This window comes from Carcharhinus amblyrhynchos, chromosome 8 (assembly GCF_965287045.1).
Source record: "Carcharhinus amblyrhynchos chromosome 8, sCarAmb.v2.hapA, whole genome shotgun sequence".
Taxonomy (NCBI): Eukaryota; Metazoa; Chordata; class Chondrichthyes; order Carcharhiniformes; family Carcharhinidae; genus Carcharhinus; species Carcharhinus amblyrhynchos.
Genome location: NC_137331.1, coordinates 26,813,918 through 26,958,096, shown reverse-complemented (window position 1 = coordinate 26,958,096; position 144,179 = coordinate 26,813,918).

Here is a 144,179-nt window from a genome sequence, read left to right as displayed (position 1 = left end):
GTTGGTTGGAAATTTTATCAATGAAAAATATCAGACCAATAAAATCTCAGGAAATTGGCAATCACCATATTTGCTGGACAGTTTCAAGTTCTGTTGCTCAGTAGTTAGAAAGCACATAATCATTCAATTGATTATTAATCATCATCTTTCATATTAAAAGATTAATATTATACTTTCTTTCCTGGATCACATAAATTAGTACAGGCATTTGGTCAATATTAATTGAGGTGTACAATTCCGATGTAACTATACTCAGTGGACTTCATCTCAATTATGAGGGTCTCAAAATTACATTGTGTTTCTTAGCAGGCTATTGTTTTCAAAGATATGTACAATAATATGTGGAGAGTATGTCAAACACTTGATCAATGTAACATCATATATTCCAGCAAACATCTATATGGCCAGGGATTATTAATAGTTATACAAGGGACCAGATCAATAACTCCACAGAATTTTATGAAGTTAGCCTAGATTCCAACTTTTTCTGATTTTGGCCTTCAGGAGAGCAAAAGATATTTCGCTCCAGATATGATTCAATTGACCCACTAGGAGGCTTTTATTAAAACAAACTTTATTTTGTTAAAATATACCAAAAATAATTAACATAATTTTTACCAATTGGAAATACTTAAACATAATAACTATCTAAACATAATAACTTTCTATCTCTATAGTTCCAAGGTAAGCAATATTCTCATAGATATAAATCTCTTTTTTAAATCAGTACAAAAATGGATATGCTCATGTGAATGCTAGATTTCCAACCTTTTAACCCCTCTGGGCAGATCCAAAAAGACACTTGCCTTCTGACCCCTATAGAGCAGTTTCCAGGATATATGCTCAAACAATAGAAATTCAGAAAAAAAACCTAGTTTGTGGCAGATCCCAGAGAAATCAGTGCTATTTCTTCTTTTTACAGCTCCCAAAAAACAACTGAGCTGGGTTTCTCTGTTTGAGCCTAGTTATCTGATATTCCTGTCAGTCAACCCAATCCAGCTCTACTCTGCAAAACCCCTGGAGAAAACACTAAGAACAGCAGAACAGCATTTGTCCAGATTAAATCAAACATTCTAGAAATTGGGAGCAATTACACGGCTGCAGTAGCAATGCTGGGCTGTGGATATAGACCCAGTGGCACCAGTATTAGAACAGGCTTAAAAAAAAGGTCTTGCACAGAAACATAGCTCAAAAACATTTCTTAAAGGCACAGTATTGTCACACTTAGAAAGATGAGGAAATGAAATTTTAATATTCCTACACTCAGCTGGAGGGAATAGCATGGACTTCATGCCTGATGAACATGGCGGTATGCTACTTTCAGTAACTCAAAGCAAAGTGAAAATGACGAATGGTAAAATATCATCGTTAAACATTTGTAAACATTCCAAGGAGTGTCTATTGTCACAATAAACCCCATGGTGATAAAACATTTTATAGTAGATTCTTTAGTATCCCAGTTAGCAAATGAGTAAGATGAATGTCTTCTCTCCCGCTTTTAAGCCCAATCTTCTGAGCAACGAGAACAATTTCTTGAAATGTGACTGATAGTTATCCCATTGAGTGACAGTTGGGATGATGGAGCCAATGGCGAGATAGCTCACCCAGCTGGAGTATTTCTTGCCAGACACAATAAAATCAAGTTACGAGATGATCATCGTTAACCAACTGAGCCTTGATTTGCTGAAAGTGCAACTTTTGGAGATCGTTTTCAGCTGACGGGTAATCATATCAAAGTAAATCAAGATACAGTCAATAGATTTCATTAATTAGAAACAAATCAAAATACAAATAGAGGAAAGCAGGACTAGTGGAATTAGAGGCCAGAATCTTGTGTTCTGGAGTCTAGGTTCAGTGGCAAGAGCAGAAGTGAATATTGATGGGGAGGAGGGGTTGGGGGGATTGGGGTGGGGTGTGCAAGTTGGTTGGTCATGCCCAATCTTGTGCTGTTCAGCTCATTAAATATGAAACCTTGTGAAACTTGATGAATCTCACAGTGGGGATGGGTAGGAATTCACCATCTCTGCCATTATTTCATGGCGTTTGAAATCGGGGTTCAAGTCAGGCCCGCCTACCACTGGGATCATCCAGTCCCACCGAAGGTGAATGGATTTTTGTCTGGGCTGCCAAAGGTCCCGTGGCAGGACCTGCAGTGACGGGGCTGGAAAATACCAACTATTTTTTGTCCTGGGAAATGAACTGCAGAGGTTCACTCTGTCATCGACAAACTGATTTTTGGCTTAATGCCAAATCAATCTCCCTTGTCCACCAAGGTTCCCATTATCGGCAGACCCCAGAAAGTTCCGTCCAACATGTGGATAATTCTTTTTTATATTTGTTTGCTTAACATGTTGGTTTTTGACATTATTATTGCACCAACGTGCGTTAGTTTAACATAAATCCCGCTGCTGGTCAGATGCAGCACTGAGTCAGTGCTGCAATATCAGATGGGCTGTCTTTTTGATAAGGTGTTAAACCAAGGCCCCATCCACCCTCTCAGGTCTGCAGATGATGCCATGGTAGAATTCCCGCAGCGCGGATCCGGCTCTCCCCCAACACTCAGCCTCAGATCACAGCCTCCGAGGCCCCTGTGCTGAGATTTGCATTTCTCTAATCTTTTAATAAATGTGCGGAAAAGGCTCAAGACAAGATATGAGGCATTAATTAATCTGCTTTACAATAACAGAATTACAGTTACCTAACCTTGTGTTAGTTTGTATGCCAAGAGCAATGCCAAAGGAGAAATACGGCAGTGCCATGGAGCAATGCCAGGAGGCAGAGATGGGACAGTGCCATGGGGCGCGGCCAGGAGGCAGAAATGGGGCCAGTATCATGGAACAGTGCCAGAGGGCAGTGATGGGACAGTGCCATGGAGCAGTGCCAGGCGGCAGTGCCTGGAAGTGTCATGGAAAAGTGGCAGGAGGCAGTGATGGAACAGTGTCATGAAGCAGTGCCAGAAGGCAGTACCTGGAAGTGCCATGAAGCAGTGCCAAGAGGCTTGCCAGTCATTCCAGGAAGAGCACCGTGGTGGCAGGAAGAGATTCTGCAGTCAGTGTCAGCGAACAAAGTGCCAGGAAGTGGACAAAAAGTAAGTGGTAAGGGGAGTGTGTGTGTGTGTGTGTGTGTGTGTGTGTGTGTGTGTGTGTGTGTGTGTGTGTGTGTGTGTGTGTGTGTGTGTGTGTGTGTGTGTGTGTGTGTGTGTGGAATCAGCAGTGCTTTGGAGATGCCGGAGTGGGAAGGCGTTGGGGTTGGGGTCAGGAGTCAGGGTTTGGGGGAGCATGTTTAGGGTGCCTGTGGAAAGGTCGGGGATGGGAGGGGCAGGGAGGTGGTGTATGTGTGCAGAGACCTACAGGTCCCTGGGTCCAAAAGAGAGGGAGCCCCCAGTCAGAATGGGGCTGCTGGTGGAGACCCCTAACCTCTGCCCTCCCTTTCCAGCCTGAGATTGAACTTCCCTGAGCCCGCTCCGCACGCTGAACAATCAGCCAACCTGAAAATAAAGGCTGGGTGGTAAAAGGTGCATATTGGACCACTTAAGGGCCTTAAATGGGTCAAGGGCAGGCATTACATTCAAAGTATCAAAATGCAACCAGGTGGGGGCAGGCAGGATCACTGAACCATAGAAACCCTACGGTGCAGAAGGAGACCATTCAGCCCATTGAGCCTGCACTGACCACAATCCCACCCAGGCCCTATCCCCATAACCCCACATATTTATCCTGTTAATCACCAGACACTAAGGGGCAATTTAGCATGGCCAATCCACCTAACCCGCACATTTTTGAACTGTGGGAGGAAACTGGAACACCCAGAGAAAACCCACGCATACACGGGGAGAACATGCAAACTACACACAGACAGAGGCCAGATTTGAATCCAGGTTCCTGGCACTGCGAGACAGCAGTGCTAACCACTGTGCCACCGTGCTGATCCCGAAGGAAGTGATCCTTATACAAATACCATGTTCCGGTGGCCCCACTAAGATCTGATCAATGTTAACATAGCAATATGTACTGCTTGGGCTTGTATTGAAGTACTGAATGTGCAAATAACACATGGGATATATTAGAGATTAATGGAAAATTTGCTAGGGAGGGTTTGATTATTATTAAAGTGATAGGATTAAGCACAATTATGGAGCATAAACACCCAGAGTGGCCTGTTCCAACAATGCTAATACTTCGTAAGCTCATTTTGTTATTTCCAAGTTTGACGTTCAGAGTTTTAGTCAGGGTGACAGTGCTATTAATAATGCCTTTACAACTTTAACAATATGAAGTTGTTTTAAATATTTAATGCACTTGCTAAGCGTTCAAATCATTCTCATTTTCTGAACTACAGGGGAGATGCTGTTTAAACTGTTCAATTTTGATGTTTTCTGTTGATCTGCATTTTTTATTTGCAGCTAATTGTCTTGAAAGTTCTGCATTTAATTAGGTCGGTGTATGCAGAACAGAGTGAATATAGCAAGCAGCCTAATCAGATGTATACATTGAAGTCAAGAGGAAATAATGGCTGGAATTCTCCAACCTTGCACGCATTTAGGATTCTCTGGTCCCGCTGCTGGGAATAGAATTTTGACTGAACGGCAAATTCTCCATTCTCGCTGGAACGGAAGACAGGGTGTACGAGACCAGAACATTTCAGTCAAAATCTTGAATGCCATACAGACCAGGCATCCAAATGGTTAAGTATGTTGGGCACATGCCACTTTCAGAGAATAGGTCAGGAGACCTGGGCTACAAGTTCCACCCTGAGTGGAGCTTGCCAAGTCAGTCTTAAGACCATAACATATAGGAGCAGAACTAGGCCATTCGTCCCATTGAGTCAGCTCTGTCATTCAATTATGGCTGATAAGTTTCATAACTCCATTCCCCCAACTTTTCCCCATAACCTTCGATCCCCTTACCAATCAAGAACTTACCTATCTCTGTCTTAAATGCATTCAATGACCTGGCCTCCACTGCCTTCCGTGGCAATGAATTCCATAGATTCACCGCACTCTAGCTGAAGAAATTCCCCCTCATCTCTGTTCTAAAGGGTGATCCCTTTACTTTGAGATTGTGTTGACTGTGCTACAAACACGATAGATGGAATTTTATGAGATCTTTTTCTAAGTTACCTGTCTGAAAATGGGAGCATTCCAGATCCCATTTCTTGGGCGAGTTTTCACGCCCAATCTTATGCACTCTGTCTCTGAAAAGATGGGCTGTGGGCAGGGCTTAACTCAACTGATAGCCTGTAGAAGGAGGTATTACGTATGTGCAGACCTCTGATGCTGCACATGTGCATTAATAGTAGCAGGGTCTGACAGATAGAGAGAGAGCTGTCAGGCCCCTGCTACTGCAGGCAGCCTCAACTAGCTCCCTCCCTACAATCAAGGGAGCCTGTGGCCAAAGATGCAGCCCCCACCACTCAGACCAATTGAGGCCCCCGTTCCCCCCCTCACTGATCTCATGCAGAGTGATAGTGGGCCGCCCCTCTCTCCCAATGATCATAGGCAGAGTGGCAGTGAGTCTCCCTCACCCATTAGCCTGCCCCCCATTGGCTGCAGCCCCAGCCTGTCCCCATTAATCCCACCCCTTGACACTGCCCCCAAAGGCCTTGCCCCTGGCACTACCTGGTGGCCATTACCCAGGTGCTCAGTGGACATTGCCCAGGTGCCAGGCTGGCACTACCAAGGTATCAGGGTGGCACTACCAGTCTGGAACTGTCCAAGACTGGCCCTGCTCCTGGCACTGCCTTCAGCCTCCTGGGGGGGGCCTCAATGGCCTCCGGTTCCACTGGCGAGGCCAACACGACTGTTCCCTATTCATGGGGAGCAGACGTTTTCATCATCAGGGAGGAAGCCATAAAGGCCAGAGAACCTAGACAACTGAGTACCGGATCACTAAGCAGATGTAAAACTGCATTTAAATACATTTAAATCTCTGTCATACATTTCTGGTAAGAGACTGTGCTGTATATCCCAGTCTCATAAAATCGCAAGAGCCCCAAATTCGAGTGCGATCCTGATTTCTCGGCTGTTGTGCGATTTTACCAGCTTGTTCCGCCTATCGATGGGTTGGGCAAGTCGGTTAAATTCCGCCTGATGTTCAAATAAACAGTTCCAGTTAGTTTACACCTACTTACCTCGTGGCCTTTTTATCTTCCATCATTAGGCCTCAAACACAATGTAAGTCAGTACAACTGCCTCAATCCCATTGCTTAAGAAAGAATAGCAAGGGACAATATTTGATTGAGTCATTCCATGCAAACTGAAGACATTCTTCCTCAGAGTGTAAATTGGAATGTTGGTTCAATTACATTAGCCAATTATTGTCAATGAGCTTGAGTGACAGAAAGGCTCTGTGGTTTCCATGGTTACTATCAGAACAAAGAGTTGCTCGTCTTTCATCGTTACCTCTGCATGATTCAATCTGGATAGTTTGTACCACAACCTGCTTAAATATATATTGATTCACGACTGAGGTACAATACAACTGTCTTTTGATTGCATTCAATGATTATCAAATAAATGACAAGGAAGGAATCGACCTGCTTCCAAGGGTCAAGGTATAATACCCACCCCTGTAGGCTGCCTGCCCGACTATGGACTTCTGAACATCCTGAGAACTGTAAAAACCACTGACCGCTAATCCTGTAATTATTGACAAGAAGCCTTGCCCCTAATTGTACCCTATTGCTAACCATCTGTTATCTGTAAATGCCTGTTCTATCTACTACAAGTGCTGACAGGTCCCAAACAACATAAGCTCAGTTAACATGCCTCGAGGCAGCATGATGCAAGGATATTCTAACTTGCAATCCACAGAGGAAGGGTCTGAGGGGAGAACGGTTGACATTATAATCCATCAACATTTGAAATTCAAGGGAACACAAGACAAGTTTGTGCAACCTGCCCTCACAACTTAACACTTCAGGTCCTTGAATTGATTTATTATTGTCACATGTATTGGAGTGTGGGAGGAAACCGGAGCACACCCATGCAGACACAGGGAGAACATGCAGACAACGCACAGACAGTGGCCCGAGGCCAGAATTGAACCAGGGTCCCTGGCGCTATGAGGCAACAGTGCTAACCACTGTGCCACCCTTCGATGTTGCAAAGGGAAACTGCTTTAAGTTTCAGGCAAGTCACAGGAGTTATTTTTCTCAGTTGTTCCCTTCAACAACACTTGCTAAGAAGGAATCCTTGCCTCTCCCAGCCTGACAGACACTGAAGGAAATTTCCAGCCATTCACTGTAACAGCTGGCTGTCAGCAATCAGTCATCTCCCCGGCGCAGGACAAAGTTAAGATTTGAGTTAAGTTGCAGGATCGCAAGTCAGGCTTCATCAATTTTTAGAGCAATCAGTGAGAGACACTAAAAAGTGATGGTGGTAATGTTAGAAAGCAGAGTTCAGGAACGATGAAGGTGAATATTTGGGATTTTTCATGCAATACTGCATTGGAGCAAGCCACCTGTTTTCATTTCTCTACACCCTAGCTATGACTATAACACTACGTTCTGAACTCTCTCCTTTTCTTCCCTATTAACGGTATGCTTTATCCATACAGTGCCCAAGAAACAATACTCTTCACTAAATACTAATATGTGTGACAATAATAAATCAGATCAAATCAAATCTGATGCCGATGGGAGAAAATAGCAAGAGATCAAGGTAGACAAATAATTAACTTTTTAAAGAGCCTTGCAAACGGGATGAGTGTGCCACCAACAAAGATAACCCACACCTCCAGAGTAAGGTAAACATGGATGTCCATAGTAACCAAAAATCTCTCAGCCTATATGATACCTGAAGAGTGACAGAGAAATTAGAGAGGATTAGTCACTGTAAAATTGTGCAGAGCCTCTGAAAAACTCCAAAGCACAAGGGAGCTCCATCAATTACGCAGGACAATAAATTATTCTCATCTTTGTTTCTTCTTAAACTTCTCCAAACAATATTTTGCCAACTTCTACTCTCCTTAATGCTGATACATAATGGATCCTGGAAGCACTGCAGGACCATGCACTCTTTGGGCTGAAGTTTGTCAGTGGAGCACTGTCTGTGCTGAGTGTTCAGTGTTCTATTCACCACACTGGGACGTGGCTGAAATTGTCGGCTCAGTTAGTACTTTCCATTGCAAAGGACATGGTCCAAGATCACTCTCAGCAGGGATGATTGAAGTGTCGTAGGTGAACTCAAAGCTCCGCAAGGATTCTACCAGCCAATACCCTGACATGGATCCACATGTGAACAGTCCTGGCACCACACTTTAGATCTCTCATTTACTTACCTTGCCTGATTTCCCCAGCAACATCCCCTCACACCATCCCCCAACTTCCTTGTACCACACACAAGACCAGGCCCTTCCCATTTCCACGCTCTTGACCCCATCCTCTGTCCTCCCTTGGATCCACTTCCTCTCTTCCACTTCCCCAACTCCATTCCACACCTGCCCTACCCCCATCACTGATCCGCCGTTGTCATTCCCGAGCCTCCATTCAATTTGCCATTCTCCTGCTCTCCTGCCATTACCCATGGCGCAGAATGTTGTGACCAAAATTGTTGCCTCAACCATGTACAACAACAACTGGCTTCATCGTGTTACTGTAATGAGATGGTGATGGTTTTTCTATGGCATGTAACTTCACGAGGATGCTTCCAATTCAAAGGAGTAAACGTGTTGAGAAGCTGTGAGATATTTTATTTTGATAAGGCATTATAAACATATATAAGAGTGTGGATGCTTTGGAGAGGGTACAGAAGAGGTTTAACAGGATATTGTCTGGTCTGGAGGATATTAGCTATGAGGAGAAGTTGGATAAACTCCGTTTGTTCTCACTGGAACGATGGAGGTTGAGAGGTGACCTGGTAGAGGTTTACAAGATTAAGAGTGGCATGAACAAAGTGGGTAGTCAGATGCTCTTTCCAAGGGTAGGAAAGTAAAGTACTAGGGGACAGAGGTTTAAGGTGCATGGGGAAAAGTTTAGAAGAGATGTGCGAGGCAAGTTTTTTTTTACAGAGGGTGGTGAATGTCTGGAATGCGCTACCCAGGGAGGTGGTGGGAACAGGTATGATAGCAGCACTTAAGCAGCATCTAGACAAATACATGAATAGGATGGGAAAGGAAGGATATGGACTTCGTAAGTGCATATAGTTTTAGTTTAGACAGGCACCATGATCGGCGTAGGCTTGGAGGGCCGAAGGGCCTGATCTTGTGCTGCACTGTTCTTTGTTCTATGTTGTATCGAACGCAATACATAATCAGAGAGAGGTGACTATGCAGGGATCAGTTAGAGTCATATTCATTCGAGAAAGGAAGTTTTACTTTCCACTGCGATATCTGGCTGATTGCCACCCTCACACAACATGGTGGAATACGCACCCTGGCTACAAAGAATTGATAAAGGAAACACAGAAGGAAATGAAAATTGCTGCTTTTTTCGGGAGATGGGTGGGTTCTCAGAAATTACTAATCACTTGGGCAGGAAGAAATTTACCTTCACGATCATTCACAAATCGGACTTTGCCTTGGGAAGAGGAAATATTTCAGCACAGCATTTGTATGCTGTGTTATCATTCGATTCAATCAATGCTGTGAGGCTTATTTAAACAGAGAGAATCAATAGCCCAGGGCGAAATATTCCATTCTGTGCAGTATCCTTTTTGTCCTGTGTTTGAAATCCAAGGTAAATGGGGCTCACAGAGTCACAGACGTTTACAGTATGTAAACAGGCCCTCCGGCCCAGCTTGTCCATGCCGCCCTTTTTTTTTAAACCCCTAAACTAATCCCAATTTCCTGCTTTTGGCCCATATCCCTCTATCCCCATCGTACCCATGTAACTGTCTAAATGCTTTTAAAAGACAAAATTGTACCCACCTCTATGACTATCTCTGTCAGCTTGTTCCAGATACCCTTTGTGTAAAAAAATTGCCCCTCTGGACACTTTTGTATCTCTCCCCTCTCACCTTAAACCTATGCCCTCTAGTTTTAGGCTCCCCTATCTTTGGGAAAAGATATTGACTATCTACTTTGTCTATGCCCCTCATTATTTTGTAGACCTCTCTAAGATTACCCCTCAGCCTCCTACGCTCCAGTGAAAAAAGTCCCAGTTTATTCAGCCTCTCCTTATATCTCAATCATCAAGTTCCGGTAGCATCCTAGTAAATCTTATCTGCACTCTTTCTAGTTTAATAATATCCTTTCTATAATAGAATTGCACACAGTATTCCAAGTATGGCTTTACCAGTGCCTTGTACAACGTCAACAAGACGTCCCAACACCTGTATTCAATGATCTGACTGATGAAACCAAGCATGCCGAATGCCTTCTTCACCACTCTGTCCACCTGTGACTTCACTTTCAAGGAGCTATGAACATGTATCCCTAGATCTCTTTGTTCTGTAGCTCTCCCTCATGCCCTATCATTAATTAAGTCCTGCCCTAGTTCAATCTACCAAAATGCTTCACCTCGCATTTATCTAAATTAAACTCCATCTGCCATTTGTCAGCCCACTGGCCCAATTGATCAAGATCCCATTGCAATTGGAGATAACTTTCTTCACTGTCCACTATGCCACCAATCTTGGTGTTATCTGCAAACTTACTAACCATGCCCTCTATATTCTCATCCAAATCATTAATATAAATGACAAATAACAGTGGGCCCAGCACTGATCCCTGAGGCACACCGCTGGTCACAGGCCTCCAGTTTGAAAAACAACTCTCTACAACCACCCTCTGGCTTCTGTCAAGAAGCCAATTTTGTATCCATTTAGATACCTCACCCTAGATCCTGCAAGATTTAACTTTATGCAACAATCTACCATGTGGTACCTTGTCAAAGGCCTTGCTAAAGTCCTGAAACATGCTATATCTGACTGGATTTTTAGTAGCTTTACTTTCAGAATTCAGGTAATCTTAAAAATTGATCGCTTTCCAATGAATTCTCTAACTTCCAAAATATAGGATGAGCTAATACAGAAAAGATGGGTTTATTTTCTAAGCTTTGGTGATTGGGGTTCTGTTTTTGATAATTGCGAGAAATCTTGCTCTGTGGTATTATAACCAAAGACGCCAATGCATTTCTTTCAAACATCCTTGTCTGTTATTTTAAAAGAAGGGTTTTTAACTTTTTTCTTTGTATACCTCCCTTCCTGTGTCTCAGAGAGTCGTGATGTGGCGATGCCGGCGTTGGACTCTCCACTCACCTGACAAAGGGGCAAACCCCAAAAGCTTATGGGTTTACTATCAAATAAACTGGCTGGACTTTAACCTGGTGTTGTGAGACTTTTTACTCAGAGAGTCGTACAGAGCAGAAAAGATCCCTTCGGCCCACTGGATCTGCTCCAACAATAACCACAGCTAAAGTCACTCTAATCCCATTTTCCAGCACTTATCCCATATCCTTGCATGTTAGAATGTTTCAAGTGCTGATCCAAAGATTTTTTAAAGGTTGTGAGATGTTTGGCCTCCATTACCTTCCCCGGCAGTGCATTCCTGATTCCCATTACCCTCTGAGTTAAACCTGCTTTTCTCAAATCCCCTCTGAATGTCCTGCCCGTCACCCAAAACTATACCTTCTCATGATTAACCCCCTCAACCAGAGGGAACTATTGTTTCCTATTCACCTGCCCATATCCCACATAATCTATCAAACCTCAGCAGAGTTATGCGATGAGGAAACAGCTCTTTGGATGAAACTTGTGGCGTTTGGGATATAATTCAGAATAGTATGTGTTAAGTGGCAGCTTAATGCTACAAAGTTTATTTATTAGTGTCACAAGTAGGCTTACATTAACACTGCAATGAAGTTACTGTGAAAATCCCCCTGTCACCACACTCCGGTGCCTGTTGGGGTACACTGAGGGAGAATTTAGCATGGTCAATCCACGCTAAATGTGGACCATGGGAGAAAACTGGAGCACCCGGAGAAAACCCACGCAGGCATGGGTGGACATGCAGAGTCCACACAGAGAGTGATCCGAGCCGGGAATCAAACCCAGGTCACTGGCACTGTGAGGCAGCAGTGCTAACCACTGTGCCACTAATGGTTCTGTTATTAGTTCAGAGGATCACAGGGGAATGGAACAGAGAAATATCCAACTAGCGGGCGGTATGGTGGCACAGTGATTAGCAGAGCTGCCTCACAATGCCAGCAGCTGGGTTTGATTCCCGACTTGGGTGACTGTGAAGAGTCTGCAGGTTCTCCGGAGTATGATGACAGGGGATTTACACAGTAACTTCACTGTAGTGTTAATATGAGCCTGCTTGTTACAATAATAATAATAAATAAAAAGAACAGTGCAATGATTATGAATATTAAGGGTGGATTTTCTGGCTGCGCTCACCCCAAAACTGGAAAATCTCATCCAAAGTCAACGGACCTTTTGATGATCTGCCCCTCACCATTCTGATTTCTGTGGCGGGCGTAGTGGTAAAATTCACCCCTCAGACTTATTACTAATTAAGGCGTCCTACCATAACTGGTGGTTATAGGTACTTCCTGTTACAAATGTTACGTGGAAATTAGTAATTTTAATATTCAATTTCCATGAAAAACTGGGAATTCCAATCATGCCCAGCTTCCCATTAATTTAATGCATTTCTTTCAAACATCATTGTCTGTTATTTTAAGAGAAAGGTTTTTAATTCTTTTCTTTGTATACCTCCATTCCTGGTATCTCAGAGAGTCGTACAGAGCAGAAAAGGTCCCTTTCGCCCATTGAATCTGCTCTGACAATAACACAGCTAAAGTCGCACTAATCTCATTTTCCAGCGCTTGTCCCATATCCTCGCATGTTAGGATGTTTCAAGTGCTGATCCAAATATTTTTTAAAGGTTGCAAGATTTTCGGCCTCTATTACCTTCCCAGGCAGTGCATTCATTCGTCCTAACAGGAGGAGCAGCTATTCAGGCATGTGTACACTCACCATGCCTCCAGTAATAGCCCAATGGTAGGATCTGTATCTGGATCTGGCATCCTGCTGGCAATCGGCAGTGCCATGCCGGTTTGGATAGGGTCAAGCCTGAATCTGTTTGGTCAGGTTATTTGTTTGGCCCATGTGCAACCCTGGCACAAGTCACCCTGTGGCACAAGGCCTTGCTCTAAAAATGTATATGGAATGATGGTCTGGCTGCTGAGCTTGTCACGATTTCATATTGATATACAGACACCAGTAACTCAGAAGGGATGGTGTAAACACGTTGTGGATTCATTTAATTAAACCAGGCGCTTGAGAACATACATACGCGTGGGTAGAAAACTTGAGGATATTGGCAGCAGAGCTGTGTGCGCTATGTTCTGCTCACAAATCAAAGTAAGACTAAGGTTAGATCACATGGCACACTTCTAGCGATAGCATGCTGCTATCCCTTAAAGTCTGGCACAACAGAGATGGCCAGCAGTCCAAGAGCATTTTAGTTGCTATGGGAAATGAGAAGGCCTCTAAACCTGAGGCTGAGTGCTCAGGGTAGCCAATGAGGTTAAACTGAGACTTCACTTGATGCAATTTTTCAAAACCATCTCAGCCTTTTGGCTAAGATGAAGCTTTGGGATCAAGCCCAGGAGGGGGCGTAATGCCTCATCCTGTCAGGTCGGGTCTTGTTTGATCAAGCCCAAAATGGGATGTATATCCTTGCCTTGTCATCTTGGATCTGGTCTCCCCCTCCTGTGGGGAACTGATTGGATTTAATTGGCTTTTTTGATTAGGAATAAAGTACCAAAAAGTACAAAACAAAAGTGCAGGCGGATTTGGAAGGGAAAGGTAACACCTTCCTATATAGACCTCATTTACCTGCCACCAATCCAGGGAAAAACTAGGTACTATTCAAAAATATCCTCTTTTTCAGTCGTTCCTGTACCTCAGAGATTTCCCACTTCACCATAAGGCAAATCAAAAGCACTGTGTAAAATCATAACAGCATAAGAAAGAATAGCCAAAGTATGCTATATAACCCTTAATATGGTAAATACTCAAAAATAAGACAATTTCTCCTTACCATAAATAAGATTATGATAAGGCCACATTTGGAGTGCTGCGTACAATTCTGGTTGCCCTACTGTAGGAAGGGTATTATTAAACTGGAAAGAGTGCATAAAAGATTTACTAGGATGTTGCCAGGACTGCAAGGTTTGAAATATAAGGAGAGGCTGCAACTTGTTTCCCTAGATTGGAGGAGGATGAAGTTTGACCTTATATAGGTTTATAAAATCATGAGGGACATTGGTAAGGTGAATAGCAAAGGTCTTTTCCCCAGGGTAGGGCAGTCCAAAACTAGATGGCATAAGTTTAAGGTGAGCGAGGAAAGATACAAGAAAGTCAAGGTTGGGAAGGCCAGTGGGCAACTTTCTCATCCGCCACCAATTAAAGCCCTTAAGTGGTCAAATATTGCCCGCTTAAAGGTGCCATCCCACTGTTGCATTTATTAATTGAGCAATGGTGAATTGCCATGCATGAAGCATGCCAAGCAATCACAGCATGTTTGCATGCTGTTTCCATGGGACACCTCTTATTCAATAGCAGGGTCTCATCATTGGGAAGTGAGGAGAGGGAGGGCCTACTGAAAGGCACTCTCTTGCCCTTTCTGGCAACCTCCTTTATCTCCCCTTCCACCATCTCATCCACCACTCGCCTGTCCCTGGGCCCCTCCTCAAGCCAGGGGTGTAGTACTTGGAACAGCCACCACCTCCCCTACAGGTACTGCTCAGCACAGAAGAGGCACCAGTTTCTGATTGGGTTGTAACTCTCAATAGGCTGGCCTGCCTTTGACCTTGCAGGAAAGACCCACCAATTGCCTGAAAAGCGCCTGAGTGGTACTTAATTTGGTATGTGTTCCTATTGGGTGACATGGAGCTCTTCCTTCCTTTCCAGCCAGGGGTCAAGACCCCCATCACCTCCATTAATTTAATCAATTAACTCTATTTCCCTGTCCACAGATGTGGCTAAACTTGTTAGATATTGAAGGTTGTTTCTGCTAATTTTCTCTTCTATTGTCTGTTGAGTTACTGATCAGTATAGCAGGCCTGAGGAAATCCATCCTGCACAGCTAAGTAGTTTGAATATCAGTCAAGACATGGACTCAATGGGCAGGATTTTCTGGCTCACCCCAAGACAGGAGAATCTTGGACAGAGGTAAACACAGTAAGAAGTCTCACAACACCAGGTTAAAGTCCAACAAGTTTATTTGATAGTAAACCTACAAGCTTTTGGAAATGCTGTTCCTTCGTCAGGTGTGTGGAAAGTTCTGATGTACTCAGAAAGTACTCAGAACTATCAAATAAACTTGTTGGACTTTAACCTGGTGTTGTGAGACTTCTTACTGCACTCACAATGTCTCAGGCTTGATGTTGTTGTGTACATCGTTGGTACAATTAATCCTGTGCTATCATGCTGCTGAAGGTAATTACTTCTGATCTGAAATATATATTGCGCTGTGAATTCTTGATACAGGGGATCTCTTTTAACAAATAGACATCTTATCTGGCTTCCTCTGCAGTGGCAGAACTATCAGGATTTCTTGAACAGGAGTTCTCACCTCACGGTCCAGCATAAGAAGAGGCCATTTTGCCCTGTGTCACAACGTGAGTCTTTAGTCTGCACGTAAGTGATGGTATAATGGTTAGTACTGCTGCCTTACAGTGCCAGTGACCCAGGTTCGATTCTACCTTTGGGTCACTGTCTATGTGGAGTTTGCACATTTTCCCAGTGTCGCGTGGGTTTCCTCCAAGTGCTCTGGTTTCCTCCCACCGTCCAAAGATGTGCGGGTTAAGCTGATTGGCCATGTTAAGTTGCCTCTAAGATGTGTAGGTAAGGTGGATTAGGGGTTACGGGGATCAGGCAGGTAGGGGAGGGGACCTGGACAAATTATTAGTCAGTGCGGACTTAATGGACCGAATGGCTCTTTCTGCACTGTAGAGATTCTATGATTCTCTAAGGTGAATAACAGATAGTGACTAGCACTGTTATATAGTTTTGAAATTTTGGTTTTAACCTTGCCCTGAATTCCTGCTCCAATTGTGTATCCAACAAGGAGATGGAGAGCAGTTCAGAGGAAGGCAATTGTGTTTGCATTTGTAATAAAGCAGCTGTTCGATCTTTTAGTGTTCTTTGGCACTTAAAAGACATGTAGCACCATTTGACTTTGTCACTGCTTGTTGAGTATAAAAATGTTCTGTCAGGCCAACAGATGCACCCGCACTAGTTGCCAATCATTCTAGAACATAAAGCTGTATCTATTGAGAGCTTTGTCTTAGCCCCTGATTCCCATGAAGAGTATGAGAATCGTTAAATGATAGAAGATAAAGTCATTACTATACTCTGAAGACATTAGGAGAATGTTACTGCAAGATAATCTTCATCCAGCCAGATGTTCATCGTGTGACTCAGTCAGGTCACTCATCAGTAACTCAAATAGTTTGATCTTCAATTCTGTGGTGTGATGATGATTGGTCAGTAATAATGTTTGCAAGATAGTTTTTCTTAACTCCATTAGTAGCATTCTTTCTTTTGTGCCTGGAGGTGGTGGGTTCAAACACCACTACAGGAGTTACATCTGAGAAGAGGAGAGAATACCCCTACAGTGCAGGAGAGCATTCGGCCCATCGAGCCTGCGCAGACGACAGTGCCACCCAGGCTCCACCCCCAATACCTCACATATTTACCCTGCTAATCCCCCTGACATTAAGGGGCAATATAGCATGGCCAATCCACCTAACCTGCACATCTTTGGACTGTGGGAGGAAAACGGAGCACCCGGAGGAAATCTGCACAGACACGGGGAGAATGGACAAACTCCACACTGACAATTACCTGAGGCCGGAATTGAACCCGAGTCCCTGGCACTGTGAGGCAGTAGTGCTAACCACCGTGCCACCATGCTGCAGTCTCAGCTTTGATTTCAGTGCAGCATTGGCAGGACTCTGCAGCCAAGGGTGTCTTTTGGGTAACAATTTTAAAAAGTCTCCATCTGCTTATTAAAGTGAACATGAAAGTTCCCGTGGCATTAGTTGAAGCAGAGCTGGGGAGTTTGCCCAACAATGTTAATCTGCTCATTTGCATATTTTTGGATTGGCTGAGAACTAATTGGCCATCACATTTGCTGACTTAAGGGTGTGTAATAGGACATCCTAAGGATGCAAAAGACACAACATAGACACAAAGTTATTGCTCTGAAGTTTATGAAGCATCTTGACAGAGCAATAATGTGGATTGAAAAGGAATGGAAGATAATGGTTGCCATCGTCCAATCCAACAACATATTTGTGTTTTCTGTGGCAAAGTGAAACTTAAAGTAATGAAAATTGATATGGAGAGTGGATGTGGGGCAGTGCTTGGGTGGGGATAGGAGGGAAATTCAGCCATTGGCTGAAGAGCCGGAATGACCCCATCCCCCCTCTTTTTGCGAAGGCCTACCAGGTGTTGTGTCACTCAGGCACTAATCAGAACAGCAACAGGCCTCCCCCGGATTCAAGGACCCCAGCACCATAGGTCTTTGTGCTACCAGACAGACAGTGGTTGCAGTGGGTAATACACCCTCGCAAGCCTCGGATTGAGGAGGGGGCCAGGCACAGTTGTGTGCTGACTCAAAGGGGGTCGTGCGATGGGTGTGATGGGGGGGGTGGGGTCAGCAGCAACAGACTTAATTGGGATGGCAGCAGTAAGGTGAAGGGGTCCATACTTTTCACCCTCCTGCCCACCTCAGTGCCAAACCCTTCCATGGTGATGGCAGTCCCTAGGAGATGGTCCGGGATTCTCTGATCTCGTTCGAGCTGCCAGCAAGAGTGGGTAATTTGGTGCTCAGCCAAAACTCCATTCACTGCAGTGGGCCTGGAGAATCCCAGCCGGGGTGAGGTCGGAGAATTCCGGCTGGGAGTGAGGTTGGACAATCCCAACTGGGGGTGTGGTCGGAGAATTCCAGCTGGGAGTGAGGTTGGAGAATCCCAGTCGGGGGCGAGGTCGGAGAATCCCAGTCGGGGGCGAGGTCGGAGAATCCCAGTCGGGGGCGAGATCGGAGAATCCCAGTCGGGGGCGAGGTCGGAGAATCCCAGTCGGGGGCGAGGTCGGAGAATCCCAGTCGGGGGCGAGGTCGGAGAATCCCAGTCGGGGGCGAGGTCGGAGAATCCCAGTCGGGGGCGAGGTCGGAGAATCCCAGTCGGGGGCGAGGTCGGAGAATCCCAGTCGGGGGCGAGGTCGGAGAATCCCAGTCGGGGGCGAGGTCGGAGAATCCCAGTCGGGGGCGAGGTCGGAGAATCCCAGTCGGGGGCGAGGTCGGAGAATCCCAGTCGGGGGCGAGGTCGGAGAATCCCAGTCGGGGGCGAGGTCGGAGAATCCCAGTCGGGGGCGAGGTCGGAGAATCCCAGTCGGGGGCGAGGTCGGAGAATCCCAGTCGGGGGCGAGGTCGGAGAATCCCAGTCGGGGGCGAGGTCGGAGAATCCCAGTCGGGGGCGAGGTCGGAGAATCCCAGCCAGAGGTGAAGTTGGAAAATTTTGCCACTATCTGTAGTGTAGTGAAGGTGTGAATAATTATAATTGTTTTCAGTTTCATCAGTTTGGGTTTCTGTCGTTTGGCCTTCTACTAGTTATTGACATTGTTATTTATCCCTTTTGTGTTACAATGACAAGCAGTTATTTGATTGATTTGAGTTAACTGTATTAAAATACCCAAAAAAGTACTTTCTTACCACTAACCTGCTTTTGTAGCAGTTCACATTTGTTCACATATATTCTCATCTTGGCTCACCAAGTCTGACACTTACTCCCAGATCTCCTTTCTGACATTCCTTGATTTGTGACTATCAATGGAATTTTCCTGTCCCCTCACCACGCAAATCATAGTGGGCGGGACACAGACCATGCAAACGTCCATTGATCTTGGGTGGGGTTTTCCGGCCTTGGGGCGAGCACAGCTGGAAAATCCTGCCCTATGAGCTGATATTTTGTGTGAGGTCGCCTAGTTGCTATTTCAACACGAGTTTCTTGCACCTACTTCTGCGGAGACCATTCCTTCCTGCCTTCAAATATTCGATTGTCATCTGTAAATTGTAATCTGTAAAAATCTCGCGTAATGCCTTCAGTGCAATTTCTCACAGAAATGAAACACTGGATTCACCCAAATATACTTAGTCATGGGAATGTTTACAGGCCCTTTGACCCAACTTGTCCATACTGCCCTTTTTTTAACCACTAATCTAATCCCAGTTTAGCCTATTTCCTTCCATACCCGTCTTAATCATATAACACAAAAGGCAAAATTATACCCACCTCTACTACTACCTCTGGCAGCTTGTTCCAGACATTCACCACCCTTTGTGTGAAAAAATTGTCCCTCTAGACCCTTTTGTATCTCTCCCGTCTCACCTTAAACCTATCTCCTCTAGTTTTTGACTTCCCTACCTTTGGAAAAAGATGCTCTCTAGCTGATCTATGCCCTTCATTATTTTATAGACCTCTATAAGGTCATCCCTAAGCCTCCTATGCTCCAGAGAAAAAAGCCCCAATCTATTCAGCCTCTCCTTATAATTCAAACTATCAAGTCCCGCTCATTCTGCAGTATGTGTGATTGCTGAGCTAGTTCAACAATATCCTTACAGATTGCGAAGCAACAATTTAATGATATTTATTTTTGCACCGTAAAGATCTAAGTTTCTAGAATGTACAGAGAATAAGCGCGAGGCTGCTGAAAAATAAAATGGCAAATAAAATGCATAAAATTGAATATGCTCACTGCACATTGAGACTAAATTGATGCCCAAAAGGTTAAAAACTATGCTTGCTAGGAATTAAGGCAGGCATGAAACATTTTCATTTTAAAAGTTGAATGGAGCTTCACTAATAGATTTCACTGTTAATAATGACCTCACAGTAGGGGCTCACAGCAATTTCATTTTAGAAGCTTTGCAGTCTTTGTTTTTTCTCTCATAATTCAGATTGTTTCAAGAAAAGTCCAGGCTTTTACGCTATTTAATTATGTGGTGACTTTTAAGAATTGTTGGAAGGTCTGAATTAATTAACAACACACTTAAACCCTTCTGAGAACCAGCGCCCTTTTCTTAATGCTTCTTACATTTTGTGCCTTTTGTTTCAAACCCCCAGGCTTGGCAACAACAGCTCTCAGTACTTGCTGTGTTGAAAAGGTAGTGTGTCAGCGAGGTACAGCCTTGTGCACACACCAGCTGATAACCTAGTCCTCTCTTGGCAATGACTTATGGGGAGGAGAGAATGTGCAGTGATTGTTGGTTAGCGCTGCTACCTCACAGCGCCAGGGACTTGGGTTCGATTCCAGCCTCGGGGTGGGGTTTCTCTCTTTGTCTGCGTGTGTTTCCTCCAGGTGAGCCAGTTTCCTTCCACACACCAAAGACATGCGGCTTAGGTGGATTGGCCATGCCAAGTTACCCCGTAGTTATAGGTAAGGTGGATTAGGCATTATGGGGATTGGGCAGGCATGTTGAGGTGCTTAGTTGGTGCAGACTCAATGGGTTGAATGGCCTCTTTCTGCAGTGTAATGATTCTATGATTGTATGAGGTAAACAACCAGGGTGATCCCATTTCCTCCCACACTCCAAAGATGTGCCGGTTAGGTGGATTGGCTACGACAAATTGTTCCTTAGTATCGGCGGAACTAGCAGGGTAAATATGTGGGATTAAGAGAATTGGGCCTGGGTAGGATTGTTGCTGGTACACACACGATGGGCCGAGTGGCCTCATTCTGCACTGTAGGATTAACTTTCATGAATAAGGTTTATTTAGGGCAGCCTCAAGTACATTTCTTACATTCTTCAGTTAGAGGCAACAAAATCACTTCTGAACCTGATATTGCTGCGACTATCTGATATTTTCAAAAGCAATCAGCTGTGGCAGGAGTCTCTATTGAGCGAGTCCAAAACTAATTTGGATGTCTTGTTGTTGGATATCATGGTCTCATTGTGTCACTGCGGAGGATGTACAAGATAAGTAAGTCATTCCAGGAAGCCCAATTCTCTTTGCTATCTGAGATTGAATCCAGAGAATTTGCAGTCATAATAGTGATTTGAATCAAACTCCAGGTCAGTGATGAGGAAGATGGCAACAGGAAAGCATGAATTAATGTGAAAAAAAATTCAAAATAATTTCTTGCAGAAGTTTTAAACCTTATCAGTGCAAAGATGCGGTGAAATAAAAAAAAGGCACCAGTCTGTCACATGAATATGTTTGACTAGTTCATACAGAGTCTCAACTGCCAAATATCTGTCTGCATCTTGCTCCAGTTTCTGTAACAAATTCAGCTGTAGGTTTGAACCAAAAGCAAATGTTATTCTTGGAATTTAATTCAGCTACTTTATTGTACCTAGCAACAGAGGAACAGGAGCAAGCCATTCAGCTCCTAAAGCCTGTTCTGCCATTTAATTAGATCATGGATCATCTGGGCCATTAATTCCAGTTACTCACATTTGAGACACGGAACTCAATACACTTACCGAGCGTATATCTATCAAATTCAACATAGGAATTTTCAACATTCATGATTTTATGGGCACAGTAAGAAGTCTCACAACACCAGGTTAAAGTCCAGCCGGTTTATTTGGAATCATGAGCTTTCGGAGCGCTGTTCCTTTATCGGGTGAGTGGGTTAAGGTTAGGGTGCCCCACCCACCTGATGAAGGAGCAGCACTCCGAAAACTCATGATTTCAAATAAATCTGTTGGACTTTAACTTGGTGTTGTAAGGCTTCTAACTTTGCCCATCACAGCCTGACGCTGGCATCTCCACTTCATGGTTTTGTGGGAGACAATATCAGATCTTCACTCTCCTTTGTATGAAGCTGTTCTCCGATTTCCTGAAAAGTCCTAGCCGTCATTTTAGTTATCACCATTTTTATTCCCTAGGTCTAACATGAGAAAAAAAACCTTTGCTGTTCCGGTCTATCAAATATTTTTTTGAAATTATTTTGAATGCCTCAGTTAGATCACCTCCTCATCTTTCTCAACTCAAACAGCAGAATTTTACATGACGGATTTCTCTGACCTTGCCCCCACCGCGGCTGGAATTCTCTGGTTCCGCGGTTATCGGCAGTATTTTGGCCGAGCGCTGTATTTTCTGTTCTCATTGGCAGTGATGGCGGGGTGAACAAGATGGGAGAACCCAGCCGTGAAGTTCCGGTGCACTTCAGAACCAGGAGCGTGTAAAATTGAGCAGGAAGATTTTGGACATGCGTGCCAACGATATCGTGCCCTCACACCACATTTCAGTCGGCTGGAGAGAGTGGGAAGCGTGCCCACCAGCAATAAAGAAGCCAGCTTAAATTAATTAATTAAACAGCAATTAACTGTGATTTAAGTGGCCAATCTGCCTTTATGTTTGGTGGGCAGGCTGATGGTCAGCTGCCCTTTACGTTTAAGCTATAACCTTGACCCAGGGTGGGTTCAAAGGTCACGGCTCAAATAAAATTAACAAATGTGTTTGGCGATCAACGTCTTTGTATGATTGTGCTGCATAGTCCCTCATGGCACAGTTTTTCTGTTGATTTTTTATTTTTTATAGTCCACAGCTCCCTCAAACAGCTGTCCCCCTGAGGGCGCAGGTTGGAACCGCCAGCCCACACATTCCCTTTTCTTGGTGCTGCCCTCCCTGGCAATGTTCAGCCTTTCGCAGAGCGCACTCCACGCTGGAACTTCATGCACTTTGTTGGCCTTCAGGACCAGGAACCCAACCGCCATCTCGGATTAGATGGTAGACCCACTCCTGGTCATTAATTGGTCCTTTAAAAATCTGAGTTGGTATGTCTGATCTTTTGGGGTCAGGACCCAGAAGAAAACCGACTGCTGGGCCCCCTCCCCAGAACTGGAAATCCTAACTAAATGCCATCTACAAACTTTTATACACAACTCTCTATTGCTTCATTCAAGTTATTAATAAAACTGGTGGAAAGCTCAGATCCCATTAGAAATCCCTGGCAATGCTACCTGTTACATTCTGACAATCCGCTTCTCCCTTTATCCCTGCTATCTGTCACCTCCCTCCCAACCAAATTTCGATCCACATCCCCAAGTTACCTTTGCTTAAATGCGCCCTTATTTTTTTGAATAATCCCTTTGTATTTATTATTCCCACTGACAGACCATATGGACAACATCGCCACCTTTTCAGCAACCTCATCCAGAAATTCAACTATGTTAGTCAGACATGACTGTATAAAAAATAAAGCATAGAAAGACTGTATAGCATGTTTGCCAGTCAACTCGGCAATATCTATGCTATGGGATCTTAAATAATGAATAATATCACTATATAATAACAAGCTGACCTTCTATGCTATCTTTGTATATTGTATCCAAGCCTGTGCTAACAACAAGTCTTGCGTATGGTTGTTTGTGCCACAGTGTAAAAGGGGGGAACTTCGACCTGAGTAAATTGGACTTCGCCTCAGACCAGGATTGCAAACGAGACCAGGACCTTTCAAACTCCAGACCAGCCACCGTTACCACAGTCCCCGATGGGCAGAAAGGCGTGAGACTCGTTGCTTGCATTTCTCTTGTATTGTTTACTCTTTTGCAAGAGAATCCTAGAATTAAAGAACCCCACAGTGCAGAAGGAGGCCATTCAGCCCATTGAGTCTGCACCAGCCTAAATCCCACCCAGGGCCTATTCCTGTAATCCACATATTTACCCTGCTAATCCCCCCTGACTAAGGTCAATTTAATATGGCCAATCAACTTAACGCGCACATCTTTGGAACATATACTATTTGGAGATTGTAATTCTAGCTGTCTCTTGTTTGAATTCTCCCAGATCATTAAAAGAACAAAACAGAACAATGACCTTGCCTTCATGAATCCATGTTAAGTCTCTTTGATCAGTCCAGGCTTTGTTCAAATACTTAGCCACTCTATCACTGATAATCGACTCCAGTAACATCCCTGTAACCAATGCTAAATTGTAAAGTTACAGGTGTAAAGTGAAGTTCCTGATCACAGTCACATGACTCTGAACAGGAAGGTGTAACCTCATCGACTTGAAGCAGATTGTTTACTTTGGGAAATAGATCAGAAATCACAAGTGAAAAACTCAGCCCAAAATTGGAAAATACAACATTCTGGCATTGAGCAGTACGCTTACAAATCCTTCAAAAGTTTCTGAATTGAAAGAACTTTATTTTCACCGAACCACATTCGTCGCAATAGGCAAATTTACGGAGAATTGATAACTGCGCAGTATTAAATGGGACTATTTAACGTGGATAGTTTCAGCCTTGCTGATGTTGGCTGGAATTCTCTGGCCGTTCACACCGGCAGGGTTAGGCATGGGGTGACGCCAATGGGAATTCCCATTGGGAATGCTGGGATGCTAGAGAATCCCCTCCGTTGTCCTAGTGCCACTTCCACTTACTTTCCATCAGGGCTTCCCTGGTGAGGTCTGTAGTACGAGCTTTACGAAGCTACAGTGAAAATATGCAGAGAACACAGTTCATGATATCAGTCAGTGTCTAACACTGATTTAATGTTAGCGCTGCTATTTTGCACATCTCTGCTTATTTAACGCAGGGCAGGATTTTCCACCCTACCTGCGGCGTGTTTTCCAGCAACAGAGATGGTTTGCTATTGGCCACCGGTGGGGAAATTCCAGTCCCGCCGACATCTATGGTGTTCTGCCTGGCTCACCCATCCCACCACTGGGAAACCCACACGGGGAGGAGGAGGTGGTGGGGAGAGTGCTTGGTGGTGAATCTTCGGTAGGACCGAAAGATCCCATCGGCGGGAAGGGCTGGAATTTCCCTCCCACAAACTTGTAAACCAGCACAACTGGTTAAATGTACATTCAGCACCACAAATGACTCCCCTACCCATCTCCAGCTATATTCAAAGGAACCATCAGCAAACTGCGGGTTAATTGCTGATACAGATCAGTGGAAGTTCTGGGTGGTGTGAGAAATTGGTACATGAAGTCTTCAGGGACTGGTGTTGCATAGTGGGGAATTGTGGCTGTAAGGTCTTTAAGAGATGTGGGAGATGCAGATCCCCTTTAGACTGCAGCATGAGAAGGAGATGGTGCAGTTGGGGGCAACTGCTCGTGGAGAGTCGGGGAGAAGCACTTTCAGCGGAGGCCTTATTAATCTAGGGCTTAAGATGGCAACTTTTGTTCCCTTCAAAAACAGGAATTATTGGGAGCTGCAATTTGTTATTTCTGAATCAAATATTTGGCAAATTGTCAAATGTCTCAGATAGAACGCAACAATTGCATATCTAATACATAAAATCAGCTCTAATCCTCTTAATCTATACATCTTGAGACACTAAAGACACAATTTTCTTGTCCTGCCCGACACAGGAATCGTATCATGTGGGGGCAGACCATGTAAAGGTCCGTTAACCCCAGGCAGGAATTTCTGACCTTGGGATGAGGGCCACTGGAAAATCCCACTCTACTGGGAAATTTCCCATGGCCAATCCACCTAACTAGCATGTCTTTCGGACTGTGGGAGAAAACTGGAGCAACTGGAGAAAACCCACGCAGACACGGGGAGAATGTGCAGACTCCGCACGGACAGAGACCCAAAGTGGGAATCGAACCCGGGTCCCTGGCACTGAGAGGCAGCAGTGCTAACCACTGCTGAATTTATGTAAAAATAGAAAATAAATCAAAAGTAAAATGCATCTAAATCATCATGTTTTTTGACCATTTTTACATTTAAAAAATTCAGGTCTTAATAGTCGATTTTCATAAATTATGTATAAGATAGTCAAATGGGAAATGTAAAAATGATGAACCATATCCATTTAACGGAAAAACAGCACCTCTCCACTTTGAATAAATAGTTCATAAGAAATTTGCATATAAAACTGAAAGAATGCTGTTTGGCTTTGCGTTTCTAGAACAAATCTTGTAATAAATTGATTTTTTTAACTATAATTCCATCAGTAAAGTCATCTTTAAAACAAATTTTATCCAAAGATGCCTAGAATTAAGACAATATTTTGGGGGTGGGGGGGCAATTGATGCCCGTGGTTAAACAGCTTTTAATAATATCTTCAGAATAATTCATTAAAAATAATGGCCTTCGCCATTATACCTGTTCCGTGAGCCAAGGATATAATAATCTGTAAGCGTGATGCAGCTATACCACTCAATAGGCTTACTGAGATCACAATGATATTTCTTGTTAAAATGATTATTTGAAAGTGTGAAATGGAGCCTTTTAACCTACAATGAAAACACGTTCTTACGTTTCATGACTTAATGGGTGGAATTTTCCCATCCCGCCTGCTAGGGGAATCGTAGCAGGCGGGACACGGACCGTGCAAAGTTTCATTGATCTCAGATGGGAATTTCCGGCATTGGGGTGAGTGCAGCCAGAAAGTCCCATCCTTTATGTTTTTTGTAGAAGATTGGGAGCCACAAATGGAGCTACATGTGGTATTGGAGTTGTAGCTTTTTCATCGCTGGGATCCTCCGGGACCATTTTTCTTGTCACCACAGAAGCCAGTAACATTCTAGATGTATCTGTGATTCATGAAGGAAAGAACTCTCCCACTTGTTGCAACCAGACCTCAGAACAGGGCAACGATGGCACTGCCAATGGTTGTGAAAATGACTGTGGCCCCCAGGCCAGAATAATTTTATAGCATTTAATCTTGTTAAAGCTATGTAAGGCACTAGTTAGACTACAGCTGGAACACTCTGAAGAGTTTTGGTCTTTTTATCTAAAGAGAGATTTATTAGCATTGGGGGAGTCCAGAGGAGGTTCACTGGGTAGATCCTGGATATGGAGGGATTTTCTTATGAGGAGAGGTGGAGTAGGTTGGGCCTGTACTTCCCCCCATATGGACTCTGGCTGTAAAATTCGGAGCGAGCCTGTTGTTCACCGTGGGCATGGCTTAACATCCCTGAGGGAGGTAGTGCGCATGTGCAGACCTCTCTTGCTGCACAAGTGCACTAACAGTACCAGGGATCTGACAGGCAAAGAGCAAGCTGCCAGGCCCTTGTTAGTGCAGGCAGCCTCAATTAGCTTCCCCCTCCACAATCGTGGAGGGCCCTCAGCCGTAGATGCAGCCCCTGCTGATCCCCCCACCGCTACACAGACTGACCACAGCCCCTCTCCAGACCCATTGCTACAGAGTGGCAGCAGGCCCCCTCTCCTTCCCTCCCCCTATCGACCACAGCCCCGCTGCCCTCCCCCCTCTGATCACTGCAGAGTGCCCATGGGACCCCTCCCCCTGTTAGCCTCACCCCACTGACCCTTCCTTCATTAGCCCTGCCCCACTGGTCCCTCCCCCCGTTGACCACTGCCCAGTGGAATTGCCCAGGTGCCAGGATGGCACTGCCAGTCTGACACTGCCCAAGGGGCACCCCACTCCTTGCCCTCAGCCTCCCGGGGAGCCTCAATGGCCTCCAGTTCCACCGGTGAGGCCAAGTTGACTGCTCCCCATTCATGAAGGCAGGCAAGCCCGGATGATTGAATGCTGAGCTCACTAATGACATTGAAATGTTTATTTAAATAAATTTCAATAAATTAACCTGCGCCTCATCCATTTCTAGTGAGAGGCTTACCGTGCCAGAAATTCTAACGTTGTAAAATGATGCAGGTCACGAAAACCGGCGTCAGTTGCACTAATCGCTTTACACCCCACTTTGTGACTGCATCGCCCCTGAAAATGGGCCAACACAATGGTAAAGTCCCTGTCTCTGAGTTAGAACATCGGAAGTTCAATCCTCATTGAAGTGCAGAATGATGGCTGACACTATTTAGTGCAGGATTAAAGGGGTGCTACATTATTGGAGGGATAGGCCCACATCTGAGCCGTTCACTGCTATTGACGATTGAAATATCACCATGAGTTCAGAGGTGCTGGCTTCCGTTCGAAACCTGAAGTTGCAGAGGCCAGCATGGGATTCAGTGTGTACATTTGGGCTGTTTGCCCTCTGCCAACATGGGGTCTTTGCACTGATTTGTTTAGAGCCTCTCCTGACTGGTGTGGCGCCTGCTCAGGAATGTAGCCCTTTGAGGGGTCAAAACACTCCAGCACCCCATGCACCCTAGCATTCATGGCACCCTCAGCTCCCTAAATTCCAACACCTCCCTACGCCTCATGCCCCAGCGCCCCCTGGTTCCACCCCCCTGGTTCTCTGTCACCCAGTGACCACCCTGACACCACCTGTTCCTCAGTCCTACTGATGGTTGGAATTTAACTGGCGGAGGTGGGGTGGAAGGGTGGGGTGGGTGGGATGGGGGTGGGAGAGGGGAGGTAGTGTGGGGAACGGGGGAGCTGGGTGATGATGGTTGGTGGGAGCTGGGGTGGGAGCTGGGGTGGGGTGGGGGAGGGTGCGGTTGGTGTAGGATGTTGATGGTGATGGGAGAGGATGGGCAAGGGTGATGGGTTTGGCAGTAAATGCAAGTTTGTCCATGGGTGTGCTGAGCCGGGAGCAAGAGTTAAAATTAAAGAAACAGTTCAAACTGTTTGGGAACTCTTACCAGGCTGTGAGCTGAAGTCAGATCTTATGGGGCACGTCTTCAACTCGTGACACCAAAGGCTTTGTTGGAATTGCCCCCAGGACCTTACACTCACCTCACACTGTGGTTAGGGAGAGCCAGTTCCCGCTGCAGGGAAGATCAGAAGGTAGTTTTAAATGTGGTCATTGATACATACCTCCACTTTATCCCATAATGGCTACAGCGTATCATTCTTCACCATGGATGTCAGAACACAAATTCCAGTTAGCTCATTACACAATTAAAATGGAGATTCAGAAATTACAGAACAATTAGCTCTGCTCCTCTACGAGTTGTGTGTTATCAGTATCTTGCCAAACGACTCATTATTGAAATGTATAGAAAGACATGAAGGTGCTGCACTTACTGCAAATATATGGATTCAACTCACCAAAAACATTAGGACATGCCAATTCCTGTCTGGATACTCTGTTAACAGTGTGATAAGTCTAAATTATTAGCAAACAACATGTCTGACTCTGAAAATGACCTTCCACATGTGTGGACTATCATTCTTTCAGATTTGAATCATTGCTGGAGATTTAAATAAATAAAACAAAATTCTTTACTCTTTCTTTCTGACTCTGTAAATCTCTCTTTCCCTTTGTTCAATCTTTTTCCCTCTCTTTATTTTACTTTCTGTACCTGATTTAACATTGAATTCAAAGTCCACGCACGGTGGCACGTTGGTTAGCACTGCTGCTTTACACCTCCAGGGATCTGGGCTCAATTCTTGGTTTAGGTCACTGTCTGTGAGCAGTCTGCTTGTTCTCCCCTAAACTATGTGGGTTCCCTCGGGGTTCTCCAGCTTCCCCCCACAGTCCAAAAGACATGCTGGTCGGGGGTATTGGCCGTGCTAAGTTCTCCCTCAGTCTATCTGATCAGGTGCTGGAGTGTGGCAACTCGGGGATTTTCACTGCAACTTCATTATCATGTTAATGTAAGCCTACTTGTAACAAATAAATAAATAAACCTTTCCAGCTCAGAAGTTACACAGCTTAAGCATTGTTCTCCAACCTGATCCACTTACCCTGCTTGCCCAGGTATCAGTAGGGGAGGATCCCATTTTTGGATAGTTGGCTGACTCAAGCCTCCAGTGTGAAAACCCGCAGAAGATCAATGAGCAAGTGAGGAATGGCTGACGCTGTTCTTTAGCAGCTTGTTGCATAGCTTGACCCATTGAGATTGTGCATGCTGTTGTTTGCAGCAAGATCTTTGACTAAATATTTTTAGTTCCCAGCCTATTCTGAACTCCTCCCTGTTCCATTGACCTAGAGAGTCAGAGGGTCATAACTGGTCGGTGTACTGACCCAACTGGTCCATGCCGATCATGATGCCCTCTCAGCTAGTCCCAATTGCCCGCGTTTAACTACATCCATGACACAATATGGACTGGAATAAACTAAAGCTGATATCATCAGTGTTAGTCACAAGAATATAGAATGAAAATGTCCACCGGATTCAACTCAATGAAGCGGAAATTGTGAGACCTAATGCCGCGCTCACTTTGATTGTTATTTTATTCACTGCAAAGGTACGTCTAACAGATAAATCAGAAGCTCACAGAAAATGTGAATTTGCCTTTGTCAGTTGCACACCTGCTGCTGAGTCAGATTCATAGAATCACCGAATCCTGCAGTGCAGAAGGAGGCCAGTAGGTCCATCGAGTCTACACAGGCCACAATCCTACCAAGGCCCCATCCCCATAACCCTATGCATTTACCCTACCTAGTCTCCCTGACACCAAGAAGCAATTTTAGCCAATCCACCTGACCCGCACGACTTTTGACTGTGGGAGGAAACCAGAGCACCCGGACATTCAGGGAATGTGCAAATTCCACACAGGCAATGCAGACATTTGGGGAATGTGCAAATTCCACACAGACAATGACCCAAGCCGGGAATGTTAAGTGTACAAGCTGTACTCCCGGGTACAAGCAGCGTGCTGCAGGCCTATAGGAGTGCTGCAGTGCCAAAGGTGCTAAGACTTTGCCTGCCTGTTCAGTGAATGTGGAGGGTCCCATGACACTTGTCAAAGAGCAGCAGGAAGTTCTCCTCATACCCTGCCAGCCATTCTTGCCTCAACCAAAAGCAGATAAGCTAACCATTTGCTGTTAGTGGGATCGGATTGTGTGCGAATTGGCTACAGTGAAATATAATGTGTCACTGTGCCTCAACATATAATTCATTGGTTGGAAATGACTTTGAGGTATCCTGAAGACATGAGAAAGTGCTATAAGAATACAAATTATCTCATGAACTCCCTCCTTCGCTTAATGGCTTAGTGTTGCCATGGGGCGGCATGGTGACACAGTGTTTAGCAACGCTTTCCCAGAGTGCCAGGGACCTGGATTCAATCCTGGCCTTGGGTCACTGTCTGTGTGGAGTTTGCACACTCTCCCCATGTCTGTGTGGGTTTCCTCCGGGTGCTCTGGTTTCCTCCCACAATCCAAAGATGTGCTGGTTAAGTTGATTAGCCATGCTAAGTTGCTTCTCAGTGTTAGGGGGAGTAGCAAGGTAAATACATGGGGTTACAGGTATAGGGCCTGGGTGGGATTGTTTTCAATGCAGGCTTGATGGCCCGAGTGGCCTCATTCTGCACTGTAGGGATTCTATGTTAAGTCAAGTGACCTTTTTACCTAATTTCCATTAGATGTGTGTGACATTGCCTGTTGCATCCTGACTTTAAAAACTTCTCAAACTGCATATTTAATTTTATTGATTAGTGTCACAAGTAGGTTTACATTAACACTGCAATAAAGTTACTGTGGAAATCCTCTAGTTACCACATTCTGGCACCTGTCCAGGTGCACTGAGGGAGAATTTAGCATGTCTAATGCACCTAACCAGCACATCTTTCGGACTTTGGGAGGAAACCAAAGCAACCCAAAGGAAACCCATGCAGACACAGGGAGAATGTGCATACTCCACACAGACACTGACCCAAGCCAGGAGTCAAACCTAGGTCTCTGGCGCTGTGAGGCAACAGTGCTAACCACTGTGCCACCATGCCTCATGAAGTCACTATGCAACTGGTCCACAGGCATATCAAGGAATGAAACACATCATTTGGAAACATTTGTTTTTTCATACAGTTGGATCCATTAATATTGATCTGAATAGCAAGGATGACTGAGTTTATCATTTAAGTTCCCCGTGATCACTCTTAACCATACATTTCACTACAAGCCATACAGAAATCTGAAATCTTCAGTAGAGTTTGAACCATCGTTTGTTTATTTATAGGCAGTCTCAAAATCAATACTAATTTTGCTGAAATATATAGATAAATATGTAACAGTTCAAATAAATCACCAATAGGAAATTACAGAAAATATCATTATATTCTTTGGATAGACTATTTCCCCCACTAAAGTGCCCATTACTTTCAGATGCCGGTAATACAATAATGGCTCATCTTAAATCCTTCATTTCCTTGGCAGAAGGAAATTATATTCTAACCGTAGTCAACTCAGAATAGGCATCTTCCATTATATGCCGATATTGGTGACCTTGTCTGAACTTGCGGCTGCAAGTCAGAATCAAACATCTTATGCAAATCAAACAAAGCCACAATGTGTATGATGCAAACCTTACAGATACCAGGCTTACAGGAAAAGGGTTTTCAGGGTTTTGGTCCGCACTCTAGGGTTGTCTTAAGAGTTTATCTATATTCATCAGTGTGCATACTGCATAGCACCACAAGCTTTCGTTGCTTAGCCTTGGGAGCTTCTTAAATCTCAAGGGGAATATAGCAGTGTATCCACTGTAACACAGTATTTCTGTGACTGCTGAAGTGCAGGAGTTTTGTTCCAGACCGTGAAACGCGAACATCTGGTGAAGTCCGTCTTGCTGCGTGGGAAATCTGCCTCAGTGATTTTCAATTGATGGAAGCCACGCGCCAAGCTATTAAAGGAATTCACCATCTGCGTGAAATAAATTGATGGACAAACATACATGGGTTTGTTTACAGAGGCATCCTGAAGAAACACAAATCACACAGAAGTACAAAATCCCCACATTGAATATCTTGTGGCAAAAAAAAGATTCAGAAGTATTTTGGTTGTAATGTTAGGAAACCTCGGGTCAGCCTGGTAGGTAGAGAGGCCTTTAAAATTGGGCGCCATGCCATGGGTGCACTTCTGGTACGTACATGTACCTCCCCCACCCCCAAAACAATTTTAGAGGCAGTAGGGAAGGCACTGGGAAGCCCACCTGCCCTTGGGCCAATTGAGACCTGTCAATAACAAAGGACCCTTACACCTTTGGTGAGGAGGGAGTGGGGGCATGGGGTGGGGAAGGTGTGGGGGGGTGGGGTGTGGGGTGATTCTTCAGTCTAGGACTGAAGTAAGCATATCACAATTGTTGCTGTGGAAGGTTGTATCATCAGGGCAAATGCAGGGAACATCTATCAGGTGCATTTTGCACTTTCAGTCTCATGGAAGTGCCCATCTTCCAGCCTGAGAGTGTCCTGGAGATCCACCTTCTTCCTTCAGTAAGTCTGTCTCCTTTCTTCAAAGGTAGACTAGGAATGTTGAATATGGCACCCAGATATGGCAGGGCGACATTAGTCATCAAGCCAGCCCTGTCACAAAAGATGGCACAAAACCCCTGGATATATAATTAGTTATGCCAGGGCAGAAAATATGGTGTGGTTTCCCATCAGCGTCCACTGTGGGAAACACTCTCCTTCCCTGCCTCCACCATTGGACTTCATCCCAGATGGGACAATTCCACCCAATGGATCAAATAAACTGAGCAATACAAAATGGGAATCTCAAGACTCTAGGGTTAAAGTCTAGTATCAAAAAATGCTCCTGTGGAAAATCTTTCAAATAAATAATTTGCTGAGCTTTGTCACTAATGTCTTGGGTCGGGTTCACTAATGTCTTTCAGGGAGAGAAATCTTCCGCCCTTACCTGGCCTGGCCTACATGTGACTCTTGACACACAGCAGTATGGTTGGCTTTTAAGTGCTCCCTGAAATGGCCTAGAAAGCCATCTCGTTAAGTAGTGGTGGAAAAGGAAAAGTAAGGATCAATGTTGCCATCAATGGAACTCCCATTCTTTGGAAATTGTGGTCAGGTGGTGAAGCTGGAATGAAGAATATTCAGCTGTACTGTCACTGGTAGTGCTATGTCTATGTTGCTGCAGACATCTCTGTAACAGATGGCACCTCTCTTCAACTGGCTCTGCACTGATCCAAAGCTTGTGAAGGCAGTTGTACTGCAAATATGGTTGATGGTTTAATGCCAAGAGTTGGCAGTCTAGTTCTGATGCCCACTGATCTCCCTGCCATGCTTCCTTCATCTTGTGTCAGCACATCAGCCATTTTAGAATAACTTCCAGCATTAAATTTAAATTGACTTAAGCTACAGATATAGCTCTCTGGAATTTGTATTCAGGTGCCTTGGTGCTTCCAGAGTCGCAGTCACATTTGTAGTGTAAGACCTGTAGTGTAAGACTTGTGGCACGTAATTAGCAGCGCTGCCTCACAGTGCCAGGGACTCGGGTTCAGTTCTGGCCTCAGGTGACTGTCTATGTGGAGTTTGCACATTCTCCTTGTTTCTATGTGGGTTTCCTTCGGGTGCTCCAGTTTCTTCCCACAGTCCAAAGATGTGCAAATTAGGCTGGCTGGCCATTCTAAATTGCCCTTTAGTTTCAGGTGGATTAGCAGGATAAATATGTGGGGTTATGGGAATGGGGCCCAGGTGTGATTGTTGTCAGTGCAGGCTCGATGGGCCAAATGCCCTCCTTCTGCACTGTGATTCTATGATTCCTCTTTACTGAAAGTTATTCTTTTATGGGATGTGAGCACCACTGCCAAGGCCAGCATTTGTACCCATCCCTAATTGTCCTTGAATGGATTGGCTTGCTAGGCCATTTCAGAGGGTATTTAAGAGTCAATTACATTGCTGTGGATCTTCAGTCACATGTAGGCCAGACCTGATGAGGATGGCAGATTTCCTTCCCCTTTCCTGTCCTGCTGAGCTTCTGCGGTGTTACAGCCTGTCTTCTGGTGACTTTCCAGAGAACATTTGACTATTTTGCAAAAAAAGTTCCTTCCTTCTCTGACAGTTACTGCATCCATGGAGCTTCTCTTTCTGGACATTTCCCAATGAATAAGCAGTGCGATCCTGCCCAAAACAGACAGGTACTCACATCCTGGCACCTTTGTCGTATTTTGCAAGCTGTCATCATGAAGGGCGTTCTCTCACATTTTGTGCAACAGAAACCATCAATACTTAGCCAGAATATCTCTTGCTGGATTGGGTATGCTCCATATCATTCGCATTTTGTGTTTGCATTTCAGAATTACAATATTTCTAGGTCTAAAACGATAGCTGCAGTTGGCCAATTCCACAAACTCAGTGTCCAACATGGACGATTTACTCCTTTCCCTTGTTGTGATCCTATTACAGCAGATGGATAAACCTCCTCTTTATATTTTCCTGACTAAGTTGGTTGCCAGATGTATGAGAGAGGCCTATTGCTGACTCACCCTGACATGTCTCCTTGTCCCATTCTGCAGGGATGTACCGCGTCTATCCAATGATTCCAAGTGCAAAATTAACGAATGCATATTCAGTTATAAACCTGTGCCCTTCTTCTCATGTTGCTGCTCACTAATAGTCTAACACAATGGGCAGAATTTTCCCTTTTCTCTTTGAAGTCTCAGGCGAGAAAAGTCATGTGTATCTCTTTGGCTGCTCTGCCGGCTTTTCTTACCATTCTTTTGAACACTTTGAGGTAAAAAAGTGCTGGGGGTGTGGTCCACACAGTCACTGGCCAGTTTATCTCTGTAGGAACCTGCTCTGCTCCATATACAGGCGGAACCCACTCCCCTCTGCTCCCCTTGACACAGCCACAACCCCCAACCCCAATGGATGCATGGAACCCTCCCCTCTATGAACCTCTCCAGAGGAGCCCCCTGGCACTGCTCTTGGAAGTACCCAGACAGTGGGGGGAGTGCCAACATGTAGTGTCAAGGGAAAGCATCCAGTCACTGCCAGGTTACTGCTCGAGCCTATCCCTCTTCTGCCTGGGGGTTGTTCTTACCCGTATACCTTTGGCCGGTTCTTTGTCCAGGTTCATGTTGCATGGTGGGAACTTCATTACCTCACTGACAGGGGGCTGGAACTATCACATTGCAAGATCTCACCGGCAGGAATCTCACTAGTGGCCTCTTGTGAGATTTTGTGCCCCTGTCAACATTTACACTCATGGCAACAAATGACACAAAACCTGACCAATGTCACTGTATTGTGGATTCACACTAAGTTAAATTACTCATTAAATTGAATATCCTATTGCTCTTTGCTCATAGGGGTTGAGCTAGCAGCGTACTTTCACTGTCACGGGATAAGCCTCCTGGAACTCTCTTCCCAACAGCACTGTGGGTGGACCAACCCCACATGGAGTGAAGCAGTTCAAGAAGGCATCTCATCACGACCTTCTCAAAGTCAATTAAGGAAGGGCAATCAAAATTCTGCCCTGGCCAGAGATGCCCATGTCTGATGCAAGAATAAAAGGAAGTGTTGCCCCTGGAAGCTGATTTGTTTCTTTTTGTTACTTCATGAGAATTCACCTCAGGGATACGTTCAGGCTCTCTTTACATTGCTTTTCTTTATTTTATTTTCCACATTATTTATATTTTTTCTTTGCTTGTTTTAGTATTAGAAGTAAAACAAAATGTATTTCCACCATTGCAATGAAGTTGCTGAAATGCTGGTCAAGGATTGGGTAACAACTATTGACATGTTGGGGTGGCATGGTGGCACAGTGGTTAGCACAGCTGCCTCACAGCGCCAGGGGCCCAGGTTCGATTCCTAGCTTGGGTCACTATCTGTGTGGAGTTTGCATGTTCTCCCCGTGTCTGTGTGGGTTTCCTCCAGATGTTCCGGTTTCCTCCAACAGTCCAAAGATGTGCTTGTTAGATGGATTGGCCATACTAGGTTGCCCCTCAGTGTCAGGGGGACTAGCTAGGGTAAATGCATGTGGTTCTGAGGATAGGGCATGGATGGGATTGTGGTTGGTGCAGACTTGATGGGCTGAATGGGATCCTTCTGCACTGTAGGGATTCTATGATTCTATGACATTGAAACCATGTTTTAATTTAAGTTTAAACTTTAAGTATTAGTATCACAATTTGGCTTACAGTGGAATGAAGTTACTGTGAAAATCCCTATGTCGCCTACTTGGGTACACTGAGGGATAATTCAGCACGGCCAATCAACCTAACCAGCACATCTTTTGGACTGTGGAAGGAAACCAGAGCACACGGGGAGAACATGCAGGCTGTCCCAAGCCAGGAATGAATTCGGGTCCCTGGTCCTGTGAGGCAGCAGTGCAACCACGGTGCCACCATCTCATGTAGTGGAAGGTTTAATGATTGTATTATAATTGGATTAATGATTAAAAGTAATAAAAAGTTTGGAGCAAAATTTTCTCATAGGCAATTACCATAAATATTTAAATGGTAAATAAATGTTACCAATGCATGGAACTAATAATCCTGTTTAATATCAAACTCATTTAAATTTCTGAATGCGAAACGAGATCAATAATCCTGTTTTATATTTCTATATAATGAGGATGCCCAATGTTTGATGATGCTATTTACATGGGATCTGCCCATCTTGGTGCCTGTCTCTCTTTACAAGTTTCTCCCAATATATACAAGATCTTGGCAATGGGAATGGAATTGAAATGCACACATTCTTTTGCAATAAAAGGCTGTAGAGACTGTGATGAAAAAGATAAGCTAGCTCCCAGTGACATATCTACTCGCAATGACTTGAGATTTTGTCTGCATTGTCTGAGGCTGGTCCTTCTGTCAGTCTCTTCAGTAAATAGATTTCCGTATGGTCCTCGTGTCCATAAATTTATCCACCAACACCGCTGGCTTTGGTGAATTTGTTCTGATCTAAGTTCATAGTTACAGACAGCCACAGGAAAGTGTTTACTGGATCACTGTTACAGTTTTAAATGGGAGAAAGTGGCTGTGGGCAATGGATACATTGGCAGGTTAGGGATATCTGATCAGGCTTCAGAACTCCGAGAAACAATTAGTTTGTGCATTGAGACAAAGGACACATTTTTCAGAATAAGAATATATTCTAATAATATATCGAAATGGATTTGTTTTTCTTTATTCCAATTAGCTCATGGTTCAAGCCGTAATTTGAAGATTATCATTCTCAAGGCCCTACATTTTAATGTCCTCCCACCTCCTCATACTACTTAATCAGACTCCTTCCCCATTCTGTCCCATATCACTCATCCTGACATGGATAACACCAATTGATTCTTCTTCCTTTCTAGCTGCTTTGAGACACCCCTTGCGGATTTAACAACACACCCTCTTGAACTTTCAGCTGTGACTTTATAAGACACCCATTATCCTCTGACTCAAATCCCTTATTACAACAATCTTTCCATTCTCTCCCTCATATTGATTTCAGCCGCAGAGTGACTATATAATTAGCATTCTGGTAATGTTTTCCACAGGAATTGTCTTTATCTCCACAGATAGCTAGTATATTATATCTGCTGGACAGAACCAGATTGTGATGGCTATTCTTTCCTGTTTCTACTGGATTCCTTTTACCCTGCAGTCATGCACTCAGCTTCCTCTTGCTCTCTATGTTGTATGACTGTGCGTAGGACTAAACAATCCAAATATTCCTCCCACTCTTGCAATGAGAAAGCCAATGTGATTGAATAGGAAATCTGGTGTTTATTCTATGGTCATACAGGTCAGTAAGCATTATGAAGTGGTGCTGTCCTGCACTAAAGTACCCAGTTAGCAGGCATATTAATAATGCAAAGGAGAAGGACATCTTGAAGGATAAGGGGCAGACACATGGAAAGATCACTATCTGCAAGTTTCCGTCCAAGCCCCAAAACACCCTGACTTGGAACTATATCGCCTTTCCTTCACTGTCGCTGGATCCTGGATCTTCCTCCCTAACAATAGTCTGGGTGTACCTATACCATAAGGACTGTGGCGATTCAAGATGGTGGCTTCCCTCCTCAGGGACAACATGGGTCAGCATTGCCTTCATCCCTTAAACAAATTAGAAAAGAAAGGATAGTGTTTCTGAAGGCATTGAGCCGACAGTAACGAGAACAACACAGACCTGGGCGCTGATGTGGAAATCCAGCACGATTAGATATTGATCCCAGTGAAAGGTCTCCTGTATTCCAGCAGCTCAATGTTATCCTCACCCGACGTCCATCAAAACTACTTCAATCAGGGCCAGACTTAGCAGTGAGGCTATGTTTTATATACATAGATTAAATACTGCCAACATGAAGTGTTCCATAGAAATTGGAAGGTAATGGTCTAGTGGTATTATTGCTAGACTATTAATCCAGAAACTCAGCTAATATTCTGGGGACCTGGGTTCGAATCCCACCACAGCAGATGGTGGAATTTGAATTCTAGAATTTAAATTCAATCAAAAATATCTGGAATTAAGAACTTACTGTTGATCATGAAACCATTGGCAATTGTCAGAAAAATCCATCTGGTTCACTGATGTCCTTTAGGAAGGAAATCTGCTGTCCTTACCTGGTCCGGCCTACATGTGACTCCAGACCCACAGCAATGCGGTTGACTTTCAACTGCCCTCTGAAATGGCCCAGTCAGCCACTCAGTTCAAGGGTGACTAGCGATGGGCAATAAATGCTGGCCAGCCAATGACATCCATGTCCCACAAATGAATTTTTAATAAAATTCCACAACACTTAATGGGGTCAAATATCATTGCTTTTAAAATAATATGTAATGCCCACCAAAAACTCGGCAAGTATGCTTACTAATTTGGCCTATCATTGTACATGTGCAAATGAAAATAATTGTGTCTAAATGGAGAATTCACCATGATATCTGGATAACAAAGCCCACCAGATTTGTCCACAATTCCCTAAGTTTAAGTTTATGTTTAAGTTTAAGTTTACATTTATTTATTAGTGTCACAAATAGGCTTACATTGACACTGCAATGAAGTTACTGTGAAAATCCCCTAGTCACCACACTCTGGCACCTGTTTGGGTGGGAGGGAGAATTTAGCATTGGTCAATGCATCTAACCAGCACGTCTTTTCAGTCTGTGGGAGGAAACCGGAGCGCTTGGAGGAAACCCACACAGGCAGAACATGTAGATTCCACACCGACAGTGACCCAAGCTGGGAATTGAACCCGGGACCATGGCGCTGTGAGGCAGCAGTGCCAACCACTGTGCAGAATGATGTTTGTTCATTTCTAACCTCTAGATTCTGCTGAATTATGCATGGCCAATGCACCTAATCAGGGCATCTTTCGGACTGTGGGAGGAAACAAAAGCATCCGGAGGAAAACTACACAAGCAGCAGTGCTGACTGCTGTGTCACCGTGCCAAGATTTTATACTTTCCAATCCTATTCATCAAAACTTACTATGTACAACTCAAGCCAGTATAAAGTTCATGCTACAATATTCTGGCCATTTCCAGAGAACAGTAATGACAACCCTCCCTTTAGGCAATTCCACAGCCAAACTGCACTGGCCACGTTGCACAGTAAACAAGTTACTCTGCACTTTGTAACCTTTATTTCTATTGTTGGAGTTGTGTATTAATCTCCTCATGCCATCTGGAAAAAGGATATTAATGGTAGCAATGAACTTCACGGCTATCGGTAAAGTGATTAAGATGATGAAAGATTATTGTAAATCTATTTGTAACGTTTGTCAGGGGTCGATGAAATCTTGTCTACCGAATCAAAATCTCCTGAGCCATTGCCGATCTGATAGACACAGATAATCAATCTAATTCTGGGATATATGTTGGAATGAAGCAGTGCTTCATTCTTCCTTTCCACCTCCTCTTTCTTGTTCTTTTCATCAGTCTCTGTTCTACTACTCGAATGCAGTGCAAATAGACTGATTATGAATGTGTTTGTCCAAGTGCTATTTAGCACTGGTTAAATTCAGCCTTAATAACACTCATGCATAATGCTGGTGCAAGATTTTAATTTGCTCTATTTTATTCAGTGCCATCCATTAATTAATGCTTTAATTATTGATTACTTTGGTGGTAATAATTACTGCTCATGACTTAGTCGTGCTGTTAAATGTTAATTATTGGAAATAAGGTTCAAAGTTGATTTATTAACCACTCAAATGTCTGCCATGTGTTTAACAGCTCAAGTGCTGCACAGGTATGATAAATCTACCGTGTGTCCTTTCAAATCCATAAAAGACCATGAACAGCTATAGTTCCCATTTTGTCTATTATCTTTTCACTTGAACATCTTGGCATGTTATCATCATACAAATTAGATTTCTTTCAGAGAATAATACTTTGTGATACAGTATATGAATAATTTGGAAGATGACATGTGCTGGGGGTAGCATGCTCTGAATGCACTGGATTCCCCAGTTTCCCAGCATTGGGAGGCACCCTACAAGGGGACAGTGTGTTACTCACTATTACGGCCCTAGTTAATGTACAGGCAGCACATGTCATCCTAGGGCATGACAGATAAGTTACATGTCCAGTGTTTGAGGGGGATTTTCCCACTCTGCCCACCACGGGAATCATAACAGGCGAGGGGGCGGACTATGGAAAGGTCCATTAACCTCGGGTGGGATTTTGCAGATTTGGGGTGAATACAGCTGCACCCCTTTTTTGTATCTGGCCATAGGATGGCATTTTCTACCTTTGTGATATCCAATGAGGTAGTCTGAAACCATTGTCCACTTCCCACAAGGATTGGCCAAACCTCTCCACTTCTGGATTTTTCCATTCAGCCATGGGGAATCTATATAACATCAGCAGGAGAGTTTTAGGGTTGGTATTGGCTAGGTGCCAAATATCATGAGACAAGTTACATGAGAACTGTCAGGGTTGTACAGTTCTACAGGCTCACTGGCTTCCACGTGGTGTTAGGGGCAATGAATAGGACCTAAGTGCCAATCCAGACCCCTGTAATCTACACCAAGCTTCAGCTTACTTCATGTCCTGAATTGCATGTGCTATCTGGCCATGGAAACTGCAGGCCAACACACAAAATGTAGGCCGCTGCCAGAACATCTTCATCCTTCACCCCCCTGCTCTTGCCCATCTCTACAGCAATTTGCTAGTTGAATCTTGGGGTCAAGGCCTAAATCCTGATGCCAAGATTGTTGATGCTGTTCTGAGTGATGCAGGACATGGAAGAGGAGAACTACAATTGTGCACATGCAACAATCATGTACATGGCGCAGGGATCTTTGGGTGTTCCTCAGGTGCCTGAGCAGGTTGTTTGGCCATCCTGCAGCATGCAGTGGGGAGGGTGCCAAAATTAATTGTGGCCTTGCAGGAAGGATCAAATTGCTTACCCTGGAACTTTTGACACCGGGGATTCCTGAGCAATAGATCCAGAGTCACAAATTTAAGTTGAGTTATGAATTTGAGCCCATTCATTTGAGTTACTGTTTTCAACTGCCAGGGCATTCTTGGAAGAGGTATTGAGCAACTGACAGCTTCCACGTGAGAGTACACTCTGACAGTAAAGAATTCTGACAGACAAGGTCAATTCAAGGACTTGGCAATGCAATCCCATCACTTGAAGCTATTCTAACCTTTGTTGGCCAAGTAAGTATCAACCATTCAATGTGGAGGGTTCCCATGGGGCTGGGAATTCAAAGAGCAACAGTCCAGAGAATTAAAGTGAAAATACAATAGAATAGAAATGAGCTGCAATGAACAAAGCTAACCAGAAAAGATCGCCCTTAACCAGGATAGATAGATATTGATTTACAGATACTTGAACATTACTGTGTTAGTGACCAACAACAGAACAATCAAGTTACTTACACAGAACTTTTCAATTATTCAGCATTGCAAAGTGGCCATTCAATCCACTGTGCCTATTCTAGCTATTTGAAAGAGCTATTCAATTAGCACTGCTTCCCCGCTTTTCCCCATGCACCTGTATTTTCTTTTTCTTTTCACATATATATCTTTTTGAAAGTTGCTACTGGATCTGCTGCCACCAACTTTCTGGGCAGTGCATTCCAGGTCATAATGGCTAGGATTCTCCGAACCCTGCCAATGGGATTCTCTGGTCCCGCTGCTGTGAATGGAGATTTGGCTGAGCACCAAACTCTCCATTCCCGCTGGCAGCCGGAAGAACTCTGGCAATATCTCTCTTGGTAAAAGAGTGTCCTCCTCAATTCCCATAAGGTTCTCTTGATCTTCGGATTCCAGGGAATTTTAAATTCCAACATTATTATCTAGTGATAATTGTAGATCCATAAAAAAATTAAGGTACATGTTCACTAATGACAAATTAAACAAGTACAAATAGCTAATTTGAAAAATAAAACAGGCACTATTAGAAATTGTTCCATTTACTGCATTGTGCACAATTTGCAATAAGGACAAAAAAACAAAGTACAAAGAGAAGTACAGCACAGGAACAGGCCCTTCAGACCTTCAAGCCTGTGCCAATCATAATACCTCATTAAACTGGAAAAAAAGCACCTTCTGCCCTTACTCGGTCCGAATCTCTCTATACCCTCCCTATTCACGTACCCATCCAGATGCCTCTGAAATGTTGCTGACGTGCCTGCTTCCACCACCTTCTCTGGCAATGTATTCCTGGCACCCACCACTCTCTGTGTGAGAAAACTTGCCCTGCACATCTCCCTTAAAATTTTCCTATCTCACCTTGAACCTGTGCCCCTTGTAATTGATACTTCCACCCTGGGAAAAGCCTCTGATTATCCACCCTGTCTACGCCTCTTGTAATTTTGTAGATGTGTAGCTTCCTCAGCCTCTGTCTTTCCAGTGAAAAGAATCATAGTTTATTCAGCCTCTCCTCAAAGTCAACACGCTTGAGACCAGGTAACACTCCGGTGAACCTTCTTTGCAACTGTCCAAAGCTTCCATGTCCTTCTGGCAGTGTGGTGATCAGGATTGCACGCAATACTCCAAATGCAGCTTAACCAAGGTTTCATATAGCTGCAATTTGATTTCCCAACTCTTGCACTCAATGCCCCGGCTGATGAAGGCAAGCATGCCATATGCCTTCGTAATCACCTTGGCCACATGAGTTGCCACTTTTAAGGAATATATTAAACATCTGCCATAAACTCAATTAGTGGACTTTGAACCTTAATAGGAAATTTACCAACTATAAGTGCCTTGCTTCAATGACATAGGAAAAGAAAAATACATTGTCAAACTGTTTGCAATTTTGGCTGGCTTCAGAGCATTGACTGCTGAGCAATACAAATGAGTGTTTAAATGCTCAAAGGCAGACAGACCTGCATTACAGAATCAGAATAAGTACAACATTAAACAGTACAGTTATTACAAGAAAAGACATCATTTGAATATTGGTCAATGGAAATGGAAATGCATTGTATCAATCTTGACTTGATGGTAGCACTCTTGCCCCAGGGCTATAAAGCTGTGTGTTTAACTTCTACGACAGCAACTTAAACACATGTGCCCGGATTTTTATGGTTGAGACAGCTACTGAGAGCTGGGAATTTTCCTACCTTCCCTATTTTTGCTAATCTTCCCTATTTTTGTGTTGCGGGCATGGACTGGAGACTTTGTATTATTCTGATAACGTGATACCTTGGACTTATTTATTGCTCATCTGTGATTTGGTAAACACATTATGGTTCATTTATTAAGACTATGTACATGAAAATAGTTATACATAGAGTCATCGAGGTTTTCAGCATGGAAACAGGCCTTTTTGCCCAACTTGCCCATGCCGCCCAGTTTTTACAACTAAGCTAGTCCCAATTGCCCACATTTGGCCCATATCCCTCTACACCCATCCCATATCCCTCTATACCCATCAATACTTTAGGTATAAAACTTGAAGACACCAGAGCTGTGTATGTATGCTCTGCTCAGACCAAAAGTGATACTGGTTGACACGACATAGTTCACTTTAGTGATGTCATACTGATGTCCCTTAAAGGCATATTACACCATTTCCTTTCTTTCCGAAATACTCTCCCCATTCCACCAAAGCGTAACAATTTACAATGCTTGTTCATACTGAGTTATCATTGAACAAGTGCTTAGAAATGATCCAATTATGAGTGACAATGCCACAAAGGTAATCTGCTGGTATGCCTAAGTCTTGTGAGGGAACCCTGTCCAGAGGTTTCTTTAATTGCTCACAGTAATCTGTAAGGCTTTCATTCTTGGATTTTATTTCTGTTTGCATTTGGGATCTTGCCCTTGTTGCAATAGGACTGCATGGTGGTTGAGGAGCCGTAATGATTGTGATTTGTCCTTGGCTACACATTGCATCTTTGTGTATAATGAATTTTTTGACCTTATTTCTGCATAAATCCTTGTCACCTTGACTGGCTGTTGTGTACCTTCTGAGGCATCCTGAATGCAAACATGTTGTCGCAACTGTAAACTTGACAATTCCGTATCTGCATTTTTATCATCCACATTGGTAATCTTCTCTTGCCGTGTTAAAGATTGCTCTTTTGTTTCTGAGGCAGCAAAATGAGTAAGAGTTGGTAAATTGTTCGGCCAAACATAAGCTCTGCTGGTGATGGAATAGTTGCAATTAAAGATGCTGTCTATTGCTGTAGCATTGCAATGTGTAAATCTTGCTTGGTCTGCCTACATTTGAGAATTAGAGATTTTACTGTGCAAATTATTCATTCAGCAAGACTATTAGATCTATTGTAATGAGGAGAGGAAGTAGTGTAATCAATACTCCACTTATCACATCTATTGTGAAAAAGCTTATCAATAAATTGTGGACTATTATCTATACTAATCACTTGAGATACACAAATAAACTGAAAATAGTACTTAGAGCATGCACAACAGTTGTGCTTAATGTATTATGCAATTGTCGAATAAAGGGGTACTTGGCAAAGTAGTCAACAATGACGATGAAATCAATAGTAAGAAGTCTCACAACACGAGGTTAAAGTCCAACAGGTTTATTTGATAGCAAAAGTGCTGCCCCTTTGTCAGGTGAGTGGGAGTTCTGTTCACAATTAGGGCATATAAAGACACAAACTCAATTTACAAAATAATGGTTGGAATGCGAGTTTTTACAGGTAATCAAGACTTAAAGGTACAGACAATGTGGATGGAGAGAGGGTTAAGCACAGGTTAAAGAGGTGTGTATTGTCTCCAGACAGGACAGTTAGTGAGATTTTGCAAGCCCAGGCAAATCATGGGGGTTACAGATAGTGTGACATGAACCTAAGATCCCAGTTGAGGCCATCCTGATGTGTGCAGAACTTGGCTATCAGTCTCTGCTCAGCGACTCTGCATTATCATGTGTCATGAAAGCCGCCTTGGAGAAAGCTTACCCGAAGATCAGAGGCTAAATGCCCATGCCCACTGAAGTGTTCCCCGACAGGAAGAGAACACCCTCGCCTGCTGATTGTCGAGCGGTGTTCATTCATCTGTTGCCGTAGCGTCTGCACAATGTACCATGCCTTGGGACATCCTTTCCTGCAGTGTATCAGATAGACAATGTTGGTTGAGTTGCAAGAGTATGTACCGTGCACCTGGTGGATGGTGTTCTCATGTGAGACTATGGCATCCATGTCAATGATCTGGCACATTTTGCAAAGTTTGCAGGCTTGTGTGGTGTCGTGGTTATTGTTCCCCTGAAGGCTGGGCAGTTTGCTGCAGTCACTGGTCCGTTTGAGGTTGTGTGGTCGTTTGAAGGCAAGAAGTGGGGGTGTGGGGATGGCTGAGATGTTCATCTTCATCAATGACACATTGAAGGCTCTAGAGAAGATTTCATAGTTTCTCCTCTCCGGGGAAGTACTGGACGACGAAGGGTACTCTCTCCACCATGGCCTGTGTTTGTTTTCTGAGCAGGTCAGTGCGGTTTTTCACTGTGGCGCGTCAGAACTGTCAATCGATGAGTCAAACACCATATCCTGTTCTTGTGAGGCATCTTTCAGCACCTGGAGGTGTCTGCTGCGATCCTCCTCATCTGAGCAGATCCTGTGTATGCGGAGGGCTTGCCTATAGGAGATGGCATCTTTAACGTGTTTACGGTAGAAGCTGGAGAAGTGGAGCATCATGAGGTTATCCATGGGCTTGTGGTACAGTGAAGTGCTGAGGTGACTGTCCTTGATTGAGATGCATGTGTCTAAGAATGCAACCGATTCCAGAGAGTAGTCCATGGTGAGTCTGATGGTGGGATGGAACTTGTTGATGTCATCATATAGTTGCAGTGATTGTTCACCATCAGTCCAAAGGAAGAAAATGTCATTGATGTATCTAGTGTTTACCATCGGTTGAAGGTCCTGTGCGGTGAAGAGGTCTTGTTCGAAAATATGCATGAAGATGTTGGCATACTGAGGTGTGAATTTAGTCCCCATGGCTGTTCCGTCTATCTGGTTGAAGAATTGGTTGCTGAAGGTGAAAACACTGTACTCCAGAATGAAGCAGATAAGTTGTAAAATTGCATCTGGAGATTGACAGTTATTGGCGTTGAGTACTGAGGCAGTTGCAGCAATGCTGTTGTCGTGGGAGATGTTAGTGTAGAGTGCCGAGACATCCATTGTGATGAGGAGTGCCCCTGGTTCAACTGCTGCATGTATGCTGAGTTTCTGTAGGAAATCCGTAGTCTTGTGACAAAAGCTGGGGGTTCTTTGTACAATGGGTTTCAGGATGCTCCCACTTACCTTACAAAGGAGCAGCACTCTGAAACCTAGTGGCTTTTGCTCCCAAATAAACTTGTTGGATTTTAACCTGGTGTTGTGAGACTTCTTATTATGTTTACCCAAGTCCAACACCGGCATCTCCACATGATGAAATCAATGCCATGGCCATGAAAGAAATCAGATGCGATTTTAGATGAAGGTTGGATTGAAACTTCATAGGGAATCAATAATGTCTTGTGCTCTGTGCTGACTTGGTATATGTTCTTGATGTGTCTCCCAGTTCTTGGTAGCAACTTTAGTGTCTTGTTTATGCCCAGCCAATAGGCTGTCTCTCTTGCTAGTCTTCTCGTCTGATTTATGTCCAAGTGTGAATGATGAAATTGTTGAGGGCTATTAGGTTAGAAGTGTTCTGGTGTGATGACCTGCCTGCCTTTAAAAATGACTCTTGGGCAAAGCCTAGCTCACTCCGGTAAGGCAAAAATGATCTCACCTGTTTGTGAACTGTTGAATGGAGCCATCCTTCAGAAGTGGCTCTCACTTTTTCTGTAAAGTGCAATGTTTCGCTGTTTTTTCTTACAGCTGCCAGCATTTGTGTTGTGCAATATGTAACAAATCAATTTTGAGAACATCTTAAAGTTCAATGTGAATTAAGTGACCTTGAAGGTCTAAAGATATATTTTCTGTTTTTGCTCAGCTAGGTAATCTGCCAAGTGTTTCTTGATTTGATTTGATTTGATTTATTATTGTCACATGTATTGGTATACAGTGAAAAGCATTTTTTCTTGCGCGCTATACAGACAAAGCATACTGTATATAGAGAGGGAAGGAGAGGGTGCAGAATATGGTCTTATAGTCATGGCTAAGGTGTAGAGAAAGATCAACTTAATGCAAAGTAGGTCCATTCAAATGTCTGATAGTAGCAGGAAAGAAGCTGTTTTTGAGTCGGGTGGTACGTGACCTTAGACTTCTGTACCTTTTGTACCAAAAAGGTGGAAGAGAGGATGCGTGGGGTCTTTAATTATGTTGGCTGCTTTGCTGCGGCAGCGGGAAGTGTAGACAGAATCAACGGGTGGGTGGCTGGTTTGCGTGATGGATTGGACTACATTCGTGACCTTTTGTAGTACCTTGCGGTCTTGGGCAGAGCAGGAGCCATACCAAGCTGTGATACAACCAGAAAGAATGCTTTCTATGGTGCATGTGTAAAATTTGGTGAGAGGCGTAGCTGATATGCCAAATTTCCTTCATCTTCTGAGAAAATAGAGGCATCGATGGGATTTCTTAACTGTAGCATCGGATGGAGGGACTAGGACCGGTTGTTGGTGATGTGACCATTGGGTTACCTGACTTGTAATCTGGAATCTTAATCAGGAGACTTTACAATTTTGGTGAAGCACTGGCGAATAGATTTTGCCAAATCATCTCCAATAGTTTATGATAGGTATGAAAACACGAGATTCCAAACGGTAAAGCCAATGTTTCCTACTTGGTGTTGGAGCAATTGGAGTGTGCCAAGGACAGAATTTTTGGAGTAACTGCAACTGCTTTTCCTTTTTGGAATGTGCATGCTCTCAGACCTTTCTGAGAGGCACCTACCTCCAGGATAGCTACCACCACATGACTGTAAATTTACAATGTCGGTGCTTTTGATAATGGCTCCTGCGGTATTCCAGTGAGATACACATGGTCTTTGTGCCACATGAATGGCACATTCTTTCTCAACAGTTCACAAAGTGAGGGTGTTTTTTGAGTGAAATTATGAATACATGGAACAAGACATCACAGAGACCCAGATATCTTTAAAGATTGTCTTTATCTTGAGGAGTTGGCATAGCTTTAGTATCCTTGATATTACTTTTATCAGGACATAAAGTAATATGGGACTAAATAGAACTGAAGAAATTGATGCTACATTTCAGACTGAAGAACACACATCCATCATTAGGTGCTGCTTGCAGCAATAAGTGCAGATCTTTCTTTGTTTTTCTCACCATGTTTATGTTACCTGTGATACAGGTGCATCCTGGTGTAGTGCCTGTAATGGTGGTCCATGTGATCCTGGCTAACAGCTCATAAGGAAATAATTGAAAAGAATATCATCCAAATGGGGTATAAAATGTTGTAAGCACTTGGGACTTCTCTGCAAGATGTATTAGCAAACTTCTAGTAGAATTTTGCACCTGCAAATCCTGGATTTAACTCTTTTAACATGGTTATTCTATAAGGAGAATGTTTCAAAGCTGTGTTTAAATGGTGTGGATTGCGGTATCCTCTCATTCATCTACCTTTCTTTCATTATACAGGATTAAGCTACACCAATTTTTGTGCTCTTGTGCTCTTCTGCCGCCTTTCTCTATTTTGTCCAGTTTAACTTTCAATTTGTTTTGTATATGGATGCTGTATTTACATGGGCATAGAGCCATTGAGTATAGTCATCAATTGCCAGACTTGCATTCTCCTGCAAGTGTAAAGTCACAGCTTTCTTGAAACTACCAATTTTATCAAAGTTTTCTGGATATTTCAATGTTGGGTCATAAACCGAGGTGATAGGAGTAGTTTCTGAGGTTGATCTGTTTTGTGATGTCTGACAGACTCCATGAATTGTAACTACTGTGAGGTTCTGACATAAACATGCAATTGTGGGCCTTTAGTTTCCTTTAGTAGAACATCTGCGATATTGAGGGGGATTGATTGTACTTACACTCCAGGACTATGGACTCTGTACATGGAATTAACTAAGCATTGAACACTGCAAGTTTCATAGTAGTAGGTTTTGCTATGGCCTCCCATGTCTCTGGATGCATGTCTTTTTGAATTCATACAAGTAGGGTATGTTGGTACTTTCTCCCATTAATCTTTTCCAAAAACAAATGGTTACCAACTTTCTTCAGGCAGCTAATTCAAATCTTGGCAAATGGTGAAATAGCATCTATGTTTTCCACAAGATTGACAGTAAGAAACATGTGTTCACTGATCTCCATCTCATTGTGCATATCATCATCATTTTCTGGTTTATCAATAATCTCATATACATGTTTCTGATCAGATATTGGATGGTTATTCTTATTGCTTACTGGGGCAGCACGGTAGCACAGTGGTTAGCACTGCTGCCTCACAGCGCTAGGGACCTGGGCTCGATTCCCGCTTGGGTCACTGTCTGTGTGGAGTTTGCACGTTCTCCCCATGTCTGTGTGTGTTTCCTCCGAGTGCTCCAGTTTCCTCCCACAGTCCAAAGATGTGTGGGTTAGGTGGATTGGCCATGCTAAATTGCTACCTACTGTCAAGGGAACTAGCAGGGTAAATAAGTGGGGCAACAGGGACAGGGGCTGGGTGAGGTCGTGATTGGTGCAGATTTGATGGGCCGACTGGCCTCCTTCTGCACTGTAGGGATTCTATTCTATGACTTGAAGATACCAATTGTACATGGTCTTTTGGATCACTGTATTTCTCTTTGTGGCTGCATCAGCCTTTGCCCTAATGCACTGCCACTGCCAGTGACACTTCCTGCCCCACAGCTTGCACAATTGATAGAGGGCTGGGTATTTCCTTGTTCCATGTGGAATGCCATATCTTCCTCATTCCTTTATAGGTTTGGATGTTCTAGTGAGTGTGTCAACAATTGGGGTTATATTTAGGGCTTGTAAGCTTTATTGATTTGCATCAATCCTTGAGTAGTTCTTTGATGCTGTACGTTTTGGACTTGTCTAACAGATTTTTCTGGAATATTTCCATGGGAGTGGATGCAATCGCCAATGCAACAACTCTATCTGCTAGTTCTGTGTTTGAAAAATCACAGTCTGTACTATTTTCTCTGCATCTGCTGACAAAGTGGTCTATGGATTCTGTGGGCTGTTGTCCACGATGAACATGGATGTTTAATTTTATTCTGAACTGGTCTTCCAATGTAGCCCATATCTTTCAGGGATCCTCTAACTCTTCTTCTATAAATCCTATCATGTTCTATTTGTGTAGTCCTTCATCCCCAATTGCTGGGTGGATTTTTCTGGTTTGCTTGGCTGGTCCGGATACGCCTGAATCAAGCTCTGTGTGCAGTTCAGATATCTTGAATTTGGATGGCAGTTCAGTTGCATTCCATTCAAACTGGTAAATTTTGTGGACATTCTGACACTATCCCTTTGATCACCCTTTTGTGCAGTGCCGGGGTGAGTTTTGCCGTAGCCATTGATGTGTGCTTTTCTGAAGTCCTGCCTCGAAAGATGAGTTGTGGTGGGAACACACCTTGGAAATGTTATTTAATATTAACTTAAAGCTTTTCCCAGGCATTTTTCCCCTTTGTGACAAATCAAAAGACAGAGAGTCGACTCAAATTTCACCTAAACAAAACCTATCTCTTTATTCAATACTTCAGGTACCAATACTTTACATAAACTCACACTAGTTGCAATACTTACGGGAACTCATTTAACTTTAAGTCCCTTTAATTCCAGTTTAACTTTAAATCTAACTTTTAAGCTTTAAGAATCAAGCACTACCTACTTGAGTTAATTGGCCTGACTTGCTCTCCAGCAGAATCAGTGTCATGGTTTCTTTGTCTTGCTTTCTTCAGTGCACACATTGCGAATATGATTCTCCAGTTTTCGCTGAAGGTGGCAGTGCAGGTAGATACGGTGGTGAAGAAAGCATGTGGAATGCTTGCCTTCATTAGCCGGGACAAAGAATTTCGGAGGGGTGAGGTCTTGGTACAATTTTATGAAACGTTGGTTAGGCCGCAGATGGTGCGTTGTGTGAAGTTCCAATCGCCACACAATGGGAAGGTTATGATTGCGCTGGAGAGGGTGCAGAGTAGGTTCACAGGATGTTGCCTGGGATGCAAAGGTTCAGCTACGAAGAGAGACTGGATAGGCTGGGTTTGTTTTCCCTGGAGCAGAGGAGGCTGAGGGGGAACTGACAGAGGTACCAAAATTATAAGTGGCATAGATAGGATAGTCTATAAGAATCTTTTTTCCCAAGCTGTGTAAAACCAATGGACATAGGTTGAAGGTGAAGTGCAAATGGTTTAGAGGAAAATGTTTTTTCACCCAGAGGGTGGTGGAAATATGGAACTTGCTGGCTGAGAGGGTGGTGGCAGCTACTCTCACAGCATTTACAAAGCATCTGGATGAGCTCTTAAATCGCCAAGGCACAGTAGGCTATGGGCAAGCATTGGTAAGTAGGATTAATTTAGATTGGTATTTGATAGTCATCATACACATGGTGGGCCAAAGGGCCTGGTTCTGTGCTGCATGACTGTATGGGTGAGATTCTCCCGTCCCGCCCGCCACAGGAATCATAGCGGGCAGGGGTGGTCCATGCAAAAGTTTGTCGACCTCTGGTGGTATTTTCCTGCCTTGGGAAAGCACAGCTGGAAAATCACGCCCTGTGATTTAATACCATTCGTAGCTTAAAATAATAAAACTATGCAGATCAGTCTTATGGAGCCCCTCCCCAGCCCCAATCCCCTCACCTCCCGTACTCACCCTCTTCCCCCTTAGACTTTCACCTTCTTTCACCCACCTCGCACACACATCCTCACATGTCTAATACAGTAATATGTTGCAAACTCATCAAATACCGATAGAACTGCCAGTATAGAAAAAGTTAGCTGGATAAGGCATGGGAAATAAACACATCCCCATCCAAGGCCCTTCCAGCTCTAACTAGGAGTGACAGAGATACACTTCAAATTGCAGTATTTCTTGATGAAACGTAAAGTACTCTTGTAAGTCACAGCTCACAACCTCAGTCATCAGATATAAATCTGGAGACTGCCCCGATGCTGCCTATCTCAAAAACAGTGCTGGTGCCAGGGGTCACAACCCACCCTCTTTCCCAAACTGAAAGGGGTAGGACTTCCAGACATGGCTGCCATTTGCTCCATCCCCCCCCTATATTTTGGTCCCAACTGAATCCAGAAAACCCAGCACAGCTGTTAGCACTGCTGCCTCACAGAGCCAGGGACCCAGTTTGATTCCCAGCTTCGGTCAGTATCTGTGTGGAGTTTACACATTCTCCTTGTGTCTGCGTAGGTTTCCTCCAGGTGCTCCAGGTTCCTCCCATGGATCAAAGTGTGGATTAGGTTGATTGGCCACGCTAAATTGACTCTTGGTGTCAGGGCGATGAGTGGGTAATTATGTGGGACTACGGGAATCGGGCCAGGTTGGGATGCAGGGAGGATGTTCCTGATGGCAGGGGAGTCTAGAACCAGGGATCAGAATCTGAGGATTCAGGGTAGATCATTTAAGGTGGAGATGAAGAGACATTTCTTCACCCAAAGAGTGGTGAGCCTGTGGAATTCGTTACCACAGGAAGTAGTTGATGCCAAAACATTGAATGTATTCAAGAGATGGCTAGATATAGCATTTGAGGTGAATGGGATCAAAGGTTATGGGGAGAAAGCAGGATTAGGCTATTGAGCTGGATGATCATCCATGATTGCGATGAATGGTGGAGTAGGTTTGAAGGGCCAAATGGTCTCCGTCTGCTCCTATCTTCTACGTTCCTATGAGCGCATATTGTGAAAATTCAAGAAAACAGTAATAGAGATGAAAGTAAAGAATTCTTGAGAGCACATGAACTGAGGCAGCAGACCTGACAGACACTACATTTAAACTTGAATGAGTTTTAACATAAAAGATAATGGGCTTGGCAGTTGGTGAATTGATTAATCAATTAAAGCTAATGTTGTATTGTTTCAATAACAAAAATAAATAAGATGTCACTTATGAGTTATTAATGAATGTCATTGTGATAATTTATGAAATTAAATTCTCTTTTTAATGTACGGATGCAATTGGGTGACTTTGGAGAAGAGGATTAAACTGATACAGGTCAGGAAATTTCTATGAATCACATAGAGATGGATGAACTGGCAGGTCCAAATTTTCCTGAATACTTTGTGTTTGGCTTCACCATTGGTGGTGGCATCAGTTTGGGCCAGAACATTTTTCTTTTTGGTCCCAGCAAACTGGTGTCTGGAGGCACAACAGAGATCAGCTGACATGAGGATAAATGGCTTCATGTAATGTAATTCATTTGGTTATCTCAAGTGCAGAAGGATTGGGAGAAATCATACTAGGATTCCAATGGTCAAGCTACATATTTCTCATCGCCCCAAGCATTCTCCACTAATCCTGGCTCAGTAACTGATGGTTACCTCTGTATCTGAGTCTCTTAATTCCTGGAACAATATTCGAGGCAATCAAACATGTTGGTGGAAATTCCCACCCAAGGTCAAAGGATCTTTGCATAGTCCGTGCCGCCTGCTGTGATACCCACGGTGGGCAGGATGGGAAAATTCCGCCCTCTGAGTTCCACAACAGGAACAATAGTGTGAGCATATTCCCGATAGATATTTTGGATTGATAGGAAGAAGTTTCTGCACAAGAGCGAACTTATTGATTAGTGAACAAAATACGTACATGGTAATTTTTTCTAATTTGGTCACAAGGTAGAATTATGTAAATCAGGGTCAAATACACGTTGCTTTGAGAGGACTTACAGCCAAATGACAAAGCAGCAACATTGTATTTATATAATGACTTTAACGTAATTAAACGTATCAAGGGCTTTACAAAAGCATTTAATACAAAATATGACACCGGGCCACATAAGAAGATTAAAAGATCAAAAGCTTGGTCTAAGGAGGGAGGTTTTCAGGAGTGTCTGAAAGGAAGAAAGCTAAGTATAAAGTTTGAATACTTTAAATTTACCGCATGAGTGGCATGGTGGCACAGTGGTTAGCACTGTGGCCTCACAACGCCAGGGACCCGGGTTCAAATCCCAGCTTGGGCGACAATCTGTGTGGAGCTTACACATTCTCCCCGTGTCTGTGTGGGTTTCCTCCGGGTGCTCCAGTTTCCTCCCACAATCCAAAAATGTGCAGGTGGATTGGCCATCCTAAATTGCCCCTTATTGTCAGGGGCACTAGCTAGGACAAATGCATGGATTTGTGGGGATAGGACTTGGTGGGATCATGGTCAGTGCATAGTCAGTGGGCCAAATGGCCTCCTTCTGCACTGTAGGGTTCTATGATTCTATAAATGCATTGATGGTTTTAAACAATAGGCTTTGGATCAGAATAGGCCATACTTCTTTAGTTCATGGTTTCACATTGATTTAATACTGACTACAGTCAGTAGGTGAAGGGTTTTTCTCTAGTATATCAGTCAACAGTGTTCCATCATTGAGTTGATATATGACATGTAGAACATTGAAATTGTTAATGGTGATGAGTTGGATCAAATTTCTCATACTCTTTCAGCTTTTCAATATTGATTCCCCATTTGTTTACCCCGTTTAGACTTAATAGTAAAGCTTAATCTCTTTTAATGGTGGGGAGCAATCTCTGAAACAATCTTTTTCAATAGATTCAATGCCATTCTATTTAAAATAGTTGTTGGATAATGAAGAGAATTGTATAATCTAGGTCTGCCTGAACCCAATGTTTTAAATGCATTTAATTAAAGGCACTCCATGGAGTGTACCAGTTGTTGGTTTGTGTAGATAGGATTATAGGTTTTTTCAGATATACTGCTAATATATTCATTACTTACATTCACAGCTGAGCTTCCAACCCAAGGCTCTACTCCTCCTCCCCCAGCTATCAGACCTGCATTCACGCAAAAGCTTTTCATTCAGGTATATTTTAATGCCTTCTTACATCGTGCATCCGAAAAATATCTCCATGGTTTTTAGACGATGGGTGAATTAGGCAATATTCAATTAGGCTCTTTTCAGCTGTTTAAACGTATTGATGAATGGCATTTGCAGTTCCATAAGATCGGGAGGCGAATTGGTTGTAGTCAGCTGAATGTTCTAGAAACAATGTTTTCTCTTGTCCAAGAAGACAATGTCATAGTGGTCCAGTTGGGAGGGGAGAGGTACTTCTGCCTTTCATCAAGAAACCAGGACCTGAATATTTCACTTGTTGTGCACACACACTCGATGGGTCTGGAAGCAAGCACGAAAAATACTTTTGGCTGCGACAAGCCCTTTAATGTGATTTCATTCTTGACTGGCCAATTAATGGGAAGCCAGCATGAAAAGGGGCTGGGAAAGGCTCAGCACTGCCGGGGAGGGTGGGAAGAGGGCGGGAGCAGAGAAAAGGGAGGGTGGAGGCTAGCACCCCCAGCATGGTCCCTTAGAGGATAGCAACTGTGGGACTGTTTCTGATCTGAAGATTTGTAAAAAAGAAAATCGCAATGGAGAAACACTGCAGAGTCCTGAGGCAGCACATTCAAGCACAAAGCTCAGTCCCTAGGCACCTTTGTAAATTTTATTTCAGCCCTGCTATTACATCCCTGCCTGGATCGAGGTGACAGCTAAAACATAAAGGCCTCCTGGCCAGTTGGCCCTCCCGCTAACCGTAAAAGCAGACAGGCCAAGTAAAATTATGCTCAATTGGTCCCTTAATGGACAAAATTTCCTGTTTGATTATCAGTGGGCGTGTGCTCGCAAACCAAAATATCGTGCAAGTACAGTGTACTATAATGCCAGGATGCATGCCTGATGTATTCTTGCATGATTTCCCACATTTCAGGGTCAGGTATACGCCCGCAGGGCAACTTAAAATAATGGCCAAGGGTCTTCTACCCAGATAACTGCAGTTGTTCTATTGCTGTTCTTTAAAACTACTTGGGCACTTCCTTTCTTTCTGCTTTGCTGCCTATCATTTGAAATGAAAATCAGGAGTTTGTGCTTCAAACAATTACATCTAGTCAGCCAAGGAAATGGTTGCATCAATCTCAAGCTGATGTCGCGAGTTACAATATCAAATCGGCAGATCGGATAGAAAATAGATATTTACTCAGAAAGGGAGATGTCAAGGATGTAATACAAGCATTTTTATTTACTGAATCTGAATAAGAGATTATAGCAGCAATGATGGGCTCCCCATCAGACTATTTTACCAGTGGCGGAAATAACCATCAGCCAGTCTGTAGGCGGGCAGCCAATTTAACAAATTGAAAACCTAACTAAGGTCATGCCTATGTTTGGATTGACATTTGTGAACATTAACACATGACATGCTATGCTAGGAAGTTCATTCTCTGTACCTATCTCCAAATGCTAACTACATTGTTCACTATTTCAAGTTCAGATCATCGACTGCTACACCACTACAGATGATCAGATTGTCTTTATCAGTACAACACCGAGATTGAGTATCTTGCAGGTTCATTTATTCAAGTTGATCACACAAAACCTAAACCTCAAGTTCCTAGATTTAATAATAGACCTCAAGGATTATTTCTGAGCTTAGACAAAACAAGCAAGTTGAATTCTAAGAAATTATACAGTGTTTGTCATTCAGGGCAACATAAAATGAGGTTTTTAGTTAAGAGGGGAAGAAAAATGGCAATCAATGGTTGAGTTGATCTATGTTTGATTCTATTTCTCTGTTGATTGACCTATAATTATGGTTTTTGATTGATTAAGTCTGGGTGTAGCCTCTGAGAGTTAAAGTAAATAGAAGCTTCCAGAAAGACATGAGAAGCTAAGGCTGTGAACATATGTGCAAAAATCCTGTGATTGCTGAGATATTTTAAAGCACTATAAGTGAACTTGATGTAGACGGGTTGTAGACGGAGAGGTGGAGGTGTAGTGGCATTGTCACTGGTCTAGTAATCCAAAGACCCAGATCAATGCTGCAGGGCTTGTCTAAGCTCAGAAATAATCTTTGAGGTCTATTAAATCTAAGAACTTGAGGTTTAGGTTTTGTGTGATCAATGTAACAGAACTAGAGGGCACAGCCTCAAAATAAGGGGGGGGGGGGGTGCAGTTTAGAACGGAGTTGAGGAGGAACTTCTTCATTCAAAGGGTGGTGAATCTCTGGAATTCTCTGCCCATTCTAGTGGTGGAGCCTACCTCGTTGAATATATTTAAGTCACGGGTAGATAGATTTCTGATAGACAAGGGAATTAAGGGTTATGGGGAGAAAGCGGGAAAGTGGAACTGATCCACTGCAGATCAGCCATGATCTTATTGAATGGCGGGGCAGGCTCGAAGGGCTAGGTGGCCTACTCCTGCTCCTATTTCTTATGTTCTTTTGTTCTTAGGACTTAAACCCACAATAGCAGTTGGTGAAATCTGAATTCAATAGAAGTATGGAATTTACTACCTAATGATGACAATTGTTGATTTTGGTAAAAACCCATCTGATTCACTATGTTAGGGGACCAGATCAGAAACCCCAATGTATACTATTGAAATCAGATTAGACCCCAACAATTTTCTATTTTGACATTAATGTGAGGCTAAGAAACCTTGGCTGGAATTTTATCGCCCTGCCCGCCACAGGAATCGGAGCAGGCACGGGGCAGACAAAGGAAAGGTCCACTGACCTTGGGCAGGATTTTATGGTTTCAGGTGACTGAGGCCAGAAAAATCCTCCTGAGATTTCACTCCACACACGATTCCACTGACACACGGGGAAGTTTTATCTTCTCAAACTTTATTTAACAACAAACCATGACTATACATAATTCCCTAAAAGTAGTGTCACAGGTAGGTAGGTTCGTAAAGAGTGCTTTTGGTACATTGGCCTTTATAAATCAAAGTATTGAGTATAAGAGTTAGAATGTTATGGTGAGTTTGTATAAGACATTGGTGAGGCCGAATTTAGAGTATTGTGTGCAGTTTTGGTCACCAAATTACAGGCAGGATTTTAATAATGTTGGAAGAGTGCAGAGAAGGTTTACAAGGATGTTGCCGGGACTTGAGAAACTGAGTTACAGAGAAAGTTTGAATAGGTTAGGACTTTGTTCGCTGGAGTATAGAAGAATGAGGGGAGATTTGATAGAGGTGTATAAAATTATGATCGGTATAGATAGAGAGAATGCAAGCAGGCTTTTTCCACTGAGGCTAGAGCAGAAAAAAGCTAGAGGACATGGGTTAAAGGTGAAGGGGGAAAAGTTTAAAAGGAATATTAGGGGGGGTTTCTTCACACAGAGAGTGGTGGGAGTATGGAATGAGCTGCCAGATGAAGTGGTGAATGCGGGCTCACTTTTAACATTTAAAAAAAACTTGGACAGGTACATGGATGAGAGGAGTGTTGAGGTGCAGGTCAGTGACACTAGGCAGAAAAATGGTTCGGCACAGGCAAGAAGGGCCAAAAGACCCGTTTCTGTGCTGTTATGTTCTATGGTTCTATAACAAATGAATTAGCTTATTTTTTAAACACCTGAACAATACTTAAACATGACAAGATACAATTCTTAACTGATAATCTATCACAATGAATTCCAATCAAGCACAATTTCCCTTGCAGACTTACCTCTCTTTAAAATTAGAAAAACACAGATATGCTTGCGTGATTTGGCCTAACAGCCCTGGAGCTTTCATAACACATCTGGAGAAAGAGACAGACTTTCTTGTTGCAGCCCAGGCTTGATTTAAAATGAAAATGAAACTGTTCCTTTCCTGCAAGCTTAGCTCCTCCTATTAGCCACATAATTTTGCCCTGTAAATCAATCTAATCAAATCTCACATGACTCTACAGACCTTGTCTAAAACCCAAGAGAACCTAAATAAACAAAAAGGTCCAATAACTGTACAAAGAAACACATTCCAAGCTAAGATCAATTATTAACTTGCATTCTGAGCGTCTGCTGCATGTTTACCAGACAAATCAACTCTTGTAACAAATTACTGCCTCTTAAAGCAACCTCAGATTAACCAGACAATGTATCAAAATAGCACCTATTAACCCAACAAATGTCCTTTAACAAAGGAAATCTTCCATTCTTATCTAGTCTGGCTGACATGTAACTCCACAACACTCTTAAAACCACTCTGTGGAAGGGCAAATGGGATGGGCAATAAATGCTGGTGATGCCCATATCCCATGAATGAATAACAAAAAGACTTAAAAATAATGTCATCAGTTCATCGATCTGAAGTAAATTAGGTATGTGAAATATACAACAAATGGACAAATACATGATAAAGAGCTTTAAAAATGATGAGCTATCTTTCCACACTTGTCTCATTGCTCAGGCCACTCTCCATTGATTTGGTTTGATTTGATTTATTATTGTCACATGTATTAGCATACAGTGAAAAGTATTGTTTCTTACGCCCTATACAGACAAAACATACCATTCATAGAGTACATAGGGGAGACGGAAAGGAGATGGTGTCGAGTACAGTGTTGTATTATCGATGCCATTTTATTCAAGCCCAGTGATCTGAGTGTCATGGAAGAGGGGTTAAAGTGCCAACCTCAGTGGGAGCGTAACTTATTTCTTAAATTCCATCTTTGGCAAAATCTTTGGCAAAAAACACTTTGAAATCTGGGTAAAGAAATTGGAAACAATTTTCTTTCTCATCATTCTGCTAAGAGAGCTTGTTGATGCATCAAAATGGAAATTCAAGATTCAGTTAAGCACAATTCGAGAAGGCTAAGTTAATATTTGCCTTGTTAATGCCTGACACTGGGAATAGATGAATACTAAATGTGATTGAGAATAGATTTACTGTGCATCAGTGATAGATCTGAAGACGAAGGTCTGTGAAGGGTTGCTCTTGCCTGCTAACATCTTAAAAGAATGACTTATGATTCTGAGAATGTAATCAAAGTTTGACCTTTGCATCACAGTTTTCTATGTTTTTATAATTAGGCAGTTCTCGAATTATCTTCATTGAACACGTTAAATGTTTTGCATTTCATGTTTTATTCTTATTGTCAGGGATGCTGCTGATAGAGATAGAGGGGGATGGGAACTATCATTTCTTGGGCTGGAGATTCCTGCAGGTTTTGGGATTACAATGTTGGAATCAAATGGAAAGTCTGAGTCCACACTACTGAGACACGAGGGGTGGGGGTGGGGGCACTACTGTGTAGTGGGCAGGTGGTGTCCTGATGCTGCCATGCCAGAGGGATGGTGGGGGAGCATCAGCGTGGGGGGTGGCCGGTGAGATAAACATTCAGAGAGGCCAAAGAGGAAGCCTCCTCCACTAGGAGGGGGAGCTCCTCTACATGGTTCATTGTGACTATGGCTTCCTGGCCTGTGGCCTCTCGTTGGGGAATGGATCTGCTAACTTTAAGGGCTCTCTGACAGTCTTTGCGAGATTCTTCTGTGAGGCTGGCGTGCTCTGTGGTTTGGGGCTTGCTCAGTTGCTGGAAAGTGTGAAACAAATCATCCCGAAATAGGACCTTAATTATTTGAGTTTGGCTGCCTGCCTCTGTCAACTGGCCAAACAATCTCATGCCCATTGTGGAGCAACATGACTCCTTACTATTATTCTGACTCCTATCTCCCAGCCCGCCTTCCATCTGCTAGCCCGCCAGCTTGGAACTTGGGAAGTCCTACCCAATATTCCACCTACCAAACTATGGCAATGGCACTGTCTGGTTAAAAAGTTTCCTCTGCTTTTGATAAAAGAGCATTTTAAACTCTATACCAACAAAGGGACAAAATCTGGATCAGCCCCAGGCTGACGAAGCATAATTAACCAATGTCCGTTTGTTCCGATGTGATTAGTGTACAAACTTGGTGTTTCCTCCTGATTTACCCGAAGCCAGTGTGAGTGGCAGCACACTCATGCAAAGGGCTGCAAAATTGTGAAAGGCTGGCGTGAGCTACTTAAAGTTAGCCAGCACCTCTCAGAGCCGAGGCACATTTGGCTGGAACAGCTGCTGGAATTGGTTACAGAAAAGACTTTTTTTTATTCCATTGTGGGACATGGGCATCGTTGGTCGGCCAGCATTTATCGCCCATCCCTAGTTGCCTTTGAGATGTTGGTGGTGAGCTGTCTTCTTGAAATGCTGCAGTCGATTGATACAACCGTGTGGCTTGCTAGGCCATTTCAGAGTCAACCACATTGCTGTGGCTCTGGAGTCACATGTAGGCCAGACCAGGTAAGGAAGCAGATTTCCTTCCCTAAAGGACATCAGTGAAAGAGATGGGTTTTCTGACAATTGACAATGGTTTCATGGTCTTCAGTAGATTCTTAATTCGAGATATTTTTTATTGAATTCAAATTCCACTGTCTGTCGTGGTGGGGTTCAAACCTGGGTCCCCAGAACATTAGCTGAGTTTCTGGATTAATAGGCTAGTGATAATACCACTAGGCCATCACTTGTGAGCTGGAAAAATGCTGAACGAAGGCCCAACCTGGTAGAGATTAGGCTGATGCAATGCTGAGGACATTGCCGCAGGAAGTTGAGTGGAGGAGAGAGACCCTCCATCCGCAATGGCCAGGAGGCCCTTAGACAGACACTGAAGAAACAATGGAAGCAGGTAGCCATACAGGTGAATATCAACAGCAGAGTCCCAAGGATCTGGATACATGCTCCTTCTGACTTCAACTTTCCTTGAGTTCCCCATTGGCCCCAGGAATGATACACTACACTGCCTCCCATCCCAGCATCTCCAACCACCCAGTTTATGAGTCCCAGTGTCACCTCTTCTCCTTGTCAACACTAACACACACTGCTACCCTGCCTTTCCTACACACATCCCCTCCCATTCATACATGTGGGCCAGGATGTGCCCCCAAAAAATTCTAAGTGCCGAATTTGCATAAAAACTGGAGTAAATTCCGCCAGTTTTTTTTCAGTGGGATTTTCAAAATGCATCTCTCACACTTTGGGCATCGCAAAGTACCCTAAAGTGAATCACGATAAAAATTGCCTGCCCCCCATGAAATCCGCCTTGGGTGAGATGGGAAAATTCTGCACCTAATGCCTGCTCTAATGATGTTGGGTTGGACCACACAGGAAGTATGGGCACAGGTGCCATTTTATCCTTGAAACAACACCCGTCCAACTGAAAATACTGGCATCACGGAAGCAAACTTTGCAGCTACTGTTCATTCAAGCAGTTTGTTTATACATTTATGGTCTTCCCAAGAAGGATGCCTAAATTAATGTTGATAACGCTGAACTGAAAACAATTTTGTGATGCAGACTCTTTGAAATTGAATTGTCCCTTTCACTTTACTTTCCAGCATATTTCCATATAACTGGAACAAAATTGTTCATCTCAGCTGCCTAATAGTTTGATCTTCCCACTCTTGAAGAATGGTAGTGGATGCGTGCGTAGGCTGATTAACATTCTGACAGGCGATGGCGTGTGTTGTCTATTTGCCAGTTTGGTGTATGTTTTATAACTGTGATTTGTCTCAGGCTTCTCCGGAGATGACAGTCGTTCTAAGTCCACAACGCGTTTAGTTATAGTGCTTTAAGATATTCCAGCAATCACAGTGTTTCTTCATTAATAGCTTGTGCATGGTTCAAGGGTGAATGATAGTTGGACAAGTTTTTAATGCAAATCCTCTCGTGTCACTCAGTGATTTATAATGTGAATAACTTTGGAATGTCCGATTGGGTTAGAGTTGTTATATAAATACAAGTTGTTGGTGAGTCAACCAATTTGTAATAACATCTGTCCTCTGCTCAGGCAGCACAGTGGTTAGCAGTGCTGCCTCACAGCGCCAGGGACCTGGGTTCGATTCCTGATTTGAGTCACTGTGTGTATGGAGTCTGCATGTTCTCCCTGTGTCTGCTTGGATTTCTTCTGGGTGTTCCAGACGTGCTGATTAGGTGCTAAATTCTCCCTCAGTGTACCCAAACAGGCGTGGGGATATGGTGACCAGGGGATTTTCAGAACTTCATTGCAGAGTTAATGCAGGCTGGCTTGTGACGCTAACAAATAAACTTTAAAGCTGATTGCATTAAATGACAATTAACACTTCATTCATGAGTCTGAGATCTCTAAGCTGCTTGCTGAATTGAGAATTCCTGAGAGTTCTACTTCTTGAAGAAATCTCTGCCTTTCCACTATTGGGCTATCTTGGACTGCACTTGCATATTATTTGGGATTCATAGGTTCTCTTATCTGTTTCACATGACCTTGCATGCTAGCAGCCTTTACAGCTTCTTAATACTTTGAGTTACTGTGGCATGTTTGTGTTTTAGCAACTGTACCTTTTATCAGAGTGCCTTATTCTCTTGACTTGTATGTTACCATACTTTCTGGAACTTCTCTTATTCTTAGCTTCTAAAACTATTTTGTTTGCACACACAGAGAGGACTCCACTTTCTCCTCTTACCATCAACACCAATCCGTTGTTAAATTGCCAGCAGCTAAACAATGACTAATTAGTTTTAAAACCATTTGAATAAAATATCCAAACATTGGGATATTAATGCTTGATAATCTTGTCACTGGCCTCACTCTGGGATAAGGTGCAGCTCCTTCCCATCCTTTCTCGACTGGTAACTTTATCTGATGCCAATAAAAATCATTGACCATTATTCATAACGCAGAAATCTCTATGACGTAGAAGAACAGGATGCAGGTTATCTGAGCCACGTCATTTTAACAATAGTTGTGAGGCAGACAAAATAGCAGCCTTACTCCAAACATACTTAGCGCAAAGTCTGTTCATCGATAATTGCACGGTGTTCAGGACTATTTTTGAGTACTCATACACGAAAGCAATCATTACCTTCATGCAGCAAGTCCTGGACAAGATTCAGGGGATGGCTCGGTGGCACAGTTGTTAGCACTGCTGCCTCATAGCGTCAGGGACCCGGTTCAATTCTTGGCCTGGGTCACTATTTGTGCAGAGTCTGCACGTTCTCCTTGTGTCTGCATGGGTTTCCTTTGGGTGCTCCAGTTTCCCCCCCCCAGTCCAAAGATATGCTAAATTGCCATGCTAAATTCTCCGTCAGTATACCCGAACAGGCACCGGAGTGTGGCGACTGGAGGATTTTCACAGTGACTTCATTGCTGTGTGAATGTAATCCTACTTGTGATCAATAAGTAAATTTAAATTTTAGGCTTATGTGGCAAGTAACATTGGTGTCATACAAATGCTAGGCAATGGCTATTCTTGAAGGAAGAATCTAACCATCTCCCCTTGACATTCAATGCATTGCCATTGCTGAATCACCTACAATCAGCATCCTGGGGGGTTTCCATTAGGCAAAATCTTCACTGAACTACTTCTATAAGTATTGTGGCTACAAGAGCAGGTTAGACACAGATAATTTTGCAGCGAGTGTGCTACTCACTCCTTCACTCTCCAAAGCCTTTCCACTATTTACAATACACAATATGATGGAATACTCCCCATTTTCCTGGATGCATGTCACTCCAGCAATAACAATGTTTGACACCATCCAGCACAAAACAGATCCATCCATCACCTTAAACGTTTGCTCCCACCATCACTGACAAACAGTGGCAGCAGTGTGTACCATGTACAAGATGCACTGCAGCAACTCAGCAAGGCTTCTTTGGCAGCATCTTCCAAACCCACAACCTGTACTACCTGGAAAGTGTAATGATGTCAAAGAGACCCTTGAGGTTGGCCAAATTAGCTCATTATTGTTTGTCCAATCAGGAAGAGTTTTCTGTTTATATAACTGGGAGTGTCAGGTCTCCTAGTATTCTAGATGCTGACACAGAACCTGCACTCAAAGAACTATGATGGAGCTTGTAAGTAATTGGGAATCTGGTGAAAAGATACTGGCCTCTACTGACTTATTTCAGAAAGACAAGGGCAATACATACATGAGCACACCGCTACCTGGAAGTTCCCCTCTAAGCCACATATGACCCTGAGCTACATTATTTTAACAATAATTGTAAGGTGATATAGTGGTTAGCACTGCTGCCTCACAGCGCCAGGGACCTGGCTTCAATTCCAGCCTCAGGTCATTGTCTGTCTGTGTGGAGTTTGCACTTTCTCCCCATGTCTGTGTGGGTTTCCTCCGGGTGCTCCAGTTTCCTCCCACAGCACAAAGATGTGTGGGTTAGGTTGATTGGCCATATTAAATTGACCTTAGTGTCAGGGAGATTAGGTTAAATGAGGGTTGTGGGAGTAGGGCCTGGGTGGGGCCTATCGGGTCTGCACCAACTATAATCCCACTCAGGCCCTACCCCATATCCCAACATATTTTACCCACTAATCCCTCTAACCTACACATCTCAGGACACTAAGGGGCAATTTAAACATGACCAATCAACCTAACCCGCACATCTTTGGACTGTGGGAGGAAACCGGAGCATCTGGAGGAAACCCATGCAGACACGAGGAGAATGTGCAAACTCCACACAGACAGTGACCCAAGCTAGGAATTGAACCCAGGTCCCTGGAGCTGTGAAGCAGCAGTGCTAACTACTGTGCTGCCCAGTTCACTAATGAACTCTCAGTTCACTAAGGGACAATTGGCCAATCAACCTAAGCCACACATCTTTGTGACTAACTTAAATTCCAACTAACTTGCAACTATCTTGTTCGCTCATTGTCACTGGGTCTAAATCCTAGAACTCTGACCATGAGTGTATCTATCTCACATAAGCTGGATTGGTTCAAGGAAGGTACTCAATACTATTATCTCAAAGGTTTGAGTTTGGCAATACTTGATGGCCTAATAAGACACACTGACATCCCAAAAACCGAGACAAGAAGAAACATTTGCCCCTGCTCCTTACAATAAGAAGTTTGAAGCCTTGTCTGAATAACCTGCAACATCACTCTCATTAGAACCTTTCAGAGAGTGGTGATTAGTTTGTGTGGTCATTTATTTTGAGTTTGAAATGAATAAAAATACAGGCCGCAAATGATTTAGTTGCATTTTCTTCTGCCTTCCTCAGTCTGCCAATTGATCCAAAAATAATACTGTTAGCATCATAATTAGATAAATCAGAGAACCAGTATAAAGCTTTTCTGTTGCATGTGGGAACTGCCATATCTCACAACATTAACTATTTCACAAAGGCTGTTTGAGGAGCAAATAAGAGGAGTGGTGCAGGCGGAATATTTCTGACCTTGTTAAAACCTGGGATATGGATGGAATTCTCCCAAAAAAATTCAAAATGTTGAATTCATGGGAAAACTGGAGTGATTCGCACTATTTTTTTTTCAGTGAGAGTTCAGAGAAGAATCTCCCACAGTCTGTGCATTGCAGAGGCTACCAGTGTGAATATCATTAAAAACTAGTGGGTGGGGCCTATATCCACCTGGGAGGATGAAAGCCCCGGGCCTCTGCACATGTGCAGTGGCCCCAAACTGTCAGCTTCCTGTCTGCTGACCAGCTCAGTCGCTGGCCAGCACGCGACCCCTGGAGTGCTGCCCTCCCAAACCCCCCATGGCCCGATTGCGGACACCTCGCCCATTTGTGGGCCAGCCCCAGCTCTTCCTCGAACTGACCCTCCCTGATCTCCAGAAGCCCCCAGCTCCCTGGACAGTGATGACCCCCCCCAACCCTCAGGGCTGAACCCCCCAACTCCCCCGCCAGAGGCAGAACCCCCTTGTAGACCCCACTCCCCTGGCTGACCCCCCCCACACCCATCCCCCTGGCTGTGGGCCTCCCTCTTGCCCCCATCGATCCCAATGTCAGAGTGGCAGGGACAGCCCCCACTGGTTGCTCCCGAGGCCCTGTCCCCATCAGGCCCACTCTCAGCCCCCCCCTTGGCACTGCCCAATGCCTGGTGGGCAGTGCCAATGTGCCCCTGGGCATGGACACTTTGCCCCTTGGACAGTTCCATGAGGCACAGGCTGGCACTGCCAGGGTGCCCATGCCCAGGGGGCACCACTACCAGCCTGTCCAATCCCCTAGGGGGTCCCATTAGCCCCTCCTTCACTCCAGTGGGGTCAGGCCGCTAGTTCCCCGAAAGTGGGGAGCTAGTGTAATCCCTGCTGGAGCGAAACACTGTGGTGGTGGGGGCGAGATGCTAGCAGGCTCAGAGATATCAGTCCTGGGTCCGCTAATTACATTCAAATTGCATATAAATAAAGATTTAAATAACTTACCAGCTGGGAGCTGCAGTTGAGGGGAGAACACGTACATGAATCCATAGCATAGCCAGCCGTGAGATTCTCCCAACACTCTGTGTTAGAAAAGTAGCGCAGTAGGATGGGAGAATCACCCCCATTATCTATATTAGATAACATTCGTTAAGATGCAGTTGAGGTTAACTTGACTGTTACTTTGGAAAGGTTTAAAGAGCCATGAATTTGGGCCAAGGACATTGAGTATCTACCTTTAAGGGATAGCATCAGGCCATTGTAGCCTAAGGATATTCAGCAAAACAATGTTAATGTGGGACTGGAGAACATGTATAATATTAGACTTTGGAGTAGAGTCTGGAAGGAGTTGGCATGGAGACAATGGAGGTGATTCTCCCGGTCCATCATGTAAGTTCCTTAGCACAGCAAGCCAGGAGAATCACATGTTGACCAACTCATGGGATTTGTGCATGTGTTCCAGATGTACGTACATCTCCCTGCACCGGATATTTGGCACAGTCGGCACCACGCTGGTAACTGGCGGGAACAGTAGGTAAGTCATTTTAATCTATTTTTAATCTTATTTAAATGTGATTATCAGGCCCGGGATTGTATCTCCCACCCCGCCAGTACAATTTCACTCTGGCAAGGTTCAGATCAGCTCTCCACTTTCATGGAGTTAGCAGGACGACTCCGCTGGAGTGAAAGAGGGGGCAATCGGGGATCCAAGGGGGAGGGGTGGCCAGGTGACTGGGGGGTGGTGCCCCATGGGCATGGGCACCCTGGCAGTGCTGACCTTTGCCCCAGGGGGTACCTTGGCACTGCCCATCAGGCATCAGGCAATGCTCAAGGGGACGATCCCAGGGGCAGTGCCAAGGGGCGGAGATAGAAGCCTCACAGCCACTCTGCATTGGGATCGATCGGGACTGGAGGGAGGTCAGCAACTGGGGTGGTGTGTGGTCTGTTGGAGGGTTCAGCTGGGGGTGGGAATGTCTGCCGGGGAGGTGGGGAACCTGCCTCCCGTTGTGGGGGGTGGGATCTGCCAGGGATTGGATCGTCACTGCTGTGGTGGGGGGTGGTGGTGCTAGAGATCAGGGCTCTCCTGAACAGGGGGGAGGGGGATCTGGGCTGACCCGGAAATAATTGTGGGGATCTCGATCAAGCATGGGAGTGTCGGGAGGGGCAGCACTGTGGGCTGGCCAGTGACTGGGAGGATGACAGTTTGGGGCCACTGTGCATGTGCAGAGTTCCAGAACTGTCAGACCCCGTCCCCTGAGCTTTTAATGATATTCATAATTTCATTGCAGAGGGTGGTAGATTCTAGTGTGAACTCCCACTAAGAAAAAATCGTGAATTACGCAGTTTTCCTGCAAATCCAGCATTTAGAACTTTTTTGGGAGAATTGCCCCAAGTATCCGTGTCTGGTAGTACCTCAGATATGTACATAATTATGGATTGCCAAAATATTTATATTCAACCATACAAGCCTTCAGACCTCTTGATGAGATACCTCGCAACTTTTCCAGCAGACACTATCCTAACAAATTCCTGCAGTGATGCCCTGGGATTTGGCCTCCAACAACCACAACCTTTGTGCTACAGATGATCCCAACCAGTGGCGAGTTTTCTCCCTGATCTCCACTGATGTTGATTTTGCTCAGACTCCTTGTTGCCTCATCTGGCCAAATGCTGCCTAAATGTCAAAAGCAGTCATCCTCAGCTCTTGAATTCAGCTCTTTTCTCTATTTCCCGACCAAGGTTAAAATGAACGAATGGACCAAGGGGTCCTGATGGAACGCGAAATTAGCATCCTAAAGCAGGCTATTGCTCATTGTCTGTGTCTCTTGAAGTGGATTATGGGATGGAATGCTGCTGCATCTTGGCATGCACAGATTTGGCTGGAATGGATTTGATGGACCATATGGTCTTCACTTGTCCATCTGTATCATGTCCTATTATTATTAATAACATTCCACACCAGGTTTTTTTTTAGCTTCCTCTGCAAGATGCAGAAATTTCCAATTCACCAGGCAAATGTTTTAATATGCATTTGCGCCTTGGTTGAAACAGAAGGCAATTTTAAGGTTATAATATTCAGAAAATGCAAGTTCTTTGGCTCGTACCTATCTATTAGCATGATCAATGGCTGAATGAATAAAATGATAATTTTCAATCTCACACATTTCAAACTGCAGGGTACCATCTCATGCTACTGTCAATCAATCAATAACAATTGAATTTAATTAAAAGCAAATACTGATAAATGGGCTTCGAACAATAGTCGTGTGCATGGATTTAATCCAAAGGATATTGGGATTTTCTGACTCCGCTCCCCACTCTGTGGCGTGTTTTTTGGCAATGGAGGTGGGTCATCATTGACCACTGGCAGGATCTAGTGGCGTTTTAAATGGCTTCACCATCCTGCCACTGGGGATCCTTCTGTGGGGGGATGGGGGAGAAAGCAGGAAGGTGGGGGGAAATGGAGAGTCACCTTCAGCGGGATTGGAAAATCCCACCAGTAGGAAGGGCTGGAAAATCTCACCCACTGTCTTCAGCAAACAATCTGGGCTAAGTGAACAATGGGTTGTAATGTTCGGGGGAAAAAACAAATGGGCTGGGATTCTCTGGCCTCACATGCCCCAAGACCGGAAATTTCCACCGGCGCTCAACAGATCTTTGAAGGGCTCACCGCGTTTTCTGTCTCCCCTGTTACGATTCCTGTGGCCGGTGAGATGGAAGAATTTCAACCAATATTTTGGTTTGGAAAACTATTCACTTCATGGGTGGGATTTTCCAGCCATGCTTATCCCAAGACTGGAAAATCTTGCACGAGGGGACCGGACCTATGTGGCAGGCGGGACGGCAAAATTCCACTCATTACATTTGACACTAAAATAACCGGCCTGTTAGTTTGTGGGCTGGATCTTAGAAGATATATTCAATCCAAAAGTGAGAAGATTCCTGTAGTAGCACGTGATATTGTGACAGAATCTGTTTGATTGCAGGAATTTCATTATCCTTTATGTGGATGATAAAATTCAAATCGTACGAAATGTATCTGTGGTCTGTAGGTTAGAAGTGCTCAACCCAAGCCTAATATCTAGCATAGAACCCAAAAATGTCAAAGATCTTGACAGAGGAATAACAGGGAATTAACAGTCCAAAGATGTGCGGGTCAGGTCGATTGGCTATGCTAAAATTGCCCCTTAGTGTCCTGAGATGCATAGGTTAGAGGGATTAGAGGGTAAATATGTAGGGATATGGGGATGGGGCCTGGGTGGGATTGTGGTCGGTGCAGACTCGATGGGTCCAATGGCCTCTTTCAGCACTGTAGGGTTTCAATGATTCTGTTGTATTCTATACCTTTATTGACAACATTCATTGTGTATATTTGACAGCTGTATTTTTAACCATCTTTCATTATACTGCATAAATGCCATCAGAGATGTTTGAAAGGGTACCTTAGTTGACTTTTATTTTGCCACACCAGCTTACAGAGTGATTCCAATAAAATTGCCTGCTTGAAAACTTGTGTGGACACATTTGGTTAACGGATGGCAAATCATCTAGAAAGGCTTCTTTGCCCTTTTCCAAGAACGACTAGGAAATAACAGCCCAAGAGAGGACGGGAGGTGAAAATCCGCTCAACCAATCAATCTCCCTTTTCCATAAACCATGTCCAATTTGCCCTGTTGCAGCAATTACTCAATCCACTCAATCTTCTGAGAGAGGTGATCAATCATGGCTCAAAGACTGCACATTGACAAAATTCGAAACTTACCCCTTCTCTCAAAGGTAATCTAACAAAACTGGAAGCAATAAACTGAGCAGTGTCATCTCTGAAGTGCTACATCCCTTACATGACAGTTTTGGTCTCCTTTGTACCTCAAAATTAGGGCAGCACAGTGGCACAGTAGTTAGCAATGCTGCCTCACATGCCAAGGGCCTGTGTTCGATTCCCAATTTTGGGTCACTATCTGTGCGGATTCTGCATGTTATCCCTGTGTCTGCATGGGTTTCCTCTGGGTGCTTTGGTTTCATCCCACAGTCTGAAAAATGTGCTGGCTAGGTGTGTTGGCCATGCTAAAATTTCCTTCAATGTACCCAAACAGGAGCCGAAGTGTGGCAACTTGGAGATTTTCACGGTAACTTCATTGCAGTGTTAATATAAGTCTACTTGTGACACTAATAAATATACTTGCCTTAGAAGGGGTGCATGGAAGGTTCACTAGACTGGTCCCTGGGATGGGAAATGTGCAGCGATGCAAGAATGAGCCTATATTATTCAGAGTGTAGGAGGCTGAGAGGCAATCTTGTTGAAATATTTAAAGTTCCTAAGAGGGCTTGACAAAGTGGATGCTGAGAGATTGTTTCTGCTGGTTTGAGTATCAAGAATTGAACAATAAACTGGAAAATGATTGAAACTCTGCAGTCAGGCAGTATCTGTGGGAGAGAAGCAGTTAACCTTTTATTAGAACTGGGAACATTTAGATATCTATAGGCTTTAAGGGCATAAAAAGATGTAAAGTGAATAGAACAGAAGACAGACAGAAGATAATAAAAAGCCAAAGGGAAGTGGGTGTAGAAATAGGAAAGATGTAAAAAATGTTGGGCAGCACATTGGCAAAGTGGTTAGCATTGCTGCCTCACAGCGCCAGGGACCGCAGTTCGATTCCCGGCTTGGGTGACTGTCTGTGTGAGGTCTGTATGTTCTCTTCGTGTCTGCATGGGTTTCCTCCACGTGCTCCAGTTTCCTTCCACACTCCAAAGATATGCGGGTTAGGTTGATTGGCCACGCTAAATTGCCCCTTAGTATTAGGGCGATCAGCAGAGTAAATATGTGGGGTTACAGGGATCGGGCCCTGGTGGAGTTGTTGTCGGTGTAGGATAGATGGGCCGAATGGCCTCTTTCTGCACTGTAGGGAGTCTATGCTTCTGTGGTGTGTCCAGATGGCAGAAGGTTGAACTACTGCAGACCGAAAACAAATAAAAAGAGCGGGAGAGTAAGATCAAAATTTGCGAAGAGAAAACAGAATGGGGAACAGAGACTATGGCCTGAAATGATTGAACTCAGGGTTGAATCTGGAAGACTGTAAGGTACTGAATCGAAAGAAGAGGGGGTGTACCTCAATGTTGTGCTGAATTTCATTTGAACACTGCAGAAGGACAGAGAGGTCAGAGTGGGATCAAAGTGTAGAACTAAAATGACAGGTTACCTGAAGCTTGGAGTCATACTTGTGGACTAAATGGAGGTGGTAATTATAATTTATTTTTAAGCTGTAGTTGTGTATGATTAGTGTTAAATGTATTCCAATACACAGTTTGTCTCCCTAATGCAGAGCAGCTCTGGTTGCGAGCAGCAGATAAAGTAGGCTAAACTGAAGTAAGAACATGATTTGGAGATGCCGGCGATGGACTGGGGTGGGCACAATAAGAAGTAATGAGTCTCACCTGACTCATCTGATGAAGGAGCAGCGCTCCGAAAGCTCGTGTTTCCAAATAATCCTGTTGGACTTTAACCTGGTGTTGTGAGACTTCTTACTGAAATAAGTACATTTAAATAAGTGTTCACTTGGAAGGAATGTTTGGGGTCTTGGATGGTGAGAAGGGAGGAGGTGATGGGCAGGATTGCAAGATTGTCCATTGGGTGTCTTGGATTGACAGAGAGTCTGGCAAAGCTCCCAGTTTGAATGAAGCACCATCCTCTTGGCGAGGAAACTCCCAGAATGTCTCTGTCCATCCTGCTAAGTCTTCAGCTGCGACAGCAAAAACCATCCTGGAACTTGAATGTAATCTGCTTGGGGATTTCCAAAATTACATCCCATTGCATCCCGATTGGCATTCAACGCTGAACTGAAAAAAATGAGGAACCTCCAGGAATTAATCCTTCACAACTTGAAGGAAACCTTTCATATTGCGAATTAAACAAAATGATGAAGTGAAGAAAAGAAGATTGTCAAAGTGTCACAGGTGGACATTTTTCTAACCATTGGTCTCCAGTTGCTTTATTGTCATGATTCTGCCCCTTTGTTCTGTAAATCAGTCTGAGTGGAAGGAACTGTTCTGAGAGGATCGAGCTGCACTGCATTACGGATGTGAGAAAAGTGAAGAGTATTGTGAAGTATGGATTGGGAGGAAAAGAGTTGAACCGCAATGAATAGTTGGTAATTGCAGAGGTGGAGAGACCAACCATGGTCAGGACTTCAGGTTTTTTATGGCTTGCTATCATCAATAGTTTCGTCTTTTATGAAGTGACAAATCACTAAGTCATAAAGTGAAATCCTTTTCCAATGCTGTTACTATAGCTGTTCCCATTATTTCCATTATGCTATTCATGAACTGAGAAATTGATGGCTTCCATCGCTTGTGCAGCTTTTATTTCTGACTCCTATTTCTTCATATTTCTGAAAGCGATTCATTTCCGAGTTTTTCCCATTCCAGTTATTGCCATCGTGTTTTTTTTTGTTAAACGGTTCCCTCCCACTGTAAATGACTCATCTTGTGTCAATTAACTAGCCTACAAGAAGCCTTATTGTCGGGTCTTTCACTAGAACAAAAACACAGCATGAAACTCAATTAGATTTTACTACTTAATGTTTGGACTGAACCATGGGTTGATTCTTTGTTCAAAACATTTTTTGCATCTTCAATGATTCTCACCAACAATGGTCGCTTGTTTATGGGAGGATAATAATTAATCAAACTTGCTGAATGTGCAGAATGTACAGTTTGGAAAGAAAGGGCTTGGCTTGAGACTTTAATGCCAGTGACTGGCTTGAGACTTTAATGCCAGTGACATGAAATAATTGTGAGGGTGTGCATTCCATTACTAGCGCCCCCCTGTCTCTGGTAAAACAAAGCCTACACTTTCATTTATACATTTTGTACAGAATAACGTGGGATCGAGTGTCTTTCCATGATGGAAATGCGTTTCCAAGTTTAAGTGACGATAATCAAATTACTTTGCAACTTGTTGTCATAACATGATGTGAACTTAACCCCTTTGATGCTTTCCTCCCTCCTGTAATCAAATCTTATTGAATTATAATGCATTATATTTTTATTCTGACTTCCATCAATCATTGGATTCTAACTGATGCACAATTTTAACAGGCTGATTACATTATTTGAAAGCAAATGTAATAATCTTGAGACTGCAAGAAAAAGAGAAAAAGAATTTTGTATGGATTTGATTTGACTTACTATTGTCACATGTATTAGCATACAGTGAAAAGTATTGTTTCTTGCATGCTATACAAACAAGGCATACTGTTCATAGAGAAGGAAAGAAGAGAGTGCAGAATGTAGTGTTACAGTCATAGCTAGGATGTAGAGAAAGATCAACTGAATGCAAGGTAGGTCCATTCAAAAGTCTGATGGCTGCAGGGAAGAAGCTGTTTTTGAGTCAGTTAGTATGTGACCTCAGATTTTTATATCTTTTTCCCAACAGAAGAAGGTGGAAGAGTGTATGTCCTGAGTGCGTGGGGTCCTTAATTATGCTGGCTGCTTTTCCGAGGCAGCGGGAAGTATAGACAGAGTCAATAGATGGGAGGCTGGTTTGCGTGATAGATTAGACTTTGCCGGGAATTATAGACTGGTGAGTCTTACTTCTGTTGTGGGCAAGGTTTTAGAAAAAATTATTAGGGACAGGATTTATAGTTATTTGGAGTGTAATGAATTGATTAGAAATAGTCAGCATGGTTTTGTAGCGGGTAGGTCGTGCCTTACTAACCTTATTGAGTTTTTTGAGAAGGTGACCAAAGAGGTGGATGGGGGCAAGGCAGTTGACGTGGTGTATATGGATTTTAGTAAGGCGTTCGATAAGGTTCACCATGGTAGGCTTCTGCAGAAAATGCAGATGTATGGGATTGTGGGTAATCTAAGAAGTTGGATCAGGAATTGGCTATCAGATAGGAGACAGAGGGTGGTGGTTGATGGTAAATATTCATCATGGAGTTCGGTTACGAGTGGTGTGCCTCAGGGATCTGTTTTGGGGCCACTGTTGTTTGTAATCTTTATTAATGATCTGGATGAGGGTATAGTTGGGTGGATTAGTAAATTTGCTGATGACACCAAAGTCGGAGGTGTGGTAGATTGTGAGGAAGGGTGTCATAGTCTGCAGGGAGACTTAGATAGGTTGCAGAGCTGGGCCGAGAGGTGGCGGATGGAATTTAATGCGGAGAAGTGTGAGGTAATTCACTTTGGTAGGAGCAACAGATGTGTCGAATATAGGGCTAACGGGAGGACTTTGAATAGAGTGGAGGAGCAGAGGGATCTAGGTGTATGTGTACATAGATCCCTGAAAGTTGGGAATCAAGTAGATAAGGTTGTTAAGAAGGCGTACGGTGTCTTGGCGTTTATTGGTAGGGGGATTGAATTTAGGAGTCGCAGCGTCATGTTGCAACTGTACACTACTCTGGTGCGGCCGCACTTGGAGTACTGTGTGCAGTTCTGGTCCCCACATTACAAGAAGGATGTGGAGGCTTTGGAGAGGGTGCAGAGGAGGTTTACTAGGATGTTGCCTGGTATGGTGGGGAGGTCCTATGAGGAGAGACTGAGGGATTTAGGGTTGTTTTCGTTGGAAAGAAGGCGGCTAAGAGGGGATCTTATTGAAACATATAAGATGATTAGAGGTTTAGATAGGGTGGATAGTGATAGCCTTTTTCCTCGGATGGAGAAAGCTAGCACGAGGGGGCATGGCTTTAAATTAAGGGGGGGTAGTTATAGGACGGATGTCAGGGGTAGGTTCTTTACCCAGCGGGTGGTGAGGGATTGGAATGCCCTGCCTGCTGCAGTTGTAAATGCGCCTAGTTTGGGGGCGTTTAAGAGATCTGTGGATAGGTTTATGGACGAAAAGGGATTGGTATAGGCTAGTGGGTCATTGTTTTTGTAACTGGTCGGCGCAACATTGTGGGCCGAAGGGCCTGTTCTGCGCTGTAATGTTCTATGTTCTATGTTCTATGTTCATTCACAACCTTTTGTAGTTCCTTGCGTTCTTGGGCAGAGCAGGAGCCATACCAAGATGTGATATAACCAGAAAGACTGCTTTCAATGGTGCATCAGTAAAAGTTGGTGAGAGTTGTAGCTGACATGTCGCTGACATGCCAAATCTCCTTAGCCTCCTGAGAAAATAGAGGCATTGGTGGGCTTGCTTAACTATAGTGTTGGCATGGGGGGTTGTTGATGATCTGGCCACCTAAAAACGTGAAGCTCTTGACCATTTCTTCTTTGTTCCCATTGATGTAGACAGGGGCATGTTCTCCTCTACGTTTCCTGAAGTCGATGACAACCTCCTTCATTTTGTTGACATTAAGGGAGACATTATTGTCACCTCACCAGTTCACAAGATTCTCTATCTCATTCCTGTACTCTGTCTCATTGTTGTTTGAGATCAGACCCATTACGGTGGTAACATCAGTAAACTTGAAAATCAAATTGGTGGTGAATTTGGCCACACAGTAAAGGTGTTTAAGGAGTGTAGTAGGGAGCTGAGAAAGCAGCCTTGTGGGGCACTGGTGTTAAGGATGATCATGGAGGAGGTGTTGTTGCCTATCCTTACTGATTGTGGTCTGTGTGTTAGAAAGTTCAGGATCCAGTCGCAGAGGGAGGTGCTGAGGCCCAGGCCATGGAGTTTGGAAATGAGTTTCATAGGAATAATAGTGTTGAAGGCTGAGCTGTAGTGAATAAATAGGAGTCTGAGTTAGGTGTTTATGTTATCTAGGTGATCCAGGGTTGTGTGTAGGGCCAGGAAAATGGCATCTGCTTTGGACCTGTTGTGGTGGTAGGCAAACCGTAGTGGATCCGGGTAGTCCAGGAGGCTGGAATTGATTCATGCAATGACTAGCCTTTTGAAGAATGGTAATCATTAAAGCACGCTGCTTTGCTTTTCCTAGGTACCGGGATAATGGTTGACTTCTTGAAGCAGATAGGGACCTTAGATTGTTGTAAAGAGAGGTTGAAGATGTCTGCAAATGGCCACATAAGATACATGGGCAGATGAAAGATCCACTGGGGATGGCTTCCACTTCTCTATCCCCTACCGGTCTCTCTCCTGGGACCCTCTCTCAGTAACTCACCACAGGCTTTCCCTGCCCTTCCTATCCTGGGACCCCCAACACTCACGTTTTCCTCGGGTTCCCTGACTTGGTCTCAGGCTCCCTGCTGCAGTTCTTCATCCGGCCACTGTGGTGCTGTTGGCGAGCTGGTGGCTGACTAAATTGTCCGGCAGCCTTCCAAGGCGGCTCTTCCTCCCCACTGAAGGGCAGAAGTCCCACCTTCTGCCAATCAATGCTCAGCTTAGTGCAAAATATCAGTGAATTAGCAGGAGCTGGCAGGGATGTTTTCTGAGCCTGTGCTAAAATTGATTTGATTAGATTTATTATTGTCACATGTATTAGTGTACAGTGAAAAGTATAGTTTCTTGTGCATTATACAAATAAAGCATACCATTCATAGAGAAGGAAAGGAGAGGGTGCAGAATGTAGTGTTAAAGTCATAGCTAAGGTGCAGATAAAGATCAACTTAATGCAAGGTAAGTCCATTCAAAAGTCTGATGGCAGCAGGGAAGAAGCTGTTCTTGAGTCAGTTGGTACGTGTCCACAGACTTTTTAAAATCTTTTTTGCAACGGAAGAAGGTGGAAGAGAGAATGTCCAGGATGCTTGGGGTCCTTAATTATGCTGGCTGCCTTGACGAGGCAGTGGGTGGTAGGAAAATCGTTGGAGATTATGGGTTTGAAACAAATACAGAGAGAGAGAAACGGAGGAGAGGGGAGGGGAGATTTGGAGAAAATACCTGTGATTGGGTGAAGGTAGGAGTGATTGAATGACAAGTGACAAATGGCACAACAATGGAAAAATCTTAGGATAAGGGAAAACGACTTCTCCCAACGAGTTGTGAATCTGCGGAATTCGCTACCCCAAAATGCAGTGGATGCTGGGACAGTGAGTAATTTAAGGAGGAGTTAGCAGATTTTTAATCGGTAACGGGTTGAAGAGTTATGAGGAGAAGGCAGGAAAATGGGGGTGAGAATCGTATCAGCCATGATTGAACGGCAGAGCAGATTCGATGGGCCAAATGGCCTAGTTCTGCTCCTATATCTTATGACAAAAGAAATGATGATGCAAATTGAACAGGCACAGCAATGAGAAAAGTGACAAAATTAGAGCTAAGTTCTAGGAAATGTAAATAGTAGGAGGAGAATTCAGTGCCTGTTGGAAAAAAATGGGAGCAGTAGCTATGCCCTGAGATTGTTGGATTTAATGCTGAGATCTGAAGGCTACAAAGTACCTAATTAAAAAAGAGGTGCTTTTCTAAGCACATCCTGATACATTTTTAGATGAGTTTTCATGCCCAATCTTACACACTTAGTCACTGAAAGAATGGTTGAGTTCATTTCTAGCTGGTGCAGGCAGTGGGCTGGGCTTAAATCGCCAGCCAGCCTATAGAGGGAGATACTGCACATGTGCAGATCTCTGATTCTGCATATAGAACATAGAACAGTATAGCATTACAGGCCCTTCGGCCCTTGATGCTGTGGCAAGCCATGTCTGAACCCAAGATCAAGCTATCCCACTCCTTATCATTCTGGTGTGCTCCATGTGCCTATCCAATAACTGCTTGAAAGGTCCTAAAACGTCCGCCTCCACTATCACAGCAGGCAGTGCATTCCACACCCCAACCACTCTCTGAGTAAAGAATCTACTTCAGACATCCCTCCTATATCTCCCATCATGAGCCTTAAAGTTAAGCCACCTAGTGACAGCTACATCCACCTGAGGAAATAGTCTCTGCACGTCCACTCTATCTATCCCCCCCATCATTTTATAAACCTCTATTAAGTCACCTCTCATCCTCCTCCGCTCTAAAGAGAAAAGCCCCAGCTCCATCAACCTTTCCTCATAAGACCTACCCTCCAAACCAGGCAGCATCCTGGTAAATCTCCTGTGCACTCTCTCCAAGGCTTCCACATCTTTCTTATAGTGAAGTAACCAGAATTGCACACAACATTCCAAATGTGGTCTTACCAGGGTCCTGTATAATTGCAGCATAACCCCACAACTCTTAAATTCAAACCCCCTGTGTATAAACGCTAACACACTATAAGCCTTCTTCATGGCTCTATCCACTTCAGTGGCAACCTTCAGAGATCTGTGGATATGAACCCCAAGATCTCTCTGTTCCTCCACATTCCTCAGAACCCTGCTGTTGACCCTGTAATCCACATTCAAATTTGTCCTATCAAAATGAATCACCTCACACTTATCAGGGTTAAACTCAATCTGCCACTTTTTGGCCCAGCTCTGCATCCTATCAATGTCTCTTTGCAGCCTACAAGAGCCTTCCACCTCATCTACTACTCCACCAATCTTGGTATCATCCGCAAATTTACTAACCCACCCTTCAGTCCCCTCTTCCAAGTCATTGATAAAAATTACAAATAGCAGAGGACCCAGCACTGATCCCTGTGGTACACCGCTGGTAACTGGACTCCGGTCTAAAAATTTTCCCTCCACCGCCACCCTCTATCTCCTATGAGACAGCCAGTTACTTATCCAATCGGCCAAATTTCCTTCTATCCCACACTTCCTTACTTTCTTCATGAGCCTACCATGGGGAACCTTATCAAATGCTCAATATGCTCAATCACATGCTCATTAGCAACTGCAGGGGCCTGACAGAGAGAGAGAGAGAGAGAGAGCTGTCAGGCCCCTGCTACTGCAGGCAGCCTCAACCAGCTCCCCCTCCCACCACAATCACGGGAGCCTCAGGCCGATCACAAGCCCCACAATGCATGGACACCTAGCCCCCTGCACACCCCGCTGCCTAGACCGATCAGGCAGTGCCAAGGTGCTCACCGGGCATTGCCTAGGTGCCAGGATGGCACTGCCCAAGGGACATCCCTCCTTGATCTTTCCATGGGGCCTCAATGGCCTCAGGTTCCACCAGCAAGGCTGACACGGCTGTTCCCCATTCACGGGCAGCAGGTGTTTTCCTCACCGGTGAGAACCTCTCCCGGAGAGGTCATTAAGGCAAAGTGAGCCGGGATGATTGAGCGTCGGGCTCGCTAAACACATGTAAATTAACATTTGAATCTATTTAAATAAATTATTCAGTCTCTCGCGAAATGCTGACCTTGCCGGAAATCCGGCTCTCGTAAAATCTTAGGAGCCGAGAAATCAGGCGTGATCGTGATTTCTCTGTTCTCAGATGATTTCATTAGCTTGCTCCATCCATCAATGGGTGAGGTAAACCAGTGAAATTTCGCCTACTGTCTTACCTGCTACCTATCTCTTTCATTTCCTGTTTTCAAGTTAGTTAGAACATTTAAGCTAGTCGTGCTGAAGGAATGACTCAAGTTTATGCTAATTATCAGACAAAACTTCAAAAAGTGCTTTGACAGCAATGTAACTCCGAGCTTAATATTGCTGTAAATTGTTTTTTTTTCTGCTCAAAGCAATAAACAGTCTTTTTAGTTTAATATAAAGGTCTAAGTATATAGTATTTTGTCAGCATTCTGAAACCCATTTCTGCTTGTTTTAAATTTATAATTTAATTTCTGGTGTTGCATTGTCAAATTAGAGCTTGGCAGTAGGACGTAAGTTAAGTAATGGGGGAAGAAATTGATTGATGCCTGACTATTTTAAGAACTACCCTAACTCATTCTGGACTAGAGTTACACTATTGCTGCAGAGTCAGAGCAAAACTAAGCACTACAGGTGGGATTTTCTGGCCACATTCGCGCTAAGAGCAGAAAATCCCACCCGAGGTCAATGGAGTTTGCATCGTCTGATTCCTGTGGTGGGCAGGATGGTAAAATTCTGTTATATAGTTCGAAATGCGAATCCATCCTCACATAAATCTCATAATGTTGTTCATTAATAATAGCGAAAACTAAGGAAAGTAAAAGGCCACTCTTAAGTATGGTTACATTGGACCTCAAGTTATTCATTTCAGAATTTCAAAACCCTTAGGCCTGTCAACTCCAGATGAAAGGTTCTGCAATCTCTGAAATTGAACCCCAAAATGTAAATAAACCAGCTTCCATTGTTTGCGTTTTCCCTTGTAACTCTATTATCAACAGCGCACCACAGAAGGTTGAACAGTACAGATTCTCTTATGAACATTATTGAATGTCAAATATTTGGCTCCTTAAAAATCACCTTGCAATTAATTACAAGGATTTCATCCATGTCTTTATATTGATTTCCTTGATTCAGTGCAAGCTCTCACCTTGCACTGTGAAAATGCCATATCTTCTGCAGGGTATTTGTACTCTATGTAAGGTGTACAGACCATCACTGACCATTCTTCCAACGTATATGCATAAAAGGAAGATTTATCATCTGTTATCGTAGAATCATAGAATCCCTACAGTACAGAAAGAGGCCATTTGGCCCATCAAGTATGTACCGACCACAATCCCACCCAGGCCCTAATCCCATAACACCACACATTTACCCTGCTAATCTCCCTGAAACTAAGGGGCAATTTACTATGGTCAATCAACCTAACCCACATATCTTTGGACTGTGGGGAAAAAACCAAAGGACCCAGAGGAAACCCATGCAGACATGGGGGAGAATGTGCAAACTCCACACAGACAGTGACCTGAAGCCAGAATAGAACCTGGGACTTTGGCGCTGTGAGGCATCAGCATTAACCACTGTCCCATCATGCCACCCTCTAAGCTTAACATTGCTATGTGCTTCTTCAAATGCATAATTTATTTCATTTTTAAACCTCTCTCTTCTCGTGCACAGAGTTCTTTGCAAGTTCCAAGATGGATCCAAAGTGCTAATTTGCACTTACTCTGTCCAGTGGCCAGAGAGTGGTGGCAACCCCAGCAGCAGAGTATTCATCATCCCTATCCTACCCCCATTCTGCCTGTATCTATTTGCTTGTAGCGTTCATAAATAGCTTAGCTAGTTAAGCTACTTAATATAACCTGTTATAACCTGGGTGAGGACTCCCAATTTGCTATGATCCTGAATGAGATACCCCCAAATTGGTATGTTATCAGGTGAGGAGGGATGAACTGGTTCCCTATCCCGAGTGAGGAGGGACGAAGTGGTTCCCATCTTTAGTAACGCCCTTGGTTGGTCATAAAAAGGTTAAATTGAAAAGGATCCCTTTCCTTGTACATGCTTGTTTCCAGTCAAAATGTATATATATTTTAAAAGGAGCCAATTTAACCAGGCTTTCTTGAATTAAAGAAAAGGTAAGTTTATTAGTAAGTTTATTAGATCAGAGTTGAAGAGGAACTTCTTCACTCAAACGCTGGTGAATCTCTGGAAATCTCTGCCCGTTGAAGTGGTGGAGGCTACCTCGCTGAATATATTTAAGTCACGGGTAGATAGGTTTCTGATAGACAGGGGAATTAAGGGTTATGGGGAGAAAGCGGGAAAGTGGAACTGATCCACTGCAGATCAGCCATGATCTTATTGAATGGCGGGGCAGGCTCGAAGGGCTAGATGGCCTACTCCTGCTCCTATTTCTTATGTTCTTATTAGTTACCAGAACACGAGAATAAAGTAGTAAAGCACAACATATATGCACACAAATTAGAAATGAGAAGTGAATCCAAAAATAAAAGTTATGAAGATATACAAATCAGCCTTTGGCCTGTCCAGGAGGAGTAGATGGTCATTAAGCTGGGTGATTTATGCAGAGCTCAGTTTGGCAGTTGAACAGTTGGTTTGGTAATTTTTGGTTCTGCAGGTTAGCTGAAAGATTTGTGCTGCATCTTTTTTGACTGCAGTTTTGCTGACTTGACTTTCTTCCAGTAACAGAGAGAGAGAGAGAAACTTTACCAGCCAGGGCAGGAATGCTTAAGATGTTCTTCAGCTGTAATTTCCACAGCACACGTAAGCACAGTGGAACTAGAACACCAGACTAGCACACAGAGACCAGGGTTGGTTTTAACCCTTTTTCCTTGTATATTCCTGAAAGGAGAAAACCACAAACATGTCTAGGATATAACTCACTGGAGATGGTTCCTGTTGAGATGTTGTTCAGTTTCCATAATCTCCACAGAGGAATCAAAATTCAGTTTTTTTCATTGCATCTCTTCCTTTGAAATGGCTCTGTCTGTAAAGGGGTGTTGTCCCTCTCAGGACTGAGTCTAATCCATAGAGGAATTCTGGCAAATGATTATTAGGAAGGCTGTGACTTACCATTGATATGGTCCTTAAGGAAGCGAATGAACCTTCAAGCCTTTTGTAATACATAGGGAGCACTTGGCGGCTGGGAGGGACGTGAAAATAGAACTGAGTTTATAATGTACGTTTTTGTAAACTATCATGTTAAATTAATGTTGCTTGCTTTGCTTTGACGTTCTCATACAATAAAGTTCGATTTTGTTAAAAAAATGTGAGATCTTGTGGCATAATTCTGTCAGTTAATTAATAGGTGCTCAGATTCCTCTTTAAATATTAATTGTCTCTAACAGGTTCATAAAAAAAATCATATCTGAGGAAGTTTCCTTCCAGAGTTCAAACAGTGATGAGACAGAATTCAGGAATGACACAGAGAATTTGGTGAACTTGTGCGACGACAATAATCGCTCCCTCAATGTCAACAAAACGAAAGAGATAGTCATCAACTTCAGGAAGCGTAAAGGAGAACATGTCCCCATCTATATCAATGGAGAAGAAGTGCATATGGTCGAGAAGTTCAGGTTTTTAGGTGTCCAGATCATCAACAGCCTGTCCTGGTTCCCCCCCCATGCCGACACTATAGTTAAGAAAGCCTACCAACACTTCTACTTTCTCAGAAAACTAAGAAAATTTGATATGTCTGCTACGACTCTCATCAATTTTTACCGATGCACCATAGAAAGCATTCTTTCTGGTTATATCACAGCTTGGTATGGCTCCTGCTCTGCCCAAGACCGCAAGGAACTACAAGGGTCGCGAATGTAGTCCAATCCATCAGGCAAACCAACATCCCATCCATTGACTCTGTCTACACTTGCCGCTTGGCAAAGCAACCAGCATTACTAAGGGCCTCACACATCCCAGACATTCTCTCTTCCGGTTTCTTCCACTGGGAAAAGGATACAAAAGTCTGAGGTCATGTACAAAACGACTCAAGAGCAGCTTCTTCCCTGGTGCTGTCAGACTTTTGAATGGATCTACCTCGTACTAAGCTGATCTTTCTCTATACCTTAGCTATAATTGTAACATTACATTCTGCACTCTCTCCTTTTCTTCTCTATGAATGGTATGCTTTGGCTATATAGCATGCAAGAAACAATACCTTTCACTGTATACTAATACATGTAACAATAATAAATCAAATCAAATCAAATCTTAGGTAGCCCACAAGGTTTGTGGGTAAATTACCTCAAATTTTCGGTTGTGCATCAGGTGACCTCACTTGCCCAGTGCGATCACACACTGTACAGCCTCTTCATTAAAATGATCTAAAAATCATTTCATGCTGTAGTCACAAAAATTAATCTTTAATTCATGCTGGCATCAGAAAGATGACTGCCTTTTGCCAAGCACACCATTATCTATTAATGCAAGATGTCAGCAGTAAAGGGCTATAGACTTCTCAGGCAGAGCGAGCTAGCTTCAAGTTCAGGCCCATCCTTGTGGCAATGACAACCTCCCAATCACTTGGCGAGCGGCCTTCATTAATAGGAAAGGCTCCCATTTGACCGATGCTGAGCTGTTGAGAGATCATCATTGCTAAGTGCAGAATTTCCTAGCTGCTCTCAAGATCTACATTCTCAGTTTGCTCCCACTTACTTGAATCATCTCAGCACATCAGTGACTCGCTGCTTAAATACAAGACGACTCCCCCTTCTGCATGACTCATGAACTCTAGAAGCATCTGTTCTTTCTCACTGAATGGAGACATAACAAAATCAAGGGATCACTCACACATCATTGGGTATTTCAAACATACTAGCTACCTAGACAGGAGTGTCTGCAGCATAGCCTGCAGGGGATCTCTTGCACTCTACACAACCTTGCTATGCAACCAGGATAGTAGATGGAGGGTGGGGTATTCTGGCCTCGCTCATTCCAAAACTGTAGAATCCCGCCTGAAGTAAACAGATCTTTGCATTGCCCACCCCTGCCTTGCTCCAATTCCCAAGGCAGGCGGCTGGTAAAATTCCGGCTGGAGTCTTCCCCCATCTGGTGGTGGCAAGGAGTGGGCAGAAGTAGAAGGCCAACCACATCAGTCTGCTGCTGGTGTTATTCCTCAGCAGATCAGCCATCTCTCCCCCTGCTCCTGACCATTACATTAACTGTCCTCAATATCATTCCCATCAATATTTCCAGACAGAAGTGAACAGCCTACAACCAAGTTTCATACACATCACACCCAAAGTTGCAGGCTCGGTGCACACAAAGTTGCAACACTGAAACCTGTTTCTCTGGCGTTCCAATGGATTTCCCAAAGTTATTGCTAGGATCACACACCCCCACCCCCTGCCCATCCACCTTCTCCTCTGAAGTTCAAACTCCAGCTGGATATTTCTATCCTGCCACCATCCTTCCCTGTCCCTGACCCCTCCCACCTCACGGGGTTTTCCCATGGTGGAAGCAGCAAGCTTTTAGCTGCTGGCAAACTCTTGCGATCCCATTGAAGTCAATGGCTATCTGGATGGTTCACTATCTCCTGTCGCCAGGAACCCACCGCGGGATTTTTGACAAACTGGAAAATTTCACTGCGGAGGGGCTGGAAAATTCTAGCCAATCCTTTCATAGAAAGCTCACAAGGACTCTTCCATTTTCTCTCAAATGGATAATTTACATATAAACGGAGTACTCTTTGTTTTCAATCATTTTTATTATTCCTTTTCCTGAAATACCCCATATCAAACATCACCTAAGACCAAGAGACTAAGCAGTTACAATCACGGAGTCATTGAATCCCTACAATGCAGTAGGAGACTATTTGGCGCATCGAGCCTGCAACGCCAACAATCCCACACAGGTCCTATCCCCATAACCCCAAATATTTACCCCACTAATCGCCATAACACTAAGGGGCAATTTAGCATGGCCAATCAACCTAAACCACATATCTTTGGAGTGTGGGAGGAAACCAGAGCACCCAGAAGAAACCCATGCAGACACGGGGAGAATGTGCAAGCATCACAGGCTGGAATTGAACCTGGGTCTCTGTTGCTGTGAGGCAGAAGTGCTAACCACTGTGCCACCTAATGTTCCATGAAATATATCAATGGTGTGAAGTAGCCACCAGGAGATCTTTACTTTGGGAGCCAGAATTCAGTGTTCACAGTTCACCAATATTCTATTGCCTTGTTCCACATGAAGTTCCACACACAGAGAACAAGAAAAGATTGCTCAGCCAACTCACATTTGAAAACCAGCAAAACAAACTGCATATTCACTGAAACTTAAGGAACACTGATTTCCACTGATGTTACTTATAAATACAGTAAGCAGTCTCCAAAGTCTGTCAAGCTGTTGTAAACATTTGTTTTTGCATGTTTTGACATTAAGGGGTTGCACAAACGCAGTTGTTCAGTCTGTCAAATGGATACCTCAGATCCAAGCGTTAATCTGATTGAAATACCTAAATGTGCTCAGAGTAATCACATCGAAACATAGTCAGACTAGATTCTCCTGGAATGAGACGGGATACCAGTGAAACTTAAGGGAAAATTCATCTAGTTAGGCCTATCAAGCCTGACCAAATTTCCGTCCTGCCAACAGAGGGAGATGGGAATTGGGGTTGCTATGTTTCCAGGTTCCAGGCCTCTGGAAGAATTTCTTCCCCACTTACCACTGCTTTGTGCTAGAGGTTAGGGTTAGGGTGAGGGTTGAGTCCGTCAAGAAAAGCAAAAGGCCTTACAATGAACAGCCCTCCCTCCATGTCTATCCCCACTTACAATTCTTTTGGAGGCCATAGAGGCAGAGAGTGGGGGTCAACGGGTGCTATTCGGTTGGTGACTAGTGGAGTGCCCCAGGGGTCGGTGCTGGGGCCTCAGCTGTTTACCATTTATATAGATGATCTGGAGGAGGGAACCGAGTGTATGGTGTCGAAATTTGCTGATGACACCAAGATTGGTGGAACGGCAAATTGCGCGGAGGGTGTGGAGAGTCTGCAGAAGGATCTAGATAGGCTGGGCGAATGGGCCAGGAAATGGCAAATGGAATTTAATGTTGGCAAGTGCGAGGTGGCCCACTTTGGTAGGAATAATGGTAGGAAGGACTATTACTTATGGGGTGAAAAACTGCAGCAGGCGACAGTGCAGAGAGACCTCGAGGTCCTTGTGCATGAGTCGCAAAAACCCAGCCTGCAGGTGCAGCAGGTGGTCAGGAAGGCGAATGGGATGCTGGCCTTCATAGCGAGGGGGATTGAATATAAAAGTAGGGAGGTCTTGCTGCAGCTGTATGGGGCATTGGTGAGGCCGCAGCTGGAGTACTGTGTGCAGTTTTGGTCGCCGCACTTACGCAAGGATATTTTGGCCTTGGAGGGAGTGCAGAGGAGGTTTACTAGGCTGATGCTGGAGTTGAGGGGGTTGAGCTATGAGGAGAGGCTGAATAAACTAGGCTTGTACTCGTTAGAGTTTAGAAGAATGAGGGGAGATCTCATTGAGACGTATAAGATGATGAATGGGATGGATAGGATAGAGGTGGAGAGACTCTTCCCACTCAGAAAGGACAGTAGGACTAGGGGGCACAGCCTCAAGATAAAGGGGGGGTGGTTTAGAACGGAGTTGAGGAGGAACTTCTTCACTCAAAGGGTGGTGAATCTCTGGAATTCTCTGCCCGTTGAAGTGGTGGAGGCTGCCTCGCTCAATATTTTTAAGACGCGGGTTGATGGATTTTTGATAAGCGAGGGGATTAAGGGTTATGGGGAGAGGGCGGGAATGTGGAACTGAGACACGACAGATCAGCCATGATCTTATTGAATGGCGGGGCAGGCTCGAAGGGCTGGATGGCCTACTCCTGCTCCTATTTCTTATGTTCTTATGTTCTTACAGTCTTTGCTGAACGATAAAAGGCAATGTTTGCAGCCACCTATGGGTCCTTTTCCCTTTTTAATTCCCCAGACACCTGTAACTCCCTTTTCATTGAGTAACCAATGGCCCCACTACATCAACACTGGGAATTTGCTGCCTGGGATCGGAAATTCTCTCTTGGTGGAAAGGAGCCTGATATGCATTTGAGATTTTCCTAATCTAGGGAAAGGGTCTGGCGTTGGAGGAGCTTTGAAAGTTTGCTTTGAGATTTCACCCAACGAGACCTCTGCCCCAAGGAGGGGGATTTGGCCCATCCAAATTCACTAATGTGCTCCAAATGAAATAATCTTTGTTTAATTTTTGTTTAAAGCAACCATTCACAACATCAATCACGCAGAACATAAAATAAAAAATGGTCTCTATTTATAAATGTTCTTTAAGCATCTAGAAGTTTCATACTGACTTTGTATGAATTATAAGGATATTTATTGATTGTCAATGTACCATTACAGTAGTGACTACACTCAGAAGTACTTCATTGTCTATATAGTGTTTGAGGTATCCTCTGGTTGTAAAAGGCAAAGTAGAACTGCAACCTCTTAAATCATAGGTGTTTGCATATGGGCGGCATGATGGCACATTGGTTAGCACTGCTGTCTCATGGTGCCAGGGACACAGATTCAATTCCTGGCTTGAGTCACTATCTGTGCAGATTCTGCACGTTCTCCCTGTATCTCTGGGTTCTTCGGTTTCCTCGCATAGTCTGAAAGATGTGCTGGTTAGGTACACTGGCTAAATTCTCCCTCAGTGTACCCGAACAGGCGCCAGAGTGTGACAATTGCGGGAGTTTCACAGTAACTTTGCTATAGTGTCAATGTAAGCCTAATTGTGAACTAACAAATAAACTTAAACTTTATTGTTTGGTTTATATCCATCGGGTAAAAGAATCAAATGAATGCATTTATCTGCGGGAAGTCCGAAACAGCTAATGACATGTCGTTTTGGGCTATGGTTAAAAAGGCCAATTCCATCTTCAAAATAAGTCTGCTTTTATCGAAGTTTAACATCAACGAGGGAGCACACTGAACATTTTGACCCCTGCATAATAAAATGCCGAGCTGGCATTGTTGCTGCAATGGGCTTGTCAAAAGATGACATGAAGAAGGAGGAGGAGGGCCGCAAGCCAGTGTTATCTCGAGCAAAGGGTCTCCAGACGCTGAATCAATTACCTGCAAGTGTCAGAACAACAGAGATTATGACAACTAGGGCTTGCTGAAGAAATAATGGGTGAGCGGCAGAATTGATTGCAGCCGGTTTTTGAGGGGACCTCAGTGACTTGGACTGCTCTGCCTGTGGTTGGGAAATTGACAGCAACAATCATAAGAATCTGTTGCGAGCACTGAAAGTGCCATTAGTCACAGCGCCACATCCGTGTCCTTTCCATTTATGACTGATGCGCTCTCCGTGATAGCTGGCAAGTCATCTATTTCTTTCAGGAACCCCAAGGGAAACAATCAGCAACAAGGCAAATGTTTTCAGCTCTTACAAGATTTCTCAGCAACTTAGATTGGACAGAGCATAACCGTAGAGATGCAGACACTATCAGTCAATCTGAAGCCAAGATGAATCATAAGACCTGCTCCCACCCTCACTCTAGTGAGTAAAATATCCTCCAGCTTCTTGAAATCAATGTGTAACCATGTTGTGATGAGGAGATGTTGGCTTTGGACTGGGGTAAACACAGTAAGAAGCCTCATAACACCAGGTTAAAGTCCAACAGGTTTATTTGGTAGCAAAAGCCACTAGCGCTGCTCCGAAAGCGAGTGGCTTTTGCTACCAAATAAACCTGTTGGGCTTTAACCTGGTGTTGTGAGACTTTTTACTGTATTAACTATGTTGTTGCCATGTCCTGGTGAGATTTGACTTCTTCTATGAGTGACCTGAAACAGTCAGTAGTACGACAGTTCCAGCTGACCATAGACTGCTCTCCCCTTTGAGAGGCAGAACTAACTGGTGCTAATTTAACCTGAGGATCACCACACCTCAGGCCAGGGGCAAGGCTGAGAAGGCAAGACTTTCATGAACAATCTCAGCCGGTATGGAAATTGAGCCCATGCTGTTGGTGTCGCTCTGCGTCAAGTATTTATGGAGATCTCTTTGCATAAGTTTGTGGTTTCCTGCACACAGACTGCTCTGTTCTGTGTCTTACTCTTCAGGACCCTCTTAGCCATTTAACTCTAGGGTTGGAAATTTTTCGTGCCAACCGCCACAAGAATCGTAGTGGGCGGGTGGTTGGGCGGCGAGCAAGCAAATATCCATTAACTTCAGGTGAGATCTTCCAGTTTTGGAGCGAGTGCGGCTGGAAAACGCCGCCCAAGATGTCATTCTCACACCATCATAACCATCATTGCTTCATTAATATAAACCATTAACACTTCCCTCAAAAACTCCCTCAAGTATAATCTCAAAACTGCTACAATCTTGTGTAAAATTATTTACATTACATTCCTAGCATCTGTAAACATCATGTATTATTTAGAGTTTCCATCCAACCCTGGCTTCCAAGTCACTGTTACGAAAGGTGTAAATGCCCAATAGTGTTCTTAGCTCCCACGGAGGGTAAGTCAGATTGGTGTATTCCCTTCTTTTCTTGTTTGAAGATAAACACATGGTGGGGTAAGATGGCAGCTTCTCATGGCAGTGGTATCCTGGACCGTGACTCTAACAATGATCTGAATGTAAAGGCTGTGAAAACCAATCGAGAAAAAACTGATTCATAGAAATATAGAAAATAGATGCTATTCGTAGGCTAGTCGGCCCTTTGAGCCTGCCCCACTATTCAATACGGCTGATCATGCACTTCCTGCAGCCCACTCCTGCTTTCTCTCCATACCCTTGATCCCTTTAACCACAAAGGGTCATGCCCAGCTCTCTCTTCAACACGTCTAATGAATTGGTCCCAACAGCTTTCCGTGGTAGAGAATTCCACAGGTTTACAACTCTTTGACTGAAGAAGTTCTTCCTCATCTCAGCCTTGAATGGCTTACCCCTTATTCTTAGACTATGACCCCTAACTCTGGACTTCCCCAACACTGGGAACATTCTTCCTGCTCCTAGCTTGTCTGATTCCATTAGCATTTTGTATGTTTTAATGAGCTCCCCTCTCATTCTTCTAAGAGAGAAATCTTCAGGACTCGGACAACCACAATCCCTTGACAAGTAAAACAACAAACTGAAATCCTCTCTGTAATCTTCTACTGTTTTGGCAGCTGGGGAACAGGAAAGCACCAGCTTGAGAAAAGAAAGCATAGTCGACTCTGATGAAGAACCTTTGCAACTATATTGTTCATGAATGCGTAGCACAGTGGCGTAGTGGTTAATACTGCTGCCTCACAGTGCCAGGGACCTGGGCTAAATTCCAGTCTTGGGTGATTGTGTGCAGTTTGTATGCTTGGGTTTTCTTCAGGTGCTCCAGTTTCCTCCCACAGTCCAAAGATGTGTGGGTTAGGTGGATTGGCCATTGTAAATGTATGGGGTTACAGGGATAGCGCAGGGGCATGGGCCTCAATTAGATACTCTGTCAGAGAGTTGGTGCAGATTGGATGGGCCAAATGGCCTCTTTCTGCACTGTAGGAATTCTCTGAAATTCTTTGAGAGCTGTTCAATACTTGAGGCATTAAAGAATCTGGTAAATAGAATGAAGAACATTTTGAAGATAGGATACAGAGAAGGAAGACTTCCCTACTTAGGGTAGGATTTCCACATTTCTGTAGGGCGGAGTATCATTTTCACGCTTGCTTCAGTGTAAGGCAGCTCCAATGCAGACAATAGGATCATGGACACCGCATGAGAAAATAAGACTTCACCATCATCACCAATGAAATAAACCTCTGGACCTGCATCTATATAAAGTTCATGTGTCGTGCTTTTCAGATGTAGAAGCTCTATACTTTGGGTTTCTGCTTCTTTACTGAAATATGGTTTGAGTAAAGTCATAGAAGTTTACAGCATAGAAACAAGCCCTTCAGCCCAACTTGTCCATGCCACCCAGTTTTTACCACTAAGCTACTGTTGTGTAGTTGCATATGTAAGGTGTATGTGGTGTTTGACAAATGTAAATAGTGAAAAGAAATGATTAGGGGAAAAAAAAGAAATAATATAGTATTGTCCCTTTAAAAAATGGGTGTCCTGATGCATGGATTTTAAAATTGCAGAGTTCAGGTTTTTGCAACATTTGTATCAAAACCTAGTAGGTCAGTGTTGCAACCTAAACAAAACAGGCTTTTGAATTGGACCAATGAGTTTAAAACAAGCATGCAAAGACATAGAACCAATGTGAGATTTGTTGACAGCTCCAAGCCATTCTGATCATGGGAACACTGTGAGATAATCCCAGATATGTAAACCTAGACAAGGGGGTAACTTCAGCTTATGCCTGCCACTTCTTGAGTCAGAAGGAAGGAAGGTGAGGCTCTCATGCAAATCCTACAGTTTATGTCTTCATAAAATCATCATCTAAATAGAGAGAGGTGCCAACTCAGACACTGTTCCAGACGAGAGCATTCCTGGAGAAAGCTCCTACTTCAAAAAGACATTTTTTTGTATATTAGTCGGGAGCGACTGAATTCTGTAATGGTTTATTTCATTATTCCTGAAGGAGTCTTGTAATATTAGAACAGCATTCTATTGGGATTTTATTCAGTTTGTTAATTGTTTTAATAAGGTCGTCACCAGTTTAAAAATAAAGACCTGTTAACTGTTCATGATAGGGAGTGTCAGATTCGGCTTCAATTTATCAAAACCAGTAACCTCCTACTACCTCACACATACTCGTACAAGATTACAAGGCGAGGTATACCCCTTTGGGTGGCTCCAAAATCAAGCAGAGGGAAAAATCACCTCTGTGTCGTAACACTGGTCCAAATTGCCTACATTTGGCCCATATCGCTGGACATTTTTACACAGAGTATAAATGGAGTATATCGATGACTTGTTGGTGAGTTTCAAGTGTGAGCTACAGCTTATATTTATATAAACTAATAAGCTCTGAACTTCCCACGTTGCTTTGATCTAACCTAGAGTAGAGCATCTCGTTTTCCCTAAGTTGTTTACTCCTGGCTACAAGCAATTGTTGATGCATTTGATCAGTGAGTTCTGTGGAATGAGTAAACGGGTTCACCTCTTTAATACCTTCTTCAATGAAAGGATGATTCTCCTCAAAGGGATGATTCTCCTAGTACTAGACTAGGCAAAAGCAAGGCAGAGAGCAAGGAAAGTCCAGATTAAACTGCATTTATTTCAATGCAAGAGGCCTGACGGGCAAGGCAGATGAACTCAGAGCATGGATGGCTACGTGGGACTGGGATATTATAGCTATTATTGAAACATGGTTAAGGGAAGGACAGCACTGACAGCTTAATGTTCCAGGGTACAGATGCTATAGGAAAGAGAACAGGAGGTAAGAGAGGAGGGGGAGTTGCACTTTTGATTAAGGAAAACATCACAACTGTACTGAGAGGGGATATATCCGAGCGTTCACCCACTCATTCTATATGAGTAGAATTGAGAAATAAAAAGGGGGAAATCACCTTGATCGGGTTGTACTATAGGCCCCCAAATAGTCGGTGGGAAATTGAGGAGCAAATATGTAAGGAGATTACAGATAGCTCCAAGAAAAATAGGGTAGTAATAGGAGGGGATTTTAACTTTCCCAACATTGACTGGGACAGCCGTAGTATTAGAGGCTTGGATGGAGAGAAATTTGTCGAGGAAGAATTTCTCATTCAGTATGTGGATGGCCTGACGAGAGAGGGGGTAAAGCTTGACCTTTTCTTGGGAAACAAGGAAGGGAGGGTGACAGAAGTGTTAGTGAGGGATCACTTTGGGACCAGTGACCGTAATTCCATTAGATTTAAGATAGCTATGGAGAATGATAGGTCTGGCCCAAAAGTTAAAATTCTAAATAGGGGCAAAGCAATTTTGATGGTATCAGGCAGGAACTTTCAACAGTTGATTGGGGCAGTCTGTGGGAAGGCAAATGGATGTCTGGTAAGTGGGAGGCTTTCAAAAGTGTGTTAACCAGGGTTCAGGGTAAACACATTCCTCTTAGAGGGAAGGGCAAAGCTGGTAGAAGACGGGAACCCTGGATGACTCGGGATATTGAGGTCCTGGTGAAGAAGAAGAAGGAGAAATGACATGCATAGGCAGCTGGGATCAAGTAAATCCCTAGAAGAGTACAGAAGGTGTAGGGGTAGAGTTAAGAGAGAAATTAGGAGGGCAAAAAAGGGACACAAGATTATTTTGGCAGATAAGGCAAAGAAGAATGCAAAGAGCTTCTATAAATACATAAAGGGCCAAAAGAGTCACTAGGGAGAGAATAGGACATCCTAAGGATCATCAAGATCATCTATGTGCAGATCCACAAGAGATGGGTGAAAGCCTAAATGAATATTTCTCATCAGTATTTACTATTGAGAAAAGCATGGATGTTAGAGAACTTGGGAAAATAAATAGTGATGTCTTGAGGAATGTACATATTACAGAGAAAGAGGTGCTGGAAGTATTAAAGCACATTAAGGTAAATAAATCCCCAGGACCTGATGAAATGTATCCCAGGCCATTGTGGGAGGCTAGGGAGAAAATTGCAGGTCCCTTAGCAGAGATATTTGAATTATCGATAGGAACAGATGAGGTGCCTGAAGGCTGGAGGATGGCAAATGTTATGTCTTTGTTTAAAAAGGGTTTCAGTGAAAAGCCTGGGAACTACAGGCTGGTTTGCCTCACATCTGTAGTGGGTAAGTTGTTAGAAAGTATTTTGAGAGACAGGATCTATAGGCATTTTGAGACGCAAGGACTGATTAGGACAGTCCGCATGGCTTTTTGAGTGGAAAATCATGTCTCACAAATTTGATTGAGTTTTTTGAAGGGGTAAACAAGAAAGTAAATGAGGGCAGTGCAGTTGACATTGTCTACATGGACTTTAGCAAGGCCTCTGACAAGGTATCACATTGGTAGGTTGTTGCATAAGGTTAAATCTAATGGGATCCAGGGTGAGTTAGCCAAATGAGTACAAAATAGACTTGATAACAAAAGATAGAGTGTAATTGTAGAGAGTTGTTTTTCAAACTGGAGGCCTGCGACAAGCAGTGTGCCTCAGTGATCGGAGCTGGGTCCACTGTTATTTGTCATTTATATTAATGATTTGGATGAGAATTTACTATGCATGCGTAGTAAGTTTGCAGATGACACCAAGATTGGTGGCCATAGTGAACAGCGAAGAAGGTTATCTAGGATTGCAATGGGCGGGTTGACAAATGGCAGATAGAGTTTAATCTAGATAAATGCAAGATGATGCATTTTGGTAGATTGAACCAGGGCAGGACTTACTTGTGGGGCACTGGAGAGAATTATAGAATAATGAGATCTAGAGGTACATAGCTTCTTGAAAATGGAGTTACAGGTGGACAGAAGAAGGCATTTGGCATGCTTGGTTTCATTGATCAGAACATTGAATACAAGAGTTGGAATGTCTTGTTGAAGTTGTACAAGACATTGGTAAGGCCACACTTGGAATACCGTGTATAGTTCTGGTCACCCTATTATAGAAAGGATATTATTAAACTAGGAAGAGTGCAGAAAAGATTTACGAGGATGCCACTGGGACTTGGTGGTTTAAGTTATAAGGAGAGGCTGGATAGACTGGAACCTTTTTCTCTGGAGCGTAGGAGGCTTAGGGGTGATCTTATATAATGAGGGGCATAGATCAGCTAGATAGTAAATATCTTTTCCCAAAGGTAGGGGAGTCTACAACTAGATGGCATAGGTTTGAGGTGAGAGGGGAGAGATACAAAAGTGTCCAAAGTGGCAATTTTTTCACACAGAGGTGGCAAGTGTCTGGAACAAGCTGCCAGAGGTAATAATAGAGGTGAGTACAATTTTAGAAAGCGTTTAGACAGTTACATGGGTAAGATGTGTACAGAGGAATATGTGCCGAATGCGGGCAATTGGGACTAGCTTAGGGGTTAAAAAAGGGGTGGCATGGACAAGTTGGGCCAAAGGGCCCAACAGACAATATGCATTGACAGTGGAATCAAAGAATATAGTAAAATCGAGGACTTCTTCTTCCAACAGATCATCATCAACCATTGTGCTCACTGACCTACATTAACTTCAGGTCTGGATTTGTACGGTGGCACAGTGGTTAGCACAGCTGCCTCACAGCACCAGACACAGGGGTTCGATTCTTGGCTTGGGTCACAGTCTATATGGAGTCTGCATGTTCTCCCCGTGTCTGCGTGGGTTTCTTCCAGGTGCTCTGATTTCTTCCCACAGTCTGAAAGACACGCTTGTTAGGTGCTTCAGCCATGCTAAATTCTCTCTCAGTCTACCGAAACAGATGCCAGAGTGTGGCGACTATGGGATTTTCACAGTAACTACATGGCAGTGTTAATGTAAGCCTACTTGTGACACGGCATTACAATTAAATAAAGGTAACTACAAAGACATGAGGGAGGAGCTGGCCAGCGTTGATTGGAAAGGGAGCCTAATGGCAGGAGTTTTTGGGGTTATTCAGGAGGCACAGCAGAAATTCATCCCAAGGAGGAGGAAACATGCTAAGAGGACGACGAGGCATCCATGGCTGATGAGGGAAGTCAAGGACAGCATAAAAGCAAAAGAAAAAGCAGACAAAGTGGAAAGGATTAGTGGGAAGCCAGACGATTGGAAAGCCTTTATAAGTGAACAGAGGACAACTAAAAAAGCAATAAAGGGGGAGAAGATGAAATATGAGTGTAATCTAGGTGGTAACATAAAAGTAGATAGGAAGAGTTTTTTTTAATATATAACAGACATTGGACCACTGGAAAATGAAGTTGGAGAAGTAATAATAGGAAACGAAGCAATGGCAGAGGAACTGAATAGTTACTTTGCATCAGTCCTCACAGTGGAAGATACCAGTGGGATGCCAGAGCTCCAGGGGAGTCAGGGGGCACGGGTGAGTGTAGTGGCCATCACTAAGGAGAAGACTCCAGGGAAACTGAAAGGCCTGAAGGTGGATAAGTCAGCTGGACCAGATGGACTACACCCCAGGGTTCAAAAAGAGATAGCTAAGGAAATTGTGGCGGGATTGCTGGTGATCTTTCAGGAATCACTGAGGCAGGGAAGATACCAGAGGACTAGAAAGTAATGAATGTAACACCGCTGTTTAAGAAGGGAGGGAGGCAACAGTCAGGAAATTATACGCCAGTTCACCTGACTTCGGCCATTGGCAAGATTTTAGAGTCCATTGTTAAAGATGAGATCGCAGAGTTCTTGGAAGTCCATGATAAAGTAGGACTGAGTCAGCTTTGTCAAGGGGAGGTCATTTCAGACAAATCTGTTAGACTTCTTTGAGGAAGTAACAAGGAAGTTAAATAAAGGAGAACAAGTGGATGTGATTTATTTAGATTTACAGAAGGCTTTTGACAAGATGCCACACAAGAGACTGTTAAATAAGTTAAGAGCCCATGGTATTAAGAGTAAGATCCTGGCATGGATAGATTGATTAACTGGCAGAAGGCAGAGAATGGGGATAAAGGGGTCTTTTTCAGGATGGCAGCCGGTGACTAGTGGGGTGCTTCAGAGGTCAGTGCTGGGACCACAACTTTTCACAATATGTATCAACGATTTGGGGGAAGGAACTGAAGGCACTGTTGCTAAGTTTCCAGATGACACAAAGATATGTCGAGGGACAGGTAATATTGAGGAAGTGGGGGGTTGCAGAAGGACTTGGATGGGTTAGGATAGTGGGCAAAGAAATGGCAGATGGAATACAATGTGGATAAGTATGAAGTTATGCACATTGGAAGGAGGAATGGAAGCATAGACTATTTTCTAAATGGGAAAATGCTTGGGAAATCAGAAACACAAAGAGACTTAGGAGTCATTGTTCAAGATTCTCTTAAGATTAACGTGCAGGTTCAGTCGGCAGTTAGGAAGGCAAATGCAATGTTAGCATTCATGTCGAGAGAGCTAGGAAACAAGAGCAGGGATATACTTCTGAGACTGAATAAAGATCTGGTCAGATACCATTTAGAGTATTGTGAGCGGTTTTGGGCCTCGTATCTAAGGAAGGATATGCCGGCCTTGGAAAGGGTCCAGAGGAGGTGCACAAGAATGATCCCCGGAATGAGGGGCTTGTCGTATGTGGAATGGCTGAGGACTCTGGGTCTGTATTGGAGTTTAGAGGATGAGGGGGGATCTTATGGAAACTTACAGGATACTGCGAGGCCTAGATAGAGTGGACATGGAGAGGATGTTTCCACTAGTAGGATAAACTAGAACCAGAGGGCACAACCTTAGACTAAAAGGATGAGCCTTTAAAACAGAGATGAGGAGGAATTTCTTCAGCCAAAGAGTGGAACTCTTTGCTGCAGAAGGCTGTGGAGACCAGGTCACTGAGTGTCTTTAAGACAGAGATAAATAGGTTCTTGATTAATAAGGGGATCAGGGGTTATGGGGAAAAGACAGTGGAATGGGGATGAGAAAAATATCAGCCATGATTGAATGGCGGAGCAGACTCTATGGTCTGAGTGAGAATTGGCGAATGTGGACTGGGGGAGCGCGTTGGAAGGTAGGTCTGCTGAGGAGCAGTGGAGGATCTTTAAGGAGATCTTTCTTGGTGCTCAGCAGAAATTTATTCCGATGGTCAAAAAGGACCGTAGGAGGAGAGGTAATAAGCCGTGGATAACGAAGGGGGTGAAGGAAAGTGTTAAATTAAAAGCGGAGGAATTTAGAGTAGCTAAGAGCAGTGGGCGAGAAGAGGATTGGGAAAGGTTTAAATGTCAACAAAGATTGACAAAGAAGTTGATAAAGAAGGGTAGGAGAAACTATGAAGCTGGGCTAGCACTTAATATAAAAAAGGATAGCAAGAGTTTTTATAAATATATAAAAAGGAAGAGGCTGGCTAGGGTGAACGTTGGTCCTTTAGAGGATGAGAAAGGGGACCTAGTGGTAGGGGATGGGGATATGGCTAAGGTCTCGAATAACTTTTTTGTTTCTGTCTTCACGGAGGAGGACGTGAATAATTTGCCAGGTGTTAGCAATGGAAATGAAAAAAAAATGAAAAAAAAATGGAAAGGACTGGAGGGTCTTAATGACATTACTGTTACTAGAGAGGTGGTGCTCGACAGACTGGAGGGGCTGATTGTGGACAAGTCCCCAGGACCGGATGGAATGCATCCGAGGGTTCTGAAAGAAATGGCGGAGGTGATAGTGGATGCCTTGGTGGTTATTTTCCAGACGTCGCTGGATTCCAGGGAAGTGCCGGAAGATTGGAAAACGGCTAATGTTACGCCGTTGTTTAAGAAGGGTGCCAGGCAAAAGGCGGGGAATTATAGGCCGGTTAGTTTAATGTCTGTGGTAGGTAAAATGTTAGAATCCATCATTAAGGAGGAAATTGCGAGGCATCTTGAAGGGAATTGCTTGATAGGGCAGACGCAACATGGTTTCATTAAAGTGAAGTCGTGTCTGACAAATTTACTGGAGTTCTATGAGGATGTGTCTAGGGCAGTGGATAGAGGAGAGCCGGTGGATGTGGTCTTTCTGGATTTTCAGAAGGCGTTTGACAAGGTACCTCACAAGAGGTTATTGCAGAAGGTCAGGGGACATGGAGTTGGGGGTAGGGTGTTAGCGTGGATAGAGGATTGGTTGTCAAATAGGAGGCAGAGAGTGGGGGTCAATGGGTGCTATTCGGATTGGCGGTTGGTGACTAGTGGGGTGCCCAGGGGTCGGTGCTGGGGCCTCAGCTATTTACCATTTATATAGATGATCTGGAGGAGGGAACCGAGTGTAGGGTGTCGAAATTTGCTGATGACACCAAGATTGGGGGAAAGGCAAATTGTGCGGAGGGTGTGGAGAGTCTGCAGAAGGATCTAGATAGGCTGGGCGAATGGGCCAGGAAATGGCAAATGGAATTTAATGTTGGCAAGTGTGAGGTGGTCCACTTTGGTAGGAAGAATGGTAGGAAGGACTATTACTTACGTGGCGAAAAACTGCAGCAGGCGACGGTGCAGAGGGACCTCGGGGTCCTTGTGCATGAGTCGCAAAAACCCAGCTTGCAGATGCAGCAGGTGGTCAGGAAGGCGAATGGGATGCTGGCCTTTATAGCGAGGGGGATTGAATATAAAAGTAGGGAGGTCTTGCTGCAGCTGTATAGGGCATTGGTGAGGCCACAGCTGGAGTACTGTGTGCAGTTTTGGGCGCCGCACCTGCGCAAGGATATTTTGGCCTTGGAGGGAGTGCAGAGGAGGTTTACTAGGCTGATACCGGAGTTGAGGGGGTTGAGCTATGAGGAGAGGCTGAATAAACTAGGCTTGTACTCGTTAGAGTTTAGAAGAATGAGGGGAGATCTCATTGAGACGTATAAGATGATGAATGGGATGGATAGGATAGAGGTGGAGAGACTCTTCCCGCTCAAAAAAGACAGTAGGACTAGGGGGCACGGCCTCAAGATAAAGGGGAGGCGGTTTAGAACGGAGTTGAGGAGGAACTTCTTCACTCAAAGGGTGGTGAATCTCTGGAATTCTCTGCCCGTTGAAGTGGTGGAGGCTGCCTCGCTAAATATTTTTAAGAAGCGGGTTGATGGGTTCTTGATAAGAGAGGGGATTAAGGGTTATGGGGAGAGGGCGGGAAAGTGGAACTGAGCCACGACAGATCAGCCATGATCTTATTGAATGGCGGGGCAGGCTCGAAGGGCTAGATGGCCTACTCCTGCTCCTATTTCTTATGTTCTTATGAGTGGTTTAATTCTGCTCCTATGTCTTATGGTGTTACGAATAAATAAACTCAAACTTAAAATTAAATCTGTTCTGCGATGGCTTCATTCACTTGAACTCTTTTCTGAAAGAGTCAACCAAATTCTGGAATCTCATCAAGTGATGGTCTTTTTCAGTGTGTCCTCTTTGTGCCTCTTGTAACCTGTCTTCACAGAGGAGCGGGAGATCAGCAATCTCCTCTCGTGGTCCACTGGGTAGTGTTTCTGCAATAATGAGTGACCCGCTGTGTCACCTTCAATTTTTGCTGCAGTTTCGGGGTTTGCTGAGCTCTTCACCAACTCTGGCAATTCATCCCTGAGTATTGGTTCACCATCCTCTGCTGTTAACTCATCTATTTGTTTGTAGAAAACCACGGTTACCTACTGAGCAGCGACACTTGCTGGTTCTAAAGAGTTCTGTTAATTTCCTTACCTTCATACTGAAGGATTCCAGTGCAGGGAAGCATAAATCTGCAAGGTTCCTGTGACTAACAAATGTTATACACACACACACACAAAGTGTTACCATTTAGCATCACTGCTCAGGCTTTGAACAGCTGAGGGAGGATGATTGGTAATGGTAGTGCGGCATATGAGGTGTTCACCAGAAACATGGGAGTAGAATTATAGAATCACTACAGTGCAGAAGGAGGCCATTCGGCCCATCAAATCTGCACCAACAACAATCCCACCCAGGCTCTAGCCCCGTAATCCCACATATTTACCCTGCTGACATTAAGGGGCAATTTATCATAGTCAATCAACCTAACCTGCACACCTTTGAACTGTGGGAGGAAACCAGAGCACCCAGAGGACACTCAGGCAGACACAGGGGAATGTGAAAACTCCACACAGACAGTGACCCAGGGCTGGAATTGAACCCGGCTCCCTGGCACTGTGAGGCAGTAGTGCTAACCACTGTGCCACCGTGCCGTTACAAGCTGTACTGGGGGCCGGGACAGTGGGGGTTCATTGGGGAATTGGCTTAAGTATATCTGGTTTACTTGACAATGCAAAAATAGCTGCCAGCGACAAACTACTAAGCCGCTCCACTCATCTGTCAGAGGGCTGAACCTCTCTCAATATATTAGATAACTGGTGTATTGCAATGGCCAACATTCTGAAACTCTAACACAGCTCCACCTACAGGCATCTCTGGTGCTGGAGTGAAATGTTAATGGATTTTTATCTTTTTAATGAGATAGTGAGCTTTTTGAAATTGAGTGTTAGCATCCACTCAGTAATTGTACGTATATGAATATATATTTAGTAAAAGCCCAGATGATAGTCTTTTAAGCTTTTACGGGGGTGTTTGTTTTTGGAAATGTGGCTTCGTTAAAATAGATATGCTGGCAAATCCACATTTTCTGTACTTCTGAGTCCCTGGCACAGACACAGGAGATTGTGCATCCCCAGACTATAATGCTGCATGCGTTATTGTTATGATCTATATTGCATGAGCTGTAAAGGGGGCAGAATAGATCCAGTAATAATTGCCAAAAGAGAATTGGATATATCCTGGAAATGAAAGAATTTGCAGTGTTATGGAGCAAGGCAGTGAGAATAATTTGATAATCCACACAAAGAGGGTGATGTAGTGGTTAGCACTGCTGCCTCACAGCGCCAGGGACCCGAGTTTGATTTCTGGCTCAGGTCACTGCCTGTGTGGAGTTGGCGCATTCTCCCCGTGTCTGTGTGGGTTTCCTCTGGTGCTCCAGTTTCCTACCACAGTCCAAAGATGGGCAGGTTAGGTGCATTAGCCATGCTAAATTGACCCTTAATGTCTCAAGATGTGTAAGTTAGGTGGACTTGCTGTGGTAAATGTGTGGGGTGATGTGAATAGGCTGGCGCCAGGGTTGTGGCCTGGGTAAGAAGCTCTGCTGGAGAGTTCGTGCAAACTCGATGGGCCAAATGGCCTCCTTCTGCATTTTAGGGATTCTATGGTTCTACAACTTGACACCATGGCTGGAATTTTACCGATTTTGGGATGGGTGAGGCTTGCAGAACGGCTTTCTCCATTGGTCTCGGGTGGGATCTTACGAGCTCAGGCAAGTGAGGCAGTAAAATTCCAGCAGACATCTCTGAGTCACCATGCATAACGTCACAGAAGATTTGCACGTGTGCCAAATACAAGTACAAGCACAAAGATCACTGAATTTGGTTTTAAAGGAGCTTTTGAAGCCATCAGTTAGAAGGCAGCTTTGTAATTCACTCACAGATATTCATTTTCTTGTTTCATTTTGTCCTGTCTCCTCCGATATTTATAAGCTCCTCGTGAATGAAATGCTGCCCATTCACCTACTCCACCTGCACAACCTGAGTGCCATTTTAATGAATAAACTATGCCTGATTTCTCGGCTCCTGCACGATGTGGCCTGGGATTACTGGAAAGACCAAACACAGCAAGTCTTTGCTAGCTCCATTTCATGAATAATACACAGATTGTGTCAGCAATAAAAGCAGAAAATGCTGGAAGAACTCAGCAGGTCTGGCAGCAACTGTGGAGAGTTAGCATTTCGAGTCCAATCTGACTCTTTTTCAGAACTTGGACGGCGCCGTTGCACAGTGGTTGTCACTGCTGCCTCAGAGATCCAGGGACCCAGGTTCAATTCCTGGCTTGGGTGGCTGTCTGTGTGGAGTTTGCACATTTTCCCCGTGTCTGCGTGGGTTTCCTCCAGGTGCTCTGGTTTCCTCCCACAGTCTGAAAGGTACGCTGGTTAGAACAGAGGAATTTCACGGTAACTTCGTTGCAGTGTTAATGTGAGCTGACTTGTGACTAATAAATAAACTTTTTACTTTTAACTCGAGGATTCAGAACAGATTTGGCGCAGATTGGCACCGGATAGCACCCTCACCTCTGAGCAGTGCACTGTACTACACATTCGGAGGTGCAGCCTTCAGATGAGATGCTAAGCTGAGGCCCTCTGAAGTATGTAAAACATCTCATAGTGCTTTTGTAGAAAAGCAGGGGAGGACTCTTGGTGGGGAACCTACATGGCGAATATTTATCCTCTAGCCAAGGTCACTAAAATAGTTATCTGATATCTCTGTTGTTGGTGGGCTACCTCACTGTGCGCTCCAACTCGGCTGCAATGTTACTCTAAACGACAAGAGTAGGCGGATTCCAAAAGCAGCTCATTGACTGTAAAATACTAGAGGACCTCTTGAGGTTGTAAGAGGCACTATGTAAATGCAAGTTCTCACCTTTCTTTACACAGCATGGAAGTATAGTTCGACCATTGCAAGATACTGACAAAAGATTGACGAAGCTTTAAATCCCAGTCACAAAATCATAAAGAACAGAAACGATTACTTACTTTGGAATAGTCTTCCCTGATATTAACACACAATACCAGAGAAATCACCAGATATTAGAAATGGGGGTATAAGTGCTTCCAAACTGTATTTCCAGTTGCATATGCGAATGGCACAGTGGGACAGTGGTTGGGGCCTGGGTGCGAATGTTGTTGGTGCAGGCTCGATGGGCTGAATGGCCTCTTTCTGTATTTTAGGCGTTCTATGATATGCCTAGAGGACTTAGGTGCAACACTGCAAGAAGGTCAGTCACCTTACAAAGGTGGTCAAGGTTGCTGTAACAGGCAGGAAGGGGATTTAATTTAAACAGCTCTGATTTCTTCTCTCTCCACCTGTACATAAACAGAAAGATGTTTTTGATTTTGATTTCCCACTTTGTATGTGGTGTTTTCCCAACCACTCAGTTTTTATTAAACAGCTCCACAGCAAACCTGAGGCAGGGTAAACTCAGAGGGGTAGTTTATTCCCACACACATTCAAACCTGAGAGGAGAGTTTCCTTTTCCTATCTTTGTGCCGATTCAAAGGGAATCTTCAAACCAAGCTGTTATTCGTGGGTTCACAAGCAAAATAAGCAGATCTTATAGGTTTTATAGATCTTATAGGCACAAAGAGAGTACAAGGGGTGCTCATCAACAGAAAGCTTCCGAGTGTAAACTTGATCATCTTTCTCGACCCGTTCAAACACACATTCAAACCTGAGAGGAGAGTTTCCTTTTAACTCATACAACAGAAGTGGGATAGAGTAAATAAAGAGGTATGGGGAAAAGACTACAAAGATACTAAGAATTATTGTTTCAGATGAACCCATCTTCGATCGTACCCAAGTCACCATTGAGGTGTCCAGTGACTAGCCAGTAAGAGTCCCAACAGGAGGAGCTTTCTCTACCCTCAGTGTTAAACTGGTACATGACCAAAACAAGAGCTACCTCAATGTGCCATTTACTATGTCATTGCTGTACACTAGGAAGCTTATATTTACAGCTTAAAGCGTTTTTTTTTAAAGATGTAAAAACCTATAAGATCTGCTTATTTTGCTCGTGAACTCACGAATAACAGCTTGGTTTGAAGATTCCCTTTGAATCAGCACAAAGATAGATGTCTGCCTCCAGTATTCTATCTGGGAGTGTGTCAGTTTTGTGGTCAGCTTCAAATGACATTATGTTTCAATCAATATTAAAGGTCACGGAACACAATGTCACTTGATGTAACACTTGCTTGAACTTTGGCAGTGATTCAGTCACTCTCACCTGGATTGCAATGGTGAAACTAACCGGCAGCATTCTACCCCATTGTGCAGGATGGAACCTCTGCAACAACTTAACCTGTTTAACCCAGCCTGTAAATGGCTTTGATTATTTAGGATTTTCCTGCCACTGAACTCTATTTATTGACTTTTATTAGCAGTTATTGAAAGTTAAAGCTGAAGTCAATGGCACTCAGGGAGAATCTTCAGTGGCTGAAGTTGGTGGTTGTGTTGTTCTAAGTTTTATTTTATTCATTCATTGGATGTGGGTATCACAGGCTCGCCAGCATTTATTGCCCATTCCTAATTGCCCTTGAGGGAGCAGTTAAGAATCAACCACGTTGTTGTAGCTCCGAAGTCACATGTAGAGCAAACCAGGTAAGGATGACAGATTTTCTTCCTTAAAGAACATTAGTGAACCAGCTGGGTTTTTCTGACAATCGACACTGGTTTCATTGTCATGATGTGGAGTTGCAAGAGTTGGGCTGGAGTAGACACTGTAAAAAGTATCACAACACCAGGTTAAAGTCCAACAGGTTTATTTGGAATCACGAGCTTCCGGAGTGCTGCTCCTTCATCAGATGAGTGGAGAATTAGGTTCACAAACTGGGCATATATAGACTCAATTGCAAGATAATGCTTGGGATGTGAATCTTTAGAGATAATCAAATCCAGACAATGTGAGCGGAGAGAGGGTTAAGCACAGGTTAAAAAGGTGTGAATTGTCTTAAGCCAGGATACTTAGTAGGATTTTGCAAGCCCAGGCAAAATGGTGGGGTTACATGTAGTGTGACATGAACCCAAGATCCCAGTTGAGGCCGTCCTCTGCATTGGCGTATGCCTTGAAGACTGCCTTGGAGAACACTTACCTGAATATCAGAGGCTTGGCTGCTGAAGTGTTTGCCAACAGAACGAGAACACCTTTGCCTGGTGATTGTCGGGTGGTGTTCTTTCATCTGTTGTCATAGTGTCTGCATAATCTAGCCGATGTACCGTGCCTCAGGACATACTTTCATGCGATTTATCAGGTAGACAACGTTGGCCAAGTCGCAAGAGCATGTATCATGTCCCTGGTGGGTGGTGTTCTCATGTGTGATGGTGATATCTGTGTCAATGATCTGGCATATCTTGCAGAGGTTGCTGTGACAGCGTTGTGTGGTGTTGTGGTCACTGTTCCCCTGAAGGCTGGGTAGTTTGCTATGAATAATGATCTGTCTGAGTTTGTGCAATTGTTTGAAGGCAAGTAGTAGGGGTGTAGGAATGGCCTTGGCAAGATGCTTGTCTTCAACAATGTATGTTGAGGGTTCTGGAGAAGATGCCGTAGCTTCTCCGCTCTGGGGAAGTATTGGACAACTCAGGGTACTCTGTCGGTGGTGTCCCATGTTTGTCTTCTGAGGAGGTTGGTGCAGTTTTTCACTGTGGCGTATCGGAACTGTCAATCGATGAGTTGAATGCCATATGCCATTCTGCCGAGAGTGTCTTTCAACATCTTTAGGTGTCTGTTGCAATCCTCCTCATCTGAGCAGCTCCCGTGTATACGGACTTGTCCGTAGGGGATAGTTTCTTTAATGTGTTTAGAGTGGAAGCTGGAGAAGTGGAGCAACGTGAGGTTATCTGTAGGCTTGTGGTACAGTGAAGTGCTGAGGTGACCGTCCTTGATGGAGATGCGTGTGTTGAAGAATCAACCGATTCCAGAAAGTAGTCCATGGTAAATCAGATGGTGGGATAGAACTTGTTGATGTCATCATATAGTTGTTTCAATGATTATTAGCGGTGGGTCCAAAGGAAGAAAATGTCATCGACATATCTAATGTATAGCATCGATTAAAGGTCCTCTGCAGTGAAGACATCTAGCTCAAACTTGTGCATGAAGATGTTGACGTATTGAGATGCAAATTCGGTCCCCATGGCTGTTCTGTGTATCTGGATGAAGAACTGGTTGTTGAAAGTGAAGACATTGTGGTCCAGGATGAAGCGATGAGTTGTAGAGTTGCATCTGGAGATTGGCAGTTGTTGGTATTGAGTACTGAGGCTGTTGCTGTGATGCTATCGTCATGGGAGATGCTGGTTTAGACTGCTGAGACGTCCATTGTGACGAGGGGTGTTCCTGGTTCAACTGCTCCATGGATGCTGGGTACATCGTCATCGACTTTTAATTCTAGATTTTTATTGAATTCAAATTTCACCATCTGCCGTAGTGGGATTTGAAACCGAGTCCCCAGACCATTACGCTGGGTCTCTGGATTACTAGTCCAGCAACAATACAACTACACCACTGTCTCCCCCTACTGCGCCAATGGCACAGGCCGTTACATTTGTCTTGGGAAAATATCCTCAACCCAACTACCTTCAGCTGCATCACCAATGATCTTCCCACCTGCACAACCTCAAGGATGACATCTAGTTCCATTCACACTTTTTCAAGTAACAAAGTAGCCACGTCTGCATGCAGCTAGACTGGGACAATAATCCAATTTTGACTGATATAGGACAATGATGCTCTATATGCGAGCACTGGGGAATACATTCAACTTGAGACAGATGGGGGCCAACAAACATGTGGAGTAGTGGGTTCTATCTCCCTCTTTGGATTCTGTCCGAGTCAGAGAATTATCAATTGTACCCATGTCATCATTGAGGCACCCTGTGACCAGCCAGTAAGATTACATAGAAACATAGAAAATAGAAGCAGGAGTAGGCCATTTGGCCCTTCAAGCCTGCTCAGCCATTTATTATAATGATTGCTGATCGTCAAATTCAATCTCGCTTTCCCCCATATCCCTTTAGGCTCAAGAGCTATGTCCAAATCCTTCTTGATATTGCACAACATGTTGGCCTCAACTAATTGCTGTGGTTAGTGAATTCCACACATTCACAATCCTCTGGGTGAAGAAAACACTCTTCACCTCAGTTCTAAAAGGTTCACCCCTTGTCCTCACACTATGACCCCCTACTTCCCCCACCATCGGGAATATTCTCCCTGCATCTATCCTGTCCAATCCTGTTAGAGTTTTATAAATTTCTATGAGATACCCCCCCCCATTCATCTGAACTCCAATGAATATAATCCTAACCAATTTAATCTCTCCTCATATGATGGTTCTGCCATCTCAGGAATCAGCCTGGTAAAAAGGTTCAAGAGTTTGGATACCAAAAGCTTCCTCAATGTTTGTCTTCACTACTGAAGCAACTGCCATGACAACTTCATCCTCCATTATGCCAACGTCCTTCGCTCCAACTCCAAGACTATGTGGTTGGATTTTAGGGGGCAGTTGTTTTCCCTCGAAGGGATGGCTACTCATTGTTTTATGAGACCCACAAGAAGGAGCCGCAGCAGCGCTACATCTGAAATCATTTATTCACAATTACTGCACTGGGCAGGCCATTGGACTACTGAAAACGTGGTTTTGGCACGTAGGCCAGTTAGTTTGTACGTTGCAGTACACTCCTGTCAGGGTTTCACTCTCTTGTAAGATGGGCTGCTGTGGTCTTCACCACATGATCCTCCAGGGAGGTGTGCAGACCTTGAAAAGTGTGAGGCCTGGAATGACTCAGCTTATTGGAGAAGAAGTGAAGGGAGAAGGAGGAGGAGGAGGAGGAAGATGCAGAGCATGAGGGTGTCTCACCTATACTGTGCCTCACTGGGATGCTGCCAACAATATATGGGGGGGCGGGTAGGAGAATCAGGACATTGAATTTGTTGATCAGCCATGATCATAATAAATAGCAGGTGCAGCAGACGGTAAAGAAGGCAAATGGTATGGCCTTCTTTGTGAGAACTTTTGAGTAGAGGAGCTGAGATGTGTTGTTGCAATTATACAGGGCCTTGGTGAGGCCACACCTAGAGTATTGTGTGCAGTTTTGGTCTCCTTTTTTGAGGAAGCATGTTCTTACTCTTGAGGGAGTGCAGCGAAGGTTTACCAGGCTGGTTCCAGGGATGGCAGAACTGATGTATGAGGAGAGATTGACTAGGTTAGGATCCCAACCTAGTCAATCTCTCCTCATACACGCACTCCCTCAAGTGCAAGAACAAATTCAATATTCTGATTCCCCCTTTCCCCCCATATATTGTTGGCAGCATCCCAATGAGGCACCCTTATGCTCTGCATTTTCCTCCTTCTCCCTTTGCCTCCTCTCCAATGAGCTGACTCATTCCAGGCCTCATGCTCTTCAAGGTCTGCACACCTCCCTGGAGGACCGTGTGGTGAAGACCACAGCAGTCCACCTTACAAGAGAGTGAGATCTTTACAGGAATGTACTTCAATGTATAAGCTGATTGGTCTAAGTGCCAAAACCACATTTTCAGTAGCCCAATGGCCTGCCCAGTGTAGTAATTGTGAATAAATGGTTTCAGATGTAGCACTGCTGTGGCTTCTTCTTGTGGGTCTCATGAAACAATCAGCAGTCATCTCTTCGAGGGAAAACAACTGCCCCCTAAAATCCAACCACATAGTCTTGGAGTTGGAGTGAAGGACGTTGGCATAATGGAGGATGAAGTTGTCATGGCAGTTGCTTCAATAGTGAATACAAACATTGAGGAAGCTTTTGGTATTCAAACTCTTGAATCTTTTTACTAGGCTGATTCCTGAGATGGCAAAACTGTCATATGAGGAGAGATTAAATCGGTTAGGATTATATTAATTGGAGTTCAGATGAATGAGGGGGAATCTCATAGAAACTTATTAAATTCTAACAGGATTAGACAGGATAGATGCAAGGAGAGTATTCCCGATGGTGGGGGAAGTCCAGAACCAGGGGTCACAGTCTGAGGATTTGGGGAAGACCATTTAGAACAGAGATGAGGAGACATTTCTTCACCTAAAGAATGGTGAGCCTGTGGAATTTATTATCTCAGGAAGTAATTGATGTCAAAACATTGAATGTATTTAAGAGGAGGCTGGATATAGCACTTGGAGTCAAAGATTACGGGGAGAAAGCAAGATTAGGTATTAAATTGGATGATCAACCATGATTGTGATGAATAGTGGAGCAGGTTTGAAGGGCCAAATGGCCTCCTCCTGCTCCTATCTTCTATGTTTTTATGTTAAAAATGGGGATTATCTGATTCACGCGTATTTCAGCTCAACCTTAGTAATCCAGGAGCACGGAATTCAATTTGAGCTGCCTGTGAAAACACTCCCCTTGAAGGCATAGTCTTGAATAGATCCACTGTAACTGCCAATGAAGAATGTACATCTGTCCAGAGGTTTCACTAATGCTGTCCAAGGATCTTTGCTCCCCTTCATTCCTCTATCCTTGATTCTCAATTTTAAAAATGGAAGCTCATACTTCTGTCGATATTTACATTGTGTGGAGAAGGAGGAAAGGTTTCAACAGTTACAGTTGAAACAGAACCCAGTGACTTTCTCAGTGTTTGGCCCAATGTGACAGCCCTCCCCTATGGCCTTGGTTGAGGTGGAGGCAGCCTGCTCCATTCACACTGCCTGTAGCTGAGATTCACATGGCAGTTCATAGAATCATAGAATCCCTATAGTGTAGAAGGAAGCCATTCAGCCCATCAAGTGTGCACCGACCACAATCCCACCCAGGCCCCATTCCCGCAGCCCATCATGCTTACCCTACTAATCTCCCTAACACTAAAGTAAATTTATCATAGCCAATCCACCTAACCTGCACATCTTTGGACTATGAGAGGAAATCAGAGCACCCGGAGGAAACCCCGCAGACATGGGCAAACACACAGACAGTGAACCGAGGCCAGAATTGAACCCTGGTCCCTGGTGTTGTGAGGCAGCAGTGCTAAACATTGTGTCACTGTGCTGCACCAGTGTCCCCATGATGGAGGTTCCAGTGGGGGAGCTCCAGTGGCTGCTGCACCAGCTTCGATTCAGGGGAAGTGTCCATCATAGGACCTTGCTGCACAGATGGATCTCGGTCAGAGGGACAGTGGAGGACAACGATGCTGATCACAGTGCCCTGTGAGGGGGTGGAGCACCCTTATCCTCCTCAGACACAGCCTCAGCCCTTGGCTTGCACTCTGAATGTTTGGAGGGAACACCAGCTGGGAACATTGGCATCTCCTCCAAACCTGTCTGCACCGTCAGCACCATTGCCTTGTCAAGGTTATAGAGTGTGGCGTGCGTACTGTGAATGTCAGTGCAGAGTTCCTGCATGCACTCTGAGTGCTGCCGTCTTCAGCTGTCCGTGAAGTTGGCCACTTTCTCACCGGAGGGGCTTTTGTATTCAAAGCCCTGAGCCATGGTGGTGCACAGGAGCTGGACTGATTTCTCCATTCTCAGCCCATGGCCCGCAATGCCTCAGGGAACTCTGACTGATCGGAACACAGCAGTTGCTGCTTCTCTCAGTGGAGCCACCTTTCCTATCACTCCCGAGGCCCTGGATCTGCATCTAACTGAGGGCCTGACCACAGCTGCCTTCTCCCACTCCTGCTGACTTGGGACATACCCCTCACACATTGCCATCCTTTCTATGTGTGTGAGGATCCGTCGAGGTGACTGACTCTGTGAAGAGTGGGTGTGTAAGGGGTAACAGTGCTAACTTGGAGGTGTTTTCTGGCAGCACTTGGCCCAGTGCAGCTACAGGAATGTGTTCTTAAGCCTCAATGTCTAAACCTGTGGGACAGACAAGATGAGAACATGGGAGCTAGCCTTGGAGAGCAGGAGCTGAGATTTACAAATGCAGCATATTGTGTGTCAGATTGACTCACACTGTCAGGTTCGATACACCCTCTCCACCACAGACTACCATCCCCCCCTTCTCTGATTCACTTATGGCCGGCAGCCCTGGTGACCCCCAGCTTCCCCTATGGCTCCTTCCCCTACTCTGCTGATGATCTGGTCTGGGCCCATTCACTGGCATTGTGAACTTACTTCTCCTACATGGGTCAAAGAAAGAGAGAAATAAGGCACTGCTGTACACTGTGTTACCGTGGGGTGGCACGGCAGCATAGTGGTTAGCAATGCTGTCTCGCTGTGCCAGGGACCTGGGTTCGATTCCCAGCTTGGGTCACTGTCTGTGTAGAGTTTGCATGTTCTCCCCGTGTCTGCGTGGGTTTCCTCCGATTTTCTCCCACAGTCCAAAGATGTGGGGGTTAGGTGGATTGGCCATGCTAAATTGCCCCTTAGTGTCAGGGGGACTAGCTAGGGTAAGTGTGTGTGGATGGAGCCTGGGTAGAATTGTGGTCGGTGCTGACTCAATGGGCTGAATGGTCTCTTTATGTACTATTCTATGGATTCAATGCTGGTCTATGGTCAAAGCCAGCAGGAAACTGTCAGATCCACAGCAACACCAGGATTGTGAGCTTTGCTGACGAATCAGTAATTATCCTGGGCCTACACTTAGGTCATGTTCAAGAACAATGTGTGCCTGCAGTTCCCTCAGCCCTCAGTTGGAATTTGAATATACCCGGAGCTTCTCATTGAGGGTCTGGTCTTTTTTCTCGCCTTGCCAGAGTAAATAAGTTTATTGAACTTTTTCCTGCACTGGATTCAGTTCTTCCTGACTGTATTCTGCCTGCTCATGGTCTCAGCCACCTCTCCCTAGGCCTGCTTCAACTGGGAGGGTGACGAAAATAGCTCTGAGGGTGACTTGTTGTGATTTAAAATTAATAAAGTTTTATTACCAACAATCTATTTACAAACAATGGTCTGACAGAACTACAATACATGTCTTTACTCAACTGCTCCCCGCCTTCAACCAAAGTTCCTCCCTGGCCCAGGACATACACCCTTCCTTGCTTGGCTTCCCGCGCTGCCTCTCCACAAGATCCGGCCCTTAAAGGGTCCACGCTACCAGAGTGACCTTCTCCTTACCCATCTGGGGAGGGGACCTCCGTCCTCTCCCTCACTGCCTCGAGAAGGACCTCCAACCTGCATCAGCAAAGCAAGGACAGCCCTGCCCTGCTCTCTAGCCCTCTGCTTCCCCTGCCCCATCAGTAATAACGGCAATTGTTTTATTCAATGGTTAAGCACGGCAATGGTTTAACTCGGGTTGGCTTTCTTTCAGTCTTGCTTTCACTCAAGGTCCCAGGCTGCTAATTGGCCACCCGATCTGCCCTTTAAGGTCCAGCGCCTTAAATATTGCGGCTGTACATCCCCCACTTGACCCAACCAGGAACCATGGAAACTAAACCCAGCCTTCGTTTCCCGACCCCCAGAAGGTAAAAGAAGTCCCTGGTTATTCTTAATGACATACTTTGTTCAGAGCTATTGTTAAGCAACCTTACTGGCCTGGAAAGCTAAGATTCAAAGTACACCTGAAAGGATTAGTGGGTTTTTGTTAGCAGCTTGCCTTGAGGCCAGTGGTGAGCACTTTTGCGTTGTGACTGATTGTGTGGTTCAGAGCCGGGATGATTCACTTGTCCCTGACGGACAGTCACACCATGCACGCTGCAAATTGCATTATCGACTTCAGTGTTAATCACAACTTTGCAACATTGTTTCCAGGATGTCCCGTTGTCCTTCTACCGTAATCGATTAAATAAGATCTAATCAGTTGTGAATTGTAGGGTGGAATGTAGAAACCTGATTCGTAATAACTTACCTGATCTACACACCATTAACCTCCCTTTGCACCCACTGTGGCATTTCTATTATTGTGCACATTTACACATACACCAGCTATTCTGCTGATAAATCATCCTTCCCTCAAAAATTATTTGTGGATGCTCTTAGATGTTAAAAGCCTTTCTAACACCCCTCCTTTTCAAATATAATTTCTCTTTCTTTTTCTGGAAAATTTAAGCATTACCTCCAATAACATGGGATCATAGAGTCACAGAATCCCGACAGTGCAGAAGGCGGCAATTCGGCCCATCGAGTCTATATCGACCACAGTCCCACCCAGGCCCTCTTCCTGTAACTCCACACATTTACCCTGGTGATTACTCTGACATTGGGGGTGGCACAGTGGTTAGCACTGCTGCCTCACAGCACCAGTGACTCAGGTTCGATTCCTGGCTTGGGTTACTGTCTGTGTGGTGTCTGCATGTTCTCCCTGTGTCTGCCTGGGTTTCCTCTGGGTGCTCTGGTTTCCTCCCACAATCCAAAGAACTGCATGTTAAGTGGATTGACCATGCCAAATTGCCCGTAGTGCCAGGGGGACTAGCTACGGCAAATGCATGGATTTTGGGGATAGGGTCTGGGTGAGATTGTGGTTGGTGTAGACATGATGGGCCGAATGGGCTTCTTCTACATTGTAGTATTTTATGATTGGCCATGCTAAATTGACCCTATCAACCTAACCTGTGCATCTTTGGACTGATCTTCTTGTCGCCATAGAAACTAAACACTCCCAAGTTACGTGTACCAGAGACACTGCTTCTGATTCCTGTTCGTGCCTATTTAAATGGTCCACAAACCCTACTGTGTAAAATCTATCAGGTGAATAAAATACTTCAGGTGCTAGACACGTGAGATGAAAACAAAGAAAGGGAAAACAACTGCCCCCTAAAAAAACATTTTGCCAGTAGGTAATCAAGGTTGGCATCCCAGTGTAGACGAAGGGCGGGCAGGTGGGCAGCTGGGATGTTTCAGTGGTGCTACCGGACATGGTGGCCAGCGGCAGGACATCAGCTAATATATGAGGGCGCAGCAATGGCCGTGCAGGTCCAAAGTCAGATCAGTGGGGTCTGGGACACTGAGGCCAGTGAGGCAGGCCTGTGTGAGGTGGAGGTGGTGGGAGGGGGTGCTGTTTCCTAAAGTTAGACAGTGCAGTTGCAATGGCAGTAGCCATTACCTCTGGGGCAGGGAAGCCCCTCTGTCAGCTATGTTGTGTCAAAACACCCACCCCTCCCCTCAGAAGGAAGGCCACTAGGATTCTTTTTCTTAATTTTTTGTACATTTCTTTCTTTGGATGGTAATCAACAGTTGTCCAGTTGATGCCATCTCTTACTACCTTTCAGGTCCTGAGGGGAATTGACAGGGTCAATGTGGAGAGGATGTTTCCTCTTCTGGGAGAATCTGGAACAGTTTAACAATAAGGGGTTTTCTAATTAAAATACAATTCCTGAGCCTTTGGAATTCTCTTCAGTAGAAGTAAAGCCTCTGAATATTTTTGGGGCAGAACTAGATAGATTCTTGATTAACAAGGGAGTGAACGATTATGAGAGGGAGGCAGGAATGTGGAGATGAGGTTACAATCAGATCAGCCATGATTGTATTGATTGGCAGGTGACACACCAGGTTGTTAGGGCCAGATGGCCTACTCCTATTTCTAAAGCGTATGCTTGCGTCTAAAATGTCGTCATTATTGAACACGCCAATTTTTCTTGAGTTATTTGAACTTAAAGACAGCAAAGTTGGATAAGGCCCAAGGATCCTGTTGCTTGACTAACCTGTTGCCGTGACTCAGCTGTCACCCCTGGCAAAACTGTCATTCCACTCCGATGAATCATAGAATCCCTACAATACAGAAGGAGGCCATTTGGCCCATCGGGTCTGTGCCAACCACAATCCCACCCAGGCCCTATTCCCATAACCCCACGCATTTACCCTACTAAATCCCCTGACACTAAGGAGCACTTTAGCATGGCCAATCAACCTAATCTGCAGATCTTTGGACTGAGGGGAGGAAACCTGAGAACCCAGGGGAAACCCACGCAGACACGAGGAGAAAGTACAAACTCCATGCAGACACTGACGCAAGGCCAGATTTGAACCTGGGACCCTGGCGCTGTGAGGCAGAAGTGCTAACCACTGTGTCACCGGGCCCTTGTTGCTGTCTGCCAGCCAGCCAGCTGAAGCTGCTGCCATCATTCTCAAAAGGCGCAGCTCTGAAGCCAGGCTTTCTAGGCCCAAAGCTGCTCGGGGGCATCCCGAAAGGCATCTGCAGCCTCCCCAAAACAAACCTTTCACTAACCATGGTACAGCCACTGGACCGTCGCTGCCGAGGAGAATGAGGAGAGGCCAAGAAAACTGCAGAAGAGCCACTAAAGAAAATGCTCAAGGGTGATATATGTCTGTTGTAGGTAAAATGTTAGAATCCGTCATCAAGGAGGAAATAGCAAGGCATCTTGAGGGGAATTGCTTGATAGAGCAGACGCAGCACGGTTTCGTTAAGGGGAAGTCGTGTCTGACAAATTTACTGGAGTTCTATGAGGATGTGTCTAGGGCAGTGGATAGAGGAGAGCCGGTGGATGTGGTCTTTCTGGATTTTCAGAAGGCGTTTGACAAGGTACCTCACAAGAGGTTATTGCAGAAGGTAAGGGGGCATGGAGTTGGGGGTAGGGTGTTAGCGTGGATAGGGGATTGGTTGTCAAATAGGAGGCAGAGAGTGGGGGTCAATGGGTGCTATTCGGATTGGCGGTTGGTGACTAGTGGAGTGCCCCAGGGGTCAGTGCTGGGGCCTCAGCTATTTACCATTTATATAGATGATCTGGAGGAGGGAACCGAGTGTATGGTGTCGAAATTTGCTGATGACACCAAGATTGGTGGAACGGCAAATTGCGCGGAGGGTGTGGAGAGTCTACAGAAGGATCTAGATGGGCTGGGCGAATGGGCCAGGAACTGGCAAATGGAATTTAATGTTGGCAAGTGCGAGGTGGTCCACTTTGGTGGGAATAATGGTAGGAAGGATTATTACTTACGTGGCGAAAAACTGCAGCAGGCGACGGTGCAGAGGGACCTCGGGGTCCTTGTGCATGAGTTGCAAAAACCCAGCCTACAGGTGCAGCAGGTGGTCAGGAAGGCGAATGGGATGCTGGCCTTCATAGCGAGGGGGATTGAATATAAAAGTAGGGAGGTCTTGCTGCAGCTGTATAGGGCATTGGTGAGGCCGCAGCTGGAGTACTGTGTGCAGTTTTGGTCGCCGCACTTACGCAAGGATATTTTGGCCTTGGAGGGAGTGCAGAGGAGGTTTACTAGGCTGATGCCGGAGTTGAAGGGGTTGAGCTATGAGGAGAGGCTGAATAAACTAGGCTTGTACTCGTTAGAGTTTAGAAGAATGAGGGGAGATCTCATTGAGACATATAAGATGATGAATGGGCTGGATAGGATAGAGGTGGAGAGACTCTTCCCGCTCAGAAAGGACAGTAGGACTAGGGGGCACAGCCTCAAGATAAAGGGGGGGGGGGGGGCGGTTTAGAACGGAGTTGAGGAAGAACTTCTTCACTCAAAGGGTGGTGAATCTCTGGAATTCTCTGCCCGTTGAAGTGGTGGAGGCTGCCTCGCTAAATATTTTTAAGACGCGGGTTGATGGGTTTTTGATAAGAGAGGGGATTAAGGGTTATGGGGAGAGGGTGGGAATGTGGAACTGAGCCACGACAGATCAGCCATGATCTCATTGAATGGCGGGGCAGGCTCAAAGGGCTAGATGGCCTACTCCTGCTCCTATTTCTTATGTTCTTATGTTCTTATTGTCACCGGTATCAGATATTGGATGGTTTGTTGGATGAAGTTGGTTTGGAATGTCTGTTTTGTGGTTGTTTTTATTTCAGCATTGGAGTTTAGAGGGTGCTGTGATGGTCAGAAACAAAGGGGTTGTTGTGGGATGGAGATTTGAGATTGTTTTCAGTTTGACAATAGTTGAACTGAGCTGATGATGAGGTCGAGGCTGAAAGGAGGATGTTTTTGTTCACTTCTCCCTTCCAACATCTCTGTCTCTTCACACTGCTGGTGTATTCCAAGTGATGAATGCTGGTTTGGTTGTAGATACAACAGATCACAACAAGTGGGGACCCACTCTCCAATAAGTACTGCAAGGCTCCACTGAACAGTTCAGGCAACAGAGCCATGATTTAAACACCTCATCGGTCCACATTGCTTCATGTGGCAGCAGCATTGATATATTGGGTTCTGCACAGGAGCCATGAGCCAGCTGTTAGGTGGACAGCCACTGTCAGCCAGTCGTTAACATCTGGTTTGACAAAGTGGCTCAAAAACTGAGGGATCAATGAGATGGCCCAGGATAAAGACACTGTGGCAGCTGCCATAGGAGGCAGTCACCAGGATGCTGTGTGGTGTATGGGCACATATCAACTGCACGTACAGAGGGTGAAGCCCTTTGTGATTCCTGTACACTCTCAGCATTTAGATGCGGTGCCCTCAAGAATGTGCAGTTGATGCCACCCCGTGCCACCAGGAAGCTTACTGTCCTGACAAAGCCTTGTTGTGCTCTGCCCGCTTCTCACTCTGGTCAGGGAGAAGATAACGCCCACTCCTTTCTTGGCACAAGGAGCATCAGTGACACCCTTTAAACTGCAGTGAGTGGGCAATCTGATGATCTGGCAAACATTGCCTGCGACAGGCTGCGAGCGAGCTTACAACCAATCGTCCCGCCTGACTTTTGGTGAGGTGAGGTGGTAAGATTGGGTAAGAGGTGAAAACAAAGAATGTGCCTCATTTCTTGCTTCCCGTTCCGATCATACAAGCCCAGTTTTGCCGGGGAAGTTGGGTAATGGCACCAATGAAATGACTGATGCAGGAGGCGATCAGTGTGGGGGAGAGGGTCCCGATGTCTGTAGGGTGGGTGGGGGGGATGTGGCAGGAGATCTTTTTGAGAGATCAGGATGGTTGCACAATGCAACACCAAGGGTTCAGCAACTGGCTTCCCCAGTGAGCTCTGGCTGTACCCACCCCCCGCCAGGCCCTGCTGGCGATAGTCACATCCTGGCATGATTTTTATACCAAGTGCCAGAAGATTGTGACTCACAGCTCACTGAACGAAGTGGCATGATTCTCTCCTGTTTTCTCACTCGTTTGGCACAATTTTTTTTTGTGTAACATCACACCCAAAGACTTTTATAGCCGTGAGCATTTTCCCAGCCCCTGTCAGTGTTATCCTTGTGCTGCTCTGAGGATATAGTTCCACCGACAAGAACGGGTATATTTCAGGGAGCATTTCCTTCACAAAGTGGCGATAACACACGCTTTTCCTGACTTAATAACAGTATTCTTGGAAGATCCTAGCCAGATAAAGCCTGCTGCTGAGGGCTCCCTCCTGCTCCTCCACCTCCCTCATCAAGGGGCTTGTGCTGCTCTATACTATCTCTGAATACTGCCCCCTTCAGGTTGAAGGGATGGTTACGACAGCAACATGACAGGAAGTCAGTGGTCTGACTGGAATTCTTGAAGTCAGACCCAAAGCCTCCCCCCTCCCTGTCAACAAACAGCTCCAGAAACACCTACAACATCTACAATGTCAAACACAGTCGGGAGAAATTAATTAGCAGCAGAATCTGAAAGCAGGGAACGATCCCCTTCAACAGATCTGGTAGGCAGTCCATCTACTGCTGGACATGTGTTAAAGAGGGGGGGCATTGGCTTCAGCAATGAGGTCAGAAATGGCAGCCCTGATATCAAATCAGCATTATAGGGCACGGTTGCACAGTGGTTAGCACTGCTGCCTCACAGTGCCGGGTTCAGTTCCTGGCTTGGGTCACTGTGTGGAGTTTCCCCATGTCCACGTGGGTTTCCTCCGGGTGCTTCGGTTTCTTCCCACAGTCTGAAAGACGTGCTGGTGAGGTGCATTGGCCATGCTATATTCTCCCTCAGTGTACCTGAACAGGCGCCGGAGTGTGATGACTAGGGGACTTTCACAGTAACTACGTTGCAGTATTAGTGTAAGCCTACTTGTAATATTAATACATAAATTTAAACTGATTTACTGACTAATACTGCAGTCTACCTCTTTCACATACTTTTGGTGTGCGGTCCTAATTCCTGCGCTATCATCCTCACCAAAATGGCACCGGGTGTGAGCCACACACAGGGGTGAGGATGATGGCCTTATGGAATTGAAACATGCGAGTGTATCAGCAACACCACACGTGCCTTGGAGCCATAATTTTTGTCCAAGATTTTAAGCCTTATAGAACGATAGAAAATTACAGCTCAGAAACAGGCCTTTTGGCCCTTCTTGTCTGTGCTGAACCATTTTTTGCCTAGTCCCACTGACCTGCACTTGAACCATATCCCCCCTCGCCCCTCTCATCCATGAACCCGTCCAAATTTTTCTTAAATGTCAAAAGTGACCCCGCATTTACCACTTTATCCGGCAGCTCATTTCACACTCCCACCACTCTCTGCGTGAGGAAGCCCCCCCAATATTATCTTTAAACTTTTCTCCTTTCACCCTAAACCCATGGCCTCTGGTTTTTTTCTCTCCTAGCCTCAGTGGAAAAAGCCTGCTTGCATTCACTCTATCTATACCCATCAAAATCTTATACACCTCTATCAAATCTCCCCTCATTCTTCTACGCTCCAGGGAATAAAGTCCTAACCTATTCAATCTCTCTCTGTAACTCAGCTTCTCAAGTCCCAGCAACATCCTTGTGAACCTTCTCTGCATTCTTTCAACCTTATTTACATCCTTCCTGTAACTAGGTGACCAAAACTGTACACAATACTCTAAATTCAGCCTCACTAATGACTTATATAACCTTACCATAACACTCCAACTTTTATACTCGATACTCAGATTTATAAAGACTAATCTATCTAAAATTTAAATTTATCTATCAAAACTTAAAACATCTGCAGTTGGCAACCTTGGCTGGGAATTTACTTTAAAGAATTAATTCTTTTTGCTCAAATTGATGTACTATTGCCAGTCCCTGAGGTCATTTAATTAATTAAAGTGAGCAGGGCGTGGGTCCTCAGTGGGGCTAACCTAAGAGATGGCTCGATTCACCAAATAACCCAGGGTAGCAAGTTAAGGAAAACACATTAGACTTCAGATTCAGTTATAAAACAGTTACGTAATTGAGTCTTGGAAGAATATTTAGTTGGGAGCACCCATAATAATATTAAATCTGACACCGGCGAGCATTAATGCCAAGAATGTTAAATTTAATGTGCTAGGCATCAGGTGTCAATTGTTATTGTTCTGAGGGAAAAACTGGGGAAGATTAATTGAGAAAATGCATTAGAAGAAGAAAAAAAATCAGCTGTGGAGAAACAGTAAGTATTCTGAGAGGCATTTGGATTCCATTAAGCAACACTAGAAGTCTATTATCCAGACTGATTCTGGAGGCAAATATAATAAGCAGACAGATAAGCAGTCAGGATGAAAATAGTAAAAGATGCCCAGTGAAGGAGGAGAATGAGGAATGCAGAGAATAATACTGACGACAGAATACAAAGTAGAATAAATTGCAGTGAACCTTTTTTTAGCAAATATGCATTTCTTGTTAAGAATGTACTCGCGGGGTGGGATTTTCCAGCCTTTCCCGCCAGCGGGATCTTCCAGTCTGATCAAAGGTGATCCCCTGGTAGCCAGACGGGAGAGCCATGCAAAACGGCATTGGCATTGGCAGGACCTGGAAGATTCTGCCAGTGGTCAATGGTGAGCCACCTCCATTGCTGTCAGGAGGGGAAATCCCGCCCATTATTTCCCAATGCTGAAAGATTGGCTAAATGATTCCCAGAACGAAACATTTTAGTGAGAGAACTCGCCCGCTGGAATTCTATCACCTCTCCTGCCATGGAATTGGGCAGACAATGGAAATGTCCATTGACCACAGATGGGAATTTCTGGTCTTGCTCGAGCGAGGCTGGAAAATCCCACCCGTTGGCTTTTTACGGATTAAATACTGGAATTTTCTGGCCTTTTAAGCTGGCATGATTCCCTGGTCCAGCTGCAGTGAATGGAGATTTGGCTGGGTACCAAATTCTCCGTCCTCGCTTGCAATGGTGATGGGGCACGAACGGTCAGATAATTCTGACTAACTGAGGTTCACCTACTACTTGCATTCTTTGTTCTTTATTCTCTAATATTCTTTGCCCCTTGCTATCTCTGTAACGTTCCCTCGCCCTCCACATCTTTAAGGTATCTGCACACTTTTAATTCTGGCCTCTTGCCTATCCCCACTTTTAAGCACTTGGCCATTAGTGATAGTGCCTCTAGCTACTTGGCTTAAAGCCTAGAATCCTCTTGCTGTAGTTTTCTGTTTCTCTACTTCTCCTTCTGTACGATACTCTTCAGAACCTAGTTTTGAACTTTCACCAAACTTTCGGTGATCGGTCCTGATATCTTGCTGGTGGCTTGTTGCTAAATGTTGTCACTTGTGAAGTGACTTGGAGCAGTTTGATATATCAAAGGTACAATATAAATACGGGGTGTTGTTGAGGAAAAAAAAGTCCCACGTAAGAAGCAGAGTCCAGTTACATTCAGGTCAAGGTTAATTTTGTAAAATCAAAGCTTCATAGAATCCCTACAGTGCAGAAGGATGCACTATAGGGACTGAGTCTGTAGAGATACATTGAGTCTGTACTGACTCTCTGACAGAGCACCCTACCCAGACCATATCCCCCTAACCCCACCAGTTCCCCCTGATCTTTGGATTTTGAGAAGAAACCGGAGCACCTGGAGGAAACTCACATAGACACAGGAAGAACATACAAACTCCAGACAGACAGTTACCCAAGGCCAGAATTGTACTGAGGTCCCTGGCACTGTGAGGCAGCAGTGCTCCCCATTGTGCCATTGAAGAGAAAAGGCTGAACTCCTGGAGGGTGAATTGCATTGAGGATCTTCTCCTTGTTTACTGCGATTTTAGCACAAGTGTCACAGAAGCTGCTGGAGACTTGCAGAAACATTCATATGGTTTGCAGTTTGTGCAGCTCTTCCAGTGAAATTACAGTGGGCTAAGTGAGTGAAATTGACCACCCTTGAGGACTGCGTGCATTTCCCATCCCAACACCTGACGTAAGCCCAAATTTTAGTTATATTTTAACATCAGATGTAAAAATGTGTAATGGGATTTTCCAATGTGAGCAATAGAATGAGTTTGTTTAGGAAGGGTTTGGGGGTTGGAACCCATTGAGAAAAGCAGTGTAACAATCAATTCTGATAGTAACAAGGTATTTGATAAGTATTTGGGTTGCACATATATTTAATGTTAGAAGTTCTAGTTTATTTATTAGTTTCACAAATAGACTTACATTAACACTGCAATGAATTTACTGTAAAAATCCATTGGTCGCCACACTCCAGCGTCTGTTCGGGTACACTGAGGGAGAATTTAGCATGGTCAATGCACCTAACGAACATCTCTTTCAGAATGTGAGAGCACAGGAACAGGCCCTTCGGCCCTCCAAGCCTGCATTGCTCATGCACCCAACTAGACCATTCATTTGTATCCCTCTATTCCCAGTCTGTTCATGTGGCTATCTAGATAAGTCTTAAACGATCCCAGCGTGTCTGCCTCTACCACCTTGCTTGGCAGTGCATTCCAGGCCCCCACCACCCTCTGTGTAAAATACATTCCCCTGACATCTGTGTTAAACCTTGCCCTCTTAACCTTGAACTTGTGACCCCTTGTGTTCATCACCTCCGACTTGGGGAAAAAGCTTCCTACTGTTCACCCTATCTATGCCCTTCACAATTTTATATACCTCTATTAGGTCACTCCTCATCCTTTGGCTTTCCAGGGAGAACAACCCCAGTTTGCTCAATCTCTCCTCATAGCTAAGACCCTCCATACAAGGCAACATCCTGCTAAATCTTTTCTGTACTCTCTCCAAAGCCTCCACATCCTTCTGGTAGTGTGGCGACCAGAACTGGATGCAGTATTCCAAATGTGGCCTAACCAACATTCTATATAGCTGCAACATCTTATGCCAACTTTTATACACTGTGCCCCATCCAATAAAGGCAAGCATGCCATATGCCTTCTTCACCACCCTCTCCACCTGTGCTGCCACCATTGGGGATCTGTGGACTTGCACCCGCTGTGGACTTGCACCCAGAGGAAACGTACGCAGACACGGGGAGAATGTGCAAACTCCACACAGATAGTGACCCAAGCAAGAAATTGAGCCCGTGTCCCTGGCATTGTGAGGCAGCAGTGCTAACCACTGTGTCACTGCACCACTGTGCAGTCCATATGAATGCAGCTGTAGAAGCAAATCAGGATGCCGAGATAGAAGTAGATCGTCTTTGTGATGGAAGGTATATAGGACCATAAAGCTACCTTAGGGTTGTCTGGAATGCAAACAATCATTAAGTGATTCAGTATAAGATAAGGAACAAGAAGGCTTTTAGAATTGGTGGCAAGAAAATAGGGTTTGCAGCAGAGTTGTTAAGTGGCTTTCATCTTCCCAATATTTAACTGTAATAGTGACTGAATAGTGAAAATTGTGGTTCATACCTAAATGAATTTTGTGGACCTGGCAGACAGCACATAGATTATAGAGGGTTGAAGACAAAGTGGTAAAAAGGTAGCGTTGAGTGTCATTAGTTTATATTGTGTTGGAATTGTTTCCAAGCATGTGTTTTGACAGTGTCCCTCACTGAAATAGAGACCAGGTCCAGGTTTCTCGGGGGAAGAATTTCTTAATTGGATTTCCTGGCAGTGACATCCAACTTCAGAAAAATGAGCTTCTGGTAGGTTGCTAAGGAAACGGAAGCTAATTGGGAGATTGGATTTCAACCTGTGGTCAGGACAAATGGTGTTTGAAAAATTCAGTTTCTCTTCAGCAGGAAGACAACAGAGGTACGGGCTCCTGGTGAAGCTATGCATGTGAATCAGCTAAGAGAACTGAGAGAAAAGCTGTGTGTGTGCAATCCAGGTGCACCGAAGAGCTAGCTGTTTTTTTTTCATCGGAGCTGACCATTCCATGTGTCAGGGTGTGACTGAGTGACGATTGGAGCAGGGAAACCCCACAACTGCCCATGACCAAACCGAGTGAAAGATAATCCTAGGTGTGCACCTTGTTGGTGATCATAGGATTCATGGATCTCAGACAGTTGTCAGAGGCTATTCAAGGATCAGATCCTTCTTGACAAAGAGTTAGAACATAGAACATAGAACACTACAGCACAAACAGGCCCTTCAGCCCACAAGTTGCGCCGATCACATCTATACCTACCAAGCCATAGAACTGTCTGTAACCCCCAACCCATTAGATCCCATATACTCATCCAGAAGTCTTTTAAAAGACCCCAGCGAGTTTGCCTCTACCACCACCGATGGCAGCCGATTCCACACACTCACCACCCTCTGAGTGAAAAACTTGCCCTTAACATCTCCTCTGTACTTGCTCCCCAGCACCTTAAACCTGTGATCTCTCTAGCGACCATTTCAGCCCTGGGAAATAGCCTCCGAGAATCCACCCTATCTATTCCTCTCAACATTTTATAAACCTCCATCAGGTCGCCTCTCAACCTTTGTCTCTCCAGGGAGAAGAGACCTAGCTCCCTCAACCTATCTTCATAAGGCACGCCTCCCAATTCAGGCAACATCCTTGTAAATCTCCTCTGCACCCTCTCAATAGCTTCCACATCCTTCCTGTAGTGAGGCGACCAGAAGTGCACACAGTACTCCAAGTGGGGTCTGACAAGGGTCTTATAAAGTTGCAGCATTATCTCCTGACTCCTAAACTCAATCCCTTGATTAATGAAGGCCAGTACACCATACACCTTCTTGACCACATCCTCCACCTGCGAGGCCGATTTAAGAGTCCTATGGACCCGGACCCCAAGATCCTTCTGCTCCTCTACACTGCTAAGACTCCTACCCTTGATATTGTACTCCTGCATCCCATTGGTCCTGCCAAAATGGACCACTACACATTTATCCGTGTTGAAGTCCATCTGCCACTTCTCCACCCAGTCTTGCATCCTATCTATGTCATGCTGCAACTTCTGACATCCCTCCAGACTATCTACAACACCACCAATCTTCGTATCGTCAGCGAACTTACTAACCCACCCCTCCTCTTCCTCACCCAGGTCATTAATGAAAATAACAAACAGCAAGGGTCCTAGAACAGATCCCTGGGGCACTCCACTGGTGACCGACCTCCATGCAGAAAAAGACCCATCCACAACCACTCTCTGCCTTCTGCAAGCAAGCCAGTTCTGGATCCACAAGGCCATAGCCCCTTGGATACCATGCCCTCTCACCTTCTCAAGAAGTCTTGCATGGGGGACCTTGTCAAACGCCTTGCTGAAGTCCATGTAAACTACGTCCACCACTCTTTCTTCGTCAATGTGTTCAGTCACATTTTCAAAGAACTCAACTAGGCTCGTAAGGCACAACCTGCCCTTGACAAAGTTCTTGAACATTACTGGAGGGAAATAGATCTGGGGAAGGCAATGGGAGGGGACATTGTGCTACAAATGGTGCTAAAATTGCTGCCTGATAAATTTGTGAGATTTACCTATTGTTGTATCAGTTCTTTAAAGTGTAATTTATCATTTCTGTGGAATACAGTTTGCCTGTCTCCCCTAAACTTTCTTTCTCTCACCTTGAACCTTTTGTAACTGACCTTTCCACCGGGAAAAGCCTCTGACTATCCATCCTCTCATAATTTTGTAGACCTTTCAGGTCACCTCTCAGCCACCTTCTTTCCAGTGAAAACAATACAAGTTTATCCAACCTCTCCTCATACGTAAAACCCTCCAGACCAGCAACATCCTGATAAACCTTCTTTGCACTCTCCAGAGCTTCCACATGTTTCTGGTAGTGTGGCGGCCAGAAGGCTTGCAATACTCCAAATGAGGCCTAACTGAAGTTTTATACAACTGTCACATAACTTGCCAACTTTTATACTCAGTGTCCCTGCTGATGGAGGCAAGCACTCTGTATGCCTTCTTGACCATCTTATCCACCTGCGTTGCCACTTTCAGGGGTCTGTGGGTCTGGATCAGTGAGAGGTGCTCAAAAAATAATAACTTAATATGGAACAGAACCATCCTGAAGAGGCAAGAGCTCTGCTCACCTAAACAAAATGCCATGGATTAGTGAAGAGGTAAACAACAACATCAAACTAAAGAAAATCCCACTAAAATCCAAAAACTGGTAGATTCTGGTAAATGGTGATAATATGAAGAAAACAAAGGATTTCAAAACCATAATAAGAGCTACAAAAATGAATATGAAAATAAACTTGTAAGAGAAATCAAAACCAACACAACATTATATCAGCAAAAGGAGCAATGTGGCTCTTTGAAAACTGATAATGGTAATATTATAATAGTGAAGTAAAGAAATGGTAGACTGTTGATTAATACTTTGCATCAATATTTATAGTGGAAGCTAAGGTTAACATGCTGGAAATCCTGAGGGAAGTAATAGTGAATTAGGGGCAGGAACTCACCAGCATTAACATAATACACATGACTGGAATAAAGCAAATAGTATCCTGGGCATTATTACTAGAGTACAAGACCAAAGATTTTATACCGAACATATACAAGACCACAGTTGGACCTCAGCTGGGATACTGTGTACAGTTCTGGGCACCACACTATAGGAAGGATGTGAATCGTTGGAGAGAATGCAGAAGAAGTTTACAAGAATGGTTCCAGGGATGAGAAACTTCAGGTATGAGGATAGATTGGAAATGCTGTGACTGTTCTCCTTGGACAGAAGGCTGAGAAGAGATTTGATAGCAATGTTCAAAATCGTGAGGAGGATTGGACAAAGTAGATAGGGAGCAACCGTTCCCGCTCATAAAATGGTCAAGAATGAGAGCATTGAGATTTGAAGGGATTTTTCAAACGAAGCAAATGCGATGTGAGAAAAAATCTTTTCACACAGCGAGTGTGTCAGGTCTAGAATGCACTGCCTGGAAGTGTGGTGGAGGCAGTTTCAATTGAGGCATTCAGGGGGGCATTAGATGATTACTTCAATAGAAATAATGTGCAAGGGACGTCAAAAAGGTAGGGGAATGACTCTAAGCCACAATGCTCATTTGGAGAGCCAGTGCAGTCATGATGGGCCAAATGGTCATCTTCTGCACCTCAACAATTCTGTGATTCAGCAATGAAGAAAATAATGGGCTGAACTTGTCTGAGATGTCAGTTTCCCTGCCCTCTCCAACTAAGAAGTCAAGGAGGAGCCCGTCAAGGGAAACACCATCTGTCCACAGCAGTTAGTTATTAATTAATAAACTGGAGACAGGATTTCTGTCCTTCTGGATCAGGAAGTCCCACCTCAAAGGACTGCTGGCCCAGACTTCAGGGCAGACGTTGGATCAGCATTTGGGTAAGTGCTTTGAGGGTCTTACCAGATGCTGAGTGGCAGGCACCAGCATGAGGGCGGAGGTGGGTTGGTGTAAACCCTATGGGAGAAGCTCTATGAAGGGCTCAGGAGTGAGGGGGGGAGGCGGTGCAACAAAGGACAGAACACTCCCATTCTCCAGCCCAGCCAGCGTGGATCTCTCCTGTTGAAAGTTAAATCCAGTGGCCTGCTGGAGGACAAGTTACCCAATGGGGTAGAGACAGATGAGTAGTGGTAAACAGGACAGCCACTCATTTTAGCAAGTGCTCCACTCTCAAAACCACCAACAGAGGAGCTTAAAATTTAGCTCAGTGTCACAAAAGATTGACAATTTCCCAGGATGTAGCAGATTCCGTGCCAGACGTTTGAAGGAAGTGGGTGAGAACATTACAGCTGCCCCAATTCTAATCTTCCAAAGATCTCTTGACTCAGGAGCCATTCCTTTAGATTGGAAATTTGCATGTTACGCCACTATTTAAGAAAAGGAAGAAATGAGAACCAAACAAATATGGAGCACATAGCCTAATATCTGTCAGGAAATTACTGCAGCCAATAATTAAGGAAAGGGCGACTGAGCCCATTGAAAATTTTTAGCTGATCAGAGAAAAGCAGCAGTAATTTGTGAACACTGAGCATGCTTGATGAATCTTGACTTTTTTTCTTTTTATAAAGTGGCTAAAGTATTGCAGAGGAATGTCTAATGTTCTTACTCATCCAAGAAGACATTTGATGAAGTCTTCCATCTGAGGCTGTTTGCTACAGTTGAATCTCATGGAATGGAAGGCTCATTATTGGTGTGGTTTGGACAATGTGGAGGCAATGGCCCAGTGGTATTATAGCTGGACCATTAACCCAGAAATTCTGGGGAGGTGGGTTCAAATTCCACCATAGCAGATGGTGGGATTTGAATTCAATAAAGTGTCTGGAATTAAGAATCTACTGATGGCCATGAAACCATTGTCAATTGTCAGGAAAAACCCATTGGGTTCTCTAAGGTCCCTGCCACCCTTACCTGGTCTGGCTTACACGTGACTCCAGAGCCACAGCAATGTGGTTGACTCTCAACTGTTTTTGGGCAACTAGTGATAGACAGCAAATGCTGGCCAGCCAGCAACGCCCATGTCCCAGGAATGAATAAAATAAAACAAATTGTCTGAGAGGAGGACACAGGCAGCAAGGATAATGGGCAGGTACTCATTGCTCCAACACTCAAGACAACTGCAGGTAATATTTTCACTCCTGTTTGTTAGATTGCCTATCTGTAAAAAAAAAACTCTCAACTAATGGATGGACTTCAAGTAAGCATGGAATAAATTTGTAGTATGGCCCAAAAAAGGAACTGATTGGTATTTCAAGTAGAGTGTCTAATCCTGGAATTTTTTTGCATGATCCGTTAACATTGGGAATTAGAAAAAAATGACTTCTTTTGTCTTGGAATGTTACAAGTCATTTAATTTAGAATGTTGTTTGACTCAGCTGCTTTAATGGAATATGCCGCCACCATCAAATGGTGAGCAGAGTTTTCAGAGCAGGTCATTGAATGTGGATTTGTCTGAAGCTTCTTTGTAGTGAAATGGAAGATCTGAATAAAATATATCCATTTCTTCAGCTTTCTATTTACAGCACATCAACCAAGTAGAGAAAATCCTCAAGTAAGAGCAGCATATGTTGAGTTAACACAGTGTGGCTGAGGTATGCACTCTACTGAGTGCCCATTTTACTTGGTGTCAGAATGTGACTAAATTGTTAGAGAGACTAAATAGTCTGGGTCTGTTTCCTTGGTGTTTAGAAGAGTGAGGGATGACCTTATTCAAACATATAAGATCCTGAAGGGCTTGACAGGAGTAGATGGTGAGACCTTTTTGTTTGAGTCTCAAACAGGGGGACATAATGACAAGATAAAGGGCCAGTTGTTTGAAACTGAGGTGTGTAGAAATTTCTTCTTGCAGAGGATGGTGAATCTCTAGAATTCTCTGCTCCAAAGGGTGATGGAGGATGGATCATTAAAAGTGCTTAGCGTGGAGATGGATAAGTATTTGAAAGGTTGAGGAATAGAGGACAATGGGGAACTGGCATAGGAAAGGAGCTGAGGCTGACATAGATCAGCTATGATTGTATTGAATGGCGGGGCAGGTTAGAAGACCCTACTGGCCTCCTCCAGCTTCTATTTCTTGTGTTCTCCTGTCTTGTTGGAGTCTCAATGCTTTGCTGTATTTAACAATAACTTAGAAGATGGGTTTGAAAGCCACATATCCAAATTTCCTGATGATGAAAGATGAGCAGAATTGTAAACAATGCAGATGGAAATGTAACATGACACAGAGATAATGATAGGTTAAGTTAATGGTCCAAGTACAGCAAATGGATTTTGATTTAACCGAATGTGAGGCATTCACTTTGGTTCTAAACAAAGATAGACAGGGTACTCTCTCTTTGGTTAGAAACAATGATGATCAAAGTGACTTTGGGGTTGAAGTACATCGATCATTATAGTGCCATAAACAAGTTTAGAAAAGTAATCCAGCAGATTAAAGAAATATTAACCTCTGGATGAGATTTTTTGGCCTCCCTGCTGCGTGTTTCTTGAGACTGTTTGCTAGTGGCAGGATCTTCTGGTCCTGCCACTTTCAATGGGATTTCCCACTGAATTCACCCCACAATGCCAAGACACCCACAGTGGGGGTGTGCCGTCCACAGGACCAGAGGTTCCCACTGACATAAACAGCTGGAAAGTTCCGACCTTTATATCTAGAGGGCCAGAGTACAAGTGGGCAGAAGCCATGCTTCAGATATACAAAGCTCTGGTTAGACTACACCTGGAGCATTGGGAGGATATCTGGACACAACTTTAAGAAGATATGTTTGCCTTGCACATATTTCAGTGTAGGGTTATTAGGTTAACTGTAGGAATCCTGGACCAGGATTTTCCAGTCCTGCCCAATACAGGAATCATCATGGACGGAATAGAAAATCTGATGGACCAACCGAAGGTCCAGTGTCATCAGGTGGGAAATCCCCGCCCTGGATTCCAATTGTTTAATTGCAGGGAAAGGTCATAGGGTTGTATTCCCTGGAATTTGATAATGTCTTGCAAACTTTGACTGTGTAGCATTATGGGGAACAAATGTAGGCGTGGTTAAGAGAAGCTATAGGTACGGTGTTTCCATTCTGACTACCCGAATGCCTGAGTTTTCTGAAAAATGGACCTTTTTAGAATGTACCATGCATCAATTTAAATTGAGGAAAACAAAAGAAAAGCTTACTTGGACTTGACTTGGCGTAGTGTGGTGTTAGATTAATTATCTGCTTCGCCGATTGTGTGCTGGTCTATTCCCATGCTCCAAGTAATATTGGACCTCTCCCAAACTGGCTTGGTCCAAATTGCGTATGGTCTGAACTGCACAGCAAGATCCAAAATCCGGTCCAGCATCTGAGGCTGCCAGTTTTGAGGCAGTGTACCTATATTTCCGCTAGCTGCGGAATTTGGGATAAGGGTGGCATAACCAAAAAATTCAAGGTGGATCGCTTTGGGGGTGAAATTAAGAAATTTGGAACTCTTTTCCACAATTGGCAATTGACGCTGGATCAGCTGTAACTTTTAAATCTGAGATTGATAGATTTTTGCTGTTCAAAGATAGTAAGGGATGACGGCCATGGTGGAGATATGAAATCCGTCAGAATCTGATTGAATGTTTGAACACGGTCATAGCCACGGTCCCATTCCAAGTTCCTTTGTTGATCAATCATGTCCATATTGGGGGGGGGGGGGAAAAAAACCTTTTTAATGATTTATTTCTTATTAGCCAGAGGGAAAAAAAAATCACTGGGTGAGATTTTCAGACTGCGCTTGCCCCAAGACCAGAAAATCCCGCCTGAGGTCAATGGACCTTTTACATGGTCTGCGCTTTTTTTCCCACCATACCGCGCCCCCAGCCCGCACACACTGGCAGTTCGCTACAATTTCCATGGTGGGCGGGACGGGAAGACTCTACTCAAAGGTTTGAGAAAGTTAGAACGTGTCACAAAGGAGACCCACAGCCCTTCATGCATTTCCTACACGTGGCCCAAGTACATACCATAGTGGGTTAGTCCATGGTAGCTCTGGGTCAACAGTTTGACAATTTGAGAAATCCCAACAGTACTTGAGATAAGATATCCAGAGGAGCTTCACCGTTACATTAGATGCACTTAATTTGATTGTGAGAGCGTTCAAGCGGACTGATTAAAGTGACTAATAGGGAGAGGACAAAATTAGTATGATCCCAATGGACGTATAATGGTTATTATACCCCATATTATTATCCTTCTCCGTCTCACTGTTAAGTCTCCCTCTGTGGTGCAGCTCCATCACATTGTGTGCCTTTTTAGAAATGCGTTTTTACTCATTAGTAGTGACTGACAGCGGAGGCCAGCATTTGTTGATTCACGCAGGTCAATAACCCAAATTATAGTGCCAACTAACTTACTGAGGCTCAGCCACAGCCAGGCCTGTCAAACCTCATGCACACGTTGTAAGCATTATACATTTGGACCACAGTCCCCCTCTCGAATGCATGCATAAGTCAATACGTGCAATCCACTCATGCAGAAGAAAATTCTGAAAGACATCAGACAGATAACAGGAAATGTATCCAATGTCATGGCAACACAATACTCAGCTGTCAAATTTGGCAAGGCCGAAAGCACCATGCACTTTAAAATGCTGCCTTTTCCTTTTGCAAGTCATGTTTCCAACTTTGAATGTTTCGATCATTATTTATCGAGACAATCTTCAACTTTTTAACGATGTAATTGCTGTTCAAAGCATAACCGAAGAAACAGCATGCCTGTTTCGTCAGCCCGTGAACATCAAGGAGCTTGATCTCATTGTGTTTGTGTGTGGACTGATTATGCAACAATTTAGAATTCATGAATAGTTTGCTCGAAATGGGACTAAACTCTGCTTCAGTTTAAATTAAATGGCTGGTATTTTCCCATTCTGGCCGCCATGGGAATCACAGCGGGCGGGACACGCACCATACAAAGGTCCATTAACCTCGAGCGGGATTTTCCAGCTTTCAGACAAATGCGGTTGGAAAATCCTGCACCAGGTCTTATTGACAATAGAAGTTGTGGCAGCAGGTCCACACCGTCACTGGAAATTCCTGGCGTAGGGTGTATAACAACTTGTTGTGCCTTCAATTAAAGTTTATTTATTGATGTTACAAGTAGGTTGACATTAACACTGCAATGAAGTTACTGTGAAAATCCCCAAGTCACCACACTCCAGCGCCTGTTCAGGTACACTGTGGGAGAATTCAGCATGGCCAGTGCACCTAACCAGCACGTCTTTTGGTCTGTAGGAGGAAACTGGAGCACCCAGAGGAAACCCATGCAGACATGGGGAGAATGTGCAGATTCCACACAGACAGTGACCCAAAGCTAGAATCGAACCCAGGTCCCTGGCATTGTGAAGCAGCAGTGCTAACCATGGTGCCACCATGCCACCCACAAGTTAAGAAGAGTTTATTACCAACAATAAAAATCTGTATACACAATCAATGGTCAAACAGATCTGAAGAAAAGATTACTCTCTCTCCATCCTGGCTTCAACCCTGGTCCTCTTCCCCGGCCCCGGGTGTGCACCTTTCCTCCCGATTGGCTCAGCTTCCCATGCTGGCTCTCCATAGGATCCAACCCAATCACGTGGCTCTCAGGGATTGTCCCCTTAAAGGGGCCATGCTACCATAGGTTGAAATTCCAGGGGAACAAGGTTTCACCCCATTTTCTGTCCCCTTGCAGGGCACATACTGACAGTCATCTGGGGCTGAGATTCTGGGCCCTTAGATCCATTCATAGAATCCCTACAATGCAAAAGGAGGCCATTTGGCCCATCAAGCCTGTACCAACAACAGTCTGACTCAGACCTGTAGCCAAACTGGCCATCTAAAATGGCGATTTGTAAAGCACCCTGGGACAATTGGGCAAAAATACGTCTAGGCTGCAACCTAAAGACAGAGACAAACAGGCTGCAACCCTAATCAGTGAATAAACAGGATATAGGTCCTCTCCAGGATGAAAGAGACTTTCTGGTCACACTGTTGTTTACCAGATGTGAGGGCACCGTGGCCCCTTGTTTGGGGGAAAGGTGTGAATTCTATGTGCCTCCAGCACCTACAGGCATGGCTGTTGGGGACACGCTTAGAGATCGATGTGGCAGCACCTGATTGGACTCTTATCGATTAGGGTGGTCAAATCCTGATCGATTGATTGGCAATGGCCAAAAGGGGCGCGAAACCCAATGGGGTATAAAGACTGCTGCGCAACCAGGAATCTCTCTCTCTGACCCCACAAACGGGCTACAACAATGGTGACCATCACCAGCAGTGACCAGCATGAGGAGAGCCACCACACCCGCGAAGGAAGACCAGAGCCAGAGTGCCAGACCAGGCCAAAGGACCAGACTACGCAGGAGATGACCGAGACCAACACACAGATAAAAGCCAATATCTGCTTGGGTACTTGCTAGTCACACAAAGTTAAGGTCTTACATTGGACTTGAACTCTAGTATTCTCTGAAGGATAACTTATTGTTGGGTGGGTGGGTGATTATTGATTGTGTGTCTTAAACAAATATCGGTTGTACTAACAAGACGTCTACACACGGTTATTTGTCCACCGTATAAGGATTATAACAGACTGTGCGACAGGCACAACAGGGCCTTTCCTCATAACCCCACACATTTACTCTGTTAATTTATCCTGACACTAAGGGGCAATTTAACATGGCCAGTCAACCTAACCCCCATGCCTTTTCCTTTTCTTTAAAATCTTCCTTCTTTTCTCTGCTGCCTGAAGCATCATGGACATGCCCAGTCCATTGGGCATTCACTATTCTCTCGTGTGGAGCTAGCCAGTGAAGTGAGTGCTGCAAGGGGATTGATCTACTATGGGGGAGCATCAGATCCAAGCTTAAATCTGTCCATTCGCACAATACCTTCCAGCAGAAGCCAATGGATAGTGAGCAGGAGGAAGAATTTCAACTGATAATTTTCACTCTCCCTGCCAGTGATTGCTAATACCAATTAAAATTGTCATTCTTATTACCCTGCTTGAGACAACCTTACCACACAGAGTTGGAGGGTCAGACCTAAGACAATTCCAGTCTACATGGCTCATCTCCAAATGGTACATCTACTTGTTCAGCCATCATAGAGTTTAGCCATTTGCATGAATGGTTTACATCTGCTCGAGCGATATGCTTACGATGATGAATAAAGTGCTGACATAATCAAATGGTCACTATGTGATAAGAAATGTTAGGCATATTTGTACTGGATTCTACTAACTGTCGGATGTTAGTATAATGTGTACTCCAGACATGTGACATTTTATCCACATATTTCTGGTTCTGATGATAATTTCCGAATGTTTAATATACATGGGTTTAAAAGTAACAAGAAGCAATGAGAGCAAAGGGTTTGCAAAGATGCTGTAGCAGCTGTTTGGACGCACTATCAGGTTCCTAACTACCTTCCGGGATGACAGAATTGAAGAAGACATTCGTAACACAAAGGCAACGAGCAAGAGAGAGACAGAGAAAGGTCGAATGACAGGGACTATACCATGGGGAATAGAAGGGAAGAGATGGCAGAAAAAAGACTGACAATAATACCAAGAAAAAGAAATAGAAACAAGGGAGCTAGATAGAGATACAAAAATAAAAGAAAGACTAGAAGTTAGAAGCCTGGATGGAAAGAAGCTAAAAGCAGATGGGAAACTTTGTTCCTTACATTTAAATTTCAAATGTACTTATTTGAATCAAACACACTTTGTAAATAGTTGTGGATTTTAAATTGTTTGAAGTAAAGTTTTAAAGTTATTTATTAGTGTCACAAGTCAGGCTTATATCAACACTGCAATGAAATAACTGTGAAAATCCCCAAATTGTGTTCATCATACCTACAGGCACATTGAAAGATGCCATAGACAGTGAAGTGAAATAGGGTTTTAGTTGTTGTTTTTACGAATTGATTAATGTCAACGCATGGACTGTGAAATTCAATGGGCAAAATGTATGGCCTCGCTCATCCCAAAACCATAAAATCCCACTGAGGTCAATGAACATTTCCATGGTCCACCCCTCACTCGCTCCAGTTCCCATGGTCAATTGTGGCCAATGTGTTGGTAAAGGGGAGATGGTAATTTCAACTGCATTTTTGGAATGTGTTAATTATAGGTGGCATGGTTAAAATTGTTATTCCAACAGGCACAACTGAAAGAAATTAAGACTTGGCAATGATGATCTTTCTTTAAAACTCTTCTCAGGATTCCTGTTTGCAAAATCAGCTTTGTCTACATATCTTTGAAAATCACAGCAGTGCCACCAGTCATTTGGATCACTGGATTATTGACTCCTGTACGCTGGTGTACACTGCACTGAGTGCCATTCCAAATTGAAAAATGATTCCATCTCAAGTTTGTGTTCCTCATTACCATTCTCAATCAACATTATAGATTGTCATTATTATTTAAATTTGCTCCATAACTGCATAAAATATCTAATTAAGGAGGGGCTTGGATCTAATTGATGATCTAATATAACTCGAATTGTATCATTTTGGACTGTGGTGCAATATATATGCATAATTTTCTTTTACTGAGCAGAAAAGAGGAATTAGCACAATGGGATCATATAAATCCTCCTGGCTGGCTGTTCAGATGTTGATGATATATTTATATAGGGTCTTACATTAAATTTGATTGGCTTGATGATGCAACAAGTCATGAGACTTTAACAGAGTTCTTTAATTTCTAACTAGTACCCCAGCAAGGCCCAAATGCTGATCCTTTGTATGTTTCAATTATGTGATGCTACTGTGTCTTTAAGAATGTATATTAGTCATGTTTCTGTGCTGTTTTTCAAGGAGGCCTGGCCTTTTTAATTTTGATACAAACTGTCTGTGAACGGGCATCCTTTATTGCTGCTTCTATGTAATGGGCTTCTAGTTTATTTTTAATCTGGGCCAATGCAATGTCTTGGGGCTTTGTGAACCTTTTGGAATTGCTTGGTTTGCGGCTGATTGGCAGGTCAGGTGCCTCTGGAAAGCTTTTCTTTATCTCACAGGATATATCCAAAGGTCTTTAACTTTTCAGTTTAGTAGAAGCTGTTTGGATTGCAGACTGAAAGCAGGCTTTCCTGTACTCCTCCCCCCTCTTTCTGGAGTGAAAATTTTGGTTTGCTAGCTAGAAGCTAAAGACAAGCAATGGTTTTATCTTTACCTCAAGGTGTGCTGGGAGCTCCAGAATGGGGAAGTCAGAGTTTCAATTTTCCTTCCAAGAGACTATTTCACAGTAGGTGTCGCAAAGCTGCAAAATCCAGCATTACGTGAGTGTAATTGCTTTCTATGCTAAGCCTAGAATGTTTATTTCTCAGGGTTTGTTTGATTGGAACAGTATATTTCGCTGTTAAGGTATATACAGTATCATGGTTGTTTTTCTTCTTGTTTGTAATTGGCAAAAGTTATTGCTAGTTGTCTTATTAAATGTTAACTGTATTCTTAAATAAACGTTGCTTGATGAAAGTTCCCTAGTGCATCACTTGAATCGTACCTGGAGTGAAACATCTTATGTTCGCCCAAGTCAAATTCAAAGTGCAAAACTTGTAGGACAGGATTTTCCGGCTGAGTTTGCACTGAAACTGGAAAATTCCAGCCTGAAGTCAATGGGCCTTTATTGGCCCAACTCTTGCTAGTACCAATTTCCATGGTGGGCAAATCGGGAAAATTCACCCCATGGTCTAGGCTGACTTCGTAAAATACCTTTTGAGTTTCTGACATGGATTATAACAAATGGGAGACTTGCTGATGACAATAAAATTAGTTGTGATGACACAAAAAAAGCAAATTGGCATTTCACAGACCACAGACATACAGACCTATTCGACACACCAGGCTGCAATAACCCTCAATAGCCCATGGAATGAGACTGGCCCACAGGCTTGAACTTCTCTGTATAAATCAAATGAGCATTAGTTTGCACACAGGATGACCTAAGCTACGAGTTACTTTCAAGACAATTCATCGCTTGTGATGTGCCATGGAATACCCCCAAGATCTATAAACAACACATTATAAATGCAAGTATTGTGTTTTCTTTTTCCCGAACTGAGTGTCACTGCTAGCGGTTAGCACCTTCTGTTATATATACATCCTCTGGCTAGAATTTCTCTTGTTCCTGAATCACTGTCATTCTATTAATGGTTGTGAAGCCAGCAGGGAAAAGGAGGAGGGGCAACTCTAAGAGCTAGGAATAAAGTTTGCTGCCGCATAATTACATAATACTGTGCCATACAAATGGGCCATATTATATAATATGTACACTAACTCTAGGGGTGCTGCACCTTAATAAAAAATCGGTAGCAGGCAAACTACAGGCTTAATATGCATAATTGGTTGAGTAGATAAATCTAGGCTGACATAGGAACAGGAGTTGGCCATTCAGCCTCTCAAACCCACTCCACCCATTAACAATATCGGTACAATACTGAAGCAACAGCTACATTGTCAGAGCTTATGAGCGCAATCTTAGCTGCCATTCATGCCATGCTCCCGCTGCGGCGAGGTTGGCGTATTAGGCGGCCAGCCAAATCTCCATTCACTGGGCTGGGATGGGAAAATCCCACTAGCATGAATGATGGTAAAATTCCATTTGAATTGTTAAACTGACAGCCCATCAGTCTGTTCCAGTAATTTGGTTAGTTCTTAAGATCTCATTTGCTGTTAAAAGAACATTTCATCTTGAAGTTCAAGCACACTAATTTTAGGAGGTAGCACAGTGATGGAGAGTGAGGTTGGGAAGGGAGTTTTCCTCCATTCTACAGACAGGTAAATATATTTTCAATACCTTGGGTGAGGTTTTCTGGCCCTGCCCACCTCTGGGATTTTCTGATCTCACCAAATCCATCAACCTCTGGCTGGCACTCGAATCTCCCACGGTGACCATGAGACTGCGGGAAAATCCCGGCCCTTATCTTATTGACTGCCTGGTGGCACTGGCAGCCTCTTGGTAAACCACACTATCATTTTGATTTAATTTATTTAATTTATTATAGTCACATGTATTACTATACAATGAAAAGTATTATTTCTTGTGCACTAAACAGACAAAGCATACCGTTCATAGAGGAGAAAAGGCGAGAGTGCAGAATGTAGAGACATATCTAGGGTGTAGTCAAAGATCAACTTAATATAAGGTAGCTTCATTCAAAAGGGAAGAGACTATTTTTGAATTGGTAGGTACATGAACTTAGACCTTTGTACCTTTCTCTCAACGGAAGAAGGTGGAAGAGAGAATGTCTGGGTTGCATGGGGTTCTTGATTATACTGGCTGCTTTTCTGAGGCAGCGGGAAGTGTAGACACAGTCAGTGGATGGGGAGCTCGTTTGTGTGATGGACTGGGCTTCATTCACAATCCTTTGTAGTTTCTTGTGGTCTTGGGCAGAGCAGCAGTTTTGATACAACCAGAAAGGACGCTTTCTATGGTGTATCTGTAAAAATTGGTGAGCGTCATAGCAGACATGCCAAATTTCTTTAGTCTCCTGAAGAAGTAGAGGCGTTGGTGGGCTTTCTTAATTATAGCATCGGTTTGGATGGACCAGAACAGATTGTTGCTGACGTGAGCACCCAGAAACTTGAAGCTTTCGGACGTCCCCACTCTATCGATAAAGGCCTTAAACAAAGTACTAGGCTACTTATTTACATGCACAAATGGCTGAACACCCATTTTGGGCATTGGCACTGTGTGTGTGATTTATTAGCAGGATTTCTAAACCCGCATGCCCCAGTTAACATTGCTTCCTCAGCCATGAGTATGTTATTGTACCTTTGTTACTGTTGTTTTGTGAGATGTTGCCACTGCATTAAAAACTGTCATGTTTGGCCAAGTAATGTACCTTTTTCAAATAAGTTTGTTTTCTGGATGCTGCCAAGGTTGCATTTATTAGTCACATCCAATTACTCTGTGAAAGTGGTGTGCTTTTCCCTGAATTCAGTAAAGTTAATTTATTAGTCACAAGTAAGCTTAATTTAACGCCACAATGAAGTTACTGTGAAAATCCTCTAGTCGCCACACTCCCACACCTGTTCGGAGAATTTAGCATGGCCAGTGCACCTAACCAGCCCGTCTTTTGAAGAGGGAGGAAACCGGAGCAAATCCATGCAGACACAGGAGAACGTGCAAACTCCGCACAGGCAGTGACCCAAACTGGGAATCAAACCCGGGCCCCTGGTGGTTTGAGGCAGCAGTGCTAACCACTGTGCCACTATGCCACTGTCGTTGAGATAGTGGTAGTCCCTTGATGGTGTTAAGCAGAAGTTGGCCCAGTAACAATCAATTAATTGAACTATATGTCTAAATGAGGTTGTTTGACTTGGGAGGAAATGATGGGAGAAATTCTCCCAAAACATTTCGAAGTGCCAACAGCAAGAATAACAGAATGAATCACGCTGGTCTCTCAGTCGCACTTCACACCGCAATCGTCCCATACTCAGTCACCTGAGCCAAACAACCCAGTTTACAGTAATTATAGAGTTAAAAACCACTTTGCTTTACTTCAGAATAAAACCATTCTCAGCTTTGAGCCAAGCCATCCATTGTTCGCATCATGAGGCTTCATCAAGCTAGATTAGCTACGAACATTGCAGTTTGGCTGCAACTAACTGTAAGGGAGGCAGCAAGTCAAGGTAAAAAGTCAGTATGTTCCCTCTTCCTTTGTGTCATAGAAACTGTTGTTATATCATTGCCTGGGGATTTGTTTGGAGATTTCTCCATGTAGAATCATAGAATTGTTACAGCACAGTCTGATGCCATTGAACCCGTCATGTTCATGTGATTCTCTGCAAGAGTAACTTACCTAGTCCCACTCCTCCAACTTTTCCCTGTAACCTGGCAATTATTTCCTTTTCAAATAATGGTCCTATTCTCTTTTATAGACCTCAACTGAATCTGCCTCCACCACAGTGTCAGGCATTCCAGATCCAAATCATTTGAAGTCTAAAAATGGTTTTCTCCAGGTTGCAATGACTTCTTTTGCCATTCCCATGAAATTGATGTCCTCTGGTTCCCCATCCTTCAGCCAGTTTCTCCCTACCCACTCTGCCCAGGCCCCTCCTGATTTTGAGTATCTCCATCAAATCTCCTCTTAATCTCCTCATCTGTTTCAGGTGAACAGCCCAGTTTCTCCAATCTATCCTGATAATTGAGGTGCCTCAACCCGGAACCATTTTTTTGTCAGCCAACTTATCACATTTCGGTTCCCTTTCTTTCCATCTTCATTATCTTCTTGCCACTAATAGTAGTTTGGCTGAGCAGCTGAATATATTTTGGATTGCAGAAGAGGTTGGTGCTCATTGAAGTAAGATGGGGGCTGGGATTCTCCCACTTTGCCCACTGCTGCGATTCTCCAGGTTTGCTGCAGTGAATGGACATTTGACTGAGCACCAAATTCTCCACCCTCACTGGCAGTGATGGCAGGGCCTCCTTTTAAGGGGCTGCTCATTTTAATTTGTCCCTCAGTTCATTTGACTTGGTTTAATTGGTTACTCCAAAAAAAAATGGAAGTGAGATGGGTGGGGAACTTTTTGGTGAAGTTTGCTTAATAGAGCTGTACTGTTGGTCTCTCAGTATCGAGAATTATACTCAAGTTATCAGTCCCTTATGGAATTTCATCTAAAATCCCCCCCTGCATTTATTTACAGGGTCACGCATCCAGATCCTCAACCTGTCTGGATTGAATGCAAATTCAAAACATCACATGTTACATAAGTAACGAGTACAGACATAAAATCGACTTTAGATACTTAAACACAATCTCTTTTTTTTGTAGCTACTAGACAATAGTCAATGCTTGCAATGCTTAAACTAAATACTCACCGTCTGTTACTTAATTTAACATAAGACTGATTTCCACTTGCATATGAAACCTGGCTAGGGTTTTGCAACATAGATATCAGCCTTTCTTCTTTCCAGATGTTGTCTCTTCCTCTGTGAGATTTAGTCCCCGGGTTTTCCGCAACTTCTTTCTGTTAGCATTCTTAAACCCCAAAAGTTCATTGGCTATCGGCCAATGAATTTACCCAAAACCCGGTTGATTTACTTTATTATTGTCTCATCTATTAGTATACAGTGAAAAGTATTGTTTCTTGCACACTATACAGACAAAGCATAATGTTCATAGAGAAGGAAAGAAGAGAGTGCAGAATGTAGTGTTATAGTCATGGGTAGGATATAAAGAAAGGTCAACTTAATGCAAAAGACATCCATTCAATTGTCTGATGGCAGCAGGGAAGAAGATGTTCTTGAGTCAGCTGGTACGTATCTTCGGGTGGGAGAGTGTATGTCCGGGGTGCTTGGGGTCCTTAATTATGCTGGCTTATTCTCCAAGACAGTAAGAATATGGACAGTGTCAGGGGTGGGAGGCTGGTCTGAGTGATGGGCTGGCCTTTGCTCATGACCATTTGCAGTTTCTTGCGGTCTTGGGCAGAGCAGGAGCCATACCAAGCTGTGAAACAACCAGAAAGAATGCATTCTGTGATGCATCTGTAAAAGTTGGTGAGAATCGTAGAGGACATGCCAAATTTCCTTAGTTTTCTGAGAAAGTAGAGGGCTTTCTTAACTATAGTGTAGGCATGGTGGGAACCAGGACAGGGATATGGTGATCTAGACACCTGAAAAACTTGAAGCTCTCGACTATTTCTACTTCATCCCTGAATGAATTGCTTGATTAGGGTAATGAAGTAAAGCCAGCACAGAGGCTCTGGACTCACCAGACCCCATCATGGTCAGGCCTTAGGCTGACTCCCAAAACGGGCGTGGAAAATTAGCAAGCTGACACGGTTCGGGTTTTGAAATGCAATCATTATTGTGTCCTACTTGTCTTGCCATTGTCATGTGAACTCTGTCATTTCCGGGGACGACCATGTTATGTTCAGTTGAATAAAGACATCACACTAGAAAGACTGCAGATTCTGAGCTCGTAACATGGTGTCAGCAATGGAGCTGAGATTGAGTTTTCAAAAACTGCAAGAGAGACTATTGTTGCTGATAGTGGAACATTGAAACGTTCCTA